The 142504-nt window shown below is 39.3% G+C and overlaps 8 protein-coding genes, 4 long non-coding RNA genes and 6 pseudogenes across 18 annotated transcripts; 3 read left to right on the top strand and 15 right to left on the bottom strand.

The window, feature by feature from the left end:
* The window catches only part of LOC120291570, a 2510-nt pseudogene extending 2086 nt beyond the window's left edge, over window positions 1-424 (bottom strand).
* A 270-nt stretch (window positions 425-694) lies between these two features.
* LOC120291569 lies at window positions 695-4163 on the bottom strand (annotated as a pseudogene).
* Window positions 4164-4334: 171 nt separating this feature from the next.
* Window positions 4335-6338, bottom strand: LOC120291058. Of its 3 annotated transcripts, XR_005548858.1 has the most exons (4): window positions 5812-6338; window positions 5426-5535; window positions 5182-5320; window positions 4335-4463 (listed from the first exon to the last, which is right to left on the bottom strand). It is a non-coding gene; the product is annotated as an uncharacterized LOC120291058 (long non-coding RNA). The 3 variants fall into 3 exon arrangements; XR_005548859.1 differs by lacking the exon at window positions 5426-5535; XR_005548857.1 differs by lacking the exon at window positions 5812-6338 and having other exon boundaries at window positions 5426-5802.
* Window positions 6339-8997: 2659 nt separating this feature from the next.
* On the bottom strand, window positions 8998-26782 carry LOC108954018 (TMV resistance protein N-like). The gene is made up of 5 exons (XM_039309222.1): window positions 26495-26782; window positions 13646-14181; window positions 12445-13525; window positions 9388-9669; window positions 8998-9300 (listed from the first exon to the last, which is right to left on the bottom strand). Exons 1-4 carry the CDS (start codon window positions 26780-26782, stop codon window positions 9592-9594), a joined length of 1983 nt encoding a protein of 660 aa, XP_039165156.1. The 3' UTR covers window positions 8998-9300; window positions 9388-9591.
* A 993-nt stretch (window positions 26783-27775) lies between these two features.
* Window positions 27776-39699, bottom strand: LOC120291568 (annotated as a pseudogene).
* Window positions 39700-48989: 9290 nt separating this feature from the next.
* Window positions 48990-52189, bottom strand: LOC120291567 (annotated as a pseudogene).
* A 923-nt stretch (window positions 52190-53112) lies between these two features.
* Window positions 53113-53594, bottom strand: LOC120292140. Its single transcript, XR_005549808.1, has 2 exons — window positions 53440-53594; window positions 53113-53353 (listed from the first exon to the last, which is right to left on the bottom strand). It is a non-coding gene; the product is annotated as an uncharacterized LOC120292140 (long non-coding RNA).
* Window positions 53595-53665: 71 nt separating this feature from the next.
* LOC120292139 lies at window positions 53666-54721 on the bottom strand. 2 transcript variants are annotated; one of them, XR_005549807.1, is made up of 5 exons: window positions 54600-54721; window positions 54420-54515; window positions 54214-54288; window positions 54053-54124; window positions 53666-53897 (listed from the first exon to the last, which is right to left on the bottom strand). It is a non-coding gene; the product is annotated as an uncharacterized LOC120292139 (long non-coding RNA). The 2 variants fall into 2 exon arrangements; XR_005549806.1 differs by having other exon boundaries at window positions 54059-54124.
* A 5989-nt stretch (window positions 54722-60710) lies between these two features.
* LOC104438873 (disease resistance protein RPV1-like) lies at window positions 60711-67385 on the bottom strand. Its single transcript, XM_039309221.1, has 3 exons — window positions 66457-67385; window positions 65256-66339; window positions 60711-62051 (listed from the first exon to the last, which is right to left on the bottom strand). The coding sequence occupies exons 1-3, from the start codon at window positions 67155-67157 to the stop codon at window positions 60711-60713; spliced, it is 3126 nt and encodes a 1041-aa protein (XP_039165155.1). The 5' UTR covers window positions 67158-67385.
* Window positions 67386-78119: 10734 nt separating this feature from the next.
* Window positions 78120-82127, bottom strand: LOC104438803 (annotated as a pseudogene). The gene is made up of 3 exons (XR_005549777.1): window positions 81109-82127; window positions 80149-80273; window positions 78120-79533 (listed from the first exon to the last, which is right to left on the bottom strand). The product of XR_005549777.1 is annotated as a ubiquitin C-terminal hydrolase 22-like (transcript).
* A 6409-nt stretch (window positions 82128-88536) lies between these two features.
* On the top strand, window positions 88537-91782 carry LOC104436070 (monogalactosyldiacylglycerol synthase 2, chloroplastic). Of its 2 annotated transcripts, XM_010048792.3 has the most exons (8): window positions 88540-89135; window positions 89464-89636; window positions 90089-90250; window positions 90350-90491; window positions 90581-90805; window positions 90908-90970; window positions 91067-91141; window positions 91219-91782. In XM_010048792.3, exons 1-8 carry the CDS (start codon window positions 88830-88832, stop codon window positions 91477-91479), a joined length of 1407 nt encoding a protein of 468 aa, XP_010047094.2. In that variant the 5' UTR covers window positions 88540-88829; the 3' UTR covers window positions 91480-91782. The 2 variants fall into 2 exon arrangements, with proteins under 2 accessions (XP_018725119.2, XP_010047094.2); XM_018869574.2 differs by having other exon boundaries at window positions 88537-89135; window positions 90089-90491.
* A 1584-nt stretch (window positions 91783-93366) lies between these two features.
* Window positions 93367-95430, bottom strand: LOC104436071 (protein SRG1). Its single transcript, XM_010048793.3, is given in 5 exon segments — window positions 93367-93723; window positions 93868-94195; window positions 94458-94515; window positions 94518-94704; window positions 95046-95430. Coding segments are annotated over 5 exon segments (1056 nt in total). The 5' UTR covers window positions 95292-95430; the 3' UTR covers window positions 93367-93486.
* Window positions 95431-96013: 583 nt separating this feature from the next.
* Window positions 96014-98316, bottom strand: LOC104436072 (probable 2-oxoglutarate-dependent dioxygenase ANS). The gene is made up of 4 exons (XM_010048794.3): window positions 97964-98316; window positions 97350-97597; window positions 96581-96908; window positions 96014-96434 (listed from the first exon to the last, which is right to left on the bottom strand). Exons 1-4 carry the CDS (start codon window positions 98189-98191, stop codon window positions 96213-96215), a joined length of 1026 nt encoding a protein of 341 aa, XP_010047096.2. The 5' UTR covers window positions 98192-98316; the 3' UTR covers window positions 96014-96212.
* Window positions 98317-104255: 5939 nt separating this feature from the next.
* Window positions 104256-109959, bottom strand: LOC108958092 (protein SRG1-like). Its single transcript, XM_018869971.2, has 6 exons — window positions 109732-109959; window positions 109125-109366; window positions 106364-106679; window positions 105622-105869; window positions 105098-105425; window positions 104256-104492 (listed from the first exon to the last, which is right to left on the bottom strand). Exons 1-6 carry the CDS (start codon window positions 109957-109959, stop codon window positions 104256-104258), a joined length of 1599 nt encoding a protein of 532 aa, XP_018725516.2.
* A 3829-nt stretch (window positions 109960-113788) lies between these two features.
* On the bottom strand, window positions 113789-116396 carry LOC104438885 (probable 2-oxoglutarate-dependent dioxygenase ANS). Its single transcript, XM_018869970.2, has 4 exons — window positions 116136-116396; window positions 115187-115434; window positions 114672-114999; window positions 113789-114095 (listed from the first exon to the last, which is right to left on the bottom strand). The coding sequence occupies exons 1-4, from the start codon at window positions 116394-116396 to the stop codon at window positions 113859-113861; spliced, it is 1074 nt and encodes a 357-aa protein (XP_018725515.2). The 3' UTR covers window positions 113789-113858.
* Window positions 116397-121059: 4663 nt separating this feature from the next.
* LOC120291566 lies at window positions 121060-122614 on the bottom strand (annotated as a pseudogene).
* A 3125-nt stretch (window positions 122615-125739) lies between these two features.
* On the top strand, window positions 125740-133687 carry LOC104436183 (probable anion transporter 6, chloroplastic). Of its 2 annotated transcripts, none has more exons than XM_039310480.1 (16): window positions 125740-126343; window positions 126442-126587; window positions 127376-127475; window positions 127725-127777; window positions 128444-128518; window positions 129378-129458; window positions 129641-129705; window positions 130516-130583; window positions 131010-131125; window positions 131718-131754; window positions 131930-132025; window positions 132177-132318; window positions 132441-132493; window positions 132837-132923; window positions 133085-133126; window positions 133229-133687. In XM_039310480.1, exons 1-15 carry the CDS (start codon window positions 125936-125938, stop codon window positions 133085-133087), a joined length of 1530 nt encoding a protein of 509 aa, XP_039166414.1. In that variant the 5' UTR covers window positions 125740-125935; the 3' UTR covers window positions 133088-133126; window positions 133229-133687. The 2 variants fall into 2 exon arrangements, with proteins under 2 accessions (XP_039166414.1, XP_010047223.2); XM_010048921.3 differs by having other exon boundaries at window positions 133014-133126; window positions 133229-133664.
* Window positions 133688-135862: 2175 nt separating this feature from the next.
* On the top strand, window positions 135863-137957 carry LOC104436182. The gene is made up of 3 exons (XR_001985261.2): window positions 135863-135989; window positions 136294-136352; window positions 137547-137957. It is a non-coding gene; the product is annotated as an uncharacterized LOC104436182 (long non-coding RNA).
* Window positions 137958-142504: the final 4547 nt, after the last annotated feature.

Here is a 142504-nt window from a genome sequence, read left to right as displayed (position 1 = left end):
ATGTCCATCATACTGATCAAACAACTTCCATATCTTCACAGCCACTAGGTCACAACAGAAAATTTACAGAGCCTCTTGGACAATTTCCAACCTCCATGTGCTTCTAAAAACCAACAAGAAACCATCAAGCATCCACATTTATCCAAAAAATTTCTAGAAGAGCAATTTCCTCCACATCCACAGACCTGTACAGGAACTTCGCGGGACTATAAGGCATCCGCTCCCCTGAAAACACTGCCGAGAACATGGCGTCCATGTCACAGGCCAAACAGAAGCTGCCATTCTTGCTCCCATGGCCTCCATCAAGAGCACCATCTACATTCCTCTTACTCACATTTCCACTAACCCCATTCTTCTTCTGACAAAAGTACCTATTGTGCCTGTCACTCAAGAAGTAGCGCCTAAGCCACCGATTTGGCGACATTCGGCAATAGTATCTTCCGGTGTGAAGTTGTCCAGCCAAAAGCTGTCTGCTGGAGAAGACATGAGGCCTGCACGACAGAGCGCCTAAGCCACCGATTCCAAGAACTCTTTATTTGCTAGTTCAATTGCAGTAGCTCCTGAATTTTTTTTACGCATGATTAGCAAGTACTCTTTTTCTTGGAGGTGTTTAAATGTTGTAAATTATTTTAATTAAGTAGATGTATGACCTACCGACCCTATGAGATATCTGTTATTCTGCTCAGTTATTCAATTAATTGGAGGCATTCGAAATTTCTAAGAGAGTGGGAAGGTTATAGGCACTCGACAATACCCATACACTCAAATGCATCCAAAAGATCACATCAAAAGTTCCTTCAGGAACAGCCTTCAAGAAAGCAACTCCTGCGATGTTGAAATTAAAGTATGTTAATTAAATAACCTCTCACAACTTATTTGTACTCATCAATGAGTAAGAACTATAGAAGAAACGCATGCCATCGTTAATGTAGACATTCACTCGCGGATCCTCGTACCCGACTGCTATTTCAGGGAAGAATTGCTTGGAAACCTGCAACAGGACACAAGAAGTGTATGGATATTCTATGGTCCTCCTGAACCTTAGGATTTGATGAGCAATGAGAGGCCCAAGCTTGAAACTTTGGAAGGTTTTTGAATTTTAATTTCACTTACATCAATCACCATTTGGTCGAGTTCACATATATCAATTTGTTCCATGGACAAGTGACAAAATATTTCCCTCGAAATGCCTCCGTCTCCTCCACCAACAAGCAGCACCTGTAAAAATATCAAGTGAGCACTTTAACAGCATAAAAACTTGAAAGATGAAAGCAGTTGGAAAGAAATAAAGAGAGAGACCACCTTCTTCGGGTTCGGGATTAAGCAGAGGGGAAGATGTGTGAGCATCTCTTGGTAAACAAACTCATCCTTCTCCATCAGTTGGATTTAACCATCCAGAATTGCCACTTTGCCATGCTTCGCTGACTATGAACAAAGCGATTATATATCAAGAGCCACAAGATATCTCTCTACTCGTCGTGAGTAAAAATACCATCCAAGGTGCTGTCAACTCGACTGACTGCTTGTTGAAATAGTTTCTTGGGTAGGGGAAGTATCAGACCGAAGTCGATCTAATGTTTCATGTGATCTACTTTCTGATTTTGGAAATTTAATGATTTGCTAAAACAATATTCCCCAAGAAAATCTTATTTGAGGTGGTGGCATATATGCAGAGTTTGTGTAAGCACATCGATCATCATGATTCATCAGGATCCAATCCATATCCTAAATACTAATGGCGTAGCCATTGCTTTGTCATATGTACTTCTGGTGTAAAATTGGAGAGTGATCATGGAAGGTAAGAAATCACCTGGAAAACAAGAAGCTCCTGATATTTGGACTTCCCATGAAACAACACCCTGTTCGCCTCATAGAAGCGTAGCTCGCCTTCAAAATGAAAAATCACGAATACCATACTTTGACTGCATCGTAAATATTCATCTTTGATTCATGTCATTAGTCTTGATGTGTGATGATATTATTTAAACAGTCCACGTGTGAGTTTTATTAACTAAAGGAACCAGTCCCTGGTGATGGGTTATACTTCTTTTCTCCCTAGGTAGGGCGAGATTACATTTCAATCCAGACGTCGACCATCAAACAATTTGCAGTTACCTCCTACAATGCAGCAGTGTACATGCAAATTGAAATAAGTCGTAAGATTGTATCTCCAAGGTTTTATTGAGTACCGGGTAACTTGACCAATGTCAAGAAGAGAGAGAAAAAATGCTGAAATCGATTTAGAGTGGTGAATCGATGCCCAAGATAGATGCTAAGTTCCATCTCCAATCCCAAATCGGGACCATATGTTTCCACCAGACCTCCAAAGCTAAAAGACTACATAACGGTATATATCATGTGATATCTCGACTGAACTATCGCAACATACCTGGCCATTCAGTTGAAATCACTATACCATTCTATTTTATTGTTCAAGCCCATTGCCCTCATCTAATCAAGCATTTTATCAGCCATTTTAACACTCTGTGTAGATGTCTGTGATTACTTCACAGAAGCATTCGTGGTGAGCACCTATTTATCTTCCAAGAAGGTTGGGCGAGCTAGCCTTTGGCAATAGCTTTTGGTACGGTACACAACGTGTGTCCATTTGACAAGTTTTGGCAAGCCAAGAACCTAGAAGCTCTCGTTTGCTCTACTCCAGAAAATTGTATGAATAATCTTCTGGTTAATTTGATGTGACCTCTAGCGAGAAAATGTTATTAGGAGCAAGTATAATTGAGATAGTTTAGGGCGCGTTTGGTAACGATTCTGTTTCTGGGAACAGATTCTAATCAGAAATGATTCTTTTTTATTCTATTTATGGGAACAATTTCTAAGCATTTTAAGGCCTGCATGGTAACATTTCTGTTCTTCCCGATTTCTGTTATTTTGTTCCCCGGAACAAAAAAAAAAAACAGAAATTCGTTTGGTAACGCCAACTTGTTTTTCTATTCCCGAAATAGAAAAGTAGCCCGAGAATGGATTTGGAATAGAAACAAAGAGCAAAAAAAAAAAAAATAAATAGCTTCTTGTTTCTAGGAACAATTTCTAGAAATAAGCTAATTTTCTTTTTTTCTTTTTCTTTTTTCCTCTCTCTTGCCGTAGCCACCTCCAACCGCTCGGATCCACCGTCGGCTGTGGGCTGTGTGGCGGCGGTCGGCGGTGACGGTCGGCGACCGACGGTTATGCGTGGCGGCGGCGGGCGGCGATGAGTGGTGGTGGTGGGCGGTGGGCAATCTGGCAAGCAAGAATAAAAAAACAAATAAATACAAAAAATAAAACTGTTTCGTACCAAATGCATTTCTATTCCTTTTCTATTTCAAGAGTAGAAATTTTGTGTAATTACCAAATACCTTATTTTACTCAGAAATTATTTCCAAGTAGAAATAGAAAAGAACTATTTATGAAAAGAAACTTCCCCGAGTCAAAAAGCGTTACCATGCGCATCCTAAAAACCGTTTGGTAAGCGTCCAAAATTTTAATTACGGAATAGAATTGCGTTTGGTACCGTGTTCATTGATTCTTGTTCCAAATCAAATTCTTTTAATTTTTAAATATTTTTTTCTTTTTTTTTTTTTTTTCCTTTCTCTTCTCTTGTTCTTCTTCTTCCGGTGGCTAGTCTCCGAATGAGGGCCGGCGACCTCACCGGAGCATCGGCCCTCGGCGAGGCCAGCCCTCATCGGCCGAGCCTTGCCGGCAACTAGGCGGGGCTCGCCCAGCCTTACCGAGCCTCGGCGGGACTGGCGAGGCCCGCCTTGCCACCGACGGGGCTAGGCGAGCCTCACCGTGGCTGGGCTTACCTCCAACGAGCTCGTTGGACCTCGCCTTGGCTTGGTGAGCTCGCCGGCGATGGCGGATGACGACGAACGGCGGCGGATGGTAATCGCGAGATGGCGGTAGATGAAGGAGAAGAAGAAGAGAAATATGATTTTGATTCTTATATTTGTTCCCGGAACAATAATCAACTTTTTTTTTTAATTCATGATTATGTTCCAAATCTAATTCCAAGAACATAAAAATAGAAATTTGTTCCCGGAAATAAAAGATCGAAATCGGGCACCGTTTGAATGGTTACCAAACAGGGCCCTTAGTACCCTATTGAACAGATCGCGGGGTTTGGAGTGAAGAAGGCGAACACACTCACTGGGATCGTAGTTGGTCATTTCCGCAGTCCTCTCGTATTTAGTAGGTTGACTTCCAATTCTGTTCTGCTACAGTGGCATCTGCAACAAAGTATTCTGATCTAATTAAGTAATAATTCAAGAAAAAATGGGCATTCATGGATTTAGATCAGCTCTCAAACATTTCAGGAGTGAAGAAATGCACCTGTTTTCATTACTATGACGGATGGCTCCCATTCATAAAGCACAATGCAATGCAATCAGCTTAAAGAATGTCCTTGTTACATCGACCCAAATATTTTGTTAGGATCTCACATCATTGCCAAAATTACAGTGAAGCTCCTGGTCATTTAAAGCAGCGGGGGCAGGAGATATTGTCATCACCAAAAGAAGAATGAATAGAAGGATGCAAATTCGATACGTAAAGACACTGACTAACGATACGAACATGTGAGATGGATATAGGCATGATGAAAAAAAAAGAAAGAGCACAACATGATTTCTACCGGATTTCCATTGTACAGGATGTTACTTTTGACAGAATCAAGGCCATAACTCCACCATTAGATTGAGCAATCTATGTATTAGCACTTCAATTGACAAACAAAGTGGAATATAGATCCTTGGATATTCATCATCTCAACATCGGTGTCCTGGATTTGAGAAAAGTAATAAGCTTATGATGGTGCCTCCAGTGGCTTATTAATCCATGACAGAATAAGTGGACATAAGCTACTAAAAATGCAATTAAAACCACATAAACCTAAGTAGTTGCCATGATCAATCAATCCTTAAAAGTGTTATTTCACCTTGGTTGAAATAAAGGGTATCAATAGGGGTTAAATACATGTAGTCTACCTCTAGCTAATACTTTAAGCTTTTGGGTTGAACTTTTGCAAACAATAAATGAAGTTATGTTTTATTGTGCATGAATGAATGAAAGAATCATATAATAAACATCCTATGCTCTAGGAAACAAACTTTAATAGAACTTGAAAAAAGGTAATACTCTGTTTGCATAAGAACATATTCATGTCATGTCAAGGAAGAAGAGCCTTACCTTGTGACTGATGATGTATAATGACATGCAATGTCATGTACTTCAAAGGCATTCTTATCTATTTTCTTTCCCCCAGGATCACGAGCCAAATGATGCTCAAGCATCACATTTATGTGGTCAACCAATTCTTCCAAGAGTCCTTGAAATAAGAGGAAAAAATTAAGACATCGACACGAAAAGCTCCATGCCAAACTAAAAATACTAATGTGAAGTAGGTACTCTTAACTGCTATATTTACATTTACCAGCAAACACAGATGATTTCCAGAATCCGACCTCTGTCGTGCAGTTGTCATGCAAATATTTTTCATAAGTCTACATGGGGCATATGTGTTCACCATCATTCTGGTATTCTCTGTGTAGGTGAAAATAAAAGAACATGATTTCTCACATCGGGATTCAGAGACACACATTAACTATTGTACAAATGATAATAAAAGAACATGACTAGTATCTTCCAAGTCAATTTGCACTCCTAATATTGCCAATGAGCTATTCTTATGTCAAGATTACAGTTGTAGTTGGAAATCCTTGCTTCTAATGTAGTACCAATTAAGCTCTCCACAGAATTAAAAATCACATGCACGACTCCTCCCCCTTCTTTTTAAAGGCATAAGCAACAGGGTAGTACCCGAGCTTCGCAAATTTTTGTCCCCGCCATCAGCCAAGCCAAAAATAGTGCACATTTCTGGCTGAAACCACAATTATTGCAGGAGTGACTTTCTAGTTCCGTTGTGTGGCAGCTGTAGCAAAACATTCGGATTTGAGTTGTAGATGAAGAAAAGATGGCAATTAGATATCTAGATCAGCTCTCAAACATTAAAGGACTTAAGCAAATCACCTTTCTAGCCACCCATTGATTACTTGTCATGTTTATCCCAAAAACGCGAAAGCAATACGGTTGATTTAAGGACTTCATACTTCTGGTTTGGATCTCACATTGTTATCCACAATACAGTGGAAATCCTCTATTCTTTTTTGTGAACTGAAATCTTCAGGTAACTTAAAAGAAAAGCCACTTATTGTCATATTCAGTCAGCTCTGCACTCTGAATTTTGCATCGGTGCAAACAACAGTCAACTAGCATAGAGTTTGTAACCTTCAAAAAGCACGACCATCACATTATAAAGGATCCATACAAAGGATGACAGAATGAAAACCAATCATGGAAATATAAACAAATTTAATGGTGTTTTTGTTTCAACATAAGAAATCAAAAGGTACTTCCTGACTCTGTCAGCAAGGCAAAAATTATTTTGCTATAATTGGCCATAAAATGCAATTTTTTATGTTTTCTGAAGGTTTGAAGCACTGATTATTGAACAAAAGACACATTACAAATGCTAAAAACAATAGTATAAATGAAAGTTTAAAGTGAAAGTGCTTCCAAACCACATGTCAGAGCCCGCTAACTCCTGGTGAAAGAAGAAACCAATGGACTTCTATTATTGTAGCTCAAGCTTTTGCATTTTCCCACAGTCAGAAGGAGATAAGGAGCAATTCCATTCAACTAGAAAGCTAGCAAAGAAAAGTAAGGACAAAATGAACAAGCCATATCACCATCACAACAATTTGGACACTGGCATGCCTTTCCATGTGAAATTAGTAGCCTTCAATACCATTTCACTACGTTATTAGCCAATTGGGGTGAGTGAGGACATCCTCGGAGAATCTTATGAGAAGGAATTTTGACTTACTCATGGAGAAAATGCTACTTTGGATCATAGGTACAAACAAATGATTCACAGGAGATTGTTCATCTTTCCACCTCTCATCACCCCTCAAGGTGCTCCAAGATCGGAAAACAGGAAAGAAATGGCTATGAATGTAGAACCTCATCAATCAAGATAATCTTCCCATTCAACCTGAAGTTAGTTCACATTAGTTCCAACAACTCTTCCACACTACCCAAACCGGGTGATAAAATCAACCTAAACCTGTAATAGGCTCATAAGTCCTAATAATCCTGCTATACATGCTCTGCAACTGCTCAGATAACATAAGGAAAATTCACCACCATTGACACGAAACCTAATCAAAAGATGTTATGGTTATCTCGTTACACCATAGCAAGTTGGTAGAAGAGAATAACCAAGAAGATCTCTGCACCTAACAGGATTCGCAAGCTGATCAATATAACATGACAACTAAAAATGCTTTGCTGAACATGCTGAAAAGCTTGAATTAGTTTCATTTCATTTCCTCCATGTGCAGACATTGAACATCCAAAATGAGACCAACAATAGCGACTCAAAACCTCCAATCACCAGAATGCACATGCACCAATCACGCTAAGAATCAACCAATGAATAAACCGATCAATCAGCGACAACAATGGATTAATGTTAAAAGGGGTCCAATCACTTGGACTCTGAAGATATGGCAACCGGAAGCAATGAAGACCTAACGTGAAGATCCTTCACCAGGTTCCTTGCCTCCAACATTCTCTCTCTTCCATAATCATCCCCATCGTAGAACTCCTCCGTTGCTCCATTTCAAGCTGGAGCATAAGGGTCAAAGCAATTGGGGAGTGGTTGAGGTTAAAAGTCAAATTCCATTTCTCAGCTAGTGGAGCACGTGAGCATGAATCTCACTTTTGAATCAGTCGTCCCATCATCATCCATCAGAAGTAAGACAGAAACAGACCACCAGATGATCCTGGACCTCAATCTCTTCCCCTTCTCTCTGTGCTCGATTTCCACCCTCCTCCTCTTTTGTAGCCCGCAAACCATTAGTCAGCTTCTTGTTGTTTCTTCCCTCGTAAGTCATAGCCAATTCTTTCATGGCCTATCAGGTGGTAAAGTCTGGTAAAAAGTCCGGTAATTTCTTGAGAGACTCGCACCCATCCCTCTTAAAGTACTTCAGGAATTTACTAGGGCAGTGAATTTCGACTAAGCTTTTGCAATCCCTAACATTCAACCACTTTAGATACCCCGACTTTGAAAGGTCAAGTACTTGAATGTGCATGCGCCCAGAGATATCCACCACTTCCAAGGATCCCAATTTTTCAAGTCCTTCTATTGAATGGAGTTTATCGTCCAAGTATCGCCGCCTATTGCTTCCTAGGAGTAGGTTCAATTCTCTTAGGGATTTTAAAGCTTCCAGCCCATCCAATTTCTTCGGCCCAGACAGTCCTTGAGCCCTAATTCCGATAAAAAGTCCAAATTGGAAAGCTTTGGCAACCTTTCCAATTTGGGACATCCCCAAACGTCAAGCTTCCGTATGCAGGAGGGAAGCTCTGGGATGCTTTGAAGAGACAAGCAATCACGAAGGGTGAGCTCCTTTAGATGCTTCAGGTGAGAGAGCGATGGCAGCTCATTGCTCCCACAGGTGAGTATCAGGGATGATAAGCTAAAAGGAGGTTTTGGGAGTGATTGAAGCTCATCACAACCAAATAAATCGAGGTGCTCGAGGGAAGAAAACTGATCTAAGTTTTCCGGCAAGCCAGAAATTTTTGTATAACGTAAACCAAGGGTCTTTAGAGAAGACAATCTACCTTTATCAACATGAATTTGTCCTCGCAGGACACCGCATCCGGAGGCAGCCAACTCTTGGAGGCTTTGCAATTTTCCAATAGAGCTCGGTAACCTTTTTATTGGGCTATCACAAATCCTCAGAATTTTCAATTTGTTCAATTCCCCAATGGATTCGGGTAATTCATTAAATGTTGTATTTGACAAGTCCAACTCAACCAACTCTCCCAACTTCATAATTGAAGAAGGGATCGGTAGCAACTCAATGGATTCCGCTAAAAACAAACTTACGAAACTAATTATTGGGTTGGACTCTTGATCGGTTGACGACAATCCACGGCACTAAGCCTTTTCAGCTGCTTCAAAGATCCTATACATGGATGGATTTGTCTTATATGAGTATTGTCTATGACAAGTTCCTCCAAATTTTCTAGTTCGCCCAATTGTTCGGGTAACTTCTTAAGACCTGTACAGTGCCTCAAGTTCAAGGAAACGAGGTGCTTGACATCTCCAATGGAAGGGTCGATTTCCTCCAAATGAACACAACTTTCCAGGACTAGCATCTCTAAATTTTTAAAAGGAGAGAGATTAGGGGTGATCTTTAATCTGGCGCACCACGAAAGATTGAGAACTTTCAACCTCTCCATCTATGAGAAAGAAACATGTTCCAAGATTAGCAGTTAGAAATAGAATGATTTATCATCAAATGTAACAAAAAAGAGTTTCATCTTCACCTTGATAGAACTCCATCCTCTCCAATTTTCACTAATATCACCACATGATAAATCAAGTATGACTAATCTCTCCAAATGAACATTGGTCGCCTCGAAAGAGGCAGGACATCTCTTCCATTTTAGCCATCGTAATTCAGCAAGTGATCCTTGAAATCTCCACCAAAATTCACATCTTTCACATGAAGGACCTTCAAGTTAGGCATTTTATGAAGCTTTTTGCTCCATGAACTCTCTAGAGCCCCTTTCATCCAGACGCAGTGCCTCAATATTTTCATTTTCCTCCTACAAAAAATAAAATAAAATTGAGGATTGTAAATACCATCCAACCTCCTTTTGTTAGTATACTTTGCATGTTATTGTGGTCGATGCATTTTGTCTACACTTATAGGGAAAAAGAAATATATCTGATCTTCTACAATAACATAATCATGTAATATGTTAATCTTCACTCGTACGCCCCAAGTTTTGATGTTTTATATGAAATTCCTTTATGAAATTAGTCTAGTTTTCTTATAGATTTTGAAATTAAAATTTGTAAGATACATAGTATTGACGGCAGACTAAACATGGTGTGCCTTTGACATATGTGAGTACCATTACACATTTCAAAATAAAAAAGTACCTAATTTGACTTATGCATTCACAAAGGATGACAATTCATTCCCTCCCCATTCATGAAATATTTTTGGTTTTGGGATATGGCTGGAAGGAAACAAGAATTTGGTTTATTGAACTTGAGTTTTCATTTTTGGATATTCAAGCTCAAAGCTCAACAACTAATCCTTAGACTAGGAAGAACTTGTCTTTTTCTTCTTCTTTTTTGACGTTCTAGGAAGAACTTGTCTAATCAATCATAAACTAACCAATTTTAATGATTTAGTCTTAGACCTTTGCGTGAAATTTCAGTATAGTCTTTTCAGCTCATTTTTGTAGGAAATCGCTAATGTGACAATGCGCCATATAGGACGACCGAAAATAATTGGACCGCCATGTTGGCGATTTCTAGCAAAAATTGATCTAGGAGACTATTAGAATTTTACGCAAATATTTAATACTAAATTGACAAAATTAGTAAGTTCATGACTGAATTGACATCACAACAAGTTTAGGACTGATTGGATAATTTTCCTCTAAGATGAGCGTATTATTCAATTAGTCATCATTGAATTTTGCCCCAATCAATCATAACATTCAACCTGATTTTAAGAATCTGTTCATGCATTTTGCATTCACCCAATCATATAAAAATATATGAATTAGTAAATAAAGGTTAGCGATTATTATCGTTTTCCTCTTTTTTCATTCTATCATTTATTTTTTGCTCCTCCAGTTATCTTATTTGATAAGTTAACTATCCGATTTTCTTTCACTAATACCTAGCAATAGATTTTTGTCTCCTCTTTGTTCGTGTGTGTGTGTGTGCATGAAGGCACAATTAATCTTTACCAAGAAGGCTCGCTCATTATAGAATAGAGGTGGATATTGTATTACAATTTCTTTCACCTTTCATTATTCCATCATGTACTTCCTACAATCATTCACTTTCTAAATTTCGATCTTTGCTTTTTTAGTTTTTGGTCGAAATTACTTTGTATGAATACCTAGAAAATCATATGTAAGTTGTTATTTAGTTTCTTTTGTCGTCATTTACTATTATTTAATTTTCCACAATGTCGAATTATGTGCTCAAAATACCTATGATTAGAACCATGCATAGCACCAGTATGAACACTAAGACATATAATGAAAACTGAGTAGAATAGGCTATCGAAATCATTTGAGTTTTCATCTTTGATATGAACATGATTGATCCACGATACACGTGCAGAGCTCATAATTAAAACTAAAAATAGGCTAATTATGCCACTTCCTTTATAATTAATGTATCTTGAACAATCTTCCAACATTTTTTTTCATGTAATTTGATAATTTGACTATAAGTAGGTATAGGTGACAATAAAAGAAAAGCCAAAGTCGCAATAGGGAATTTATATATATATATATATATTTACCAGTCCTTTCAGTGAAAAGAAAAATAAAAATAAGAGTGTTCTATTTATTGTTGACTAAGAGGCATCCAAATTATGTAGTGTTTTTTCAAGTTATCAATTAACCCAATCATGTCAATAACATAATTATGCATTTCTAGATTACTGAAAAAATTGATATATTTAAAGGCACTTCTTCAATGTTAATAATATTCACTGAGTAAAAAAAAAGAATATCAACTAAATCTTCAATTTTCTTTGTATTAAGTACATGTACTTCTGCATTTACATTATCATATTGGATTACATCGTGAACATGCACAATAAATGCTAGAAAAAAATTGTCAAAATTTTTCACACATATAAAACCACTGCATGACATCTTATTGCTTGAAATTGAACACAATCTAAGTTGATAGCCAATAGTTGAGGTGCAAAGGATTTAACTGAAATCTTTCGTTTTGTTGCAAAAAAGTAGAAATGGCAGACGAGCAAATTGCACGTATTCACGGTTGGAAATGTTGGTCTGAGGATAAATCAGACGAACGTACTTCAAAAAATATGTTGCTGATGTATTTTGGGAAGATAGAATGGAAGACAACAAAGTAATGATCAACAGTAAGTTATTGGTGTTTGGTTGAATAAAATAAGTTAATCCGCACGAAGTTATAAAGACCCGTGCGGTTTAGAGTGTGATGAACCGGAATTATAAGTGGCATAAAGTAAATTATCAAAGTTGTGTGATGCTCGGTCTTCAACAAGTACTATTTAGTAAGAAGCAGTTTCAAATATGCTAGAAAACGATGTTAAACCGACAAAGGAGCAATATAGACAGAGTTGATACTAAACAATTTTACTGTCATATGCTTCAAGAGATGACCTGTTGATTAGTGACGAGAGCAAACTTTTCATGAACTATAGGCCAAAATTTGATGTAGCTTTTACCAAAAAAATGCTAACTAAATGTTGAGAATGGTCAATGATCTAGAGCAAAAGAACAATAACAATAATGATTTGAGGGACTAGCATTAGAGAACATGGGAGAGCCAAAAGTAGACATCATTGTTACCTTGTGTCGTAGAACTTTTATAACTTCCTCATCCCATGGTCTGCTCCAATGCCAAGGCCTCGTTTCTTTTGGACGGGCGATAGTTTTGCCTAGATCTCTTAGTTGATCATGCATTCTCAACCGATTCTCATCATCAATTTTTATTAATGAAAGTTCAATCATTCTTGCCAATGCAGAATTTGGGTACAATTGGACATCCTCCCACAGGTAGGTGGCAATTCTTTTGTAAGTTCCAATGAAAATACATGCTATGTCTAGAAACAATTGTTTCTCATTATCTTCTAGTGTATTGTAACTTAGCTTCAACTTTTCTTGTACTTCCTTATGAGGCATCTTCCTCAATTTCTCCAACATCTCTTTCCATATGCTTTTGTCTCTTCTTTTGAGAAGTGAACCTATAACCGTGAGGGCTAAGGGAAGCCCTCCTGTGGTGTTAACAATATCATGAGAAAGAGCCTCGAGTTCTGTGGGAGGTTGTTCCGCTTCAAATGCATATCTGCTAAACAAAAGCATAGATTCTTCGTAATCCATTTCTTTGAGTTCATACTGTTTATATTCAAAGTCCAAAAGGGCCATATCTCGACATGTAATAATGATCCTACTTCCCGACTCAAAATTAGAACCTCCAATCAAATTATCAAGGTGGTCTCGACGATCCACATCGTCAAGAAGAATAAGTACCTTCTTTTTGTGACAACTTAATCGGATCTTATTAATCCCTATCTCGGGATCACGCACAGTACTTTTAGGACCTTTTGATATATCTGAGATCAATAGAGATTGGACATGCTCTATACCCTTGCTTTTAGTTGTTTCTCTAATATCCTTGAGAGAGCAGCGGTACTGAAAATTGTCAAAAAGCTTTTTATAAATGATCGTAGCCAGAGTTGTCTTACCAATGCCGCCCATCCCCCAAATCCCAATAATTCGAGTGTCTGGGCAAGCAAGATCCACCAATTCCATAACCTCAGCCACACGATCCTCAATTCCAACCAAGTTCACGGGAAGATGTGGTTGAAAATCATGTTGCTGCTTGCGCATTATTATTTCTACGAGTTCATTTACCAATTCCCCCTCACGCCTGCCAAACGACACAACACATGACCATTTATTAATGGCTCCACCAAACAAGGATTAAGAATGATAAATAGAAAAATTCTTCTTTCGACAAGGATATATTAAAAGAAGGTAAACGATGTACCCATTAGTAGTTTTCTCTGATTCGAATGCTCTAAAATCGACTAATTCTCTGAGAGCTACCGGCGCTTTCTGCTTGACATCCTCCTCCTTAAAACGATGCATACCAAATTTGAAGGCCTCTCCAAAGGCCCCCTGTAGTTCTCGCACCTCATGGGGTTTCACATTGTAAAACACAGGCAATACTATTTGTCCACTGGTTTTCTTGCACTCCATTATCTCAATGAGCTCACGGAGGCACCATTCGCTGGCAGCATAATTTTCTGAGATGACTGGGATTGAAACCTTAGAGTGCTTGATTGCACTGATGAGACTTTCACCAATTTTCTCGCCGAAGGGGAGGTCCTTATCATCTCTGAACACAAAGTTTGGATGGAACAGCAAGCCCACATCGTTGAGTCTATGGTAGAGGTGATCGACAAAGCCATTGCGAGTATCGGGGCCTCTAAAGCTTAAGAATACATAGTGATTGTTTCCATTCACAGAGGTGGATGAAGCAGATGGGTCAGAATACGCTCCTGACGCCGATGGCACATTGATCTTCTCAAAGAGTCCCAAGAGGGAAGAAGACGCGATTCACGTCTTTGTCGCTTCGACGTGATCGGACTGGAAGCATCGGTGAATTTAGCTCGCTTGCGTTGTTGCTTTGAGAAATCATTTCCCATTGCAGCTCTCTTCTCTCTCTCTCTCTCTCTCTCTCTCTCTGAGACTGGACTGTTGTGGATAATTTTGAGGTGCTGGATGAAGGGGGTGAGTACAGTGGTTTGCTTGTCAACCAGGACGATGGCTCTGTTCGGCTGCTATGGTTTCAGCTGGGAAGCGTACTCGAGCTGGTAAAGAGGAAAAGGGAAAGCAGGAGGCGAGGCCGGAAGACAAAGCAGGTTTGTCGTTCCATATATTTCATGTGTTTATAATGGGATCCAGAGACGCGTTCGAATTTTGACTAAAAAAATTGATTGTTAATCGACTAAAAGCTACTCTTGTGGTCCTCTCCTCACTCCTCGCCCTTGACTTCTGCGCAGTACTCCCTGTTGGCCTTAACAACAACCCCAATTATAAAATAAAATAAAATAAAAATGAAAGAAAAGAACATAATAGCTATATTTCCACTATAATTATATCACCATGATCACAAGAAGTAATTATCCAGAAAATATACTTTATCTTCATTAGACTAAGAGATTTCCGCAATGCCGAAAGTAATTATAAACCCCTTAAATTAAAACCGAAAAATATTTACTTCAATTAAAATGGAAAAGTAAAAGGAAAATTGTTCCAAAACAAGTTAAGATAGACATCTCTCGTGGAGAGTGTGGCCCGTCAATTACCCACCGAAAGTGTTCTAGAGAATCACTTTTATATTTATCTAACACAATAGATCCACCGTATCTATTTTAGATCTATGTATGAAATATATTTTATTTTATAAGCTTAATTCATATCTGTAAGAAATTATGCTCTCTCTTTTCTTTTTCTTTTTTCTTTTGCAAGCACATCAACAAATTTGCTTTTAATAAACTTATCGACTTCAGCAAATGATAAAAGATAATAAACATAACTATCGGACACTCATGTTCTTACTTTTCTTTGATTTTTGGCCCAAATGACATTAGCACCATTGGTTTTGAGACGGCAACCACCCTCACATTACTAGAAAGCTTTCACCAATTATTTTTCCAACCGGCCCCACCACTCTTCTTTATGGGTTTCAAAGGCCATCATGACCCTCTTTCTTTTCATTGTTCATGTGAAATGCACCGATTACCCATTCACATATGTGAAATGCACCGCCCTTGACTTCTCCGGCTACCCGCCACTAAACTCCGGTTGTCGATGCCCCACCATTGGACACTAGACGCCAACCATGGGGCCCCTGAACTCCGGCTCCTCGCCGCCCATCACGCGCCGCCTGCCGCAAGACACTGAACGCCGGCCGCTAGAGTCTGGTCGCTCGCCGCTAGATGCCGAACGTCAAACGCCGGACTTTGACTCCCCACCCCCTGTCAATCGTCGCCTGCCCGTCGCCGAATGCCGGATGTCAAATGCTTGTCGCTCGCCGTTGAATGCTGACCTTCCACCACCGGCTGTCAATTGGTGATTGCCAGACTCTGGCTCCCTGCCACCCATTGCTAGCCACCAGATGCTAGACACTAGATGTCAAACAACGGCCGCTTGTCGTCGGATGTTGGACACCCATCGCCGGCTGCCAGCCCGTCGCTAGCCACCCATTGCCGCCGCTAGAAATAGACATTTTATTCTACTAGCAAATGAATTTCTATTCCAAAAATAGAAATTTTGAATCATTATTAAACATGTTTCTTTACTTAGAAACTCGTCTATGAAAAATCAATTGAGAAATCAATTGCTTACCAAAAAATTGATTTTTGTTATAAAAATTTTATCATGTGCGCCTTACAGTACTGACGCAGTCAATACGGAACGTCCGCGTGAAGTTTCGTTCACAGAGCCTTATTTCCTCTCGATTGAACTTCTGTGCAGCAAGGGCATCATTGAATTGACAAATCAACGTCTATTGTAAGTCTAACGGTAGGGAACTATTTGGGAGAACATAGCTCTTGAAGTTGCACGCGAAGCTAAAGCTAAGGTTCCTAAAGTCAAGAATTTTGTCTTTCAATATTGTGGGCTTCAATGAATTTTTTGTTCAAGAAATTTTGGCTATTCATTTCCCTCATGGAGCTATAAGTAGAGTAGTGACAGTCTTCAAGCAGTAGATTAACTACCACTGAACATGAGAAAAAATTTATATCGAAAATGACATGGTGCCTGCATCACTGAGATATAGTAAGTAGTGTAGGCCTTTGTTCAAGATCGAGACACTTGAGGCCTTGACGATTGCCGCATGAAGCGAGACGCCCCCATTTATCCTTCCTTTTCCTTTAATTTATATTCGTTAAATATCCTTTCCTTTCTTACCAAAAGAACCTCCTATTCTTGAGAGAGAGAGAGAGAGAGAGAGAGAGATTGCATATTTCCTTGAAGAAATAAAAAGGTCGTGTTTGGGTGCGAAAGAACTACGGCAAGAAGAAAATTGAAAAGAAAAATAGAGAGAGAGAGATAGAGAGGAAAATAAGAAAGAATGGAAGAATATAAAGATGAGGTGTGAATGAGAAGGACGCGTTTAACTTTACGCGGGGAAGGGGATGGGTGTTGGAAGTTTGTTTGTAAAACAAATTAAGTGTTTTAGTGTATTTAAAGAAAAGATTGGATGTGGGCTAGACCCCACCATACCCTCATGTGCGTGTGCTAATAATTGCTCGATTTTGACCCGATTATTAGTCACACTTAACACTTGGCTCTTTCACGCGCCCGCGATTTAATTAGTACTAACCCTCTCGTTTTGTTTTTCCGTACGGTTATCTTATTAACTTTAATTAGTTCAAAGGTTGTTTTTGTTTATTGAGACTTTTTGGAAATTATGAAAATTCGAAATTTTATTTATTAAAAAAACTTTTTATTTTTATTATTTCAATTTTTATTTGTGTCTTTTCAAGACAATTTTTGGAAATAATATTTATTTTGTTTGCAATCTTTCCCGAAAGGTTACACTTGTTCATTTTTTGAACTTCTTTCGAGTAGACACCTTTGTTTATTTGGGCAACCTCTTTCGAAAAGATATATTCATTCACTTTACAATCTTTCACAAAAAATTGACTATTTTCTTTAAGACAGATTTATATATATGTGCGAGTGTGTCAATTTTCCAGATGTATGAATTGAGATCATTTTTTCGAGTTTTCTTTCCAAAACTGCAGCCATTTTTTAATTGTTTCCTGGAGAGACCCTAGAGAAATATCAAAATTGATATATAGTATTTTCATTTTCAAACTTTGTTGTATCCTAAAGGACATTTGTTGGTGACAATTGTTAACTCTGTGGGACAAATAAATCCTTAAAGAAAGTGATATCATGCCTTAAAATCCGACTTGATTGCTCTATTGATTTGAAGCCATATTTTTCTAACTATGTGTGGTGGGGACGGCCACATTGTAAAGTGGTATCCTATCTCAATTAGATTTGAATGAAGAACGACTAGAACCCCTTCATTCACGGTTACCAAGCAATGCATCGCAACATGTAATTACACCCTATACTACATCAGTTGGTGGCCTTTTCTATCATTGTATTTTGTCAATGGAAAAATCGGTCTTTCTATCTCATGAATGGGGGACCTTTGTCGCTTTCCTCATCCGTCCCTACCGCTCTTCTTTCTGAGTCTGCAAAGCCACGAACCTCTCCTTCTTTTTGGCATCAATGTGAAACAGGCCGATTGCCTCCAGCTGTTCAACAGAAAAAAGGAAGAGAGCTTGAAGCACCCACATCAATCAGTACGTTCCCCGAATTGTCCTCCTGAAGTTTTTGTCCTAGTAGTCTTTTATTCACTCTTGTTCAAGTTCCGTAAAGCACGTGCATAAATTGACAAGAGATACCGCAAGACAGAGTTTCTTTCCTAAAGCGGTTAGCTCTTTGTGGCGTGCTCCATGTACGCACCAAGGGCTAACATGCTTCCTTCCAAGGTCCTTACGCGACGAAAATCGAACGGATTCGGCAAGCATGTTAACCGTTTGATTAAGAGAGGAAGCTGTGCACTTTCAGATGCATCCTATAAGCTACTTGCTCAGGTGGTCCAGTTAGGAACATTCTGGGAAAACTATAATCTTTCGTTAAGAATAAGTTCTTTCAAAATCTCAAGCACTAGAGAAAATTTATCATTCATAAAAAGTTACTAATGATGGGAGCCTTGATGTCACTGGCTCTCATAGAGAAATGCAATCTCATTCTCATAGACAAATGCTATCTACTGGCTATAGATAGAACCCTTGTTAATACGAGCAGAATGAGATTGCTTTCATTGGTAAATTAATAACCACAAATATCCCCAAAGGTTATTTAAGGAAAATCACCATCTGACACATGCTTTATTTAAATGATAATCATCGAAAGTTATGCCTTTCAAGGGGTAAAATTGAAATGATTCTTTTATGTCTGTCTTCCAATGTTTTATGTATGTGATTCACACGTTAAATGTTGTATGCTTGTATTTTAATGTACTCGAAAAGAAGGAAATGAATTTGCCAGTTTGTTTAGACAAAATGCAAAATTAGGTGGGTTTCACGCACTGTAGTCAAAATTAACGCAACTTGAAATTTTAAACTTGGTTCTTATCATATTTTCATCACAATGATGAAGACACATTGCAGAGTTGACAGGAAAAGGACCTGCGCAGCGACATCAAATATACTTTAATCTGCTTTTTATCCCGTTAAAGTTACATGAAAGTGACTTTAATATACTTTTATCCTGCTAAAGTTACATCAAATTGACGTCCATCAATATTTTATCCAGCTAAAGTTACAAGTTTCATCAAATTGACATCTATTAATTTTTTTTTTTTTCCAAAGAGTAGATACTAAAAGTTACGTGTGACGGATTGAAGTTTTTGTTTAATGTTTTATTTTGAGCTAACTTCCAAGCTGTCGTTCGGTGGCCATTAAATAATTACCAAAAGAAATAACTGTATCTTCATCATTTGTGTTTTTTGTTGACTGATTTGATCAGTCACATTTGTACCTTTGAAATCGAGGTGAGCACTCAGCACTAGCAGTGGGAGGATCATTTCCTTTTTGACATCTATCTTCTCTCGCAAACCTCGCCTTAATTTCTTCAATTCAATATCTCTTTTATTTTGCGAAATAGTATCTCAAATTGATTAAGAAAATAAAGTATTGCTTTGATTGATTGATGAAGTAACTATTATGTCTACTTAGACATAACTTAGTAATTTATGTTTGGGAGTAAGTTGAGTTAGATGAACCCCCCATTTAGTCAAAATAAGAGTAAAATATAAGGGTACAAAGATTTTCTTAAAAATAATGGGTGCGTATTGAGTATAAAAAGGGGCAATCTCAAGATTGGTCCCCAAGGTTCAATTTGATCGCTGAATTTTAATTTTGTTTAATTTGGTTATTTATTCTTTGAATCGGATCAATTTAATTTCTCTAATTAACTTGGTCATATTGGCACTTGACGTGATAATCCATCTCTATCGGGAGACTCGTGATAGCTAGCCTGATTGGGCTGTCTAGAGCCACATCAGCAAAATCTAGAAATCAAAGGGGAGAGAATTGGGGGAGGGAGAGAGAAGTGGGCGATGGTGCTCGATTCCTAATTTTAAAGCAATATAGATATTAGAGTAAGTTGATCTTACAATTTATTGTTGTATGTATGTGAAGAAGTCAGTTAATTACTTTTCGTTAAAATAAAGTGATGAAGTTCGAAAGAAGAAAATAAAACCTTAATGGACTTGCTTATCTATAAGTTCATGGCATGTGATGTGGTACGAGTACATAAAGATCTTTCAAGACACTTGATGTCTCGGATACATGCTCATATTGATGGTCATGGAATGCTGGGCTTGGACGGTGATGGAGAAGTCAAAGTTCGGTCCCAGCAAGAACGGAAGAAAGGGTGATTTCCAGTTTCATGGTTTTGCACTTCCGCAAATTTTGGGATGATTGTTTACCAAAAAAAAAATTGCGATGATCATATTTTGATTTTTATAAAACAAGAAATATTATTAAAATTTTGGAGGAAAATTCATATAATAGATGAAATAGGCTTGAGCGATATGCAGCGAGATATTTATAATGTACATAATAACCATTCTATTTCTGTTTCAGAACTATCTTTTTGTTCCAGATTTGTTTTGGGAACAAAAATCCATTTTATAATGCAATTTCATTTTTTTTATTTCTCAAAAAAAAAATAGTCCAAAAATAGATTTGAAATAGAATAATAAGTAAAATTTTTATATAATTTTATTTCTAGAACATAACTAAGAAAAACTCTTCTCATCACTTATCATCTCTTCGGGCGGGCTCAATTCAACGGCTACTTTACCTTGCAAACGCCCACTCGTTGCCACTAGTTCCCGGTGCAGCTGTCCGCCACTGTTGGTTGTTGTCCGTTGTTGCTGTCTGTCGTTTGCCATCCACCGCCCGCCGCCTGGGAGAGAGAAATTTTATGTCGTTAGCAAATAAATTTCTATTCCATGAACATAAATTTTGTGTTATTATCAAACACGTACTTTTACTCATAAACTCATCCAGAATAGAAATAGAAAAATCTATTTATGTTCTAGAAATCAATTTATGGTCAAAATGGTTATCATTTACACCCTTATAATTTACTCACATGGAAAACTTCTCCGTTTTCTCCGAAACCGAACGTTGGACATCAAGCCCACTTGGTTTGAATGCTGAATTGTTTGGTTAATTTGACTTTAGTTGGCTCTTGAGATTCGTTTGGCTGCTTGGATGAAATCCTTTGGAAGATAAAACAATCTTCTCTTCCCCGGGGGGTTTATGCCAGTGATATTTTTGGTCAAGTGTAAGGAATGTCCACAATGTCAATCTCTGCAAATCATCAAGGAGGAGTATGCAAAGGTTCTATTAAAAATATGTCTTGAATTTTAGCACGTAAAAGGAGTCCGATTTAAGTAGGTTTTCTAGTTTGATTAAATTTCTTCATTTGAGTGGTTTTTTTAGTTCGAGTAAGTTTCCTAAAGGGGATTTCATATTTTGGATTCAAATCTTTTCTATATAACTAGTTGGTCTTTTTCGTGAATTACATTTAAGAGAAGGTCTAGGTATTCAGGCCTACTTAATCTTATGATAATATTTGTGAATTCTTTTGTGAGATTGAGAAATTATTTTGCGATAAAACGCCGTGTTGGTTATTGGGTGTAATGGGAATCGGGAAATATTGAAAGTATTTTGTGAACTCTGTTAAATCACTTAATTTATAGTGAGATGTTGTGTTTTCCTCGTGGATGAGTCTCACCGATTGAAAAACGTAAATTCGAAATTCAATTTATTTTCTTAAACCTTTGGGTAAAATTTTTAAAGTAATCATTCTGACCTTTTCATGTGCATATTGGGAATCTAGAAACGTATTCAAATTTTGACTAAAAAGTTTGATTGTAAATTGACTAAAAACAATTCCTCAGTTGTTGCCATCTCTTGGCCCTCACTTTATACCCTCGACGTCTGCTCCCAGCTGGCCTTAACAACCACCCCCATTATAAAAAATAAAATGAAAGAAAAGAACATAATAGCCACTATAGTTATATTACCGTGATCACAGGAAATAATTATTCAAGAAGTATACTTAATCTTCATGAGAGTAAAATATTTTCGTAATATTGAAAGTAATCATATGTGTAGTATCGATACTGACCCGCGACACGTGACACGACACGACACGATACGCTGACACGTTGTTTCTCAAAAAACAAAGAATTCCGATACGTTGGGATACGTTGTATATTAAATATATATTTTTATATATACATAATAAATTATCATTTTATGATTATTTCAATCAAATTAATTTGAATCAAATTCATAAATAAATAAATAATTAAAAAAGCTTAGAATGAATTTACACTAAAACATTAATCCGCCATTTATTAATATCATTTATTGTTTCAATTTGACAAATTCAACCATATTTCAATAATTCATAAAACTTGGAGAGAAAACAAGCAATCCATATTCTGGACTCGCATGTTAGATATGTTGGAAGATGAGAAAAAGAAATTAAGGAGTGAATTGTGTATCACGGAAAGTGGGAGTCAGAAGACAAAGAGAATACTAGATTTTTCTTATTTCTCCATTTATTATTTTTATTATTGTGTTTTATTTTCACACACACACACACACATATATTGACATCTTATTTATTGAATTTTTAAAATTGATTTCGATATCGGAATCATGTGTCGGGAACTTATATGTAAAAATTCAAACTCGAGTGTCGAAGAGTGTCGGAAAAGTTGACCAAGTGTCAGATTCTCTGACACGTGTTGACCGAGTGTCGGAGAGTGTCCGAGAGTGTCAAAGAATGTCGGACACGTGTCGAAGTATCCAACACGATACGAAAACTCTTGAAGAGTGTCGGTGCTTCATAGATTATATGCCCCTTGAACTAAAGCTGAAAAATATTTGGTTCAATTAAAGTGGAAAAGTAAATGGAAAAATTTTCAAAACAAATAAGTTAAGATAGACTTCACTCATGGAAAGTGTCACCTATTAGTCACTCATTGAAAGTTGTCGCGACCAAATTTTTGGGTGAACCACCTAGGGTTTGGCTAATGGATTGTTAAACCTAGACTTAACTCGGGCTCTCCCAACCCATACCAATTCGCGATTTAGGTTCAAGTTTTTAACATGTAATTGATTTTTCAATTAGGAGTCGTCACTAATCTATTTTTGGTGGGTCAATTAGAAACCCAAGTAAAGTAACGGGAGGTTTATTTTACTCCTACGAACCAGAGATTTTGGGTATGGGGACTTGATTATGTTAGATTTCTCTAACGCCCTTTCAGTACTTTCTCTTTTATTTTGAAAAAATGTTTGGCAAACAGCTTGAATTAATTTTAATTCACTTCCCTAACATATGAGGCGATCATACAAGTGCGCAAACCACCAATTTAACACCTAGATAAATCAGTGAATAAATTGCAGGACTTACCTTATAGCAACGGAAGTATCTACAATGTTAAATCAGAATTCACATTAATAGTCCTAGATATGATTTATACGCAATTTCTTTTTTTTTTTTCGTTTTCATTTTTTAATAAAAACCATGATTTATGCAATGCATGCTTCTATCCTAACATGAAGTGATATGGCATGGCAATATGACCTCAGCTATATGACATATAAATATATAAGCATGTAGTCTGTCCTAAAGGAAATTATCTAAAACTATAACTAAGTAGAGAATAAAACTAAACATGCAATCCTACCTTAGTATGCAATGACGTACAAAGAATGCCCTAACTCTAAGTTTTCTTTTTTTCCTTTTTCATGAAATTCAAAAGTAAAGAAATGCAACAATTAAATATGCAATCTAAATTAACCAAATGACCTAACGCTAATGACAAGCAATTTCTAACTTAATGAACCTAACAACAATCACTAATTGACGGGCATTTCATGAATCTAATCCCTACATGACATGCGCATGATTTTTTTTTTTGTTTTTTTTATGAAAATTCGTAATTAAAATTACTAAAAAAATAAAAATCTAACTAAAGTGAGATATTATCTATTCTAAATGCCTTTTAAACATGCATTTTAAAAAAATAACTAACCTATCATGCAATCAATTCTAATCTACATGAAATGCAAATGCAATTTTTTTTTTGTATTGTCGGGATAAATGGAGCAATTAAAAGATAAACATTAAATCATCCATGATCATCAAAAATATTATCCACCATTCAAATTGAAATTCAAACTTGATTATCTCGCTAATAAAATCGATAAATTGATCATAAGTCTTAAAGATTGAACCACAAAGTCACGATCTACGATGGCTCGGCCGTGATGAGTGCTGCTCGGTGGGACTCCTTGATTGAACCACAAAGTCACGATCTTCTCTTCAATTCCACGTGGTCTCTCTTGGGGAACTCAGTCAACTTTTCAGCTTTCACACAACAAGAAGAGATAAATTCCACAGCTTCTCTTCCCCTTCTTATTATTACTTCTCCATAGCCGAGAAAATATTGGGTGGTCCGGGACCGCCACGTCAGCGTGGTCCCGGACCACTCATATGGCGCCACATAGGAGGAGGGGGACAAAAGAGAGAAAGAGGAGAGAGAGCGTCAGAAAAGTGGGCCCCGATTTTCGTCCTTTTCCGGCTTCCCCATACACGTGGCGCCGTGTGAGTGGTCTGGGACCACGCTGACGTGGTGGTCCCGGACCACCCAATATTTTTTCCTCCATAGCCTGCGTTTGTCTTCTTCCCTGGCCCCACCAAGCTCCAATTTTTATTTGCTTTCAAAACCAACAAGGGCAAGATTGAGGGACAGTCGGGGCAGGGAGAGATGCTGCTCGGACTTCAAGCTGGCGAGCGGTGGCCACAAAAATCTTGCGTGATTTTCACGTATGTGGAGAAACGATGGCCTTGCTGGATCTAAAAATATGATGATGGTGATTCAGACGATCTTGAGTTGTGCTGGTTTGCTGCGCGAGGAACGTCGGTGTTGGTGAGGAGGTGGTGAACAAAGATTGATGGACATTCGGTGGCCGCGGATCATAGAGTGAACGTGAGGACCTTCCTTGCTTTGGCTCCCAGAATGCTTTTGCTTTTTCTTTTGTCTCTCTCTCCAAGGAACGAAGGAAAAAGAAGAAACCCCCAAAAGCCAGCAAGGTTTTTCTCTTCCTTTTGTTCAATTTATGACCTAGAACACTAAAAAATCCCAAGGAAAGCTTTTCTTCTTTTGTGCTGAATTTTTTTTTGACCTAAAATTCGAGAAAAAGCCCCCCGAACCCTACGCATTTAACCTATTTGTAAGCCACGAATTAGGATTTTAATCTTCCCAAATTGAAATCCACGAAGATTCTTTTTTCCAAACGCAATATTCGTTTTGCCGAACGCAATATTTGCTTTTCACATCTGTCCTATAATTTTTGCCGAACGCAATATTATCCGGTCAATAATTTTTCTCATTACTAGAAGGCATTGGTCAATAATTTTTCTCATCCGGCCCTACCACTCTTCATTCCGAATTTCAAAGGCCATCATGAGAGACGACCACCACCATCACATTACTAGAAGGCATTGGTCAATAATTTTTCTCATCCGGCCCTACCACTCTTCATTCCGAATTTCAAAGGCCATCATGAGCCTCTTCTTTTTAGTGTCAATGTGAAACATCTTGGTCGCCAGTCCAAAAGAAAAAGGCAAAAAGCTTAAAGCACTGACACAATAGTATGTTCCAGAAAATGTCCGCGTGAAGTTTTGTTTAACGGAGCCTTATTTGCTCTGATTGAACTTCTGTGCAGCTTGGGCATTATTTGATCAACAAATCAACGTCTATTGTAAGTCTAAAAGTAGGGAACTATTTGGGAGAATGTAGTTCCTGAATTCGTACGTTAAGCTAAGGATTCCTTTCTCTCCTCATTCCAGCATATTAGGATATGCACTTCCTTCATCACAATGCTTTAGATGGTGCCATCTTAATGCTGTCATGACGATGTCATTAGAAACATATGTTACATGGACCATCTTTGTCTAGCATACATCATCTTAACATACAAATAGAACACAACACTAAACTTCAAGGTAGTCTCGAAAAGCTTTAACTAGGACTCAAACGAATGGGAGATCCAAAAACTGAATGAGATCTTTGATGAAAAAGTCGTAAAAGAAATCCTTGGGAACTCTTGCAATCCGTCCCACATGGCCAAAGCCCATGGAACTGAAACCCTTCCACCCACTTGGCTTGCTAAACCTCTCCATTCCCTATGACAGATTTTATGTCTTGATCTTGAAAACACTTGTAATCCGCCCTTTGAACAGTAATGAAAATCATTTCTTTCCCAAAAATTTTAAAAAACTATCTCCAATTTGATGACGAATTTCTAATCTCTATGTGAGCATAGCTAACACAAAACTCCATGTTGTCAATATAGAGATTGGACTATCTATACTATAAGTAACGGACTAAGATCGGCGGAAATTTGAGCATGTTTATGGGTAAGTTTATCGACTGTGACCCAACTTTTATCCTTGCAACTAAAATGTTCTTGGGGACTCGACATCTGAACAACGAATTGTAAACTCGACCCAACCAAAACATAGAAGAAACTGGTCCAGAACAGCATGGTAAAGCAATTGAATTTGAGGTCACTAGGGTTTGAACTGACGTAACCTTCAAGGTAATATATTACGAACTTAATCACTCCATCCTGTCATGATTTATTAAATATTAATTCCGAGGCTGTGCATGCTCATGCAAAGTAATGTGTATCTTATTCCTAACCATTTTCTCATCGCTCTGCATGCTCCTCGGCACTGGCGTCCCCTTCAGACTGTCGTAAAAATCACGAGTTAGCTTTTCTCTCTCCTCCGCACCACAATTCTCTTTCGCGAGGTGTGTGAACTCACGGCGATAATCCTCTTCGAGTCTCGCTCTCACCTTCGTGTCAATGGAAACGGTGAGATGATGGGCTTCCTCTAATGTGGCACAAACCTGCTCAACTGCCATCTTGATCAACTCTGTTTCCCGCCTATCAAAGAACAATGAAGTGGAGTGCATGAAGTCGAACATTGTTGTAATAGGGATTGATATCACGAAAAACTTAAAATTGATACATATGTGACAAATTTATCCCCAACTAGTTTTTTTAACCACTAAAAGCTTTAAACTAGTGCATTTTTTTACGAATTTATCCTACATTTAGTCACAAACATATGTGTGCTACGTAATGGATAGATAGATTGGTGTTCGCATTGCACGTATGTTAAAATAATTCCAGGCACTTCTATATGGTCTCTTGAAGGATCAATTCCAAAACCATAATCCTTAATAATTGTTGAGGTGTGGTCCATACTTCTCATCAACAGGATATCACGCTTTTATAATTTGAGCCTATATTTTATTAATAGTTTAAGCTTAAATCAGTGGAGTAGATGATACAGCTAATGCTTAATGATTAGATATAGCTATTTGATCTCACTACTACAAAGTCACATCGATTTTCAACATCTGCCAAAGTGTAGCTTACTGAGCTTCAAATCTCTGTTACTCGCAACGTAATTGCTAGGAGCCGTCATGGCTGCAGTACTCAATGTGTCCAAGTCTCTTTGCGCATGTATGACTGAGGAACCTGGGCAAATGGGCTCAGTAACTTAGAGCAGAATGGGCAACGACCTCTAATTAAGCAAAATGATAGCTCAATGTCTATCGGCAATTGACGATTGTAGACGATTGATGTAGAACTATGTGATGCTTATTTGTAATTCAATATGGCCACGCTGGGTATTACAGTTGATGATTGAGAAATGATGGACAATAGGAAAAAGAAAAAGTCGAAGAAAAAAGTTAGCACAAATGATAAGGATCTTGTTTCTCCATCTTTAATCAGCTATAAGCTGAGCAAAATCCTTTTATCAGAATTTGGTGCGATCCCCCTTCTTCCCCAAAGATGGCATCGAGAAAGCAACAGCATGGATCTGGCACAATAGGAGGCAAAGACGTTTGCATTAGCAAGACATCAAAGTTTCAATTCACATAATGGGTAACATCTTTCATCCTTTTTACCTAAGAGTTGAAGAACTTAGGAGGCCCTTTAGCCACCCCATTGTTCTGGGTATCCAGAGGATTGACAGGTTTCTGGAAGCTGACTGTCGGCCCGTAATCCAATAGTCCCGCTAATGGAAAAAAAAAAAAAGTCAAAAATTCATTCTCCTTGTCATAAACTTGAAAAAAAAAAAAAAGATTGCATAGACACTCGGTAATAGTTTGATTTGATACCTTGAGTAGGAAGGAATTATACACCAAGCATATCTCACTGAGCCCTTGAAGATTTGATGACATTCTGCGATTGTATCTTCCAGTACGAAGTTGTCCAGCCAAAAGCTGTCTGCTGGAGTGGACATGACGCCTCCAGGAAGGAGCGCCTGAGCCACCAATTCCAAGAACTCTTTATTCGCTAGTTCAATTGCAGTAGCTCCTGAATTTTTTTACGAATGATTAGCAAGTACTCCTTCTCTTGGAGGTGTTCGAATGTTGCGAATTATTTGAAATAAGTAGATGTATGACCTACCAACCTATGAGATTTCTGTTACGCTGCTAAGTTATTCAATTAATTGGAGGCATACTAGATTTCAAAGAGGGTGGGGGAGGTTATAACTTATAGGCACTCAACAATACCCATGCACGCAAATGCATACAAAATGATCACATCATAAGTTCCTTCAGGAACAGCCTTCAAGAAAGCAACTCCTGCGATGTCGAAATTAAAGTATGTTAAATTAAATAATCTCGCACAACTTATTTATATTTATCAAAGAGTAAGGACTATAGAAGAAAACATATACCATCGTTAATGTAGACATTCACTCGCGGATCCTCGAACCCAACTGCTATTTCAGGGAAGAATTGCTTGTAAACCTGCAACAGGGCACAAGAAGCATATGGATAAACTATGGTCCTCCCGAACCTTAGAATTCATGAACAATGAGAGGCTCAAGCCTGAAATTTTGGAAGGTTTTCGTAGTTTAACTTCGCCTACGTCAATCAATGTTTGGTCGAGTTCGCATATATCAATTTGTTCCACGGATGAGTGACGAGATATTTCCCTCAGAATACCTCCATCTCCCCACCAACAAGCAGCACCTATAAAAATGTCGAGTGAGCACTTTAACAGCATCAGAACTTCAAAGATGAAAGATGTCACACCCCGATCTACAAGAAGAAGGGGCATGACACGGCCGTCCTTTTACCAAAGGACGCAGCCTCAACGTAACCAAAATTTCAACCCGATATCAACATATATACATCCACATATATATATTTGACAAAAAGGGACAATTGGTTACAATATCAGAGTATATCTATAATCCACAAACATCAAAACATAAACCTTCTACAAAGACTAACTTATAAACTTATGAACTATGCATAAGCCATACCCAAAATTTCCACCACAAAAGTCCTCCCCAAACGAACGCTCACGCCTATTCGAGTAGAACCTGAAAAACAAGTAGATGAGAGGAGTGAGCTACCACGGCTCAGTGAGTAACACATTTCTTCTAAGCGAATCGAGAAATCACTATGCACATTTTAAAACACAAACATAACTCACTTTATCATAATACCAATTCATAATTCAATTATCGAAAGCACCAATGGTCAAGTCCATTAGTCAATCTCGTAAAACATGCATCAATGGTTTATTCCATTGATTAATCTCATCAACTCATATCAATGGTCCACTCCATCGACCAAACTCAAATCACACGTCAATGGTCCACTCCATTGACCAATTCATGCTCAAATGTCTAACCATGGTCACGCGTAACGCCTGTGACAAGACGACCAAGATTCCCCCCTTGGCAAGGTCTCCACATATTATTAGCCGGTGGCTCGGCCCACAAGGATATCCTAGAATAGTATGCGTATACCCACACACCCTTTAGGGTCCACAGAGACATTGAGCACCAATCACAATATTCAGTAATCCAACGTCAGAAAAGAAATCATATCACAACTCAAAATTTGATATATATATAAATATCAAAGCATCCTTCGAAGCATTTCAAGATTCTTTCACAAAGAATTTCACAAATCCTTTTTCACACAACCATTCAAATTAACGTCAAAATACCACTCCCTTCGAACCAAAATGTCGCAATATCTCGATCATGTTTTATGCAACGAAATATGCTTTTTGTCAACTCATAGAGTATTTAATCAACCATGTTTCTCAAAAAATGAGTTTAAAATACAAAGAAGAAATAGTGTCACTCACCTGGGGAAAGCCAAAAATCAACTACGACGCTCACACGAACCGACGCATTCGGATTCCTAACAATTAACGGAAAAAATATCAAAAAGCCGAGTAAAAATGATATTCTTATAACGACTCGCCTATATTAGGCCTATTAGTCGATAAACGACACCTACGCGTCCCAAAAGTTCACAATTTAGCATAAACCCATCATTTTCAGCTAGGCGCGACCCATGCGCCAACTTCGTCACGCCATAACTTCCTCCACAAAATTACGTTTCAAGCCGTCTTATAGTCTTTAGAAAGCTCTCTTAACGTACAACAACAGCCCCAACTCAGCCGCCCCAAAACAGTACCTAAAATAACAAAAAAAGAGACTCGAAGCCACTGTTCGCTACAGTACCAGATTGCGCCTCCAACTTAAAAATTCCGTTCCGAACAAACCGCAAGCTCAAATCACGATCCGAAAGATGCTATAGCTTCACAACATCCCAAAGTACCATTTCTAAAAAATTTACAGCTTAACGACTCAAAATTGGGCTTCTCCACACAAATACCCAAGAAATCCGAATTTCAAGCCCTAATTGCGGCAATTGCTTCAAGCAAGTGATTAAAGGCTTCAATTTCTTACCGACCTTGCAAAACACACTTGAGTCGGCTTGATGAGGCGTCCGGGTCACGAGCGCGCAAAATTTTTCCCTTTTTTTTCCTTTCTCTTCTTTCTCTCTTCTCCCCGTTTCTTCCGTTCCCTGTTTCTGCTCGTGCTCCTCTTTCTCTCCCTCTTTCTCTCTTTTTAAAGCTCAGCCGAAGGTTCCACGGTTCTCTTCAGCCTCCCTTTTTTGACTTTTCAAACTCTTTCTTTTCCTTTTATTTTATTAAAGAGCCCATATATTACATTCTCCCCTCCTAAAAAAAATTTCGTCCTCGAAATTTACAGGCACCTCAATCATGAAACAAGCGAGGGTATTTGCGCCTTGCCTCTTCCTCGAGTTCCCAAGTGGCCTCTCTCTCCGTGTGATTTTGCCATTGGATCTTCACATAAGGAATAGTGCGTCGTTGCAACACTTGATCCTTTTTATCGATAATACGAATGGGCTGCTCTTCGTACGTTAAGTTTTCTCTCAACTTCAATGGTGTAAAATCCAATACGTGATCAGGATTTGGCACATATTTCCGTAATAAGGATACATGAAACACATTATGGACTCCGGATAATGCTGGAGGTAAAGCTAGAGGTAAAGCTAGCTTATAAGCAACTTCACCAATCTTTTCTAATATCAAAAATGGTCCCACGTACCTTGGGCTTAATTTACCATGCGTGCCAAATCTCATGACGCCTTTCATAGGAGAAACCTTTAAGAATACATGGTCTCCTACATTAAATTCTACTTTGCGCCTCTTAAGGTCCGCATAACTTTTCTGACGGCTTTGTGCTGTTTTCAAACGCTCACGAATGAGTCTGATTTTCTCTTCTGATTGTTGTATGAATTCAGGGCCGGTTAATCTTTTCTCACCAACATCATCCCAGCAAACAGGAGTTCTACATTTACGCCCATATAAAGCTTCAAAAGGAGCCATTTTAATACTAGAATGATAGATGTTATTATATGAAAACTCTGCCAAGTGTAAATGTTCATCCCACAAACCACCAAAGTCAATAACGCAAGATCGTAGCATATCCTCTAATGTCTGAATAGTTCTTTCTGACTGGCCATCCGTTTGTGGATGAAAAGCTGTGCTAAAGTTGGTTGAGTACCTAACGCCCTTGCAAACTCTTCCAAAGTTGGACACAAACCTGGGATCTCTATCGGAAACAATACTCACTGGAACTCCATGAAGTCTCACTATCTCATTGACGTATCGCTTCGCCATGTCTTCAAGTGAAAGACCAAATCGATAAGACAAAAAGTATGCAGATTTAGTCAATCGATCAACAATCACCCATATGGCATTCTTACCACTAGGCGTCCTCGATAAGCCGACGATGAAATCCATGGTAATATGCTCCCACTTCCATTTAGGTACTTCAAGTGGGTGTAGCTGGCCACCTGGTTTCTGATACTCAATTTTCACTTGCTGGCAAACTAGGCATTGGTCGACAAACTTCACAATATCTTTCTTCATATTGATCCACCAAAAATTTCCTCTCAAATCCCTGTACATCTTGGTGCTCCCCGGATGAATCGAGAATCTAGTGCTATGAGCTTCTTGTAATATCTCCTTTTTCAATTCTGAATCATTGGGAACACATAATCGACCACGAAATCTCAATGACCCATCTACATGGATACTAAAGTCATCTTGTTTCCCAGCTTCTACACCTTCTTTAATCTTCTCCAATTGAGGATCTTTATTTTGTTTAGCCTTGATTCTGTCAACCAATGTCGGTTGTACTCGAAGATTAGCTAATTGAACACCAAGCCGATGGACCAAAACCTCCAGGTCCAGCTTTCTCATATCTTCAAGAATAGGCTTTTGAGAAGTGAGCAATGCTGCCATATTTCCAGAGGATTTGCGACTCAAGGCATCGGCTACCACATTAGCTTTACCTGGATGGTAATTGATGGATAAATCATAATCCTTCAAAAGTTCTAGCCATCTCCTCTGCCTCATGTTAAGTTCTTTTTGAGTAAAAATATATTTCAAACTCTTGTGATCGGTAAAGACTTCACATTTTTCACCATACAAGTAGTGCCGCCATATTTTTAATGCAAACACAACTGCCGCCAACTCTAGATCGTGAGTAGGATAGTTCTTCTCATGAGCCTTCAACTGTCTAGAGGCATATGCCACAACTTTACCATCTTGAATAAGAACACAACCTAAACCTTCCTTAGATGCATCGCAATAAACTGTAAAGCCACCAATTCCTGAAGGCAAAGTTAATATAGGAGCTGACACCAATCGCCTCTTCAACTCTTGGAAACTACATTCACATTGATCTGACCACACAAATTTAACTCCCTTCTGAGTTAGGCGAGTAAGTGGACTGGCAATTTTTGAAAACCCTTCTATAAATCTCCTGTAATAACCTGCCAGCCCAAGAAAACTTCTTACCTCTGTGACATTGGTAGGGCGGTTCCATTGAACAACTGCTTCAACTTTCTTTGGATCAACTGAGATACCATCCTTTGATATTACATGACCCAGGAATTCTATATGATCAAGCTAGAAGGCACACTTACTAAATTTAGCATACAACTTCTTTTCACGCAAAGTTTGTAAAACAACTCTCAAGTGTTGTTCATGTTCTCCCAAACTCCTCGAATACACCAAAATATCATCGATGAATACCACAATAAATCTATCAAGAAATTGCCTGAATACCCTGTTCATCAAATCCATGAAAGCCGCAGGTGCATTCGTTAACCCAAAAGGCATGACAAGGAATTCATAATGCCCATACCTTATTCTGAAAGCGGTCTTTGGCACATCATCAACTTTTATCTTCAACTGATGATACCCAGAACGAAGATCGATCTTAGAAAATACTTGAGCCCCTTGAAGTTGATCAAATAAATCATCTATCCGAGGTAAAGGATATTTATTTTTAATCGTCACCTTGTTAAGTTCTCGATAATCTATGCAAAGTCGCATACTACCGTCTTTCTTCTTCACAAATAGAACAGGAGCTCCCCAAGGCGATACACTAGGCCTAATAAAACCCTTATTCAAAAGCTCTTGCAGTTGAGTCTTCAATTCACTCAATTCAGAAGGTGCCATCCGATATGGGGTCTTAGAGATGGGTGTTGTACCAGGCATTAAATCGATGCAAAACTCTATCTCTCTATTAGGAGGCAAGCCAGGTAAATCTTCAGGAAATACATCAAGAAATTCTCTGACAACATGAACATTTTCTAGCTTTACCGGCTCCTTACTTGTATCTTTTACACAAGCCAAATAACCGTAACAACCATTTCTCAAAAGCTTTCTTGCTTGCATAGCTGAAATTAACCTTGGAAAAGTGCCTTCATAACTTCCCGAAAAAGAGAATTCTGGTTGATTTGGAGGTCGAAAAATAACTTTCTTTGAACAACAATCGACAGTGGCATGATATTTTGATAACCAATCCATCCCTAGAATAACATCGAAATCTCGTATATCTAACTCCACCAAATCCACAAGCAATGGTACATCATCAATTCGCAACAAACAATTCTTGAACACACGATTAGCAATCAAGAAATCACCAGTGGGAGTATCGATACACAATTCATAATTTAGAAGCTCGGGCAACATATCAATTTTCCTTGCAAAGTCAATGGAAGTAAAGGAATGCGTGGCACCGGGATCAAACAATGCATAAGCAAGTTGTGAGGCAATAGAAATATTACCTGCAACAACTGTATTAGAAGCCGCTGCATCCTCTCCTGTCATCGTAAAAACTTTCCCAGTCATCCTTTGCCTTTGTTGGCCTTCTTGTGGCTTATCAACTGGAGGTGCGGTCTTCCTCATAGAACAATTATAGGCTCGATGTCCAGGTTGTCCACATACAAAACATACTCTACTATCTCCAGGGGCATTCTTCTGTGTTGGACAATCACGTGCCATATGTCCCATTTTTCCACAAGTGAAACATGTTCCTCTCTTGCGGTAACAAGGACCGGTATGTCGTTTCCCACATGTAGTACAAGGGCCTGGATTATTCTGAATTCTGGGCTTTCTTGGCTGATTAAAAGCTTTCCTCTTTCCGCTGCCACCGACGCCGTTATCTTGATAGTCAGTGAATCTCAACTTCTTATGCTGAGGTACGCCTTGCACATCTCGCTCCAAAATCTTTTGTTCCACTCTGATCGCTCGTTCCAGCACGTCTTTATAAGATGTCAATGCTAGAGGTGTGAGTGCCGAACCAATTTCATACCGGAGCCCCCTCTGAAAGTGATCAGCTTTATCTTGCTCATTAGACACATATTGCTCAGCAAATCTACTCATCTGATTAAAGCGGGCTGCATACTCCAAAACCATGGAGTCGCCTTGAGATATGTGTATAAAATCACTCTTCATTTTTGTCTGAAATGACATTGGGAAGAATTGGGCATTGAAAGCCTGCTTAAAGTCCTCCCAAGCTATAGCACCACCGCTATCTCCGAGAGCTGGCCTCATTCCCTCCCACCAATGCTCTACCTCGCCTTCTAAGTATCGAGAAGCAAAAATAACCTTCTTATCTTCGGGAACACCTTCAGCTTCAAAGATCCCTTCAATCTTTCTAGTCCACTACTCAGCTGCAAGAGGATCAGCTTTCCCATCATAAGTGGGTGGTTTCGCCTTTCTGAATTGCACAAAGGTGTATGAGCCAGTTGCTCCATCTCCACTTAATTCCTTTGCTTGACGATACCAATGAATCATAGCTTGCTCAAAGTCACTTGGGGGAAACGACCGTTGGTTAACTTCCTTGACTTCATGCAAGTTAGGACTTTCATCACGCCGATCCTCCCGTCTCCTCCTTAGAGACGCACCTCCAGAAGCTTGAGGTGTGTCTCTAGCATCAGGGGCTACAACTTGCTTGCCTTTACTATTTCTACGAAGCGAAGCAAGTGTCTCCGAGTCACGCATGATCACCTAAATCCAAGAACGGAGCTACAACTTAATATCTAAAAGGCTAAAGCATTAAAAAAAATCTATCACACAATCTCACATCGTCCCACATCTACCTAAACAAATCAAAACCTAAGCTCTGATACCAACAAATGTCACACCCTGATCTACAAGAAGAAGGGGCATGACACGGCCGTCCTTTTACCAAAGGACGCAGCCTCAACGTAACCAAAATTTCAACCCGATATCAACATATATACATCCACATATATATATATTTGACAAAAAGGGACAATTGGTTACAATATCGAGTATATCTATAATCCACAAACATCAAAACATAAACCTTCTACAAAGACTAACTTATAAACTTATGAACTATGCATAAGCCATACCCAAAATTTCCACCACAAAAGTCCTCCACAAACGAACGCTCACGCCTATTCGTGACTCGCTGAAGAACCTGAAAAACAAGTAGATGAGAGGAGTGAGCTACCACGGCTCAGTGAGTAACACATTTCTTCTAAGCGGATCGAGAAATCACTATGCACATTTTAAAACACAAACATAACTCACTTTATCATAATACCAATTCATAATTCAATTATCGAAAGCACCAATGGTCAAGTCCATTAGTCAATCTCGTAAAACATGCATCAATGGTCTATTCCATTGATTAATCTCATCAACTCATATCGATGGTCCACTCCATCGACCAAACTCAAATCACACGTCAATGGTCCACTCCATTGACCAATTCATGCTCAAATGTCTAACCATGGTCACGCGTAACGCCCGTGACAAGACGACCAAGATTCCCCCCTTGGCAAAGTCTCCACATATTATTAGCCGGTGGCTCGGCCCACAGGGATATCCTAGAATAGTATGCGCATACCCACACACCCTTTAGGGTCCACAGAGACATTGAGCACCAATTGTTGGAGAAATCCTCGTGAAGAGTTTTGAAGTTGACAAAACGTTTCCGTCAGTCTAGTCTGAAGGTCCGCTGACTACGTTAGTTAAAGTCTCGAAGACTTCCCGGACAGCCGACTCAAGACTCAAAGTCTATCCTCATTGACAGCCTCGATCCGTTGAAGAAAGGTTATCCCGAACTGGATGTTTTGTTCAGAATTTAACTCATCATCTGGAGAAGATCTCGTGGCTGGAGAAGACGTGTCGTAATCCTTTGATTGATCAAGTTTGATTCAATGACTGAAGATTCGATGATTGTCTAAATATTATTGGAATGTTCTGCTTATGGAAACCGAGATTCTGATTGTATGGGCGAACATGATTGATGGGCTATCAACACGTTCCTTTAATAGCTCGAACGATCTTCCTAATTGATTCCGTCCAACGGGTAGATTGGAGGAATTCCTTTGGAAAGTGCCAACGGGTATGATGGCATAAAGGAGTATATAAGGAAGACGTTCTTAGTTGTTTGAGTAGTGCGTGATAGAAAAATTCCAAAGTCTGAAGCTCCTATTTGTTTAGATAAATCCTTTGAGCGAATACTTGTATACAAAAGAGAGTCTATATTTGTGAGAGACCTTGAGGAGGTGTGGCAAGACATCTACACTGTGGAATCAAGGCAAAGTCTGTGCTGTAACTACTCTTTTGATCATAGTGAAATCCAGCCGGTGGGCTGTCACAAGCGGAAGAATGGACGTAGGCTTGGAAAAACTGAACCACTATAAATCCTGTGTTCCAATTTCTCTCTTTCTACCTTGATCGTATTTCAATTTGTTAAGAATTGCTTCCGTATATCGATAAATTGTTTGTGCGCCTATTCACCCCCCCTCTAGGTGTTTATACTAGCAATATCACCAATCACAATATTCAAGAATCCAACGTCAGAAAAGAAATCATATCACAACTCAAAATTTGATATATATAAATATCAAAGCATCCTTCGAAGCATTTCAAGATTCTTTCACAAAGAATTTCACAAATCCTTTTTCACACAACCATTCAAATTAACGTCAAAATACAACTCCCTTCGAACCAAAAATGTCAGTAATATCTCGATCCTGTTTTATGCAACGAAATATGCTTTTTGTCAACTCATAGAGTATTTAATCAACCATGTTTTTCAAAACATGAGTTTAAAATACAAAGAAGAAATAGTGTCACTCACCTGGGGAAAGCCAAAAATCAACTACGACGCTCACACGAACCGATGCATTCGGATTCCTAACAATTAACGGAAAAAATATCAAAAAGCCGAGTAAAAATGATATTCTTATAACAACTCGCCTATACTAGGCCTATTAGTCGATAAACGACACCTACGCGTCCCAAAGTTCACAATTTAGCATAAACCCATCATTTTCAGCTAGGCGCGACCCATGCGCCAACTTCGTCACGCCATAACTTCCTCCACAAAATTACGTTTCAAGCCGTCTTATAGTCTTTAGAAAGCTCTCTTAACGTACAACAACAACCCCAACTCAGCCGCCCCAAAACAGTGCCTAAAATAACAAAAAAAGAGACTCAAGCCACTGTTCGCTACAGTACCAGATTGCGCTTCAACTTAAAAATTCCGTTCCGAACAAACCGCAAGCTCAAATCACGATCCGAAAGATGCTATAGCTTCCCAAAGTACCATTTCTAAAAATTTACAGCTTAACGACTCAAAAATTGGGCTTCTCCACACAAATACCCAAGAAATCCGAATTTCAAGCCCTAATTGCGGCAATTGCTTCAAGCAAGTGATTAAAGGCTTCAATTTCTTACCAGCCTTGCAAAACACACTTGAGTCGGCTTGATGAGGCGTCCGGGTCATGAGCGCGCCAAAATTTTTCCCTTTTTTTCCTTTCTCTTCTTTCTCTCTTCTCCCCTGTTTCTTCCGTTCCCTGTTTCTGCTCGTGCTCCTCTTTCTCTCCCTCTTTCTCTCTTTTTTAAAGCTCAGCCGAAGGTTCCACGGTTCTCTTCAGCCACCCTTTTTGACTTTTCAAACTCTTTCTTTTCCTTTTATTTTATTAAAGAGCCCATATATTACAAAAGAAGCTGAAAGAAATAGAGAGAGAGAGACCACCTTCTTCGGGTTCGGGATTGAGCAGAGGGGAAGATGTGTGAGCATCTCTTGGTAAACAAACTCATCCTTCTCCGTCAGTTGGACTTGACCATCCAGAATTGCCACTTCGCCATGCTTTGCTGACTATGAACAAGCAATTATATATCAAAAGCCACAAGATATCTCTCCACTTGTCGCGAGCGAGAATACCATCCAAGACGCTGTCAATCTCGACTAACTGGTTGTTGAAATAGTTTCTTAAGCAGGGGAAGTATCAAACCGAAGCCAATCTGATGTTTCATGTGATCTACTTACTGATTTTGGAAATTTAATGATTGGTTAAAACAATCTTCCCCAAGAAAATCTTATTTGAGGTGGTGGTACATATGCAGAGTTTTTGTAAGCTCATCGACCTTCATGATTCATTAGGATCCAATCCGTATCTTAAATACTATTAGCGTAGCCATTGCTATGTCACATGTACTTCTGGTGTAAAATTGGAGAGTGATCATGGAAGGTAAGAAGTCACCTGGAAAACAAGAAGCTCCTGATATTCGGACTTTCCATGGAACAATACCTTGTCCACCTCAAAGAAGCATAGCTCGCCTTCAAAATGAAAAATCACGACTATCATGTTTCGACTGTGTCGAAAATATCTGTATTTGATTCATAATATTAGTCTTGATGTGTGGTGATATTGTTTAAGCAGTCCATGCATGAGTTTTATTAAGTAAACAAACCAGTCTCTGGTGATGTGTTAGACTTCTTCTCTCTTCTGGTTAGGTGAGATTACATATCAATCTAGACATCAATCAAACAATTTACAGTTACCTCCTACGATGCAGCAAAGCACTTGCAAATTGAAATAGGTCATAATTGTATCTCCAAGATTTTGCCGTTATCTAGACAAAGTACTAGGTAACTTGACCAAGGTCGAAAAGAGAGAAAAAAAATGCCGAAATCGATTTGGAGTGGTGAATCACATGCCCAACATAGATGCTAAGTTCCATCGCCAATCCCAAATTGGGACCATATGTTTCCACCACGTAACAGTATATATCGTGTGATATCTTGACTCAATTATTGCAACATACCAGGCCATCTAGGAGAAATCACAGGATACCATTCTATTTTATTGTTTAAGCCCATTGCCCTGATCTGATCAACCATTTTATCAGCCATTTTAACACTCTCAGTGTAAATGTGTGTGATTCCTTCACAGTAGCATTCGTGGCGAGTACCTATTTATCTTCCAAGGGGGTTGGGCGAGCTAGCCTTTGGCAGTAGCTTTTCGTTTGGTACGCATTGTGCGTCCATTTGACAAGTTTTGGCAAGCTAGGAACCTAGAAGCTCTCGTTTGCTCTACTCTGGAATATGGTATGAGTAGCAAGTATAATTGAGATAGTTTAGTACCCTATTGATAGACTGCAGGGTCTGGAGTGAAGAAGGCGAACACACTCGCCACTCGGACGGTCCATTATTAGGGGTTGGTGATACATATGATCCTCTTTTACGTATTTTGGAATGTTGAACAAATTATCAGAGTGTGCAATGTAGGATAGGATCTACTTGTATCACGGAGAGCGGTCTTTGGTCAATTTGATCATGCTGATTTGTCGCAACAAATAGAATCTTGCTGAGTTGGCGAAAATGGTGGGTAGTCCAAATTATGCAAATTCACTACAATTAGAACTCTCCCTTTAAAATGCACAGGAGTTATAATTTCCACAGACGATCGTCTAGCCATATTGAAACATGTTCATGTGACAGTTATCTGAACTCACTTTGATTTCATGTGTTCATTTTGGAAATTGATTTCCCTGAACGTTCAATAATCATATGAACTCAAGTTACAGCCTTCAACTCTCAAATGAGCCATGTCACGCCCTGAATCTCGAGCGCGCGCACATCCCTCTGCGGTCAATACAAATGCGATGTTCCCAGGACGCGTCGCCGACCCATTCATTTTGAAAGCACATGCGGAAGCGAAACAAATACCTCTGACAACAAATAGCATAGGATAGGAAAGCATGGCACATTTCACAAAAGCCAACTTTTATAAATAATAGGTTTAGATACAAAAAGAGTCTGGTCAAAAGTCTATAAGAATGTTGGCTCTCAAAAAGGAATTGTCCTACAACATACTAGTTGAACACAAACGCTGATCCTTCAGACTCCACCTCCACTGACTGCGGGACTTCGGTCCTCCACGACCACCTTCTAAGGACTTGAAAATGATTATACAATAACCAGTGAGACAATGTCTCAGCAAGTCCCCTCCCTAAACCCTTATTAGGAAGGAAATAGGCCTCATGGCGATCTAGTCACACAACCACACAATGAGAACAGAGGACTTACCTCGCCTCAGTTCCTTCCTGCACGTCAGCATAGTTCATATCACAAATGCATCTAATTAATGCACATAACAATTGAAACGCCTCAACAACTCAATAAATCACAGGGGTCCCGATTATAAGTTCAAACTGTTATGACACGTCCCATACTATGCCACACAGTTTTGTCTCATAATCAGGTATATCAAACTCAGACAATCATACGTTCCAATTGTTAATTAAGCCACTCAAGGCACAGCCGACTCCCATGTTCGGCTGTCTACTGGCATAGCCGGGCATCGTCTCTTCCCCATTGAACACTGTTGCGTCTCATAGACGGCTTTCTCGAGGGAGCATAGGTTCAAAATCTACTGCGACCCGATACCCTAATGCATGGGTAACCCGAAAAGGGATTTAGTAACGTCCAGCGTAAACGCCAGAACGGGTTCTCATTAACCAACACACGACCACTCAATTTTGGCCCAAGACACCGTGCATTGCACACAAATGCCTCAATTAAAGTAGTGATCCTGGTCTATTTTCTTCGTATTAAAAACATCCCGGAAAATAGTCGTGTGTGGGTATACGATCAAATCAAACCAGAAAAATTAATACCTTTCCTTTTCAAACCCCACTATTTGGTATATGTCAAAACCCGACACTCAGGATTTTCAGAATAAAAGCCATATTTTCACAATCATCACTCAATTTGCACAATCCATCCATCAAATGCATAATTTGAGCACACCATAGCGATCGGCAAGACGAAATTCGATCACCAAAAATTATCCGGTCTACTTTCCGAAAAATAATAAATAATTAAATATATTACGAAATTAAATAAATAAATAATATATTACATTAATATAGTTTAATAAAATAATATTTATAAATTCGAAATAATTAATTAATTTAATATAATTAATTAAGGGCCTAATCAAGATTACACTAATTTAATCACCTAATTAGACTTAATTAATTATCCATTAAACTAATCACACCCCTTAATCTAATTAACAATTAACTAAACTAATCTAACCACCCAACCATAGTTAGCTTAATCTAAATACCCATTAAGCATAATTAACCTCCTAAGCAATGTTTAGTAAGTAAACTCACCGAATTTGCGAGCTGGTGAGTCCACGGCGACGACAACGCCAAGGCGGCGACAAACCTCCAAGCGGCGACACCAACCAAGGCCCGGAAGTGACCTAAAACAGGCCTGGAAGCTTCAAAGCCCTTGTTGGCTTTTCGGTTCTACTTTGAACCGAGCAAGCTGGAACCAACGGCTAAAACAACAAGGAAAGAGGACCGGTGGCTGTAGTGGGCTTGGACAACGGCGTACGACGGTGGTGGCGAGCTCCGGCGATCGCCACGACGATCCAAGGCAGTCCCGAGGTTGGAATAGCAACCACAAAACTCGGATTCCCACTGAAACACCTACAAACTGGATTGCCGGAGGAGAAACGGAGATGGGCGGCTGATCGGAGCTCCGGCGAGGGGTTGGTCGGCAACCGGCGGCACATGGGGGTCAAGGGGGAGTTGCTGGTGGCTGGGATGGGTGGAGGAAGGGTCGGAATGGAAGAAAACATGTTGTAAAGGCGAAATCGGGCGGACTCCAAGCGGTCCGGTGAGCGGCGGCTTCTCGCTGGCGGACGGGTCGGCTGGCAAATCATTCTAGCGAGCGGCGAGGTGCTACTATACAGATTGGATGTGCTGAAGACGATGGTGGGTGAAATGTAGGCTGATTCACATGGGAAGACAACTTTTAACTGGGGTTTTTGGAGAAAGATCAGCTGGAGCAAAACAAGGCCAAGCGGTTAGACTACCGCTGGCTTCTGGCCGACCGGTGGCTCAACCGGCGGCTTCGACCGGCAAACGGCCAAGTCCTCCCATACAGTCTAGACCTTGTGAGCACAATGGTGGGTGGCACAGGAGCTAATTCGTCCGAGAAGCTAACAATCAACTAAGATCTTTAGAGGAAGGTCTACTAGAGCAAAACTGGAGAAGAAGGAAAACAAGGAGAGAGAGGTCGAACGAGAGAGGAACAAAGGAGGTGAGAGAGAGAGTGACGTGAGGGTAGAAAGTCAAGCCCCAAATCCCCATGCAAGTCACCTCATCTTCTCTCTCTTCCTTTGCTCTTATCCACACACTTTTAGGGGCAAAATAGTCATTTCCACATTGCACAAATTACCAATCTATCCTTGGGCCGAAATTGATGGGCAGGCCTAAGAAATGGGCTTGGGAATTAGTTGGGCTCAAATGGGCTTAAGGTTAAGTAATGGGCTTGGAAGATGAATAGTGGATTAAGCCCAATGGGCTCACTTGTTTGCTTTGGGCCCATCATGGGCTGTCCCACCCTAGGCCTAAGGCCCACGCTTGCCTAGCCCGGCCCATGTCTTCATGGGCTCGTTTCTTCGGTCTAAAAATCCATTTTCTACATACTCGGCTTAACTTTGATTTTTTGTCGAAAATCTCGGTTTGTAGAAAAAATCTTTTGAGGATGATTTGACATTCCTAAAATGACTTGTGACATGACAGAACTTTCAATTTATGAAATCAGGCGGTTAATTTCAATCTGACGTGACTTTAGCGCGTCCTAATCTACAATGTAGCTTTTAAGAATTTTTGGTGCATTTGACCTATGGTTGATTATTTTCAAGCCACAATGTACATCTTCGACATATTGACGACTCTCGGTTGTTGTGGAAATCTCGAGATTTCAAATACGGACACAGGGTACAGAAAGACAGAATAATCAGTCTAGTGTCGTTCAACGAGAATTTTACAATTAGGTGGAATCATCCACACACTGGTAACATATCTCAATTGAATCGACATATCTCTTATCTCTGATTGATTTTGACATTGCCGTATTGACCCTTGCAGATTAGCACGGTCGAACAGTCGATTCCTAGTCGAATTCTTAAATCTATTGCGTTAAAATTCCTTAACAGCTTCTCCTAATAGATTAGTTAACTCGTGAGTGGCAAACTCAGAGAAAAAGGCTATAGGCGCGTCGATGAAAAGCTCGACTCATTCAATTGAAAACAAAAGTGGAAAATCGGGATGTCACAAGCCAAATCAACAAAAATAGGATTCCTTTCTTTTTTTATTTTTGTCCCCTTCGGCCGAATTGCCTAAATATCTCCCATTTTAATTTTAACTGGTTATACAATGGCTGCATCTTCATTGAAATAAGCTATTTATCACTAGGTCGGATGCAACTGAAGACTGGAATTGTGGGAATCTTCAATTCAGTTTCTCAAACCATTGAATGGATTAGATAAATCCTAAAATTCACATGGTGAGGCTTTTTCCTCTCGGCATAAGCTTTTCAGCTTGAGCTCTGCTTGAATGACCATGAGTAGTGTTAAGTATGGCATGACCAATTTACAAAATTGTTTTAAGTTACCCAAGTAAGCCATGTATGAGTAGTTGAGCAAGCATGTCACTTTGTAAACCAAATCTTGGAACCACTTTTATTTTTCTCTAGCATTAGTCAACGGTTATATTTACTTCTGCAGTTTGCATCCCAAACGGCGTGGACACTACAGAAAATGAATCAACAGCTTGTGTGTATCAGTAAATTCTTAGAAGAATTAATCGGAAAATTCAATTTCCTTATCTTTCTGTATACATGGAAGAAACCCATAACCGATGCTCTGTTTCCTCTGTTACCCCTGTTTCAAGCAAATCAAACTTCGAATATGAGACTAGGAAAGTTGTTGTATTGGCACATGCCTGTCATTTCTATCTTGGCGAGGAAGACATACTCTGGTTGATGAACCATAATGCCTGATTTACTAAGATCAAAACGGAGATCCCTCTAAAACATCGAGTCAGTTTTCATGTAAATTTTCTGGAATGCATAACTAAAAGAAAGTAACAATGGAAAAATATGTAATAGGACACAACAGGAAATTGATATGCCACTAGCCTATACACAGCCATTTTATCACAAAAGCTAGGAACTGTAGGTGGGACGTAGATCTTCGTTAGTCCAAGTGAAAGAAACAGCACAACAGATATCCTAAGGCAAATTAGCCTTGAAAGCAATCTTTGGGAAATCTTTGGGAAATGTCGTAGAAGAAACTAAATGACAACTGACATATGATGTCAGAGAGAGGAGAGAAAAAGCTACTGTTAGACAATAGATGTCAGATTAGATAGGATTGGAGGAACGGGTAAAAACAGAATTAACTTATCGAATAAGATAACTGCGGGAGAAAAAAAGAAGAGATATCAAACTCTGCAATAACTCCAATCAATCGTTGACAAATGTAATCTTAGACCCTTGCAACACACGGGCATCTTGCTATGGAAATACTCAGATGGTATGGCCAGTAAGTAATTCTTGGAATCAATTAAACCCAGAGGTTGCCTTGGGATTTATGAAATTTTACTTCCATGCTCTAGTTGAGAACATGGGTCTGCCGCAGCTCTGTGAGTTCATGCAACTTTCCTGTCACGAAGGCTGGTTATTCACGCATCTTTATTGCTAAGGAAACTATCGATCATCTGAGTTCAGCAATCAGTTTCCTTTTATGTCTCACCTACTTGAGCCCTCTTTCATCTATTTATTCTTTTTAAAGGGAGACTCTACCGGCAATTGCACAGATTGTCCAGCATTCAGCACCACACTATTCAACTGCCACATATGGCTTTGCTTTGCCAAATTCTCCTTGTGCTGACTAACGAACTCCTCTTTATGTTGAGCATTATTGTGACCAACAGGCGTTGGCACTAGTAGTATGCCGAAGGGGGTGGTGGCGCAACTGATCCATCACAATTTCATCCAATCGCCATTCTTTGACCCTAATTATATGGACATTGATGTGTCAAGTTCGCTCTCAAAAATTATGTTGCACAGTTTGCCACAATTGAGCAAAAGATGAAGAGCTGCAAGATAAATGCGTCGTGCTCCGACAACATTCAAGCAAACCTACAATCAAAAACCCCTGCGGGCGTGTTCTTCGTGGAGTTTTACATAGAAAACACATCTCACCCAGTGCTTGCAGTCATGGACACTGGAAGTACCCTTCTCGGGCTCCGTTGCATTCCTTGCAAAAATTGTGCTCAAGCCTCTGTCCCAATATACGATCCTAGCACATCCTCAACATATACAAATATATCATGCCTGTCAGAATATTGTGAGGCTTTACATCGTACAAAATGTGACGAGCGCAAAAATTGCAAATACGAGGTAGAATATGAAGTTGCCCACCCAACAGAAGGGATACTTGCCAGAGAGTCGCTCATATTTGACGTTTCTCACGAAGAGCTACTCACCATACCAAATGTCGTCTAGGAGTGCAGTCATGAGAGTGGGGAGAAACCCGATTCGGTTATGGGAGTTTTTAAACTGAATGATAATAAGTTGTCTCTAGCTACACAACAAGGAGCTAAATTCTCCTATTGTGTTGGAAAAGTTAAAGATCCTTCTTATGGATACAACCAGTTAATTTTAGGGGAAGGGGCCATCCTTGAAGGTGACTCCACACCCCTAGATGTATACAAAAGATTTTACTTTGTCACTTTGCAAGGGATAAGTCTAGGATTTATGCTTAATATTCCTAGAGCTGCATTCAAGCGAACAGCTTCAGGAAAGGTGGCGTCATGATTGACTCGGGAGGCGAGAGTGGTGTTTTAATCCAACAAGCGTATGAGGAGCTTGCCAATGCAGTAAGAGAGAAGACGGAACTGAAAAGTTGGTTCAAGCCCTACGAAGTTCTCAATTCACTGTGCTTTGAAGGTGATGTTAACAAGGACATTGAGGGACTTCCTGTCTTTACTTTTCATTTTAGCGGCTGTGCAAAGCTGGGATTAGAGGCAGACAGCTTGTTCTCTCAAACATCACCGATGTATTTTCTGCATGACGATGTTGGAAAAGCCCAATGACTACTGTGATTGGAATGAATGCTCAGCAGTTCCATAATGTGGGATATGACATTTCAGGGAAAAAAATTGTACTTGAGGAGGATGGACTGCGAACTCCCAGATGAATGATGAATTCTAGAAGCATGATCTTTAACCATTAGCCCACTAGTTTAGTTCAAAGTATCTTTTTCTTCTTTTACTTATAGTTTAGTTTAAGCTATCACCTTTTCCCACCATGCACACTCCTTCGCAGTTGTTACATTGGTTGTAACTATATCTGACATTCTTTTTTCCATTTCTGTTTAAATCAGTGTATTTTTCGAGAAAATATTAGGTGTCCAAGTGATGCCATGCCAATTTTACAAAAATCCACCCAACAACATGACACGTGTCACATTTGGGCCCACCTATCAGAAACCCCTACATCCTCTTTCTTCAATTATACAACACACTCTCTCCTTTCTCTTCGAGAAAAAAAAACAAAGCCCACACTTTTTCTTCAAAATACTCTCTAGCTCCCAAGATCCCGTCGATCGCATCTTGAGCTCAAACCCGCCACAAAGCTTAGATCCAAAATCTAAAGCTAAAGTTTGCCGGCTGAGCTCGACGACGTGAGGTGGCAATGGATGGCGACTCCCTCCCTCCACAGCTTCCAGATCTGAACGAGGGCTCAACCCTCGCTAGATCCGAAGGGAGCAAACCTTGCCTTGATAGCGAGAGTCGACCTCTTGCCTCGGCAAGGGCGACCCTACAACCAGCCAGAGGCCAAAGGAAAAGATAGGAAAATAAAAGAACCAGTGAAGAAGAAGAGAAAACAGTGAAAGAAGAAATGGTAACAAATGAGAGAAAAATCTAACAAGTGGACCTTTTATGGATACATGTCACACGGTAAACGGACTATTGTAAAAATGACATGACACCAATGTGTACCCAATATTTTCTCCTATATCTCAATGTGTGTTCAGTTTCTCTTCATTCTGTGAGGTTTCACTTGGCTCGATTCATACAAAACTAGCTTCTTCAGGGGTATTCGGTAGTTTGGTCTTAACTTTGGTGATTCAGTACTTATATTCAGGATCAACTGGGCAAATGCTCTAACAGCTAGAGAGATTGTTCTAACTGCCTAAAGCCAGAGAGCGGAAAGTCTGCCCTGTAGATCCAACGACATCTCAAAGAATTTAAAAAACAGCAAGCAAGTTTCTGTTCTTCGATCTGACATGCAGCTCATAAAGTTAAATACATCATATTGCTTTTCATTCAGTCTGTAGCATTTGAATTGAAAGGTCACAACTATTTCTTTTCGCCAGAGTCAGGTTGGCGTTTATGGACTTTGATATTCAGACCCAATCATGATGGCAATAGAACACTATCAAGAATGTAAAGGTGTAGTTAGTCATACTATGATATCTCTTTGCTCAAAACAAGTACGACATACAAAATCTCCGGCATAACATTCCTCACATTTCCTTTTCAAGAAATTGATATGAAGTGCCTCCCCAAGAAAGCTCCGAAGCTAAAAAAATCCCAATACAAGTACAATATGGAATGCAAGGAATGAGCATACCGGAAAGAACCCACAGCTCCAAGCATCAACCTTCGCGAGGATCCATGTCAAAAAAAAAAGAATCAACCCACCATCAATACTTCGACAAGCAGGAAAAATTAGGGGGAAAAAGTTGAAATAGTTAACTCATAAATAACTCCGAGGGCTCCACTAAGCGATTCCCTCGTCCGCTGAGGCACCCCAAATAAAATTAGGCTCAGCACAGCTCCAAAGTAGAATTACAGATTATTTTCCGATGGATGTTTGCCCCGGTGGAAGAGAGTTGTTTGGCATTCCGCAATTAGCTGCAGCAACTCATTAAAGTTTAGTTCACAGACAAAGCAGCAACTGCAGCACTATTCTTCGCTTTATTCTGCATATTGACCTCGAGTCCCGGCGATTTAGCGCAAGACACGCATAATACAGCACCAGCAACTGGTATTTCAATTTCTGAAGGCTATCATGAAGCACCCATTTTATCACTTGCTCTATAATAAAGCATTTTCTGGACATAGAACATCATGTACCCTTGTGCAGCTCTCACAATGTTCTCATTCACTTGGGTAATCCAAGCATAGTCATACTTGTACCACGGATTGCTCAGACGCAGATAAGTCACATAATGTCCCGCGTCTAATTTACCAGCGTGAGTAACAACAGCGAACAGCTCAACAGAACTCATTTGATGCATCAAATTCTGAACTTTACAGGAGAACTCACTTTGATGCATCAGGTTCATCCCCATCAAAAGGGAAAATCTTGTTCCCAAATCTTCTCCTCAAAATGGAAGAAGAGAGGTAAGGGGCCATGTCCAGTGAAAATGGAAAATGCAGATATCGGTCGATCTTCCTCGACATCTTCCGTATGGAAGAATGTTCAAATCTTTTGATGTGAAAGCAAGAAACCAATGGGAGCTTCCTTATGGACATCTGCTTGAGAGACTCCTGACTCACCTGACACTGTTGGCAGAATAACTTCTGGTCTGAACCCAGCCTCTCTGGTCTTGTGAATCGGTCCAAGCAGCCCATCAAAGTCGGTATCCCAGAGTTCTGGCTTGAATTCATGCACTCTGCTTCGCCATTGCAGGAGTGATGTGACTTAGCTGATGTCGCCTTCGCAGAACCACGTTGGTTTTGTTCCAGATCCAAAGAAATATCCAAGCAAGGGTCATATGTTGTAGATGTGAAACCACAAGCCATACACATGACATTGGAGCGTAAGATACCAGAGAATACTCTGTGAGCAATACATCAATCTCCACTCCCTGTAATAATTCATTAGCGTAGTTCTAAAGATATCTGAGAATCCACAATTCATAAAAGTAAAGGTTCCTCAACAGCATCACAAGTCACAACAGAACATATTTTATGGTACAAACACACCACTGTCGGACACAACACAAAAGAGCACACTTGCACAGGAAAGCAGTTGTCTGCAGAGACTATAGATGCATTAAATTACCATGTGATGGAACAAATAATAAGTTCCACCGTGGAATAACTTGAAAGAGAAGTTGAAACTAGAGGCTAACACATGCCAAATATAAAGACCCATGGATATTAGTTGACAGAGTTCAATCTCCTGACTGATATGCCACCAAGAAAGAATGACACCAGAACAAAATGAAACTTCCCAAGGGACCCAGAGGTATTAGGGCTGGGAAATGCCAGAAAGGTAATAACCCACAAGCATGATCCTACATCAGTTCAAAAGTTCATTTACATGATTATACAAAAAAAAAAAAACCCCGCTTGAATCACTGACCCAAGAGAAAATGTTAATAACACTTGATATCTGTCCTCAGCACCAGCAGATTCCAGATACTGCCTGTACAAAATGGAGACTGGATGAAACAGGTTTAATGCGATGCCTGTAAAATTTACCTTGGCTCTGCGGCCGGTGTCGATCCTTATCCACTTTCTCATGGATCCCATCAAGCATGGAAATGAAAAACTCATGAGCGTCCTGCTGCTCATAACTTGCCAAGTTAGCTGCATGTTGCCACCAACTGTGGGATAACCAAATCAATAAAAAAAGTATAAAGCACATTTCCCTCTAAGTCAATTAGATAGAACAGTTAAGAAAGTCTCAGTCCAACATTGATGGTCAACAAGGAACTTGACAAAAGCATGCATCATTAGAATAAGGAAAAGATGCCTATCCATTATGTACACTGCCATTTTCAGAAAAGCTAGTAGACAAAAGTACTTACCAAAGAAGATAATTTCCAAAGGCCTTGTTAAAGAATGTCCCAAGGGCACTCGTTAATTTTAGCAAAATCAGAAATAATGCTTTCCAAGGCACATAAAATAATGAGAGAAATACACATTTTAACTAAGGCAACGTAAATTTGAAATTTTGAGAGCACATCTGATAAGGGGCAAAGCCACAGTCCCGACAAGGCACAGTGCCTCAGCAATCTTTTATCGTTTGGATTGAAATGCAATTGATCTCAGCTGTTCAACACATCTCAACCAAGATGGTTGTGATTTTTTACTCTTCAAACCATAACAAGTGCAAAGGGGCACTCTCTAACATTTTCCAATTTCCACTTGCCAAAAATTAAAAAAGATGGAGCAGCTAAGCTATGATACAAAGGAGGTCAAAGCGCAATTGCAAATTAGGTAATGTCCATCATACTAACTGTAAGGACCTGGGCCCCACTGTGTGATATTGTCGGCTTTGGGTCACCCGCCCTGGCGCGGACGAACCGTGCCACGGTCTTTTCCCTCACGGTTTTAAAATGGGACAGGAGAAATGCCCTTAGCCTCGCCCGCGTACTGCCGAGACGATCTTAGTCTGTCTCTCCGTACTGACTCGGATCTGGGTCGTCACATTCTCCCCCTCTTAAGGCCCAGTGCCCTCGCTGTGGCTCCACACGCGGTCGAGAGTCGACTTTGATATCATTTGTAAGGACCCGGGCCTCACTGTGTGATATTGTCAGTTTTGGGTCACCCGCCCTAGCGCGGACGAACTGCCATCCCAGCCACGGTCTTTTCCCTCACGGTTTTAAAACGCACCACACATATTAAGGAACTCAAGCCTTATAAAGGCTCCCAGGACTCCTCCCTAAGCGATGTGGACCAGGAGAAATGCCCTTAGCCTCGCCCGCGTACTGCCGAGGCGATCTTAGTCCGTCCCTCCGTACTGCCCAGGTCTGGGTCGTCACACTAACAATATAGCAGAACATGCACTAATCAAACGACTTCCATATCTTCACGGCCACTAGGTCACATCAGCAAATTTACAGAGCCTCTTGGACAATTTCCAACCTCCATGTGCTTCTAAAAACCAACAAAAAACCATCAAGCATCCACATTTATCCAAAAAAATTCATAGAAGAGCAATTTCCTCCACATCCACAGACCTGTACAGGAACTTCGCCGGACTATAAGGCATCCGCTCCCCTGAAAACACCACCGAGAACATGGCGTCCATGTCACAGGCCAAACAGAAGCTGCCATTCTTGCTCCCATGGCCTCCATCAAGAGCACCATCTACATTTCTTTTACTCACATTTCCACTAACCCCATTCTTCTTCTGACAAAAGTACCTATTGTGCCTGTCGCTCAAGAAGTAGTTCCTCAGAGGAGGAGTGTGCAACAATGCCTGCAACACCGAATTCATAAAGCTGAGTGTTCCCCGAGTTATTGAGCCCCCGCAAGCCCCGCGGCGTATCCGAAGTCGAGACGGACTTGAGGGGGCTCGAACAGCGCCCCATTAGGGTGCGCTCGCGTGGGTCCGGCGACCACGGCCGGTAATCAACCCTCCGCCGCTTGCGCAGGTTCTCCGGGGCCACCACCGCCCGGGAGCCGCCGGAGGAGCTGTTGGAGGCCGGCGGAGTGGAGGCTGCGGCCCGGGCCAGGACCACGGCGGCGTCGAAGTCACTGTCGTAGACCTGATCGTGGCACACGCAGCAGAAAAATTACGTGCAATTTTCCATGGCTCCATTTATAGATGCAAGAAATTTTGTTCACAAATCCTATAATTTCTGCAGTTGTAATCACCTTCGTCCTACTGAAGTTTTCATGGCTTTAGGTCTCGCCTGACTTTAGACCTTTTCCTTCTTCAAATTGTGGGGTTATGATTGGTTACGAAAACCTTTGCGAAATTTTTATAGAACTCAAAATAATTTTAAGTCTTTTTTAAAACTCAGGAAAACAAAGCCATAACTAGAAGTCTGAGTAAAATACACCGACCGGTTGGGTACATATTTCAAGAACATTTCCTTGACTTCTACAGGAGTGGCTAATTAAATGCATAAAAACTGTTTCGTAGATTAATTAAAAAGCTAGTAAAATCGGTTTTGCTTGGCCAGGGTTTACTGTCTAAGCTTAATTGTTCTAGTGTAAGCATCAATTTGGATTCTGACAAAGAAATACTTCCCTTCTGAAAGGAACTTTAGGCCTTCTGGACACTGGCTAAATCTTCGTACTCCCAATGGAAGTTAAGACTTCGGCGATTATGGAGTCAATTCAAGTTGCATCACTGATGTTGGAGTGATTCAAAGATTTGTATATGGACTAGCTATGCACGAACCAGTGGAGCAAACTAGGCAGCTAATGCTCAGAGATTATATATAGCTATTTGATCTCACTGCTACGAGGCCACATCAATTTTCGGCATGTGCCGAAGTATAGCTTATTGAGTTTGAAACCCTTGTTACTCACTATACAACTGCTTAAAGGAGCCGTCCTGGCTGCAATATGCGATGTGTCGAGTCTCTTTGCGTATGTATGAGAGGAACTTGGGCAAATGGACTCGAGCCGGATGGGGATTGACCTCCAATTAAGCAAAATGATAGCTCACCATCTGTCGGCCATTGACAATTATAGGCGATTGACGGGCAACTACTGTGATGCTTATTTGTAATTTGATATGGCCACATTTGGTATTACAGTCAATGATCGAGAACCGATGGACAATAGGAAAAAAAAAATGAAGACGGACGAGCACAAATGATACGGACGTTGTTTATCCATCTTTTATAGGCTGTATGCTGAGAAACATCTGTTTATCAGAATTTGGCACTGCCAACCTTCTTCGCAAAAAATGGCAGACAGAAAGCGGCAGCATGGATCTGGCACAACAAGAGGCAAAGATGTTTGCATTAACAAGACATCAATTTCAGTTCACATATTGTGTAACATCTTTTATCCTTTTTACCTGAGAGTCGTAGAACTTAGGAGGCCCTTTAGTCACCCCATTGTTCTTGGTATCTAGAGGATTGACAAGTTTCTCGAAGTCAAATGTCGGCCCGTCACTGGAGCAGAGCACAAATCCAATCGTTCCGCTAATGGAACAAACAGTCGAAAATTCATTATGTTCGTCATAAACTTGAAAAAGGGAGATTGCATAAACACTTGGTAAGAGTTCAATTCGATACCTTGAGTTGGAAGGAATCGAACACCAAGTATATCTCACTAAACCCTTGAAGATTTGGCGACATTCGGCAATAGTATCTTCCAGTGTGAAGTTGTCCAGCCAAAAGCTGTCTGCTGGAGCAAACATGACACCTCCAGGACAGAGCGCCCAAGCCACCGATTCTAAGAAATCTTTATTCGCTAGTTCAATTGCAGTAGCTCCCGAATTTTTTTACACCTGATTAGCAAGTACTCCTTTTCCTGGAGGTGTTTGAATGTTGTGAATTATTTGAAATAAGTAGACGTTTGACCTACCAACCCTATGAGATTTCTGTTATACTGCAAAGTTATTCAATTAATTGGAGGCATTCCAAATTTCAAAGAGGGTGTGGGAGGTTATAGGCACTCGACAATACCCATACACTCAAATGCATCCAAAACGATCGCGTCATAAGTTCCTTCGGGAATAGCCTTCAAGAAAGCAACTCCTGCAATGTCGAAATTAAAGTATGTTAAATAATCTCCCGCAACTTATTTATACTCATCAATGAGTAAGAACTGTAGAAGAAACATATACCATCTCATTAATGTAGACATTCACTCGCAGATCCTCGCACCCAACTGCTATTTCAGGGAAGAATTGCTTATAAACCTGCAACGGGACACAAGAAGTATATGGATAAGCTATGGTCCTCCTGAACCTTACGATTTGATGAGCAATGAGAGGCTCAAGCTTGAAACTTTAGAAAGTTTTTGTAGTTTATTTTCGCTTATATCAATCACCATTTGGTCGAGTTCACATTTATCGATTTGTTCCATGGACGAGTGATGCTATATTTCCCTCAGAATGCCTCCATCTTCCCCACCAACAAGCAGCACCTGTAAAAATATCAAGTGAGCACTTTAACAGCATAAAAACATAAAAGATGAAAGCAGTTGGAAAGAAATGAAGAGAGAGACCACCTTCTTCGGGTTTGGGATTGAGTAGAGGGGAAGATGCGTGAGCATGTCTTGGTAAACAAACTCATCCTTCTCCGTCAGTTGGATTTAACCGTCCAGAATTGCCACTTTGCCATGCTTCGCTGACTATGAACAAGCGATTATATATCAAGAGCCACAAGATATCTCTCTACTCATCGCGAGTAAAAATACCATCCAGGACGCTGTCAACTCGACTAACTGCTTATTGTAATAGTTTATTGGGTAGAGGGAGTATTAGACCGAAGGTAATCTGAAGTTTCATGTGATCAACTTACTGATTTTGGAAAATTAATGATTTGCTAAAACAATCTTCCCCAAGAAAATCTTATTTGAGGTGGTGGTATAAATGCAGAGTTTGTGTAAGCTCATCGATCTTCATGATTCATCAGGATCCAATCCGTATCCTAAATACTAATAGCATAGCCATTGCTTTGTCATATGTACTTCTGATGTAAAATTAGAGAGGGATCATCGAAGGTATCAAATCAGCTGGAAAACAAGAAACTCCTGATATTCGGACTTCCCATGAAACAACACCTTGTTCACCTCATAGAAGTGTAGCTCGCCTTCAAAACAAAAAAAGAACGAATATCATACTTCGACCGCATCGTAAATATTCGTCTTTGATGCATATTATTATTATTATTGATGTGTGGTGATATTATTTAAGCAGTCCATGCATGTGTATTATTACCTAAACGAACCAATCTCTGGTGATGTTTTCTCCTCTAGTTAGGTGAGACTACATTTCAATCTAGACGTCAAGTATCAAACAATTTGCAGTTACCCCCTCCAATGCGGCAATGTACGTGCAAATTAAAATAAGTCGTAAGATTGTATCTCCAAGGTTTTGCCATTATCTAGACAAAGTACCAGGTAACTCGACCAATGTGGAGAAGAGAGATCAAAAAATGCCAAAATCAATTTGGAGTCATGAATTGCATGCCCAAAGTAGATGCTAAGTTCTATCACCAATCCCAAATCGGGACCATATGTTTCCACCAGACCTCCAAAGATAAAAGATTACGTAATAGTGTAAATCATGTGATATCTAGACTCGACTATCACAACATACCTGGCCATTCAATCGAAATCACAGGATACCATTCTATTTTAGTGTTCAAGCCCATTGCCCTGATCTGATCAACCAATTTATCAGCCATTTAACACTCGGTGTAGATGTGTGTAATTACTTCACAGAAGCATTCGTGGTGAGTGCCTATTTATCTTCCAAGAGGGACGGGCGAGCTAGCCTTTGGCACTAGCTCTTTGTTTGGTACACCATGTGTGTCCATTTGACAAGTTTTGGCAAGCCAGGAGCCTAGAAGCTCTCGTTTGCTCTACTCTGAAAAATGGTATGAATAATCTTCTGGTTAATTTGATGTGACCACTAGCAAGAAAATGTTATTAGTAAGTATATTTGAGATTATGTAGTACCCACTGAACAGACTGCAGGGTTTGGAGTGAAGAAGGCGAACACACTCGCTGGGATCGTAGTTGATCATTTCCACAGTCCTCTTGTATTTAGTAGGTTGAACTTCCAATTCTGTTCTGCTACAGTGGCATCTGTAACAAAGTATTCTGATCTGATAAAGTGATAGTTCAAGAAAAAATGGACATTCATGGATTCAGATCAGCTCTCAAACATTTCAGGAGTGAAGTAAAGCACCTGTTTTCATTACCATGAGGGACGGCTCCCGTTCATAAAGCACAACACGATGCAATCGGCTTGAAAAATGTCCTCGTTGCATCCATATCCCAAATATTTTGTTTGGATCCCACATCATTGCCAAAATTACAGTGAAGCTCCTGGTCATTTAAAGCATCAGGGACATGACAAATTTGTCAGCACCAAATGAAGAACAAACAGAAGGATGCAAATTTGATACGTAAAGACACTGACAGATGGTAAGAACACGTGAGATAGATATAGGCATGATGAAAAATAAGAAAGAGCGCAACATGATTCCTACCAGATCTCCACCGTACATGATGTGATGCTACTTTTGACAATTTCAAGGCCATAACTCCACCAGATTGAGCAATCTATGTATTAGCACTTCAATTGACAAACAAAGTGGAATATAGATCCTTAAATATTCATCATCTCAACATCCGTGTCTTGGATTTGAGAAAAGTAATATTCTTATAATGGTGCCTCCAGTGGCTTATTAATCCATGACAGAATAAGTGGACATAAGCTACCGAAAATGCAATCAAAACCACATTAACATGAGTAGTTGCTATGATCAATCAATCATTAGAAGTGTTATTGCACATTGGTTGAATAAAGGGTATCAATAGGGGTTATATACATGCAGTCTACCTCTAACTAATACTTTAAGCTTTTGGTTTGAACTTTTGCTGACAATAAATGAAGTTCTGTTTTATTATTAAAGAATCACATAATAAACATCCTCTACTCTAGGAAACCAACTTTAATAGAACTTGGAAAAAGGTGATACTCTGTTTGCATAAGAGCATATTCATGTCATGTCAAGGATGAAGAGTCTTACTCCGTGACTGATGACGAATAATGACATGCAATGTCATGTACTTCAAAGGCATTCTTGAACACCCCAAACGACCTTTTATGTATTACTGTAAAAATAGAGTACACTTATTCAACAAAAGTGGATTTGAACAGTGACACATAGTAATCTACAACAATCAAATTGGACAAAACTAATGTCGCTTATTTTATGGTGGCAACATCTAAAACGTCCAAACTAAGCTCCAAAGATTGATCTTCTTCCTTACCATTCCACAATCAAGCTTCCCAAAGAGCACAGATGGAGTTTTTGCAGGTGAATCGGGGAGAGACTCCACGACGGAACAATGCAGCACCAACGATCAAGGGCATGGCTCAATCGTCAACCAACCTTCTTGCCCAACATGAGAAAAGTAAAAAGTTGAGAAGCTAAGGAACAGACAATAAGTTGCCCAAAGCAGTCTCCATCCCCTGCATCAAACACAACCCATCCCCGCTGGAGACACAATCCTCAAATTTATGGTTGAACCAGCCAACAACCAGATATTTCTCAAGCATCGTTCAATGTCACTCTTCAACACCTTTTTGTGAACTGAAATCTTTGGGTAACTTAAAAGAAAAGCCACTTACAATCAGATTTAGTCAGCTCTGTACTCTGAATTTCGCATGACGTGCGGACAACAGTTGACTAGCATAGAGTTAACCTTCAAAAAAAGCAAGACCATCACATTATAGAGGAGTTTGGGACATTTGAGTGCCATAACTTGGCACAGGGAGGACACTTAAGTGCTATAACTTCAAAATGGTACACTTGAGTACCGCTGAATAAATGGAACACTTAAGTGCCACTCCGAAAATCCGCCAAATGCCGACGTGGCAATTTTTTCGCGAGTTGGTCCAAAATCTTTGCTTTGCATGCCGACGTGATGAGAAAATGCAAAACGACGCCCGTTCATGTCTGAAGTGTAACTAATAATATAAAAAATAATTAAATTAGATTTAAACTTGATTTTATTTAAAATATTCTAAAAATTAAAAAAAAGAATAAAAAAAGGGGAGGTCGAAGGGGGTGGCCGAGGGTTGAGCCCTCGCCGCGGCCACCTCCCCGCCGTTGCCAGGGAAGGGCCGACGACGGAGGGGGGGAGGGCGGCCAGTGGTCGCCCCCGGCCGAACGGCGGCGAGAGTCGCAAGCCCTCGCTGGAACGTGGCGAGGGCCGCGACCCTGCCCTGCATCCGGGCGAGGCTCACGGGTCCTCACCACCGGTTGGCCGGCCCGGCCGACCCCCGGCCGAGCCCCGCAATCTCGGCCGACCCTCCCCACTCCGTCGTCGCCCTTCCTTGAAGCAATGGGAGGCGGCGAGGGCTCGCGAGCCTCGTCGGATGGGAGGGCCGCGACCCTCGCCTAGATCTAGCCGCAGCCGCGACCCCGCCCCAGATTTGGGGGAGGGCTTGTGGGGTGAGGGTCACGGATCTCGCCGCCCCCGCCGCCGGGAAGGGTCGCAATGGAGTGGGGAGGGTCCGCCCGAGGTCGAGGCCGGCCGATCGGCGGCGAGGGCCCGCGAGCCCTCGCCAAAATCTGGGGCGAGGGTCGCGGCCCTCGTCGCGATCCGGCAAGGGCTCGCGGCCCTTGCCGCTCCGGCCGGCCCGGGGCCAATGACCTCGGCTGACCTCCCCCTCTCCGTCGCCGGCCCTTCCGCGATGGCGGGAGGCGGCGGCAGCGAGGGCTCGCTCTCACCGCCCTTCGACCTCCCCATTTTTTTTTTTAATTTTTAGAATATTTTAAATAAAATTAAGTTTAATTTAATTTAATTAATTTTTATATTATTATTTACACATTAGACACGAAACGGCGCGTTTTTACATTTTCTTGTCATGTCACAGGCAAAACAACGCTATTTTGGACCAAACTCGTCGGAAAATTGCCACATCAGCCATTTAGCCAGATTTTCGCCAGAGTGGCACTTAAGTGTTCCATTTAACTTTGAAACTGGCACTCAAGTGTATCATTTTGAAGTTATTGCACTTAAGTGTCCTCCCGTACCAAGTTATGGCACTTGAGCTGTTCTTCTGCCCATTATAGAGGATCCATACAAAGGATGACAGAATGAAAACCAATCATGGAAATAGAAACAAATTTAATGGTGTCTCTGTTTCAACATTAGAAATCAAAAGGTACTTCTTGACCTTGCCAGCAAGACAAGAATTATTTTGCTATAATTGGCCACAAAAGTTTTATGCTTTCTAAAGGTTTGAAGCACTGAGTATTAAAAAAAAGACACAATGCAAATGCTAAAAACAATAGTATAGATGAAAGTTACAAGCAAAAGTTCCTCCAAATACACCATAATGTCAGAGCCCATTAACTCCTTGTGAAAGAAGAAACCAATGGACTTATATTATTGCAACTCAAGCTTTTGCATTTTCCCCCCAGTCAGAAGGAGATAAGGAGCAATTCCATCCAACTAGAAAGCTAGCAAAGAAAAAGTAAGGACAAAATGAACAAGCCATATCATCGTCACAACAATTCGGACACTAGCATCCTTTGCCATGTGAAATTAGTAGCCTTTAACACCACTTCACTACGTTACTAGCTAACTGGGATGAGTGAGGACATCCTCGGAGAATCTTATGAGAAGGAATTTCCACATACTCATGGAGAAAATGCTACTTTGGATCATAGGTACAAACAAATAGTTCACAGAAGATCGTTCATCTTTCCACTTCTCATCACCCCTCAAGGTGCTTCAAGATTCGAGAACTAGAAAGAAATGGCTATGAAAGTAGAACCTCATCAATCAAGGTAATCTTCCCATTCAACCTGAAGTTAGTTCATATTAGTTCCAACAACTCTGCAGTCAATTTCCACGCTACCTAGACGGGGTGATAAAATCAACCTAAACCTGTAATAGGCTCATAAGTCCTAATAATCTTGCTATACATGCTCTACGACTATCCATATAACATAAGGAAAATTCACCACCATTGACACGAAACCTAATCAAAACTGCTATAGTTATCTCATTACACCATAGCAAACCGGTAGAAGAGAATAACCGAGCAGATCTTTACACCTAACAAGAATCGCAAGCTGATAAATATAACAGGACAACTAAACATGCTTCGCGATGCAGAAAAGCTTGAATTAGTCTCATTTCATTTCCTCTGTGTGTAGTGTGCAGACATTGAACATCCAAAATCAGACCAACACTAGTGACTCAAAACCTCGAATCACCAAAATGCGCATGCACCAATCATGCCAAGAATCAACCAATGAATAAACCGATCAATCGGCAACAAGAATCGATTAATGTTAAAGGGGGTCCAGTCACCTGGACTCTGAAGATATGGCAACCGGAAGCAATGAAGACTCAACATGAAGATCCTTAACCATTGTCGTCCACCGAAAGAAGATAGAAACAGACCACCAGATGATGCTAGACCCCTCAATCTCTTCCCCTTCTCTCTGTGCTCGATTTCCACCCTCCTCCTCTTCTTACCCCAATGCCCAGAATCGCACCACATCCTCAGCAACCTCGTTGGCTTCCTCATGAAGATCCGACCATAGCCCGCAAACCTCAGTCAGCTTCTTGCTGTTTCTTCCCTTAAAAATAATGGCCGTTGTGGGGTAAAAAGTCAGGAAATTTCTCGAGTGACTCGCACCCATGCCTATCAAAGTGCTCCAGGAATTTACTAGGGCAGCGAATTTCAACTAAGCTTTTGCAATCCCTAACATTCAACCGCTTCAGATGCTTCGACTTTGAAAGGTCCAATACTTGAATGTGCTTGCGCCCAGAGATATTTAGCACTTCCAGGGATCCCAATTGTTCAAGGTCGCTTATCGCATGGAGATTATCTACCTTTGCATCCTCTACATCAACGCCGTAGCCGATGGAGAGCTCTGGGCGTATGGATAAGTTCAACTCTCTTAGAGATTTAAAAGCTTCCAGTCCATCCAATTTCTTCAATCCATTGCAAAGTTCGAGCTGTAATTTCGACAAAAATTCCAAATCGGAAAGATTTGGGAACCTTTCCAATTTGGGACATACCCAAACGCTAAGCGTCCGTATGCAGGAGGGAAGCTCTGGGATGCTTTGAAGAGACATGCATTTGAAAATAGCGAGCTCCTGTAGATGCTTGAGGTGAGAGAGCGATGGCAGCTCATTGCTCCGACAGGTGAGCCACAGGGATGATAAGCTAAAAGGAGGTTTTGGGAGTGACTCAAGCTCTCCACAGAAACGTAAATCGAGGTGCTCGAGAGAATGAAGCTGATCTAAGTTTTCCGGCACGCCAGAAATTTTGTGTGTGCAGTTTAAATCAAGGATCTTTAGAGAAGACAATCCACCTTTATCCACATGAATCTGTCCTTCAAGGTTATAGCAGTGGGAGGCATGCAACTCTTCGAGGCTTTGCAATTTTCCAATAGAGCTCGGTAACCTTTCTATCTTGCTACCATGAAGGTTCAGAATTTTCAATTTGTTTAATTCCCCAGTAGATTCGGGCAATCCCGTAATCGATGCACGTATCAAGTTCAGCACAACCAATTCTCCCAACTTCCCAATTGAAGGAGGGATCGGTGGCAACTTGTCGTAATCCCCTAATGATACGGGAACTTCAGTAAGTTGTGAACACCCACAGGCACTAAACCTCTTCAGCTGCTTCAGATATCCTATACATGGAGGGATTTCTTTTATCATAGTGTAGTCTACGAGAAGTTCCTCCAAATTTTCTAGTTTGTCCAGTTGATCAGGTAATTTCTTAAGTCTCTCACAATAACTCAAGTTCAAGTAAACGAGGCGCTTGACATCTCTAATGGAAGGGTCAATTTCCTCCAAAAAAATACAGTCTTCAAGGATTAGCATCTCTAATTTTTTAAACACGGAGAGATTAGGGGTGCTCTTTAATCCTGTGCATCGCGAAAGATTGAGAACTTTCAAATTCTCCATCTACAAGAAAGAAGCATGTTCCAATTAGCAGTTAGAAACATAATGATTTATCATCAAATGTAACAAAAGAAAAGGCCTTTTTCATCTTTACCTTAATTGAACTCCATCCGCTCCAATTTTCACTAATACTGTTTTCAAAATAATAAGAACGATCACCTAATAAATCGAGTATGACTAATTTCTCCAAACGAAAGTCAGTCACCTCAAAAGAGTCACGACATCCCTCCAACTTTAACCATCTTAATTCAGTGAGTGATCCTTCGAAATCTCCATCAAAATCCACATCCTTCCCATTCACATGAAGGAACTTCAAGTTAGGCATTTTTTTGAAGCTTTTTCGCCCCATGAACTCTCTGGAGCCCCTTTGGTCTAGACATAGTGCCTCAATATTTTCATTTTCCTCCTACAAAAAAATAAACTAAAATTGAGGATTGTAAATACCATCCAACCTCCTTTTGTTAGTATACTCTACATGATATTGTGGTTGATGCATTTTGTCTACACTTATAGAGAAATAGAAACATATATGATCTTTTACAATTACATGATCATATAATACTCGATCTTCACTCGTATGCCCCCATTTTTTATGTTTTATGTGAAACTCCTATATAAAATTAGTCTATTTTTCTTATAGATTTTGAAATTAAATTTTGTAACATGTATAGTATACGACCGATGTCCCTTTGACATATAAAGAACTGTCATACATTTCAAAAACAAAAAGTACTTAATCAGACTTTTGCATTCATAAAGGATGACAACTCATTCCCTTCCCGTTCATAAATTATTGGTTTTGGCATAATGCTGGATGGAAACAAGAATTTGGTCTATTGAACTTGACTTCTCGTTTTTGGATATTCAAGCTCAAAGCTCAACAACTAATCCTAAGACAATGGAGAAATTGTCTAATCAACCCAAAACTTATCAATTGTGTTGATTTAGTTTTAGACCTTTATGTGAAATTTCAACGTACTCCTTCCGATCAATTTTCGTAAGAAATCGTTGAAGTGACAATGTGCCATATAAGATAGCTGAAAATGATTGGGCCTCAACGTCAACAATTTGCAACAAAAATTAATCAAAATGACTACATTAGAATTTCGCACCAAGATTTAGGGCTAAATTGATAAGTTTATCACTGAATTAACATCCATATATTAGATTTGGGATTGATTGGATAGTTTTCCTCTAAGATGAGCGCACTACTCAATTAGTCATCATTGAATTTGCCCCATTCAGTAATAAAATTCGACTTGATCTTAAGAATTTGTTGGTGCATTTTTGCATTCACCCATTCATATAAAAATATATTAATTAGTAAATAAAGGATAGGGGTTATTATCATTTTCCTCTTATTGCATTCCATCATTTATTTCTAGTTCCTCCAGTTATCTTATTTAATAAATTAATTATCTGTTTTTTCTATGCTAATATCTAACGATAGACTTTCGTCTCCTCTTTGTTTGTGTGGGTGCGTTAAGGCTCGACTAATCCCTACCAGGAAAGGCTTGCTCATTATAGAATAGAGGTGGATTTGTATTACACCAAAGGTAGATACATTGAGGAGAATACTATTTCTTTCACCTTTCACTATTCCGTCACTTATTTCCTACAATCATTTATTTTCTTGAATTTGATCTTGCTTTTCAGTTTTTGGTTGAAATTACTTTGTAAGAATATGTACAAAATCATATGTCAATTATTACTTAGTTTCTTTTGTTGTAATTTACCGTTCCTTAGTTTTGCACAATGTTGAATTATGTGACCAAAATACCTATGACTAGATCTATGCATAGCACCAGTATGAACACTAGGATATCATTATGAATATTGGGTAAAATAGCCTTATGCTTTTACATCACGTATCAAAATCTTTTGAGTTCTCATCTTTCATATCAACGAACATGATTGTTCCATGATACACGCGTAGAGCTCATAACAAAACTAAAAAATCCTCGACTATGCCACTTCCTTTATAAATTAATGTATCTTGGACAATCTTCCATCATTAATTTATTTAATTTGTTAATTTGACTAAAAGTGACACTAAAAGAAAAGCTAAATCCACAACTGAAAATTTGAATTTTTTTTTTTAAATTTTACTAGTGCTTTAACTGACAAGATAAGTAATGATTTTATAATAATTATCGAGTAAGAATCATCAAATTATGCAGTGTTGTTTCAGGTAATCAACTAACCTAATTATGCATTTCTAGAATATTCTAAAAATTGATATATTTCAAGGTGTTTCTTCAATTACGTTAATGACATTCACTGAGTCATACAATTTAGACTAAATTTGTTATTTTATTTTTCTTAATTAAATGCACTAATGCATTGACATTATCATATTGGATTTAAATTGTGAACATGCATAGCAAATCGTAGAAAACAAATTGTAAAAATTCTTCGTACAAATAAAACCACTGCATAAGATCTTATTACTTCAAATTGAACAAAATCTAAAGTTGATAGCATAGTTATGAGGTGCAAATAATTGATTTAAAATCTTTCTTTTTGCTGCCATAAAGTGGAACCTGCGCTCAAGCAAATTGCACATATTTACGTTTGAAAATTAAAGATGGGATAATGCATTAGATTCTTGAGAAGGATACTATCACACATATCATACAAAAGTACATTTCAAGACTGAAAAATGTGGAAAATATGTGATCCATGAATTAAGCAGAACCATGTAAATAGAAAAAAAAAAAAAGTAAATTTGACAGTTTAACATGTGGTTATATACTCTTAATTAACATTTATCTACTCAATATTTATCTTCACATCAACATACTTCAAAAATGTATTCATAATATATTTTGGGACGATAAAACGAAAAAAAAAAAGGGTAATGATTGACAGCAAAGTTTCTGTTAAATTTGCAATGACTTATATACATTTTAGAGCCGGATATATGTGGCATAAAGTAAATTTTCGAACCTATGTGCTTCAACAAGTAATATGGTAAGAAGCGGTAACACATCTGCTAAAAAAATATGTGAATATTTTCTAAGCCTCATAGTCACAAGTGCAAAGTTTTTATGAACAAAAGGCCAAAATTGGATGTAGCTTTTACCAAGAAAATGCTAACATGTTGAGAATGGTCAATGATCCAGAGCAAAAGAACAGTAACGATAATAATTTAAGGAACTACCATCGGAGAACATGTGAGAGGCCAAAAGTAGACATCATTGTTACCTTGCGTTGTAGAACTCCCATTGCTTCCTCATCCCATAGTCTGTTCCGTTCCCAAGGCTTCTTCTCTACTGGACAGGTGAGAGCCCTACCTAAATCTCTTAGTTGATTATGCATTCCCAACCACTTCTTATTATCAATTTTTATTAATGAACAGTTAATCAATATTTGTAATCCGGTTCTTGGGAAGAATTTGAGATCCGCCCAAAAGTAGGTGGCAATTCTTTTGTCAGTTCCAATGAAAAAACATGCAATATCTAGAAACATCTGTTTCTCTTCATGCTTTAATGTATCATAACTTATCCTCAACTTTTCTTGTACATCCTCAATAGGTACATTCCTCAATTTCTCCAGCCTCTCTCTCCACACCATTTGATCTTTTTCTCCATTGAGAAGTGAACCTATAACCTTGAGGGCTAAGGGAAGCCCTCCTGTGGTGGCAACAATATCACGAGAAAGATCCGTGAGTCCTGTGGGATGTTGTTCCCCTTCAAATGCACACCTATTAAATAGAATCAAAGAGTCCTCGGGATTCATTTCTTTGAGTTCATAACTTTTATATTCAGACTTCAAGAGGGCCTTATCTCGACATGTAATAATGATTCGACTTCCTAACCCGAAATTACAACCTCCAATCAATTTATCAAGGTGGTCTTGATGACCCACATCGTCAAGAAGAATAAGTACTTTCTTATTTTCACAACATAATTGAATCATTGCAATCCCTATATCAAACTTATGCACGCTACGGAGAGGGTTTGTTGTTATCTCTGAGATGAGTAGAGATTGGACATGCTCAACACCCTTGCGATTAATTTCTTCTCTAATATCCTGGAGAGAGCTGCGGTACTGAAACTTGTCAAAAAGCTTTTTATAGATGATCGTAGCCAGAGCTGTCTTACCGATGCCGCCCATCCCCCAAATCCCAATAAGTCGAGTGTCTGGGCAAGCAAGATCCACCAATTTCATAACCTCAGCCACATGATCCTCGATTGCAACCAAGTTTACGGGAAGATGTGGTTGAAAATCATGTTGCTGCTCACGCAATATTATTTCTACGAGTTCATTTACCAATTCCCCTTCATGCCTGTCAAACAACACAACACTTGAGAACTTATTATTAGCCCTACAAAACATGGATTAAGGATGATAAATAGAAAAGTTCTTCGGACAAGAATCTGTTAAAAGAAGGTAGACGAGGTACCCATCAGCAAATTTCTCTGTTTCGAATACTCTAAGATCAACTGCCTTTCTGAGAGCTAGCGGCCCCTGTTGCTTGACCTCCTCCTCAAATTTATCCTTACAGGATTTGAAGGCCTTTCCAAAGCCCCCCTCTAGGTGTCGCACATCCTTGGGTGTCACCTTGTAAAGCACGGGCAAGACCATTTGTCCTCTGCTTTCCTTGCACTTCATTATATGGATGAGCTCGCGGAGGCACCATTCGCTATTAGTATAATTTTCCGAGATGACTGGGATTGAAACCTTAGAGCGCTCGATTGCACTAATGAGATTTTCACCAATATTCTCGCCGAAGGGGAGGTCTTCATCATCTCTGAAGACAGGGTTTGTATGGCACCTCAGGCCCACAGCTTTGAGTCTTTGGTAGAGGTGATCGACGAAGCCTTTGCGAGTATCAGGCCCTCTAAAGCTCAAGAATACATAGTAATTGTTTCCATTTACAGAGGTGGACGAAGCGGATAGGTCAGAATTTGCTCCGGACGTCGATGGCACATCGATCTTCTCCAAAGAGTCCGAAGAGGGAAGAAGAAGAGGCAATTCGCTCTCGCGCTGCTCCGACTGTAATTTAACCAGTTTTTCGTGTCTTTGTTTCTTCGAAATGGTGGGACTCGAAGCATCGGTATCTCTAAGACGCTTGAGCTGTTGCTTTGAGAAACGATTTCCCATTGCAGCTCTCTCTCTCTCTCTCTCTCTCTCTCTCTCTCTCTCTCTCTCTCTCTCTCTCTATGTGAGACTCGACTGTTGTGGATAGTTTTTGAGGTGATGGAAGAAGGGGGTGAGTACAGTGGTTTGCTTGTCAACCAGGAAGATGCCTCCGTTCGGCTGCAGGGGTTTCAGCTGGGAAGCGTACTCGAGCTGGTGAAAGAGTAAAAAGAGAAAGCAGGAGGCGAGGCAGGAAGCCGAAGAAGGTTTGTCGTTTCATATACTTCATGTGTTCATATTGAGATCCAGAGGCGCGTTCGAATTTTGACTAAAAAATTTAATTGTCAATTGACTAAAAGCAATTCTTGTGGTCCTCACTCCTCGCTCCTCGCCCTTGACGTTTGCTCCCTGCTGGCCTTAGCAACCACCCCCATTATGAGAGAAAAGAAAAAAGAAAATGAAAGAAAAGAACATATTAGCTATTGCCACTATAATTATATTACCGTGATCACAAGAATTAATTATTCAAGAAATATACTTTATCTTCATTAGAATAAGAGATTTTGGCAATATTGAAGTAATTATACGCCCCTTGAATTAAAGCCTAAAATATTTAGTTTGATTAAATTGGAAAAATAAAAGGAAAATCATTCAAAATAAGTTAAGATAGACATCCCTCATGGAAAGCGTCGCCTGTTAATTGCCCATTAAAAGTAAGTATCCTAGAGAATCACTTTTTATGTATCTATTTTAGATTTATGTATGAAATATATTTCATTTTGTAAGCTTAATTCATATCTCTAAGAAATTATGCTCTCTCTCTCTCTCTCTCTCTCTCTCTCTCTCTCTCTCTCTCTCTCTCTCTCTCTCTCTCTCTCTGCAAGCACATCAACAAAATTTACTTTTAATTAACTTATGAAGTTCAACAAATATGCTCTCTCTCTCTCTCTCTCTCTCTCTCTCTCTCTCTCTCTCTCTCTCTCTCTCTCTCTCTCTCTCTCTCTCTCTCTCTCTCTCTCTCTCACATCAACAAAATTTACTTTTAATTAACTTATGAAGTTCAACAAATGACAAAGGATAATAAACATAACTATTAGACACTCATGTTCTTACTTATTTTTCTTTGATTTTTGGCCCAACTGACATTAGCACTATCAGTTTTGAGACAATAGCTACCCTCACATTACTAGAAAGTATTCACCAATTATATTTCTCAACCAGCCCCACCACTCTTCTTTCAGAGTCTCAAAGGTCATCACGACCCTCTTCCTTTTCATTGTCCATGTGAACTCTCTCTCTCTCTCTCTCTCTCTCTCTCTCTCTCTCTCTCTCTCTCTCTCTCTTTGTGCAAGCACATCAACAAAATTTACTTTTAATTAACTTATGAAGTTCGGCAAATGACAAAGGAAAATAAACATAACTATCAGAAACTCATGTTCTTACTTACGTTTCTTTGATTTTTGGCCCAAATGACATTAGCACTATTGGTTTTGAGACGACAACTACCCTCACATTACTAGAAAGTATTCACCAATTATATTTCTCAACCAGCCCCACCACTTGTCTTTCTAAGTCTCGAAGGTCATCACGACCCTCTTCCTTTTCATTGTCCATGTGAAACACACTGGTTACCGGTCCAAAAGAAAAAGCAAAGAACTTTAAAAAACCGACGCAATTAGTACATTCCGAGGAACGTCTATGCGAAGTTTCGTCCGCGGAGCCTTATTTCCTCTCGATTGAAATTCCATGCAACAGGGGCATCATTGGATCGAAAAATCAATGTATGTCGTAAGTCTAATGGTAGGGAACTATTTGGGAGAATATAGCTCTTGAAGTTGCACATGAAGCTAAAGCTAAGGCTCCCAAAGTTAAGGATTTTGTCTTTCAAAATTGTGGGCTTCAATGAATTTTTTGTTTAGGAAGTTTTGGCCCTGTTTGGTAACCATCCAAACAGGGTCAAATTATGATTTTTTGTTCCCATAATCAATTTAGGCCTAGAATCGCGTTTGGTAAAATTTTTGTTCCCGGGAATAGATTGAAAGTAGAATCAAGAATTAAAAAAAAAAAAAAAATGTGATTCTTGTTCCAAAATCAGAATTGAGAATCAAAACTCTTCTTCTTCTCTTTTCTTCTTCTACATCGACCACCATCTCACGATCGCCACCTTCCGTCGTCTGGCCGCTAGAAACCGATTCGACGAGCTCACGGAGGCTCGCCGGAGCTAGGGCGAGGTCCGACAAACTCGCGGTGGCCGGCAGCCTCGCCTAGCCCCAACGAGGCCCGCCGCCACCGGTGAGGCTCACCACACTGGCAAGTTCACCTCACCGCCGACGAGGGTCTGGCCTCCGAGGGCCGCAACGCCTCCGGTGAGGTCATCGGCCCTCGTTTGGCTCTGGCCACCGCCTCGACGACCACTTTGAAGAAGAAGAAGAATAAGAAAGAAAGAAAAAAAAAAAAAAAAAAAAAAAAAATTATAAAATTATTTAAAAATTAAAAAAAAATTGATTTGGAATAGAATCAATGAACACGGTACCAAGTGCAATTTTATTCCAAAATCAGAAATTTTGTACAGCTACTAAACGCGTTCTTTTACTCAAACTAGTTCTAACGGGAATAAAAAAATAATCATTTCTTATCAAAATTTGTTCCTAAACAAAATCGCTACCAAACGCGCCCTTTGTCTACACTTTCCCTGATGGAGGTGTAAGTGGAGTAGTGACAGCCTCCAAGCAGTAGATTAACTACCACCTCTACCATGAGAAAAAATTATTATTAGAAATAATATGACGCCTCAATCGCTGAGATATGACAAGTAGTACAAGCTTCTATTTAGGATCGAGACACTACAAAGGCCTCGACGATTGCCACATGAAGCGCAACGCCCCCTTTTCTCCTTCCCTTTCCTTTGAATTATTTTTCTTAAATATCCTTTTCTTTCCTACCAAAAGAACCTCCTATTCCTTGAGAGAGAGAGAGAGAGAGAGAGAGAGAGAGAGAGAGAGTAATTGTATATTTTCTTGAAGAAATAAAAAGGTTGTGTTTGGGTGCAAAAGAACTTCGGCAAGAAGAAAATTGCAAGAGAGAGAGAGAGAGAATAAAATAGAAAAAAGGGAAGGATACAAAGTTGAGGAGTGAATGGGAAGGACGTCCTTAACTTTACATTGGGAAGGAGATGTGTGGTGGGGCCGGCCTCTAATTACAAGTCAAAAGTGATATCCTATCTCTATTAGATTTGAATGAAGAAGGACTAGAATCCCTTCATTCACGGTTACCAAGCAATACATCGCGACATGTAATTACATCCTATATTGCACCGATCGATGGCCTTTTCTATCATTGTATTTCGCAGATGGAAAATTCGGACTTTCTATCTTATGAATCAAGGACCTTTGTCGCTTTTCTCATACATCCTCTTCTTTCCGAGTTTGAAAGGCCACGGATCTTTTCTTTTTGGCGTCACTGTGAAACACGCAGGTTGCCTTCAGCCGTTCAAAAGAACAAAAAAAGAAGGAAAAGAGGCTTAAATAGCCCCCATTAATCAGTAACTCCCCTAGTTAGTACGTTCCATCTATTCGCTCTTATTCAAGTTCTGTGCAACACACGCAGATATTGACAAGGGATGCTGTGATTCTTGTCTTCGACGAAAACTACTATCAGAAATCAGCGTCTACTTATTGAGGCTATTGTGTAGGAAATAGTATGGGTTAATAGCGGGGATCTATTTGGGAGACGTCTGATAGATAGATGCTTTCGCAAGAATATGAAGATGAGGAGCTATTGCAGTCATCCGTGAAAGCCCAAGTTCTTTCAAAGTTTGCAAGCTCCAAACTGAGGAGAAAAAGAAAGAGTTGGTTCATCCATGTGGGAAAGAAATATAAGAGTTCGCTCTAAGTGTTTTTGCGTGTCATGTGAGAAAAACAATTGTAATAGTAAGTGTAAGTTCTCATTAATCATAAATTATTTGTGTGACAATTGTGTGACAAATTATTCTTTTTATTTTTGTGTAGTATTCATAATGTATTTTCAGTTAAGTATGTCCCAATCCGAGTTGCTCATTATAATTTTCTTATATTGCCACTACCATACTTCCGTACCGACAACAGTGAATGACAAATGATATCTAGTTTCTAGAACGAATTCTTCCAAAGTTACCTCCAAATGATTTTTCAACCATTAATGACCTCTATTTTTTTAATTAAAAGTTTGAAGACATGCCATAATTTTTTGCAATGCTCATAGCTCAAAGATAGGCAAGTGGGAACAAGACAAGTATGGGTAGGCAGGATCACATGCATCATACCAAATGCCATGGACGTCATAGGCAGGATCACATGCATCATACCAAATGCCACGAACGTCATACTCATGAATGTTTTTCGTATTTTAAACCAATTATTGTATCAGGAAAATCGTCCACTTAGTCCTAAATTTATAATGTGAATGTCAATTTAGTTTTAAAATTTATAATTTAGCCAATTTAATTCAAAACCTTTATGCAATATTTTAATATAGTTTTTATGACCAATTTTTTATGGAAACCACTGGACAATCCAAGATAATTAAGTCGCCGCATCAATAATTCTCAATAGAAATTGGCCACAAAGGTTACATTGATATTTCCCATAAACGTTTATATGATTAAGTTGATAAAATTGTTATATCCTACCGAGATTGTTTTCGAAAGTGACGCGTGATGCAATAGTAGCAATATGGCACTACTGTTGAAATTATTGGAAGCTTTCGTGAGATTTGCTCCTTGGAGTCATTGCGAAAATGTGGAATGCATTCGTACGGATGGGCCGACGCGCATTGTCCATGGAAGCTCAGTCTGTGGCTGGCATGGATGGAGTACAAACACGCGTTGGAAAAGCAATGTAAGCAAAGAATTAATGGGGATAATGACAAGGGGGACCCACTTTGCTTTGTCTACACCATTGTTTGATCATCATATGCGTTTTGTGGACCAGCTCGAGATCTTTCTTCCGGTTGGGGTCAAGGAATGTGAACCTTTAAGAAACCTAAGAAACCTATCTACATGGTGATTGTTTGGGGGTTTGTGTGCACTACCTTGGTCCAGTGCCTCAACTTGAACTTCACATACATTTTGGGCCTCAATTGCTTTTTATGATGCTTGAATGAACATAACATAAAATCAGAACATGATTTTTCCAGACAGAATGAATTTGATCACACTTGCTCACATTTGACATGTAAATCTGTTTAAGGAATCCAAGATGGCCGAGGAATCTTGTGAAGAAATATAGCAGTTGATCAAAAAAATACTAATGATTTACCATGAAAAGAATTGATAAGGGACTAAAATAGCTTAACTTAAGGAATTTGCTGAAGAGAACATATGGGTTGGTTGAAGCAATTGTTCTTCCAGTTGAGCATCCTCGTGGATAATATGAAATGGAAAGAATTTGCATAAGGGAATAATCATAATCAAATATATTTTAAGTAGAGGAAGCGAATCATTCTTCAAAAGAAATGCTTCGAGAAAATTATAACTCAGATTTGGTCATGATAGCACTTATCTATGACTCTACTAACACTTTGCTAGCACCATCAAAATCCCAAATTTCATCAATCAAGCACTAATGTCTATGTTATATGCAATTTTGAATAACCAAAAAAAAAAAAAAAAAAAAAACGAAGAAAGAAACCACACACCCACACACAACTTCGAGTAGCAAAATTTTCCTTTCAGAAATGCGTAAAATTTACTCAATTTCTCTCTTTTTAGCAATACATAAAATTTTCCTATATTTCAAATCCCAAATGAATTCAAGTGTTTCCTAAATGCTTGTACACAGCAGGTTAAGGCTATGTTTGGGATTTGCACTGGGAATGGACTTTGGACACCCAAAACCCCTTTGGCCAATATTTGGGTATTTGGGAAAAATTTTACAAACTCCATTAGTGCAAAGTTGGCCTTCTGAAGGCTAAAAGCCCAAGATTGATCTTGGGGTGCTTTGGGCTTTTGGCTTTCTCGGCATGCAAATTCGAGTAGGCTAGTAAAAAAATTTCTTCCAAAATTATCCGATTTTGCCCTTTTGATATATGACTATGCATCCATTGAGGGGCAGGGGGCAAGGTTGCATAGGGTTGCAGGAGGGTTAGCAACTAGCTAGAGAGAGGTCAGTGCAGACTATCGCCGAGGGGTCACATCGTGTGACCCCCGTGCTATCTAGGCCACGCAACCCCCCGCGAGGATCACCCTCGAGGTTGCACAACCCTCGCTGGGGTCACCCAACCATAGGCGACCCTTGGCGAGGGTCGTGTGACTTAGGAGAGACCCTTGCCGAGGTTGCATGGCCTTGGCGAGGGCCACTTGCATTAGGGGTTGCGCAAGCTCGTGTGACCCTCATCAAGGGTTGCCCGACCATAGGCAGCCCTCAACGAGACTCGCGACCTCAAGCAAGGGTCTTGCCTAGGTCACGGGGGTCACTCAACCCCAAGTAGCCCTTGCCAGTGGTCTTCGTGGGCTGCCTGAGGCCCAACAACCCTAGACGACAACTACTGGCGATAGATTTGGATCGCCGACGGCTACTACCCTTCACCAACAATCTTTTTTAAAAAAAATAATAAAGATTTTTTGTAAATATAATTTGTCCAAAAAATATTTTGCTCAAAAGCATTTCATAATGGACTTTTTATATTACAATTTATCAAATGCAATTTGTATTTTGAAAGATCCCTTTACTTTAAAGTTTTTTATTTTTTTTTAAAAAAAATCAAAAGTCCCATCTAATGCAACCTAAATTTAGTCAATTATACCAAACTTTCCAATCGAACAGGAGATAAAGATGGAGAGGACAATCACCATCATACTATAGAAAAGCATTCATCAATTATTTTTCTTCCGTCCCAATTGCTCTTCCTTTCCGGGTCTTCACGGCCATCAGGGACCTCTACGTTTTAGGGTCAACGTGAAAAAGCCCTGGGTGCCGGTCCAAAGGAAAAGGAGGAAGCTTACCCAATCGGTACGTTCTTAGAAACTGCGATAAGTTTTTGTCCTCTAATTGAACCATGTGGCGGGGCATCATTGGATCTGTGGGCTACCGTGTAGCGAATAGTATGCCTAATGGTAGGGAACTATTTGGTAAGACATACAGTAAATGCTTTCACAAGAAAATAAAAGATGAGGAGCTCTTGAAGTCGTACGTGAAGCTGAGGTTCACGAAGTTTAGGATTTTGCCTTTCAAAATTTGTGGACTTCATTATTCGTGGCTAAACGTGTGAATCTTTCGTTCAGGAATTTTGGCTACACATTTCAAAAAATTTGTTCCAAAAGCTAACGTTCCTAAAGCAGTAGATTGGTGCCTATAAATAGGGCATTAGAAAGCTCCAGCATGCAAAGCTTCGTTAATAGAAAGAAAAAGAGAGTTGGCTCGTCCATCAGTGAGGGGAAGAATTGTTCTTGCTTCTCTGCCTTAACTTTTGGCCCGACCGTTCCAAGTAATATTGGTCTTTGCGATGCTTTGATGAAAAACAGTTTTAAATATGGGACTTCATGTTCCACTCATTTATAAATTTTCTTGTGCCAATTTGTAATTTTTGAAAGGAGGCTAGCAACACGAGATACCATAATTCTTGTCTTCGACGAAAACAATTATCATAAATCAACGTCTACTAGTTGAGGCTGATGTGAAGGAAATAGCAAAGGGTAATAATGGGAGGGAGCTATGTGGGAGGTGTATGATAGATAGATGCTTTCACAAGAACATGAGGATGAGGAGCTATTGAAGTCATGCATGAAAGTTCGGGCTCTTTCAAAGTTTGCGAGCTCCAAATTGAGGAGAAAAAGGAAGAGTTGACTCATCAGCACGGGAAAGAAACAAAAAGAGTCCACTTCGCTCCAAGTGTTTTTGCATGTCATGTGAGAAAAACAATCATAATAGTATTTGTAAGCTTCTACCAATCATAAAGAATATGTTTGATAGTTGGGTGACATATATTTTATTTGTCTATTAATATTTATATTGCTCTTTCAAATCAATATGTCTCAAGTTGCTCATTATAATTTTTCGTGTTACCATTGCTATACTTCCGTGCCTAGCGACAATGGATGATAAATGATATCTACTTTCGAAACGAATTTCACTCCAAGCTCACCTTAAGACAATTTTCCTATGAATCCAAACGGCTTCTGTTTTTTAACTAAAAATTTGAAGACAGAGATAATTTTTGCAATGCACATAGCTCAAAGATGCACACTCACATTGGTTACCTAAATCAGAATAGTACCAAACCCACGTGGTGCGGGGCATGAATTCTACTTACAGAGCTTACATCTAGACAATGTCTTCTGGTAACTTAACTATTACTTGTGTCCATACCTGATTTGCCCTTTCATTCCCAGCACCTGATTTCCTTCGAACTCAAGTGATTCTCCTTTCCATGTCTTCGTCACTTTGAGCTTAATTAACTATAGTCTGTTCTGCAAATTCACTATTAGAACTGATAAATATAAATGGAGAAGTTCATCATTGGTAAGGTTTTCTATTCTAACTACTTTTGAGGTATTATAGATTGATCATCTTGACTTCTAGCTTCTTAATAAATTATTATGATCTTTTTGAATCATATGTTGATTAAATTCCTCCAAGTCAAGTATTATGTTGATTAAACATGTAGGAAAGCCAAGGTTATCGAGAATAGTAGGCATCATCAAAGGATCCCTTCCTCCTTCCCTCCCTCCCTCCCTCCCTCCCTCTCTCTCCCCCAAATTTCACATAGCTTACTATTTGGCCTCCCTCCCAAATTTCACACAGCTTACTATTTGGCTATGCTATCACAATAGAAATAATAGAACATCTTAGATTTGTACACAATCACTTGGATAGATGGATAGTTTTTTTTTTTTTTTTTAATAGGTAGTAAGCTCTTTCTTTTTCACCGATTTTGAAAAAAAGATGCATTGATCGCTGCAATTACAAAGCTTCATTCTCTATGAGTTTAAGTCATTCCTAGAAACTCTCAATTCCTCCAATGACAACGTTCAAATCCTAAAGAGGTTAGCTCATTGTGGCATGCTCTGCTAATCTCTGCCCTCCCTAGCATTTCTCAATAGAAATGCAACCCTGAGTATTCATTCCTTTGTGAAACCCAAGTAGTCTCTTTAATTATAATTGTTTCTAGCTACACAACAAGGAGCTAAATTCTCCTATTGTGTTGGAAAAGTTAAAGATCCTTCTTATGGATACAACCGGCTAATTTTAGGGGAAGGGGCCATTCTTGAAGGTGACTCGATGCTCCTAGATGTATACAAAGGATTTTACCTAGTCACTTTGGAAGGGATAAGTCTAGGATTTATGCTTAATATTCCTAGAGCTGCATTCAAGCGAATAGCTTCAAGAAAGGTTGCATCATGATTGACTCGGGAAGCGAGAGTGGTGTTTTAATCTAGCAAGTGTATGAGGAGCTTGCCAATGCAGTAAGAGAGAAGACGAAACTGAAAAGTTGGTTCAAACCCTACAAAGATCTCAATGCACTGTGCTTTGAAGGTGATGTTAATAAGCACATTGAGGGACTTCCCGTCGTTATTTTTCAGCAATGGTGCAGAGCTGGGGTTAGAAGCAGAGAGCTTGTTCTCTCAAACATCACCGATGTATTTCTACATGACGATGTCGAAAAAGCCCAGTGACTATTGTGATTGGAATGAATGCTCAGCAGTTCTATAATGTGGGATATGACATTTCAAGGAAAAAATTGAACTTTCGGAGGATGGACAGCGAACTCCTGGATGAATGATGAACTCCAGAAGTATGATCTTTAACCATTAGCCCACTAGTTTAGCTCAAAGTATCCTTTTCTTCTTCGACTTATGGTTTAGTTTAAGCTATCACCTTAAGCGATCACCTTTCCCACCATGCACACTTCTTCGTAGTTGTTACATTGGTTGTAACTATATCTCACGTTCTTTTTTCCAATTCTGGTGTCGTGTCATTTCTACACAAATCCACCAAACGGACAACATGTGTCACATTTGGGTCCACCTATCAAAAAAACCCCTGCACACTCTCTCCTCTCTCTACGAGAAAAAGAAGAAAGCCCAACATTTTTCTTCAAAATGCTCTCACTCCCAAGATCCCATCGATTGCATCCCGAGCTCAAACCCGCTGCCGAGCTTAGATCCAAAATCTGAAGCTCAAGTTCACTGGTTGAGCTCGACAGTGGTGAGGTGGCAGTGGAAGGCGACTCGCTCCATCCACAACTTCCAGATCCGGCAAGGGCTCAACCCTCGCTAGATCCGGCAAGAACAATCCTTGCCTTGGCAGTGAGAGCCGACCTCTCACCGATTTTAGCAAGAGCAACCCTTGCCTTGGCAGCGAGAGCCGACCTCTCACCGATTTCGACGAGGGCGACCCTACGACCAGCCATAGGCCAAAGGAAAATGTAGGAAAATAAAATAACCAGTGAAGAAGAAGAGAAAACAGTGAAAGAAGAAATGGTAACAAAGGAGAGAAAAATCTAACAAGTACACCTTTTATGGATACATGTCACACAGTAAATGGACTACTGTGAAAATGACACGACGCCGCTGTGTACCCAATATTTTCTCCTATATCTCAATGTGTGTTCAGTTCATTCTGTGAGGTTTCACTTGGCTCGATTCATACAAAAACTAGCTTCTTCAGTGGCATTGGGTGGTTTGGTCTTAACTTTGGTTATTCAGCACTTATATTCCGGATCATCTGGGCAAATGCTCTAACAGCTAGAGAGATTGTTCTAACTGCCTAAAGCCAGAGAGCGGAAAGTCTGCCCTGTAGATCCAACGACATGTCGAAGAATTGAAAAAACAGCTAGCAAGATTTTGTTCTTCGATCCGGCATGCTGCTCATAAAGTTAAATACATCACATTGCTTTTCATTCAGTTTGTAGCATTTGAATTGAAAGGTCACAACTATTTCTTTTCGCCAGAGTCACGTTGGCGTTTATGGACTTTGATATTCAGACCAAATCATGATGGCAAGTGAACACTATCAAGAATGTAAAGGTGTAGTTAGTCATACTATGATTTCTCTTTGCTCAAAACAAGTACGACATACAAAATCTCCGGCATAACATTCCTCACATTTCCGTTTCAAGAAATTGATATGAAGCGCCTCCCCAAGAAAGCTCCGAAGCTTAAAAAAATCCCAATAAAAGTACAATATGGAATGCAAGGAATGAGCATACCGGAAAGAACCCACAGCTCCAAGCATCAACCTTCGCGAGGATCCATGTCACAAAAAAAAAAAAGAATCGACCCACCATCAATACTTGGACAAGCAGGAAAAATTAGGGGGGAAAAGTTGAAATAATTAACTCATAAATAACTCTGAGGGCTCCACTAAGCGATTCCCTCGTCCGCTGAGGCACCCCAAATAAAATTAGGCTCAGCACAGCTCCAAAGTAGAATTACAGATTATTTTCTGACGGATGTTTGCCCCGATGGAAGAGAGTTGTTTGGCATTCCGCAATTAGCTGCAGCAACTCATTAAAATTCAGTTCACAGACAAAGCAGCAACTGCAGCACTGTTCTTCGCTTTATTCTGCATATTGACCTCGAGTCCCGGCGATTTAGCGCAAGACACGCATAATACAGCACCAGCAACTGGTATTTTAATTTCCGAAGGCTATCATGAAGCACCCATTTTATCACTTGCTCTATAATATAGCATTTTCTGGACATAGAACATCATGTACCCTTGTGCAGCTCTCACAATGTTCTCATTCACTTGGGTAATCCAAGCATCGTCGCACTTGTACCACTGATTGCTCAGACGCAGATAAGTCACATAATGGCCTGCGTCTAATTTACCAGCGTGAGTGACAACAGCAAACAGCTCAAATTCTGAGGAGAACTCGTTTGATGCATCAGGTTCGTCCCCATCAAAAGGGAAAATCCTGTTCCCAAATCTTCTCCTCAAAATGGAAGAAGAGAGGTAAGGGGCCATGTCCAGTGAAAATGGAAAATGCAGATATCGGTCAATCTTCCTCGACATCTTCCGTATGGAAGAATGTTCAAATCTTTTGATGTGAAAGCAAGAAACCAATGGGAGCTTCCTTATGGACATCTGCTTGAGAGACTCCTGACTCACCTGACACTGTTGGCAGAATAACTTCTGGTCTGAACCGAGCCTCTCCGGTCTTGTGAATCGGTCCAAGCAGCCCATCAAGGTCGGTATCCCAGAGTTCTGGCTTGAATTCATGCACTCTGCCTCGCCATTGCAGGAGTGATGTGACTTAGCTGATGTCGCCTTCACAGAACCACGTTGGCTTTGTTCCAGATCCAAAGAAATGTCCAAGCAAGGGTCATATGTTGTAGATGTGAAACCACAAGCCATACACATGACATCAGAGCGTAAGATACCAGAGAATACTCTGTGAGCAATACAGCAATCTCCACTCCCTGTAATAATTCATTAGCACACTTCTAAAGATATCTGAGAATCCACAATTCATAAAAAAAAAGTTCCTCAACAGCATCACAAGTCACCACAGAACATATTTTATAGTACAAATACAAAACTGTCAGACATGACACAAAAGAGCGCACTTGCCCAGGAAAGCAGTTGTCTGCAGATATTATAGATGCATTAAATTACCATGTGATAGAACAATAATAAGTTTCGCCAATGGAATGACTTGAAAGAAAAGTTGAAACTAGAGGCTAACGCATGCCAAATATAAAGACCCATGGATATTAGTTGACAGAGTTGAATCTCCTGACTGATATGCCTCCAAGAAAGAATGACACCAGAACAAAATGAAACTTCCCAAGGGACTCAGAGGTATTAGGCCTGTGAAATGCCAGAAAGGTAATAACCCACAAGCATGATCCTACATCAGTTCAAAAGTTCATTTACATGATTATACAAAAAAACAAGCCCACTTGATCCACTGACCCAAGAGAAAATGTTAATAACACTTGATATCTGTCCTCAGCACCAGCAGATTCCAGATAATGCCTGTAAAAAATGGAGACTGGATGAAACAGGTTTAATGCAATGCCTGTAAAATTTACCTTGGCTCTGCGGCCGGCGTCGATCCTTATCCACTTTCTCATGGATCCCATCAAGCATTGAAATGAAAAACTCATGAGCGTCCTGCTGCTCATAACTTGCCAAGTTAGCTGCATGTTGCCACCAACTGTGGATAACCAAATCAATATAAAAAGTATAAAGCACATTTCCCTCTAAGTCAATTAGATAGAACAGTTAAGAAAGTCTCAGTCCAACATTGATGGTCAACAAGGAACTTGACAAAAGCATGCATCATTAGAATAAGGAAAAGATGCCTATCCATTATGTCCACAGCCATTTTCAGAAAAGCTAGTAGACAAAAGTACTTCATGAAAGAAGATAATTTCCAAAGGCCTTGTTACCGTATGTCCCAAGGGCACTCGTTAATTTTAGCAAAAACAGAAATAATGCTTTCCAAGGCGCTTAAAATAATGAGAGAAATACACATTTTAACCAAGGCAATACATCCAATGGTAAATTTGAAATTTTGAGAGCACATCTGATAAGGGGCAAAGCCATAGTCCCAACAGGGCACGGTGCCTCAGCAATCTTTTATCGTTGGATTGAAAGGCAATTGATCTCAGCTGTTCAACACATCTCAACCAAGATGGTTGTGATTTTTTACTGTTCAAACCATAACAAGTGCAAAGGGCACTCTGACATTATCCAATTTCCATTTGCCAAAAATAAAAAAAGATGGAGCAGCTAAGCTGTGATACAAAGGAGGTCAAAGCGCAATTGCAAATTAGGTAATGTCCATCATACTAACAATATAGCAGAACATGCACTGATCAAACAACTTCCATATCTTCACAGCCACTAGGTCACAACAGCAAAATTTACAGAGCCTCTTGGACAATTTCCAACCTCCATGTGCTTCTAAAAACCAACAAGAAACCATCAAGCATCCACATTTATCCAAAAAATTTCATAGAAGAGCAATTTCCTCCACATCCACAGACCTGTACAGGAACTTCGCCGGACTATAAGGCATCCGCTCCCCTGAAAACACCGCCGAGAACATGGCGTCCATGTCACAGGCCAAACAGAAGCTGCCATTCTTGCTCCCATGGCCTCCATCAAGAGCATCATCTACATTCCTTTTACTCACATTTCCACCAACCCCATTGTTCTTCTGACAAAAGTACCTATTGTGCCTGTCACTCAAGAAGTAGTTCCTCAAAGGAGGAGTGTGCAACAATGCCTGCAACACCGAATTCATAAAGCAGGTGTTCCCCAAGTTATTGAGCCCCCGCAAGCCCCGCGGCAAATCCGAGGTCGGGACGGACTCGAGGGGGCTCGAAAAGCTCCCCATTAGGGCGCGCTCGCGCGGGTCCGGCGACCACGGCCGGTAATCAACCCTCCGCCGCTTGCGCAGGTTCTCCGGGGCCACCACCGCCCGGGAGCCGCCGGAGGAGCTGGCGGAGGCCGGCAGAGTGGAGGCCGCGGTCTGGGCCAGGACCACGGCGGCGTCGAAGTCGCGATCGTAGACCTGATCGCGGCACACGCAGCAGAACAGCTCGGCGCGGTCGACGTCGACGGCGATCTCGTGGCCGGGGGCATGGCCTCGGCGTGCGCGGCCGCGTGGGAGGGCCCGGGGGCGCGTGGCAGGACACGGCGGCGCAGGCCATGCAGGCGAAGAGGCGGGGGCGGGCGGCGTCGCCGCAGGCGCCGCAGCGGGGGACCTCGGAGGGCTCGCGGCGGATGGCGGCGCGGCCGCCGGGGGGCTTGACGCGGAGGCAGGCCTGGAGGGCGCAGAAGGGCTTGGATCCGTTACGGGCGCGGAAGTCGGCGAGGTGGGGGCACGGCGGGGAGGGGATCTGGCCGTTGATCGGGCGATGGGCGGCGGCGGCGGCGGCGGCGGGGGCGGCGGTGGTTGATCGGAGAGGACATGGTAAGGGGGGAGGTGGCGGAGAGGGAGGGAGGGGGGTGGCGGAAACCCTAGATTTGAAGGGGATCATAAGGATCATCGATCAGGCGGGGGTCAGGGGGATCAACGGCTGGGATCGCGAGAGACCATCGAGAATTTGATGTGCTCTCCCCAGTGGAATCGAGAGTGTCTGTCCGAAGGGTAGAGTTGTTTTTTTATTTAGTACTTCTCTACTGTGGTTTGGGGCTCTGGGGTTGCTGCTGTCTTTTTGCCAATTTTTTCATTTTTTTTTCTTTTTGGGTTCTCTTTTTTCTTTTTTTTCCAAAAGGGAAAATGGGTTTTGTTGGCTCGGATGAAAAAGGAAAAGAGTTTTGTAATTTGTTTATTTCTGTCATCCTGTGGAAAAGGAGATTTGTAAAGAGTGCCGTTAATGATTGTGGCAGGCTCCTGAAGGGAAAGAGTTAATTATTGGGCTAGTTTACAATATTATAAATTTCAATACGGAAATTCATGTATATTATTTGAAAGTTTTGCTTTTTTAATAGTCCAACAAAAGAGCCTGATTTAGTATTCATCTATTTATATGATACATTACTATCGGCATCAAGATTTTAAGGCATGTTTTCTTTTAATACTAATTTGTTATTTTTGAGTTCCATTTGTATCTTTCACTCCAAAAATAAATGAAGTTTCAAAAGAGATTATATATGTTTCTATGATATCATGTTTTGATATTTCTGACAGATTTCAAGTTTTTAGAAATAAAAATTCTAAACATGAGTTTCAAGGAACTTATAAAAAGCTAAAATATTAAGAATAGGAGTCATTCCAAATAAATATTATTATGAACTTAAAAGTTACTATTACAAATAGAGATTTTTTCTATACAACATGTCTAAGAAGTTTACATAAAGGTTTTTATTTCGAAAATAGAAATTTTATATCATTATGAAATACATATTTTTATTGAAAAGTTCATTCAAAAAATAGAAGGACCGGCAAGGAAATATTTATCATTCGTACCTTAAATTGTGTTTGCGACATCCGATGTAGTGCGGAAGCGTGGCCCCACCACCTGACCTCTCATTGGTTGTACCACGTGTGATTGGGTCATTTCTCTTTCAAAGACCTTGATTCGTTGACCACCCTGATTGCATGGAACGCAGCGCACTTCGGGAAAGCCGATGATGCTCCAGATTCTTTTACCCAGCCACAAGAAAATGTACCGCTTCGATTGTATTTCCTATGTACGAAAATATGTCCCTCATGGATTTATGCACACTTATATTAGCATATAAGAACATTAAAAGTGTCAACAATTACACACAACCTCATTTTAATGTCAACATTTTTTTTCAAATCACTTAAATATCATTTTTTTTAGAAAAACAAACACTTAGGACGTATTTGTTTATGTTTCTATTCAAAAAGTGTTCTAGAGAACAGAAATAGATCCGGGGAATAATTTTTTACCAGAAAGACGTGTTGGGTAAAACATTCCGGGAATAAAAAATGAATAAAACACGTTTGATAAATTTATATTCTTTTTTTCTTTTAATCTTTTAATTTAATTTTTCTTTTTTCCTTTTTTTTTTCTTTTGGACGACAACCTCGCCCAACCACGGCGAGCTCGCTGGCCCCCGGTGGGTCGCCGATCCTCGGCGGCGTCGCCGGCCCTCGACAGCCGGTCGCCGGCCATGGCGGGCCGGCGACCAACCAAAAGAAAAGAAGAGAGAAAAAAATGTTATTCAAAAGTGTTTGGAACAAAAAAATAATTTTTTTTTGTTTCTCATTTCCATTCAATTTTGTTCCGAGAACAAAAAAAAAACGCATAGTTTAAACAAAAACGCAAACAAATGCGTTTTTTTTGTTCTTTTCGAGAACAAACGCGTTCCAGGGAACAAAAAAAAAAAGCAGAAAATTTGTTCATGAACAGAAAAAAAAAAAAAAAAAAAAACATAAACATGCACACCCTTAAATGTTAATTCTGATATGTGTTGACGTGACAATTTTTTATTAATTTGTCCTAACTTACGTGGCTAACCGGCATACCCAATTAGCATTAAAAATCTCAAATGATGTCATTTACATATTTGCCCCAAATATGAACCCCAATCTGGTGATTGTAGCTTGAGCTCGTTTGCCGTTTTTCCTCCCAAATTGACAAATTGGGGTTAAATTAGGGCATAGAAGCAAACCCTAATCTTACCCATTGGATGATTATCTGCAAAAGAGTTAGCAAGAGCCTCAAAAAAGTAGATTCGAGGTCATTAGAAAACAAAACGAGTGATTGACATTATATAAAGCTTCTCATGGTTGTCAACAAATGGTATATTCTCCATCGGTTATGTCAAGGTCTTCAAGATCTCCTCAAGCTGCCACAAGTATGTGGATTCGACCCGATTTGTCACGCCAGTCATGTCTTCATCTTCATTGCAAAGCCTTGTCTTCAATTCTCTACCCATGGTCTGGTATTAACTTTGAGGCCTCCTCTTCCTCTGTTTTTCTATCCTCAAAATTTTACTTTTGAATAGTCCTAATAAATAAGCCCTCATTGATTCAGATTCATCTTTTTACATGATAAATCAGTTTTGCCATAAAGAGTTTAGAGCATTTTTTTATATTTAATAGTTGATTATAACTTCTACTTATATGTTTCTCTCCAAAATTAAACGAAGTTTGAAAGAAATTATGTACATTTCTACGAATTTATGCTCTAATTTGTTGAATGATTTCAAATCTTTCCGGCTAAAATATCAAATAAATTTTTTTGAAGAATTTCTAAAGGGTAAAAAGATAAACAGAAGTTATTCCGAACAAAGATTTTTACGAAATTAAAAGATATCAGAATATTTTTTTTTTATTCAGTATGTATGAAAAGCTATTTCTACTATAAAATACACACTTTTTCTGTAACCGAATATATAAAGTTATTCCTAGCAATGAGAAATGCATTTATTGTCCGTCCTCCTATAATTAAAATATATCTTACCTAGGAACTAGTGACCATATGTATCCATATACATAAAAATAAACATCAAAGATGGCTCTAATTTTTTTTATAACTTTGTACTCTTGGACAAATACAGTTCGGTTTATAAGGACCAAATATCAAGATTTTGATGAGAAAATTTTATGCAATTTTGATGATCTATTGCGCTCGTTATAAAGTTATATGTATATATAAACATATATTCGAAGGCCATATTTAAGAAAAGGCGCAACAGAAAATATGTATGGTTAATTCTACTTTTACCTCACACTGAGGGAGTAAAAAGGTTAAAAAAAAAATAATCTCGCCGTTAAGTTGTTGTCTTTGGGCCGTCCGATGTAGGCGAAGAAGCGGGGCCCCACCGACGTGGTTTCTTCTTCTTTCGAAGACCTCGTTGCGTTGACCGCCGAGATTGGATGGAACGTACGTCGGGATAGATATAATGCACGGAAGCCTCACCGATGACGCGCATGATTCCACTACCCAACGACAAGAAAACCTAAATCGCATTTTCCATGTGCGAATTCACGGTCCTCTTTAGATTTTACGCGCGCACACACTTTCTAGTCAAATTAGTCTCCTAAAATGATATTGCTTTTCAATTGAAACTAGATGTCAACAAAAAGGGGGTGTTTCACAATTGGCGTCGTCACAAAGTCTATTTTGCACAATAGTTGAGGAAAATCCTTCCCCCAAGCCATGGATGGCAACGGTTGAGGGTGCGAGCCATGGATGGCTTTGAAAGGTCATCCACAGCCTTATTGGGAGAATCGATGAAGAAGAAGAGAATTCAAAGGAGGGAGCATGAACAAGGGAGAGAGAGAGAGAGAGGTGGTCGAGGGTGTTAGAAGTGGAGATTGCTTCGACAACACAAACGGTGGTCGGAGTCAAAAGGTCGACAGTTGGCAATGGGCATGGTGGTTAGGTGGGGACTGGTGATGAAGGCACGGGAAGTGATTTAAGCTAGGGTTTTGTGAGTGTTCAGAAGGTTGAAAATTTGTAAAGGTAGAGTAATTGATTTTGTTCAAGTATGATATGTGATATGCAAACGATATAGAGGGAAAATACGCATATAGTTTTGGCATTTTCTTTTATATCATAATGTTTGGTAACTACCTAATAGTTATAATTGCAAACTCGTGCAATTATGTGGCTTCCACACAGAGACAGGCTGACTTTGCGCTGTTAGCCAGCTCAACTTGCCCAATCAGCTCCTCTTTAGTCTGTAAAGCTGGCTCTAAAGGGCCCCCCAAAAAGAATAATAACACGGACCCCCACAAAAAGAATAACAACACGGGGCCCCCATTTGAACATAAGAGCAAAATTTAGGGCCAGAAAACAATTTCCTCTGGTGCCCTAATTTTCCTAGTATTTATGCACTTGACCCACAAAATAATTTTTGGTCTCCTGCCCAGGCCCTCTGCCAATCTCTCTCTCTCTCTCTCTCTGCCGGAAAACTAATATTTCCGTCCATATCAAGGTCATTTTCTCTTTTGTGGAAAATAACCCACCAAAGTTCTTTATCCAAAGGTGGAATATTCGCGAGCATCTTTCTCAATAATTCAAAATCATATATAAAGATTTATCGATTTTATTATTTCAACATGATCAAACCAATCACACTTTAATAAGCATGATTTAATTTAGACAAAAAGCTCGTCACAACATTAATCCATGAAAGGTTCAATACATGTTCAGCCAATTGTTCTTAAGTTATAAAAGTTTGTATATTTTTTCACAGTTAGATGAATTTGAAATTGCTATGACTAGATTGAAGAAAAATGGTTATATTCTTTTCTTATGTTTTTTATTTTAATCCTTTTTGTCCCTACTGGCTTTGCTTGAATCCATAGATCAAAGTGATGCGGGTACTCCACGTAGCAGCATATAACAGTTTCGGAAATGATTTAAAAAAAACATACGAGATGACTATGGGTCAACAGCTATTTATCTGCTGCCTTGGCGGGTTGGAACTTGGGGGAATGGATAATCTTTTTACTGCGTGTTAAATAAGCAAGAGATGTAATAGTGGCGTGACGAGTTAATAGACTTTCCAAGGCATCATTTAAGGAATCATCTTTCCATTTGAGGTTCATGCTTTCACGCAACGTTTCCCACTTTCATAGACACGATTCCAAATCCCTTTTTACCCCCTTTTTCGCGCAATTATTGTGGAAGATGGGGTTACCCATCGAATTAAATTAAAGGGTAGTAAAAAAAATATACTGTTGCATAAGTGGAAATTTATGATTGTGCCACGGTGCGTTTGCAATCAAAAGAGGTCAAAAAGGTGGGCTGAGACGCATACCCCACTGAGCAATTAGGAGAAATTGGGTAATTGTCGTTTTGTTGCAAATTGATGTAGACACTATATATATATAATATATATATATAAATAAAATTTGATGTAGACATTACAGAAAAATTCATTAGATTCATGTGTACAAGGAAAACGAAGTAATAAGGACAACAGGTAATCGAAAAAAAATAAAAATAAGGACAACAGGTATGCAATAAATAATTGCGTGAGAGAGCAGAAAAACAAAATGAAATAGGGTTGCAAAGAGTCACGGGCAAAATTAATTTTCCTGTTCTTATTGGAAATTAATTATATGGGAGTTTAATAATGCATTATGCAAAAATGTTTAAGGCAAGTAAAAACATGGTTATAAAATTATCTTCCATTAAAAGTCACTTGTTACCTAAAATTATACGAGAGTTCTAAGCTCCTTAATTAATATAAGCAAAGAGGTTATATGTCACCTTTACCTCGAGGGAACTAGGTCTAATCTTTTTAACCTCATAAATTTCAACGTTAATATTATTCTACTTCTTTTCCCTAGAGAAAATAAAGGCTAAAAAAAAGAAGATGAAAAGACTAAGTAAAAAAGAGAACAAGATGGCACTTTTAAATAATCATGGAGGCCAATCGAATCTTTAGGACTAATCGTTGATTCTACATGAAAAGAAAGAACAAAATGGACTTGCTAAATAAAATGAATTACAATAAGATAGAAATTTTTCAATCACATGAATAGATTGGATATTCTATTTGATTAAACTTCACTTATACATGCCTCAATCTAAGTACATCAGATAATGTTTTATTGTATGAAGAAAAAGAATAATGCCCTATCGATGGATTTAAAAGTCGTCTCGGATGAAAAATATACTGAATATCGACTTGACTTTTTGGCACGTTTGAACCGGTCTTGACCAATCGAAATGACCTCGAAGAAGACAAAAACCAAATAGAGGAAAAGAAAGAGGAGGATGTCACGCTCACAAGTCACAAGGCGCACACCCAACACCAACACGAGGAAGGACAAAAGAGGGTGGCGGCACCAGCAAAAATCGGCCACACTCCAACGAACAAACCGTATTAACAGTTACGACAGCACGAGAGGCAAATACCCAAAAGTCGAAGGACTCAACAGCAAAAAAAAAAAAACAGTAACCCACTCAACCACTCAAGGACAACCTTCTTCCCAGTTTGCATACAAAACCTAACTCTCAAAAATCAATTTTTTACCGATCGGAAAGATCCGAATCTTCCCCTCCGGACATTCCGAAACCAATGCCCATCCGACGCCTAAAAACCCCACTCCACCGTAAAAAAAGAAAAAATAAAAAACGTAAACTTTCGGGCAATCCGAAGTCCCAAGACCGAATCTTTATTACGTCCCACCTCGTTTCCCAACCTCAATTCTCCGTCAAACCTCCTCGGGAGCCAGTGCCGGTTGGTGGGTACCTTCGAATTGCTCGAATTTGCTCGGGGATCGGCTAAAGTTTCGAGCTTTGGGGTCGGTTGTTCGGTTGCCATGGTGATGTCCGTGGCGTCGTCTCCGAGGAAGGGGACGGCCAAGGAGAAGGCGTTCCAGCGGAAGGCGCGGGATTTCTTCAAGGGCGGCGACAAGGGCGTCGGCAACTCCCGGCGCAAGAGGTCGTCGCCCGAGTTCGAGGGCGACGACTTCGAGGAGGACGAGGATTGCATGGAGCTCGTGCAGATTGGCGCCGAGAGGACGAAGAACGTGTTGATTCTGATGAGCGACACCGGCGGCGGCCACCGGGCGTCGGCGGAGGCGATTCGCGACGCCTTCAAGTTGGAGTTCGGGGATGAGTACAGGGTATGTTTTGTGAGTTTGATTTGACTCTGTTTTCTTTGTTTTACATCTTCCTGGGTTGATCGTTTTGGTTTTGTTGGCGTTGGATCTTGAAATATGCATCTGGAGTGTTGAAATAGGTTCAATCTTGAAATTTTGATGCCTTGCTGGGTTAATTAATCTTGAAATATGCTTAGTTTTTCGGTTGATCACTTTGGTTTTGTCGCCTAAGTGAATTTTGATCCGTTTTCATATTTGTGTTCTCATCAAAAGTTGTTTGAGTCTTTCAAAAGGTGTTAGCTTTCTCGGATCAATTTTCGTGACGGGTTCTTTCTTTTTTTAACGATTTCAGATATTTGTGAAGGATGTATGGAAAGAATATACAGGCTGGCCTTTGAACAACATGGAGAAATCATACAAGTTCTTGGTGAAGCATGTACAGCTGTGGAATGTTGCGTTTCACAGCACGTCTCCGCGATGGATTCACTCCATGTATCTCGCTGCAATTGCAGCTTACTACGCCAAGTATGTTAAATTTTTGGGTTTTTTTTTTTTTTTTTAGATCTTCCTTGTTTTTACCATCTGTTCTGCTACTATCTTGCAAAAACAGAGGGTAGATAGATCTATCAGTGTTAGGGAGGTTCACAAAAATCTGCAAGTAGATTTTTATATGCTGAGATACTCTAGTTAGGTCAGCAATGCATAGTTTCTTTTACTGACCTTCATCAATCACAAAGCTGTCCTGATTCTTTCTCAACTTTCACGATGAGCAATTATTTCTATATTAACCAATCACTAAATGCTTGTGAACTTTTTCAGAGAAAAATTTGAAAAAACAAGGCTGTTTATGTCACCTGAAATGACTCGTTTTTTATGCTGGAAACCCGGCCGTAATAGATATGTAATAGGTCTAGAACATTTCCACATTAATAATGTTGCTTTGCTGTTTTGTGATGCATTCAAATTTTTGATTGAAGGGAGGTGGAGGCTGGTCTAATGGAGTACAAGCCAGACATCATTATTAGCGTTCATCCTCTGATGCAGCATATTCCTCTCTGGGTTCTCAAGTGGCAAAACCTTCAAAAGAAAGTCATTTTTGTGACTGTAATCACGGATCTAAACACATGCCATCCTACATGGTTTGTCCATATAATTGCCTTGAAAGATGCATTGCTCATCTATTGGCTTCTGCTTAATCATCTGTTTTGTAATTTTTTATTTTTAAAAACATATTTCAGGTTTCATCCTGGAGTAAATAGATGCTACTGTCCTTCACAAGAGGTAGCCAAACGGGCTTTGCTAGATGACCTTACGGAGTCCCAAATACGCGTTTTTGGCCTCCCTATTCGGCCATCCTTTGCACGTGCAGTTCTTTCAAAGGTTGACTCTTATTGATGATGAAGCGCATGCTTTCTTTTGTAACCCAATTGATTTTTTTTTTCACTCAGTTCTTTTTTTTGACCCTGTAGGATGATCTTAGAAAGGAATTTGGAATGGATCCAAATTTGCCTGCAGTCCTATTAATGGGAGGGGGTGAAGGTATGGGCCCGGTTAAGAAAACTGCAAAGGCATTAGGAGAGTCATTGTTCGATCAAGAACTTGGGAAGCCAATAGGGCAATTGATCATAGTATGTGGCCGTAACAAAGCACTCGCATCGACATTAGAATCTGAAGAGTGGACAATCCCTGTTAAGGTAATTGCTTGTGCTTCTTGATCCAATGCTTTTGAGTTAATAAGAGAATTGCTGTTGAATGAACATTGTGGAGCAAAAAACTGATATAACATTAATATTTAGGTAAGAGGATTTGAGACCCAGATGGAGAAATGGATGGGAGCTTGCGACTGCATAATAACAAAAGTAGGTCGATGTGTCCTCCTTCTCTGTCTGTGTTCAATTTATAACATGAACTTTTTAAGTAAATTGCTGGCTCTATAACTATAATTCCTTTTTCAGGCAGGACCTGGTACAATCTCAGAAGCATTGATCAGAGGCCTTCCAATCATCCTCAATGACTACATTCCCGGACAGGTTCGAGACTGATTGTGTATTCACTTTAGTAGATAGAAATTGCAAAAATTGATGCTTATTTGTCATTTCAACTGCAGGAAAAGGGCAATGTTCCCTATGTAGTGGATAACGGAGCTGGCGTCTTCACCCGGAGTCCCAAAGAAACGGCCAGAATCGTGGCTGAATGGTTCACCACCAAAACGGAAGAACTCAAGAAAATGTCGGAAAATGCGCTGAAACTGGCACAGCCTGAGGCCGTCTTTGACATTGTCAAGGACATACATGAGCTCTCAAGCCAACGTGGGCCGCTAGCCAGCATTCCTTATGTACTAACATCGTCATTTTCCAGCCTAATATAAGTACAGCATCCATGTTTTTCCAAGCAATTTATGTTTCTAGAATCCCCTTGTACAGATGTAATAGATGTGTAGTTTCCATTCTTTTTGCCTGGGAGGCCATTCATGACATAAAGTGAGTAGAACAGAGAATCTACTCTAAAAGCTCTAGATCAGCTTGCAAGTTATTGGTGGTTTACTGAGGTCTTTCAGAAAGAGTCATTGATTAGGATAGGATTGTCAAAAGATGATGTCGAAACTCTTGTTGTGATCCTTTTTGCTTTGCTTATAGTGAAATCTCTCTACTATCTGGATTGCTGAAGTTCCTTTCCCCTCTTGTGCTACAATTTCAATACTACATTTTTGCAGAGTGAACATGCCTTAAAGTTTCTTCCTGTAATGAAGTCTGTTATGAGATACCTTTGAAGATAAAGGGGAGTTTCATTGGCTTCTAAGGTAACAATTTCATCAGGTTTTGCTCACATTGCTTCAAAGAAACATGGCAACAGATACGTAACTCGACCGGTGTTTTGAAGTTGGCATTTAGGCTCTATGCTCAGTTCTGTTTTTGTGTTCGATATGTTTATAATTCAGTGATTTTTAGTTGAAGAAAAATCTCGCTCCTCTTTATTAAGCATGCTAGATGCAAGACAGGTCTATTTGCTTATTCAAATCTAAGCCAGGATGGAGAAGAACAATCCAACAGAGTCCATTCCGCCGTCCTATGATGCAGTCTTTCTTTCCACAACGGAAGTTGAGGAGGAAATATCCGAGGAGTGAGTTGACAGTTAGTTGTCCTGAGCCCGTCATGGGAATGGTAGTTTGTAGACCAATTACATCCTAAACCTGGAAGACAACGCGACACGTTGGGAAGAAGAAATTCATGATCATAAGGAATCAAAAAAGGTGTTAAATCACGTGGAGCAATGACAATTGCCTTCCCTACCACATTAATTTTTTCTTTTCTGCATTATTAATTCGTAAGTTTTTGGGCAAAAGTAGGCCAATGCACTAATCATGTCATATGCGTAGTCAAATTTAATATTGATCTAGCAGACATGCAAAACTTATGCGAACACTGAAAAGCTGTAAATTGTAAAAGGTGTCTATCATTCCAGTTCCAACTTTGTGTATGACAGCTTGGTTTCACCTGATTAATTAAAAGATTGCACCTTTTGTTTTGTTTAATCTTTAGTTGATTGTGCATGATTACAAACTTCATGGTCAAGCAAACCATAGTGGACTCAAATGAGTGCTGGGGACTTGGGAATTGGGCCCCTCAAATTTCTTCGAAATTTCATTAAGTCCCTAGTCTTTGAAAGAAGTTTCAATCAAGTTCACACTTTAGAAAATACGTAAGTGGTCCCACTTATCTTGGAGTTATATGGTTCCCCAGGAGATCATTTCGGATGACCTTTATACATGATGCTTCTGTACTGCAAGTACTATTTCTCTGTCCATCACGGTGCTTATTGGATAAGTTTATCCGAATGTTTGATAATTTGACCTCTTGATCACGAAATTACAACCTATCATGCTGCTGCCGAACAAGGAAATAGACCACGTACGGATCCTAACGAGGGGAAATCACCCATTGAAGAGGCATCGAACTAATTCCAACTCACTTGTGTCAGGTGAAAGAGCCGATATGACCCTCCCATCCAATGGTCAGATCGAATCCAATCGAAGTACACCAGGATTCACAAGTTATCGGCTTCTAATTGTGTTTCATCAGGGAAAAATGGTTGGTTTAGTGTACCGATTAAGAACAATGCCAAATGACATAGCTCTTCTAAATTCAACTCCAATCTGTGCTTGAAAAATTGCTGATATGCTTGTCAAAAAAAGAAAAAGAAAAGAAAAGAAAAGAAAAAAACAACAACAACAACGAACAAGAACTTTTATTCATTGTGGTTCAGTTTTAGAGAATGATTAAAAAAAATTAAGGACTGAAAGTCATTATCTCTGGATGAGGTAAACGCAGAACAAACTCTGGTTTATGCTTACAATGGGTGGGATAAGAACCTAAAGCTAGATTTTGACAGCATCAATAGGCCTCTTTCCTAACTGGTAATACTCGAAGTAAGTCTCGGGATAATTCCTTATTTTCTTGTACAATCTTGGCATTTCCTCATTGATCAGCTCATCAGCAGGTCCAATCTCGCTCTCTTCCTCCGGAGTGCAGAACACCGCTAGGGAAATTCTGTCTCTCACTGCATTTGTCACTGCTCTGTGCGTCGGGCTCTTGAAAATTCCATTGCTCATTATCTGCATTACAACACAAACTAAATTCAACCCTGCAATCTCAAACTGTTGGGGCCTTTCTTCACAAGAAGTTGAATTTGTGTAAAATGTACAGATATCCCTTGGAAGCATTCTTTGAATTTCAAAAAATGCTAGTACTGGACTGACCTCGACTTGATCTCCTACGTTAATGAGTAGTGCGTTTGGAATGGTGGGGACTCTGAACCACTGGCCATCACGCTGGAACTGGAGGCCTTCAACTTCTCTGTCCGGCAAAACCACTGTGATTGCTGATCCATCGGCATGTGGCTTGAGGCCAAGGACAATATCAGGCCTCGGACATCTAGGATAATAATTGAACCTTGCAAACATCACCCCTCGTTCTCCAAACTGGTTCAGGAAGCAATTCTCCTCCAGATTCAGCGATAATGCCATGGCCTTGAACACATTGTTGATGACTGGCCGTAACATTACCGAGTACTCATGTATTACTTCCCTACAATGCTCTAACAAGGTCAATGTAGCATGTATTGCGGCATCAACTAAAGATAACAACATAAACATAAGTAATTTGTCTTCTTGTCTCTATCTCCTTTTATTTCTACTTATCATTGCTCAAACTAGTCCATTCCTAGCATATCAGATGAGAACTCTGCTCCTGCGCACATAAAATCCTTCTAACCAAGCAAAACTAACTCTCCCACCTGTACCATCTGATCTGCATAATTCAATTTGAAGCAGCTATATTGTCTAATTACCTGAAAGTTTCAGGTTTTTCAGGCCAAACTTCAAGCTTGCGCTTATCTTCGGGGATATGATGATGTAGACGCGGTCATTCCAGTCGATTACTTGTTGCTCCGAAAAGACCATGTCATTTCCATAGCCTTCAATGCCATCAGGCGCTCTGGCGCATTTCTCCTTCTCCTCTTTTGGAAGTGCAAAAAATTGTTTAGTTAGTTCATGCAATTGATCTAGAAATGAGCAGCTGATCCCATGATTTATTGCCTGAGACAGAAAAATCGAAGGAAGTCAAAATATGGATTGCTTCATTAAAAACAGTAATATCAACAGAGATTTTGGTAACTCCAGATTCTGCTGTGAAAAACTAATGAGTTTGCAAATGAAATGCAAATTTGAGCTGCTTTTACGCGATAGATGTGATCTTAAGCAAATCAAAGAATCTCCACATAAAGCAGGCGTTTTCCTATTCTAGATAGCTTTGCTTCTAACATTTGTTTACCTAGATATGGAATAACATCTATCGAACTGGAATTAAGTGGGCATAAAGTGGCAATTTTGTAAGCTAAGAGATAAAAAGAAACTGTTGTTTGATGCTAAGATCAGACATGAAAGCATCCCCAGCAAGTGAGAGCTGAACGGAGTTTAATCAATTCCTCTCCAGCTGATGATGATGATGAAGCTGTGAGAAGGCCAAGATCGATAGCTGGAACATCCGTCAGAGGAAGAGATTCATCAAAGCTTGCAGTTTTGTCATCTTTATAGGCATATCTCTCTGGAACTGTTCCGCCATCCAAGATAAGTTCCTGAACAGATTGTGAAGAAGGAAGTGGGGGAGGAGGAGGCTGAGCCATGTTACCGACAGAGGATGCAAGACTAAAGATTTGCTTGAGATAGCTTGTTGGGATTCAGATACAGTTGTGGACTGGATTCAAGGGCAGAACAAGGAAACAGATGAGGTTTGTTTCCTTTCTTTGTGCATATCCAAGTCAACTTCTCTTAATTATTAAAAAAATAAAAGAACGGTCCTAGTTTTCTTTGTCTCAGACAAGAGTTGGGTAGTCGTGGAATGACATACTTTTAGTTGGACCGATAAAATCATAGTGCGATGTGTCATATTGGTGAAATTTTTCCCCATTTGGATCAATTTTGGACCAGCTATATTCGAACAGTTGTCTGAAATTTATATTGTCAACAAATATTTTGTTAAAACCTAGGAGAAGCAGCTGATGTTTTAATTCATCTTTCTTTATCTCTCCTATGAACTTGATTGCTTCATTCCAAAAGATGCCGATCTTGAAATAGGAGCTAAAGGTCCAAAGGACAGAGGGACACATGCATGGATGCGAGTGCCAGAGCAATGGGTTAAATTACTCTGACCAAACAAAGCGGATAGAAACAAAAAGCTGGAAGTGTCCTTCTCCTCCTCATAAATGGGATCTAGAAGTTTCTTGAAATATCCAATTTTCACTGCTCATATAGTCTTGGTATGGCAAAACGCTAATTAAGGTTCAATCCAGTTCATAAGATGAAATGGTATCTACATTTTGACAGAGGTTTGAAAAAATTTCTTTGTTATTGATTTTGCTGTGCTCATCGACCCGGAGCGCTCACCTGTGTGTGCTTAAATAGTTACAAAGGGGGCATTAACCGTACATGATGTACCTGATCCGTAGTTTCAGTGCATGACCAGCGCAAATGGAGAAACCAAAATCATTCCCTCTCGACCGGGGATAAAATGGTTACAAAGGTGGCAGTGGTACAACAACCTGAAGCTAGATTTTCAATGCCTCGATAGGTCTCTTCCCTAACTGGTAATACTCAGAGTAGAAGATTTTCTTGTACAATCTCAGTGTGTCCTCGTTGATCAGCCCCTCAGCAGGTCCGATCTCATTCTCTTCCTCTGGACAGCAAAATACAGCAACCGAGATTCTATCACTTGTAGCGTTTGTCACCACCCTGTGCATAGGGCTCTTGAGAATCCCATTGCTCATTATCTGCACCACACATACCGCATTATCTTGCAATTTTGATCTTCCTTTAAGCCAACTTTAACAATTTAATCTCGTAACTATTATGTAAATTAAATTTACTTCTATACACCCCTTTACAAGTTCGAAGAATGTACTACTTTTAAACTGACCTCCATTATATCTCCAATGTTAATGAGAACTGCCTCAGGAATGGTGGAGACACTGATCCACTGATCACCTCTGAGGAACTGCAGGCCTAGCACTTCTTCATCGGGCAGGACAATGGTCATCGTCGATCCATCAGCATGCGGTTTGAGACCATAGACCAGATCAGGTCTGGGACATCTAGGATAATAATTGAATCTTGCGTACATCTTTCCCTGCTCTCCAACCTGGTCTAGGAAGCAGTTTTCCTCTAAATTCAATGACAAAGAAATGGCCTTGAGCACGACACCTACGATCGCTCGTAACTTTACTGAGTACTCCTGTACTCTTTCCCTGCGCAGTGCTTCAACAAGGTCAGCGGACTATTATTTACTATTTTGGTTTGACAAATGCAATCAGTTATAGGTGGCGGTAACATCAACTTAGCTTTCTCGTGATTACTTATTTGATCAGTGTCCTACTAACGATCACACGGTGCTCATAAAATAGGCACACCAACATTCTAAATTGCAAAATATGAAACTGAAGTTTTCTTATGCTTATATTCTTAATCAATGAGCAAAAGGCAACATAATTGTGAACTCCTTAATTTCTAGATCTGACTGATCATTGCTGCCAGCTGGTAAGTTGGTAACACAATAATTTCAGTGACAAAATCAAGAAATTCCTTCCAGCACACAGTAGAACTCAGATAACCTAAAGAAACTCACTTCCCTGCTGTGTCAGTATCCTCTGGTTATCGGGTAAACAGAACCAATCGTCTAGTCTAATTACCTGAAGCTTTCGGGCTTTCGAGGCCAGACATCCAGTTTTCTCTGATCTTTGGGGGATATGATGAGGAGCAACCGCTCATTCCAATCTGATACCTGTTGCTCTGATAGGACCATGTCATTTCCATACCCTTCCATGTCATCCGCAGGGCTAGCATATTTCTGCTTCTCCTCCATTGGAAGGGCAAAGAATTGCCCCATGAGCTCACGCACTTTACTTAGAAAAGAGCCGCTCATTCCATGATTTATTGCCTGTAACCCAAAATGAGAACTGGAAATTGCAAAAGGTGAACCTACTCTGGCTTCACTTTGCACAAGTAGGACCAAACTTGCATAAGCATTAGTTCCCAGTACAACTACAAAAATGCTCGTCCGCTATAATTGATTAGCTTAGAAGCTTTTACTAGGTTTGATGTCACAGATATTTTAGTTTATTATTAAGGGAAGAACCCTATAGATTACAAGTGATCATGATCAGTAACATCTTTCGAATATAGGCACTTTTTCCCCCATCTCATTCAATTCTATGTGGTAGCATAACTTTAGGAGAAATTGCAAGATCAAATAGTGGTAGATTTAATTTTGAAAGATAGGTTAAAGTTTATCAATAGGCAAGACCTGGAAACATCCCCACAAAGCGAGAGCCGAACGGAGTTTAAACAATTCTCCTGCAGCTGATGGTGAAGACGCAAGAAGGCCAAGGTCAATGACAGGAACCTCCATAACATGAATAGCTTCACCAGAAGTTGCAACCTTGCCATCTGTATAAGCATATCCTTCTTTTACTGCTTCTCCATCCGACACCGATTCCTGAACAGTCTTTGCTGGTGGAGGAGGCTGAGCCATGTCAGCAACAGAAGATGTAGAGCTGAAAGACCAATTTATGAGCCTGTCAAGGTTCCGTTACCGTCTGGACCGGATTCGAGGACGTGTGATGGAAGTGAGAGTTTGGTTTTCTGCGCGTGTTGAAGTTCAAGGTCTCTGGGGTGATCTCTACATCACATAGTTCTTAGTTCTTAGTTTTTTTTAACAGAATTCTATCTTATCAGATCTGTATCCGATACCTTGCGAGTCAAAAGAAGCATCTCAACGTAAGCAACGATGGCATTGTCTATGTTTACGGCCTTTCAATCCCATTAAATTTAGCGCCTCGTCTCAAATGATGCTGACTCGTGAACGCATGATGCCTAAACAATCCAAGGAGAAACAGGCATGCAGGTCAGTGCCCAAGAAAGAGATGCAGACAAACTGTAAGCTACAAATCTCTAATTTTGATTTTCTTTATTATTTATTTTTTTTGGGCAGTTTTAAACTTACTTCACTAGATCAGCAACATGTTTATATGTGGTGTTTCGACTAGGCTAAATCCAAGAATTTCTTGGAATACCCGATCAACCTCTGGTGATGAAGCTAGCTTTGCTCAGCAAACCACCAACCAAGTATGGCCTTACTCTAATTCTGGAGATGAGTTCCAAGATGGACCCTAATATTTGGAGGGAGTTTCGAACTTTCTTGTATTGTTTCCGTTGTGCTACTGCCTCGGGACTGCCAAATTGCATCCTAAATGAGCTTTCGTATACTGGAAAATTACACCACAAGTTCTAAACCTTACGTAGGGAATGCAATTACGTTGTAAATATTTTAATTGGTTCAATTAAATCCTAAACCTTTACCAATAAATAAATTCGAGAGTAAAATTTTTCAATTGGTTTGACTAAGTTTTCAACCTTTCTTGCAAAAGGCAATTTAAGTCCTAATATTATGTTACTTTGTTGAGTTTTGACTTTTAAACTGTTGATAAGGGCATTTTGGACCATACACTTTTGTTTAAGGTTTTTTTTTTTTTTTTTTGGAGGGAGACTATTAAGTAGATGTATTGAACGACACATCTTTGACCCTAGTGTCACAGGCCGACAGTTTCCTTGCTGCGGAATGACCCGTGTGGCGCCTGATGAGCGGAATTCGCTAGGCCAACCTTCCTTCTATAGTTGTTCCATCGAATGATACGGTGAATGCTTCTTCGTACGAGATCTTACTACGCCTAGTTTCGCTTGGGCGTTTAGTCCATTGAGTGAGATAGTAGAGCTCAACAACTGATTTCAGCCTACTATGGCCTTATCAAGAGAGCAGCATCAACTCCCAATTAGTTTGTGCACAGGAGGCCAACCTCACCTTCAGAGCTCCTAAGTGATATAATCCTTCTATCCTAGAACTCCTAGTACCAACTCTCCTGACGCCACTCTCACGGACTAGTTGTATTCGTCCCTTTTGCCTCCTCACTCTTCACTTGATAACCCCAAACACTGCTCACAAGTGTCACAAGTACAGGAGGATTTATGGACCGTGACACTAGCCTCCACATTATCTCATTTCTTTGTTCTTCTTATCTTCTTACTAGATTTTTAGATCTTATGGCTCTTTTTGAGTTTTTGAATTGTACTAGTATACTCGTTATTGAAGATGGTAAAATCCCTCTCTCTTCCTATGATTTTTTCCATTTTGGGTTTCTACATATATCGTGTCTTGTGTGGTTTCGATTTTGCGTTTATTCTTTGCTATTTGTGTTTCAACTGGTGTATCTTTTGGGCGTTGTTTCGCAATACACTTTTTAAGTGACATGAAGCCAATTTCATAAAGTTCATTGAAAGAACTTGATTGCACATTTTGAAAAAGGTTTAAGACTTGATTGAACTAATTGAATTGTTTAGGAACAAACTGCGTTATGCACAAACGATTTAGACTTCTCTATATCATGTCTTCATGTACCAAAATGTTAGAAAGGAGCTCAATTTGTGAAACAAGGCTTCTGTGGCCCTGTCAATCGACTGAAGCTATGGATTATCGACCCATTTTGCTCACTCCTAAGTCCTATTGGCGAAACCTTAAGACCATGAACTGTAGAAATGTTTGACGGGACTGTGAATTTGGCATTTCTTTCTTTGGTCGGCCAATGGGAATTTGGCATTTCGAAAAAGTACATCTTGGCGATGAGCACAATAAACGAATGCCCAAAAAAGGAAACAAGACCTAACCACGACAAATTGCTTACACAATGCATATGATCCATCTGTTTATTTATATCTCAGAATCTAAAGTAAAATATCAAGAAGGCTTTTGCATTTGGAAACTAAATTAAAAAGCTTTTGACGGCTGGGGCATGTCATGTTTTATAAGTTTAGTCTTTAGGCCATAGAAAGCTGCCAATTCATACGAATTAGAATCTCTAAAGTATTCAGACAGCATCATCTGCATACTAGAGAAGTACATTCTACACTCCGCAAGTTGACGATTAATTAGAGTATCATATATTTGTTTACTTGGAAAAAACCTATTCATCCTATTATAAACAAATTGGGAAAATTACCAAAAGAGTCTTGAACCTATTGTAATTGTGCCAATTTGGTCATAATTGTTTTTTTGGCCAATTGAGTCCTAAATCTTTTGTATTTGTGTCAATTATGTCCTAAATATATTACAAATCCAATCAATGAACACATAAATGGGCCTCTCTAGCATTCGAATAGCCCTACGCTCATGGATATCTTCTACCTTGTATTGTGGATTAACATGTGTCCATTCCTTCCACCAATAAGGCAGTCGATTCTAGATTTTTTAAATTTCCATATCTATCTAAAAATAGAAAGAAAAAGACTAGAAATGGTATGTTATGCCAATGACACCAAAGGAAAAAATGGTGGACTCTAGAGGTACTATTAATTGAGGCGAGAAATCAAACTATATCAATTGTTTTATAGATCGTTCCACCAAGAAAGGTGGTCCAGCCATCCCATCTAGGAAGCAAGTAACTGGAAATCCATTTTTTGGATCCGAATGGAGCAGCTCGAAGGGCCTGACACACTTATTGAGGTAAGTTGCGGGCACGGCATTCTTCTTGCCTCTTTTACAAGCATATGAATTCGGTCTTTCACATGCTTATGCAGGCATCGGATTGAGGTAAGATAATATAGAGAGAGCTAAAACCCATCCGTTCTAAAAAACAAGTAAGGGCTTTTGTTCCAGAGTATTCTCCCAATGAAGCAATCCTTCAATGGAATGAGATTGGCAGGACCGGAATTGATCAACAATATTACTAAAGCTCATGGGATTATTCCTATTCGAGGAGGAGATGAACATACTTGTGAAGGAAATCATCATTACGTGCAAATAAAAGAATATGGAGTAACTGACGAACAAAATACGACAATATCTAAATTGGCTCTCGTCTAATTTAGATTAAAAAAAAAACCCAGAAGCTCTGGCATGAAGTCCATATATCTTTATCAAGTAACTAATTTGTAAACACCAAAGTATAAACTAGACAAATCCCACTTCCTCATGAGTTTATCTCGAATCTTATCAAATTTGTATCCGATATTCCTTGTCAGTCAAAAGATGCATAGGAACAAAAGCGACGATGACAATGTCTATGTGCATGTACCTCCCGATCCTGCTAAACTTAATGCCTTGTGTCAAAAGATGCTGACTCGTGAATGCCAGATCCTTATAAGGTCCAAGGAGAACCAGGCATGTAGGTCTGTGTCCAAGAAAGGGATAAACACAAAACTGTAAGCCACCGATCTTTAATCTTCTTTATCTTTTCTGTCCTTTTTGAGTTTTCCCTTTCATCGCTAGATTAGCTACATGTTATATGCGGTGTCTCAAATAGGCTAGATCCAGGAATTTCTTGGTGTAATATATTGTAGGTCTACCGTCAACTGTTTTAAAAGTTTAAATTGTTAGATAAATGCGCAGTTTATTATTTAAATACTCTAACAATCCCCTTCACGTTTAGTTTGGTCTTTATTAAATTGGGGAGGCCCCATAAGATTTGAAGTTAGGACCTTCAGTTATGATATCATGTAATATTTTGTAAGACCACTGTGAACTGTTTTAAAAGTTTAAGCTGTTACATGAAGGCATTGTTTATTATTTAAATATTATAATATGTGGAATACCCTCCATAGACTGGGTCTGCTTTCACAGTTATTCAAAGGCATGTTACCTAGGGGTGAGCATAGTCTAGGTTGGGCCGGTCTACCCTCTAATCTTAGGACCAACCTGCACAGTGATAGTTGAGACGGGGGATTGGATCGACCCAATGGGTTCGGTTCGGTTCCAGAGTCAATTCGAGACCAATCGATAATTTATTTATTTCATTTTTTGTACTCTCTGAAAAGGCAACTAAGGACTGGACCGATTCAATGAGTTTGGTTTGGTTCTAGGGTTAACTTGGGACCAACTAATAATTTTTTTATTTTGTGTACTCCCTAAAAGGCAATCGATGACCGGACCAATCCAATGTGTTCAATGACGAGCAAGGTCATTTAAAAGAGGCGAGTGATGAGCATCAAGTGTCAAGCAAGGAGCAACAAGCCAGATGATCATTGAGCAGTGAGTGACATGAGTGACTCAAAGCAAGTGAGGTGACTGTCGAGTGGCGAGTGAAGAGGTTGTTTCTTTCGATTTTAGCAAATTAAAGACTAAGAGGATAAATAAGATAGAAGAAAACAAGTACTAGAAGAGGATGCCGTGAGGAGTTATTTATGCCATTTTAAACGCCGTGAGAACTCCTCACAAAAATATTTTTCTCTCTTTTGTAAATTATGGATGTTGACGCTGTAAAAGACATTAAAAGATCTAAGTTATTAAAAAATAGTGTAAAATTACTTGAACTCTTCACTAAAGAGTTATTTAATGTTGTTGACGCCATTTATTTTAAATTTTCTCTATATAAAAAAAATTATAAATAATATATTATATATAATTAGGATTGGTTCGGGTGGACTAATCCTAAACTCTCAGAATTGAGGACTAATCCGCACAGTGCTGATCTAGGAATCTCAGGACCAAAGACCAACCCAGTCTCCTTGAAAACTGGACTAAGACAGATAGGATTGGGCCAATCCAAGGTTGGTCCAGGGTTGACCCTAGACCGATGTTTACCCCTAATGTTACTCAGGTCAAGAATAAAGGGTTTCACAACAACTTATATTATTACTTTAGTCTTTCGGCCTTAGAAAGCTGCCAATTCATTCAAAATAGCAACTCATAAGTATTCAGACAGCGTCATCTGCATACTACGAAAGTGTATTCTGCACGTGGCAAGTCAAAAGGTTAAATACGTGTCCTATACTTGTTTACTAAAAAAACAAAAAAAACTTTTCATCCTATTATAAACCGATCTTAAATGTTCAGGGTACCTTAATGAGAGAACAGTGTTAATATAACCCAACCGAGTTTGTATTTCATCCACTTACTTGATCGATTTTCACATTGTGATGTCACAAGATGGACACGCGTTTCGCCAAACTTTAAAAAACCAATTTCCTTCCATGAGTATATATAGATCAATGCTTGTCAATCGCCTAACAAAGCTGGTAAAAGCTGTTCAGAGTAAAAAATCACGTTGAATTACTAAATCAATTAAGGGCAGCATAGAAAAATCACAGCAGTTAAGTGGTTATGCATGCTGATATCTGTTTGAAACCCTTACTTTCCCTAAGTAACCTATTCTAAATCCCAATGATCAAGCTCAACTTCAGCTAAAATAACAAATGCAAATTTTAGTCAAAAGTTCACAGTCACGAATGGTCTCAGGAGAATCATGTAAGCACGATACTACAAGGAGCCTACTTTTGGTGCTGCATGGAAAAAGCCTTTCTACTTAGGAGAAAAGAAACAGATCAACAAGCTGAGGGAAGATAATAAGATTTTCCTTGCGATAGTTATATTAACCCAAATCTTATTACATACGTAAAATGGAACATCACAAGTGGCACAATATCTAGTGAGAATGAGAGGGAGAACATAAGGTTCTTATCGAAGGAGTCTTGGAAACACACATAGTAAGCTCTTTCGAGTGCAGAAGACAGAACATCCTCTGTTGTACAACACAGAACATGACTGAACATCATAGTCTGACTGTGTCAAGTGCTGTTTTCTCACTCTGGAAGCACTCAAAGTTGATGGCTGCATAATTCTTGAGCTTCCTGTACATTTGTGGCCTTTCCTCACTTATCAACCCTTCATCTGGCTCGATCTCAGTTTCAGTATCAGGCAAATAAAACACTGCCACCGATAGCCTTTCACTCTGTGAATTCGCTGTCACTCTATGCAAAGGACTCTTGAAGATCCCATTACTCATTATCTGAGATTCACCATTAAAGCATAGATTATACTTAACTCACCATTTCCATAAAGTTACAGATAAAGAGATGCAAACATGTCAAGTGTACTAGCTCATCTGTTGAAAGATGAATTTTCCATGAGCAATGAGAGAATAAAAGTTCTTATTATCAGATTATAGTACAGATTGTACTGATTAATGATGGGTGGCTGAAAGTCTACCCTATTGTGAATGGCAACTTTGCCAATGGCAGAGTAGAGAGCTTAAATCTAATGAAAAAGTGGTCTTCTAATGGAAAATTAACAAATAGGCCTACCATGTGTCCTCTAGCTCTTTGAAAGCTTCAATTCTAGAAACTATTAATATGTGCACAGGTGTTGTGTATCAGTGTATAATAAGCCAATTAGATGTTCTTTAATCTCATTACTGGTTTGCTCATTTCAGTTTCTTTGGTGCACTTCAGTTTAGCAATAATAAACTTTCTCAATCACTAGAATGACGAGATGTTGCTGATTTTCTGATAGGTCAAGTTGATCACTAGAATGACAAGTTGTTGCCTTCTTGGATTACCCTGTGCCTGTGCTTTCAGAACTATATCAGCTCAAATATCATTTCTTATAATTCACCTGCATCTGATCACCTATGTTGACAACAAATGCATCAGGAACTATTGGAACTTTGAACCATCGATCGTCTTTGAGAACTTGAAGGCCTTCCACTTCTTCGTCTTGCAAAAGAACCGTAATTCCTGAACCATCTGAGTGAGCCTTTGCACCAAGCACTAAATCAGGTCTCGAGCATGGAGGGTAATGGTTAAATCTTGTCGCCATGAATGCTCGGTCTCCATACTTCTTCGAGAAGCAATTCTCTTCCAAATCTAAGGACCTGGCCATGGCCTTCTGGAGAAGATCTATTACTGATTTCACTTCTTTGAAAAATACATCATGAACTTCTCTGCAAGATAAAAAAGGAAAGCTAATCAGTCAAACTATGCATCAAGAACTCCATAGTTTTCTGCAAATAAAAACTTATAATTCATGTACTTTCTACAAAATAGTTCACTCTCTGTCCACGCAGGTACATGCATTGGCATGAGATGAGAAATCCAAAGAACAGATGAAGATATAACAACTGATATCGAGGAAAGCACCTGAATTCTTCTGGAGTCTCTGGCCAAAGCTTGAGTTTCCTCGAATCTAGTGGAAGTAAGTTGAGGAATAAACGTTTAGACCAGTCAAGAACTTGCTCATCGGAAAGTATAGGGTCAGTCCCATGTCCTTCGAGATCAGCAGGATCTCGAGCATACTTTTGCTTCTCCTCTGCTGGAAGTGCAAAGAACTTCTTTGCCATCAGACGAACCTTTTCCAAGAACGAGGTCGGAATGCCATGTCCTATTGCCTAAGAGAACAGAATTACAACCATTTTTTTTTCCATATTCTTCCCAACTTTGATAAACAAGAAAAATTGACTTACTGCAAGAACAACTAAAGTGATTAGGAAAAGTTTCACAGGTTGTCCTAAATTTTGTGTATACAATGCAATCATTCCAATTATGTCATAAATTTTCTTCAAGAAGTGCAAGCACTATATAAAATTGCCTATATTTCACTCAAAAAGTGCTTATGGGGCATCCTTAACTTACAATTTTCAACATAATTTTATGACTTAATTGCATTTCTTGATAAAGTTGATGATTTAATTGAACTTATGAAAAGGTTTAGGACTTGATTGCCCTATATAATAAGGGTATAGGACTTGATTAAACCAATTCAAAGATTTAGGACTCAATTGCATTCCATACATAAGATTTAAAACTTATGCTGCAGCGTACCCAAAATATATTGGTCATGAAACGATTTTTCTTGTGTTAAGCTGGTGAAGAGCACTCGTACCTGGAAGCAACCCCATTCACTGAGAGCAGACCTTAGCTTTTCTAGTTCATCTTTTTGTTCTTTCCCAGAACACGTCGAGGACACCGAGAGAAGTCGACTCAGATCAACGATTGGTATTTGAGCTAGTGGAAATGATTCGACCGGACCAACACTGCCTCCCTTGACGAAGTATCTAGGAGGCGGATCGTCAGCATCAACAGACAACTTTGGGATATTTTGGGAGAAGGATGACAAACTTGAGGATTCTTGGACTCTGTCCATGGTATACATGGAATGAGCATGCAGCTGAGGAGGCGAGGTGGGACAGTTCGCGTCTCTGGTACTTATAATTGGGAAATTAACAGAAGTGGACACAAGATGGATAGATTCTCTTCAGAACTCTGGTTATGCCATTGGGAGAAAGTCAACCGTGAAAAAGAGCTAAGAGACTAATTTGGACACTTCTGCGTAGATTGTAATATGTTAATTAATATATTTATGATTCAAAGGCTTTATAATATATGCTATCTCTCTATCTCTCTCTCTAGATTGATTCTCTTCAGAAATCTGGTTATGCCTTTGGGTAAAAAGACAATTGTGAAAAGGAGAACTTCTGCTTATCTCGTCATATGCCAATCAATATATGATGCAAAGGCATTATAATATATGCTCTGGATTCTCTTTGCATACACTAGATAATTAAAATTTAGAATTTGCCTTCGCTTCTCCTTGATTAAATTTAGAATCTATAACTCATGAAACTAGTATCAAGATGTCAATCAACAGAACGAATCTCATCTACGTAATGCACGGTATGATAGTGAGATGTCAACAATGAGGTACAATTTGATTCTTGAAACTTCTGTACGTTGGATACGTGCTGTCACATAGTATACTTTCTCATCAATGACAACATAGCACAGAGATCAGTTCCTAGTAAAGCACATAATGCAACACTTTGGACGGGTTTTCAAGCTAATTACTCTTTCAGGGAGACTTTGACATTAGGTCCTGACTCCGGAGGACTTCGCAGAGGACTTAAAATGATCAGTCCACAAGCATAGAGTGAACTCAATGCATAGAGGAGCCATAACCACATTAATAGAGTACTTCAATATAAAGGCACAAAGAGAACAGTTTAGGCGTACCAAAGAGATGAGTTAGACTGATAAAGGTGTTTCACAATCTGGTCACACAAATTTCTAAACCTTATTTTTTTGGTCTCTTATAAAATTTTGTAATGATTAAATTTTCTCATTTGGGAATTTATTGTATACCTAGCTACAAAAAGTTATTTTAAATGATTGAAAATTGTCACTTAAGACTTTATCATATTCCTAGCTTTAAAAAAATAAATTAATTTTCAACATTTGTTTTGAGATACGAGCGATCAGGAGATATAATATCTTTTTTTCTATTCTTTTGTGAACATTTTGTGATGATTTAAAATTGTCACTCAAGAACTTCTCTTTAGTCTTTAATTCATTGGCTATATGTATGGTCCGCCCAACATGGGAATGGGCACATGCGAGATAATGACGTCTAGTCCTCTCTCCTCCAATTACTAATCTCATAAGGAATAGGGTTCCAATTAAATAATAATAACATGGATCAGCTTTCTTTTTAAAAAATAAGTTTCTTCTAGCATGGTATTCTAGCAAAATGGGACTGGCTGTATTCATATATGGTCCGCCGTACATGCAAGAAAATGATTTTTTCTAGTCCTCTCTCCTCATTATTGATCTCATTCGGAATAGGGTTCATATTAAAAAATATAACCATGTCTCAGATTCTTTGAAAAAAGAAGCTTTTTCAGGCACAATATTCGACCTTGCTTGGGGGACTCCATCGATATCTGCCAATCTTTCTAGTGATAATGTCTAATTAACAATAACATAGCCAGCCTGTCAATTGCTTTTCTTATCTGCTCTTTATAATGAGAGACATTGGACTATACGAGGTAGCGACTGCCTAGGTTTTCCTTGTTCCATAAAAGAAACGGCAGGCAAATGCATTAATGTATTGCTCAGGGATAGAGACAAAACGAGATTAATGTGTAATACCTATTAAGCCCTGACCTTTCGTGCGTGCATGTTGTGGATTTCATGTACTTAATTTCCACTAAAGTTAAATCATCAGGTTAAACCTAGAAAAGAACTTGTGGAAAGAACTGGCATAGTATTGTGTGACATAAAGAGACTTTTAGCTCATTGATAAGAATGATGAGAGTCTTAGCTACTTGTTAAAGATAACTTTCGAAACCATACAGACGCCCACAACGATAATATGCCTCATTCCTGAAATCTGTAAGGATTGCGTTGACCCCTTCACGGTCAAAATAATCCCTCTTTGAATCCTTATTTTTACAGATGATTGTCAATTTGCCACGAGAGATCACCTATATTTTGGTTTGACAATGCAATCAGTTATAGCCTTACAGGTGGTAGTAGCATCAACTTAGCTTTCTCTTAATTACTTTTTTCATCAGTGTCCTACCTGTGACCATAAAATAGGCACACAAACATTCTAAAGTGTAAAATATGACATTGAAGTTTCTTCTGCTTCAATTCTTATTCAATAAGCAAAGGGAACGTAATTGTGAACTCCTTAATTTCTAGATCTAAAACCATAGTCAGAACACAATAATTTCAGTGACAAACTCAGGAAATTCCTTCCAGCACAGAGTAGAACTCAGTCTGATAACCCAAAGAAACTGACTCCCCTGCTGTGCTAGTATCGTCTGGTTACTGGGTAAGTCGAACCAATCATCTAGTCTAATTACCTGAAGCTTTCGAGTTTTTGAGGCCAGACATCCAGTTTTCTCTGATCTTTGGGGCATATGAGCAACCGCTCATTCCAATCTAACACCTGTTGCTCTGATAGGACCATGTCATTTCCATACCCTTCCATGTCATCTGCAGGGCTAGCATATTTCTGCTTCTCTTCCATTCGAAGGGCAAAGAATTGCCCCATGAGCTCACGCACTTTACTTAGAAAAGAGCCGCTCATTCCATGATTTATTGCCTGTAACCCAAAATAAGATCTGGAAATTGCAAAAAATGAACCTACTCTGGCTTCACTTTGCACAAGTAGGACCAAACTAGCATGAGCATTAGTTCCCAGTACAACTGCAAAAATGCTCCTCCGCTATCATTGATTACCTTAGAAGCTTTTACTTGGTTTGATGTCACGGATATTTTAATTATTGAGGGAAAGAACCCTATAGATTACAATTGATCATGATCAGCATCTTCTTTTGAATTATAGGCACTTTTTCCCCTAGCTCATTCAATTCTATGTGGTAGCATAACTTTAGGAGAAATTGCAAGATCAAATAGTGGGTAGATTCAATTTTGAAAGATAGGTCACAGTTTATCAATAGGCAAGACCAGGAAACATCCCCACGAAGTGAGAGCCGAACGGAGTTTAAACAATTCCCCTGCAGCTGATGGTGAAGACGCAAGAAGGCCAAGGTCAATGACAGGAATCTCCATAACATGAATAGCTTCACCAGAAGTTGCAACCTTGCCATCTGTATAAGCATATCCTTCTTGTACTGCTTCTCCATCCGACACCGATTCCTGAGCAGTCTTTGCTGGAGGAGGAGGCTGAGCCATGTCAGCAACAGAAATGTAGTACTGTAAGACCAATTTATGAGCCTGTCAAGGTTCCGTTACCGTCTGGACCGGATTCGAGGACGTGTGATGGAAGTGAGAGTTTGGTTTTCTGCGCGTGTTGAAGTTCAAGGTCTCTGGGGTGATCTCTACATCACATAGTTCTTAGTTCTTAGTTTTTTTAACAGAATTCTATCTTATCAGATCTGTATCCGATACCTTGCGAGTCAAAAGAAGCATCTCAACGTAAGCAACGATGGCATTGTCTATGTTTACGGACCTTTCAATCCCATTAAATTTAGCGCCTCGTCTCAAATGATGCTGACTCGTGAACGGATGATGCCTAAATAATCCAAGGAGAAACAGGCATGCAGGTCAGTGCCCAAGAAAGGGATGCAGACAAACTGTAAGCTACAAATCTCTAATTTTGATTTTTTATTTATTTATTATTATTTTATGGTTGTTTTAAACTTACTTCACTAGATCAACAACATGTTTATATGTGGTGTTTCGACTAGGCTAAATCCAAGAATTTCTTGGAATACCCAATCAACCACTGGTGACCAAGCTAGCTTTGCTCAGCAAACCACCAACCAAGTAGGGCCTTACGCTAATTCTGGAGATGAGTTCTAAGATGGACCCTAATATTTGGAGGGAGTTTTGAATTTTCTTGTAATATTTCCATTGTGCTAGTGCAGGAAAATTCCACCACAAGTTCTAAACCTTGTGTAGGGAATGCATTTGAGTCATAAACATTTTAATTAGTTCAATTAAATCCTAAACCTTTACCAATAAATGAATTTGAGAGTTAAACATTTTAATTGATTCAATTAAGTCTTCGACCTTTATCGAAAAAGGCAACTAATTTTTAAAATTTTGTTGCAAAACGCAATTTAAGGAGACAACATAAGCACTTTTTAAGTGACACTTCATCAATTTCAGATGAATTCATCGAGATAAGTTCATTGAACGTTTTGAAGAAGGCTTAGGACTTGATTGAACCAGTTAAAAAGTTTGGGAATCAAATGGCCTCATGCACATACTATTTAGACTTCTTTATATCATGTCTTCGTGTACCAACTCATAAGGTTAGAAAGGAATTGAATCAGTGACACAAGGCTTCTTTCGCCCTGTCAATCTTCTGATCCTTTGGATCAGCGGCCCATTTTGCTCGGTCCTATTGGTGGAACCTTAAGACAATGAACTGTGGAAATGTGAATTTGGCAATTCTTTATTTTTTTCGGCCAATGTGAATTTGGCATTTCGAAAAAGTACATCTTAGTGATGAGCAACAAGAAACGAATGCCCAAAAAAATGAAACAAGGCCTACTATAAACTGATAAGAATTATCGTATTCAAAGGGCTGATGATGGTTTTTACAGAGGACTAACCACAGCAAATTGCTTACACAATGCACATGATCTATCTTTTTATTAATATCTCTAATCTAAAGCTAAAATATCAAGAAGGCCTTTGCATTTGGAAACTAAATTAAATAACTTCTGATGGCCGGAGCATGTCATGTTTCCTTAGTTTAGTCTTTAGCCCATAGAAAGCTGCCAGTTCATTCAAATTAGAATCTCCAAAGTATCAGACAGCATCATCTGTCTTAAGGTTCATTCAAATATACTAGGGAAGTACATTCCATACGTCACAAATTGAAGATTAATCAACATGTCATATATTTGTTTATCTGGAAAAAACTATTCATCCTATCATAAACAAATTGCAAAAATTACCCAAAAAAGGTATTAAATCTATTGCAATTATGCTAATTCAGCCTTAAACTAATTATGAAATCCAATCAATGAACACATAAATATGCCTCTCTAGCATTCGAATAGCCTATGCTCATGCATATCTTCTACCTTCTACTGTGGATTAACATATATCCACTCCTTCCTCCAATGGGGCAGTCGATTATAGGTTTTTTTATCTATCTAAAAATAGAAATTACAAGACTAGAAACGATCTGTCATGTTAATGACACCAAAGGAAAGGAGGTGGACTCTAGAGGTACTATCAATTGAGGGGAGGAATCAAAATTCATCAATTGTTTTATATATCGTTACACCGAGAAAGGTGGTCCAACCATTCCATCGAGGAAGCAAGTAATTGGGCATGACATTCTTCTTGCCTCTTTTACAAGCATATGGATTTGGTCTTTGATATGCTTATCTACGCATCGGATTGAGATAAGATAACATAGAAAGAGCTAGAGCCTACCTATTCTAAAGAACGAGTAAGGGCTTTTGTTCCACTATATTCTCACAATGAAGCAATCCTTCAATGCAAGGGGGTTGGCAGGGATGGAGTTGACCAACAATATTGCTAAAGCTTAGGAGTCCTTTAGGAGAAAGTGAATGTACTCGTGAAGGAAATGATCTTTACATGGACATAAAAGAATATGGAGTAATTAATGAACAAATATGACAAAATCTAAGCTACCTCTAGTCTGATTTAGTTTAAAAAAACTCCTGAAGCTCTGGCATGAAGTCCATGTATTTTTATCAAGTAACCAATTTGTAAACATCAAAGTATAAACTAGACACATCCCACTTCCTCATGAGTTAATCTCGAATCTTATCAAATTTGTATCCGATCTTCCTTGTCAGTCAAAAGGAGCATAGAAACAAAAGCGACGATGACGGTGTCTATGTCCATGTACCTCCCGATCCTACTAAACTGAGTGCTTTGTGTCAAAGGATGCTGATTCGTGAATGCCATATCCCCAAAAAGGTCCAAGGAGAAGCAGGCATTTAGGTCTGTGTCCAAGAAAGAGATGAAGACAAAACCGTAAGCCACCAATCTCTAATTTTCATTATCTTTTTTCCCTTTCATCACTAGATTAGCTACATGTTACATGCGGTGTCCTGATTAGGCTGGATCCAGGAATTTCTTGGAATACCCTTCATGTACTGATTGGGTCTGCTTTTTTGGTTTATGGAAAGGTATGCTGCCCATGTCAAGGAAAAAGGGGTCAAAACGACTTATATTATTACTTTAGTAATTAGGCCATAGAAAGCTGCCAATTCATTCAAATTAGCAACTCAGAATTATTCAGACAGCATCATATGCATATTAGAAAAGTATATTCTGCACGTGGCAAGTTGAAGGTTATATACGTGCGATATGCTTGTTTACTTCAAAAATGAAAAAAAGAAGAAGAAAACTATTCATCCTATTATAAACAAATCTTAAATGTTCAGGGTACCTTAATGAGAGAACAATCTTACGATAACCCAATTGAGTTTGTATTTCATTCAATTACTTGATCAAAATTCACATTGTGACGTCACAAGGCAGACACGTGTTTCGCCAAAACTTAAAATATCAACTACCTTCCATGAATATATATCAAAGCTGGTAGAAGCTGTTCAAAGTAAAACACCAAGTTGAATTATCAAAACAACTAAGGGCAGCATAAAAATTCGAAGCAGTTAACTGGCTATGCATGCTGATTTGGGGTTTGAAAGCTTTACTTTCCTAAGTAACCGAATCTAAAGCACAATGATCAAGCTCAACTTCAGCTAACAAACGTAAAATTTTAGCCAAAAGTTCACAGTTACAGAAGGTCTAAGGAGAATCATGTTAGTATGATCCTCCAAGGACCCTCCTTTTAGTGCTGCATGGATAGTCTTTCTACTTAGGAGAAAAGAAACAGATCAGCAAGCTGAGGGAAGATATTAAGATTTTCCTTGCAATAATTATAGAAAACCCAAATGTGATTACAGATGTAAAATGGAACATTGCAAGTGGCGCAATATCTAGTGAGAGAGAGAGAATATAAGGTTCTTAATGAAGGAGTCTTGGAAACGCACATGATAAACTTTTTCAAGCATAGAAGACAGGACATCCTTACATCCTTTGTTTTACAAGACAAAGAACATGGGCTCTGGACATCATAGTTTGACTGTGTCAAGTGCTATTTTCCCACTCTGGAAGCACTCAAAGTTGATGGCTGCATAATTCTTGAGCTTCCTGTACATTTGTGGCCTTTCTTCACTTATTAACCCTTCATCTGGCTCGATGTCAATTTCAGTATCCGGCAAATAAAACACAGCCACCGATATCCTTCCATGCTGTGCATTCGCTGTTACCCTATGCAGTGGACTCTTGAAGATCCCATTACTCATTATCTGAGATGCATCATTAAAGCCTAGATTATAATCAATTCACCATCCGTATAGAAGTTACTGAAAACAGATGCAGACATTACAGTGTACTAGCTTTGCTATCAAAAGATGAATTTTCAATTGGCGAGGGATAGAGTAAAATTTTTATTACCACATTATTGTAAAGATTGCACTGATTAATGATGGGTGCTCAAAGTCTACCCTAATGTGAATGGCAATTTCTCCAATGGCAGAGTAGAGAACTCAAACCTAATGACAAAGTGGTCCTCCAGTATAAAAGTAACAAATATTTGTCCTCTTGCCCTTTGAAAGCTCCGATTCGAAAAACTATTTTTTTGGCCGAAGGTGGCTACCTCTCAGTACATGATTAGCCAAGTAGACGTTCTTTATTCTCATTATTGATATTCACTGATTTGCTCAGATCGGTTTTATTGGTGATGCTTCACTGTAGCAAAAGATAAACTGCAGTTAATGATTGGTGAAGTTGATCACTAGAATGACAAGACGTTGCCTTGTTGGATTACCTCGTACCTGTGTTTCCAGATCTATATCAGCTCAGATTTTATTTCTTAAATTTACCTGCATCTGATCACCCACGTTGACAACAAATGCACCCAGAACCATCGGGACTCTGAACCATTGGTCCTCTTTGAGAACTTGAAGGCCTTCCACTTCTTCGTCTTGCAAAAGTACCGTGATCCCTGAACCATCTGAGTGAGCCTTTGCACCAAGTACTAAATCAGGTCTCGAGCAGGGAGGGTAATGGTTGAATCTCGCTGCCATGATTGCTTGGTCTCCATACTTTTTGGAGAAGCAATTCTCGTCCAAATCTAGGGACCTGGCCATGGCCTTCTGGAGAAGATGTATTACTGATTTCACTTCTGTGAAATATACATCAAGAACTTCTCTGATAAGAAAGGCAAGGTAGTCAGTCAAAAAATGCATCAAGAACTCCATAGTTTTCTGCATATAATATTCATACTCGTACTTTCTACCAAATAGTTCCGCTCTCTGCACGCAGGTACATGTTTTGGCATGAGATGAGAAATCTGAATAACAAATAACGATATAACAACAGATTCCAATGAAAGCACCTGAATTCTTCTGGAGTTACAGGCCAAAGTTCGAGCTTCCTCGAATCTAGTGGAAGTAGGTTGAGGAATAAACGTTTAGACCAGTCGAGAACTTGCTCTTGGGAAAGTATAGGATCACTCCCATATCCTTGGAGATCGGCAGGATCTCGAGCATACTTTTGCTTCTCTTCCACTGGAAGTGCAAAGAACTCCTTTGCGATTTGACGGACCTTTTCCAAGAGCGAGGTCGGAATGCCATGTCCTATTACCTAAGAGAACAGAATTCTGACTTAATATATATATATATATTCTTACCTTCTCTAAGAATAAGAAAATGACTTTATTAGCATAATAGTTTTGGGCTACTTTAGGAGCAATAGCATGTTGTGACCCCCAAATTCTTAAAGGAATGGATTCCACAAAATTTATAATTATTTATTATTCATTTTTTAATGGTCCAAGACAAACTGTTATTTTTACAGTAAATTAAAGACTATAAACATATAATTTTTCATAAAAAAATTGTGTTCCTACAAGAACAACTAAAGTATTTGAGAAAAATGCACAGGAAATCCTAAATCTTATATATGGAATGCAATCAAGTCGTAATCATTATATCGTTCATTAAGTTCTAAATTTTTGTTAATTTTTTTTTTTATGGAGCATATCTAAAATTGCCTACATATCACTTAGAAAGTGCATATAGGGATTCCTTAAACAGCACTTTTCAATGTATTTTAGGACATGATTGCATCTTAGGATAAAAGGTAATCACTTAATTAAAGCGATTATATGGTTTAGGATTCGGTCGCACTTTTTTATGAGGGTATGAGACTTGATTGAACCAATTGAAGGATTTATAACTCAACGCATTCCGTAAATAAAGATCAGGACTTGTGATGCATTTTTCTCAAAATTTTTGGACATGAAAGTATTTTTCTTCTTGTGTTAAGGTGAAAGGCCCTCAAACCTGGAAGCAACCCCATTCACTAAGAGCAGACTTCAGTTTCTCTAGTTCATCCTCTTGTTCTTTCCCAGAACACGTCGAGAAGACAGAGGGAAGTAGGCTTAGATCAACGATTGGTATTTGAGCTATCGGAAAAGATTCGACCGGACCAACGCTGCCTCCTTTGACGAAATATGCAGGAGGTGGTTCCTCGGCAGCAGTGGACAACTTCTGGAAATTTTGGGACAAGGATGGCAAACTTGAGAGCTTTTCGACCCTATCCATGGTGCAAATGGAAAGAGCATGCAGGCTAGGAGGCGAGGTGATACAGAACACATGGTTGGTACTTATAATTGGGAATGGATTCGAGATGGATTGATTCTCTTCGAGACCTCGGAGAGTATAATTGGACACTTCTGCTGCTTGTCTTTCTTTATTTCAAACAAATATGTCAATCAACACGTGATGCAAAAGCATTGTTATATGATCTCCTCGGAGAGTATAATTGGACGCTTCTGCTTGTCTTTCTTTATTTCAAACAAATATGTCAATCAATACATGATGCAAAAGCATTGTTATATGCTCTCTCTATAATTGGACTTCTCTTGTCTTTCTTTATTTCAAACAAATATGTCAATCAATACATGATGCTTGTTATATGCTCTCTCTCTCTCTCTCTCTCTCTCTCTCTCTCTCTCTTCTCTCTCATTGTTATATACCAAATAAAAAAAAATGTTTGGTTTTGATCCATTTGTCTTATCATATTAACTAGTGAGACTAGCTAGACAACTTAGGCTTTGTTAGTTTCACAAAAAATAGAATGTTTTGAAAATTATTTTTCTAAAGGAAAAACCATCAAAAACTCCAAATTTTGCCCAAAGTGACAAATTTACACTAAACTTTTTTTTATAACATAAAAAACTCTGAACTTAGCCAACCGTAATACATTTACCCCAAACTTTTTTTTGTGACACAAAAAATCTTGAACTTTTATCTGTGTGATACATTTATCATAAACTATAGGGCATTTTGGTCTTTTAATTTTTAATTTTTCTTTTTTTTTCTTCTTCTTCTCTCTTCCCTTCATCGGCCATGGTAGAGCTGACAGAGGGAAGTTAGCGTTTGGCGAGAGTTGCCCTCGCTTGGGCTAGCTAGGGTCGCCGTCGTTGGCGTCGAGCGAGGGTAGCCCTTGGCTAGGTTGGGCGATGGTCTCCCTCGCCAGATCTGCTAAGGGCACCCCTCACTTGAGTTTGATGAGGCACCCCTCGCTAGGCCCTCGTTAATGTCGGGTGAGAGTCATCCTCTCTTGATGTAGGCGAGGGCTACCCTCGCCCGACACTAGTGAGGGCGACCCCCACACTAGCGAGGGTAGCCCTCACACACCGGCTCCGCCATCACCGACAGAGGGAAGAGAGAAGAAGAAGAAGAAAAAAAGAAAAAGGAAAAAAAAATAAAAAGACGAGAATGCCCTTGGTTGGGATAAATGTGTCATAGTTTACAAAGTTTGGGGTTTTTCATGTTAAAAAAAAAAAAAGTTTGGGGTACTTTTGTCACTTTGGGCAAAGTTTGGGATTTTTAGTAGCCTTTTCCCTTTTTCTAAAAATGATATTTTATAAAAATGAATAAATGAAATAGATTTTCGTTGCAAACAAAAATATTTAGACATAAATTATTATCAATAATGAAAATATTTTTATTGACTAATTATTTCGAGTGATACAAATGAGCACTTTTTAGAAAAATATTTTTCAAATCATTCATTTTTCATGAAACAACGAGAACCTTGAATTTAAAGTTTGCCTTGGCTTCTCCTTAATTTAATTTACAAGTGATTATTTTCAAATGTTTATTTCCTTTCTCAAATTTTTCTACATATATTGAAAATTATTTTAGTGAAAAATGAAATCACTAATCATAGGGAAGTTACTATTAAAAGAAGGGATTACTCCCACAAACAAAGTGTATTTTATGCTCTTATTGAATAAAACTAAAAATAGAAATATACTTTTGAGCCAATTTCACCAGTTTAGTTTGATCGATTTGGCTTCTCCCTAGAAATTAGGAACCGGGATTGATTGCCGTGGTAACCACCCAAAGTTGGTCGGTTCAATTTGGTGCTCAAATTAGACCAGGATCGATGCACACCCTATCCACAACCACATTAACATGGTATTAAATTATGGCAGCAAAAAGAGAAAAGTTTAGGCATACCAAAAAATATTAATTACACTTATAAATGAGTTTTTCCAGTGGAAAATGAGTTTCACAATCAGGTCAAGCAAATTTCTATACCATTTTTTTTTTCTTTTGTAAACTTTTGGAAATGATTGAAAATTCTCATTTAAGATTTTTTCAAATTCCTAGCTATATAAAAAGTTATTTTTAAATGGTTAAATATTGTCACTTAAGAATTTATCATATGCCTGGCTATTAAAATGTAATTTTAAGCATTTATTTTGAGATATGCACAACCAAGAGATATATTAACTTTCATTTATTAGTTTATGAACTTTTTGTGATGATTAAGAAATTGCCACTGGAGAACTTCTTCTCTTAACCTTGAATTCAACGGCTTTATATATGGTCCGTCCAACATGGGATTAGGTACATATGCAGAATAATGACATCTATTCGTCTCTCTTCCAATTATCGATCTCATTAGTAATAGGGTTCCAATTAAAAAAAAAAAAAATACATGGATCAGCTTTCCTTTAAATGATAAGTTCCTTCCAGCATAGTACTCCAGCAAAATGGGAATGGCTGTATGCATATATGGTCCACCATACATGCAAGATAACGATTTTTCCAGTCCTCTGTCCTCCATTATGGATCTCATTAAGAATAGGGTTCTTATTAAAAAAATATAACCGCGTGTCAGATTCTTTTCAACAATTAAGTTTTTTAGGCACAATATTCAACCATGGTTGGAGGACCAATTGGCATTGATATCTGTCCGTCTTACAAGGGATAATGTCTAATTAACAATTACATAGCCAGCCGATAAATTGTCGCTTCTCTTATCTGCTCTTTCTAATAAAAGACATTGGACAATACAAGGTAGTGACAACCTAGGTTTTCCTTGTTCCATAAAAGAAACGGTAGGTGAATGCATTAATGTATTGCTTAGGTTGAGACAAAACGACATGAATGTGGAGTACCCATTGAGCCTTGATGTTTCGTGCGTGCTTGTTGTGGATTTCATGTACTCAGTTTCCAACAAAGTTAAATCATCAGATTAAACCTAAAAAAGAACTTGTGAAAAGACCAGGTCCAGTATCGTGTGACATAAAAAGATTTCAGCTCAGTTGTGCATTCAATGCTAATCATCGATAAAAATGATGAGTCTTAGCTACTTGTTAAAGGTACGTATTGAAAGAATACAGACGCCCATAACTATAATCTGCCTCATTCTCGAAATCTGTAAGGATTGTGTTGACCCTTTCCCGGTCAAAACAATCCCTCTTTGAACCCTTGTCTTTCCAGATGGTTGTCATCTTACCACGAGAGATCAGCAATGTTCTGGCCAGAAATCCCGCGTTCACGTGCTGTTAAGCCAGTTTTTTAGCCTGGCCAGAACCTTTGTGGAGGATCCAAGCAGCCTTTATACTGTTTATGTTCTGCTTGTCGCGAGGAACTTGGAATGGTGAAAGAATTCTTTCTGCCACTGGAAATCAGTAATTTTTTTGAAAAGGCTATGTCTATATATCGATGAAATAAGTACTAAAAATAACTAATGCGCACACATCATTATTTTAACGTTGGTTGTGAAACTACTTATCTCTTGTTGATCACTGAATACTGCAAAATCATGAATGGTGAAAATGTTCTACTAAAGAGTGAACCCTAAATATTTCAGGCCAATGCTCATGCATTATGCCTATTACGTTGCTGTTGCACCATGAAATCCTGATTTAGATACCATTAGTGGTAACTTGAACCCGATTCCACCTGTAGTCTCTGTTATAAGTATTCAAGTGAGAACCTGTGGGAATAGATATCTCAATCCCATGTGCAGTTGGGTTGTATGCAGCAAATTTTTAACAAGCATTACTTTTCCTTTTTTGAGAATAGATATCTCAATTAAAGATTTGCTTGTTCTAGTATATCAGCAATACAGTTTCAGTGTGGCTTTTGCACGATATTTGGGGTTAGACACTGCCTTCTCGTCCTTGCATGTGATTTTGGTTGTCTGAGAAAATCATCCGACAATTAAAAAGGCCTTGGCCTTTGGGAAGTTGTACCAACTGTCTGGTAGCTGGAAATATAAAATCTTCTATCTGCTTAGGCCATTAGGAAGCCACCAAGGTGATTTGAGTCAGCATATATGTGAACAGTTGGGAGCGAATCATTTTGTCCGTATCATCGCTTCATTATCCACCACTAGATGGCATGCAATTTGAAAGATCCTTAGAAGATGAAAAGATAACTTTCAGATTATGCTCAAAAGCAAAGTCTTCTGCTTCTCTTTCGGCAAGGAATGCGTAAGTCTTCTGCATCTCACAGCAGTCAACTGGCTATGCATGCCAGTTATGGAAGCTCTTATAATATCGACCAAAAAAAGAAAAAAAAAAACTGGTTATGCATGCTGATATCTGGTAATTTGCAGCATCAGATCGTTAAATTTCTCTTAGGAGAATCATGATAGTATGATACTTCAAGTGGCCGCCTTTGGTGCTGTATGGAAAAAGACTTTCTACTTCAGAGATAAGAAGCAGATGGACAAACTTGGGGAAGATCTAAGATTTTCCTTGCTTTAAAACAGTAATTCCAAACCTGATACATAGAATGGAAATAGTGTCTACTGAGAGAGAGAGAGAGAGAGAGAGAGAGAGGGAGGGGGAGGATAACGTTCTTATTGTAGGAGTTATGGAAACACACATGATAAACTTTTTCAAGTATGGAAGACAGGACATCCTTTGATGGACAAGACACAGAAAATGACTGAACATCATAGTCTCATTTTGTCAAACGTTGTTCTCCCACTTTGGAAGCACTCAAAATTGATGGCTGCATTATTCTTGAGCTTCCTGTACATTTGTGGCCTTTCTTCGCTTATCAACCCTTCATCTGGCTCGATCTCAGTTTCAATATCTGGCAAATAAAACACTGCCAATGATATCCTTTCATTCCATCCATTCGCCATTACCCAATGCAGTAAACTCTTGAAGATCCCATTACTCATTATCTCAGATGCATCATTAGGCCTAGATTATAGTCAACTCACCATTCATATAAGATACAGCCAACAAATGCAAACATGTCAAGTGTACTGGCTCTGCCGTTGAAAGATGAAGTTTCCATTACCGATTAAATTCTTATCATCAGGTTATTGTAAAGATTTTAGTGATTAATGATGGATGGCTCAAAGTCTAATGCCAATGGGAATTTCGCCAATGGCAGAGTGGAGAACTTAAATCTAATGACAAAGTGGTCTTCCAATATAAAAGTGACAAACAGGCCTAAAATTTGTCCTTTCGCTCTTTGAAATATCACATATAAAATTTTAAATAAGTGCAGGGCCTGCTTATTAATACAGAATTAGCCAAGTTGACATTCTTTATTCTCATCACAGCAGTTCACTGATTTGCCCTTTTCAGTTTCACAGGTGATGCTTGATTGTAGCAAAGAGTCAAATTTTTATTAATTAAATTGCCTTGTCCTAAACTATTGTTGCTAATTGTTCAAGATGATCACAAGAATTGCAAGTTGTTGCCTTGTTAAATCACCTCCTACCTCAGATATAAATTAGCTCAAACTTTATTTTTGTAATTTACCTGCATCTGATCGCTTACATTGACAACAAATGCATCAGGAACTATGGGAACTCTGAACCATCAATCATCTTTGAGAACTTGCAGGCCTTCCACTTCTTTGTCTTGCAAAAGAACTGTGATTCCTGAACCATCTGAGTGAGCCTTTGCACCAAGTACAAAATCAGGTCTCAAGCATGGAGGGTAATAAAAAAATCTCGCTGCCGTGAATGCTCGGTCTCCTACTTTTTTGAGAAGCAATTCTCTTCCAAATCTAAGGACCTTGCAATGGCCTTCCAGAGAAGATCTATTACTAATTTCACTTCTTTTAAATATTCAGCAAGAACCTCTCTGCAAGATAAAAACGGCAAGCTAATCGGTCAAACTAGGCATCAAGAACACCGTAGGCTGCAAATAATATGTAAAACCTCACACTCATGTACTTTCTTCCAAATAGTTACTTCTCTGTCCAAAGAACAGACGAAAACAGAACAACAGATACTGAGGAAAGCACCTGAATTCTACTGGTGCTTCTGGCAAAAGCTTGAGCTTCCTCGCATCTAGTGGAAGTAGGTTAAGGACTAAACGTTTGGACCAGTCAAGAACTTGCTCATTGGAAAGCATAGGGTCGGTCCCATATCCCTCAAGATCAGCCGGATCTTGAGCATACATTTGCTTCTCTTCCACGGAAGTGCGAAGAACTCCTTTGGGATCATGCGGGGACCTTATCCAAGAAGCAGGTTGGAATGCCATTTCCTATTGCCTAAGAGAACAAAATTTCGACTTTTTCTAATATTCTTACCTTCCTCGAGAAACAGGAAAATTGTATAACCACAAGAACAACTAAAATATTTTGGGAAAATGGCACAGGTAATCCTAAGTCTTGAGTATAGAATGCGATCAAGTCAAAAACATTCAATTAAGTCCTAAACCTTTTTCAGAAAGTGTAATAAAGACATTTTGATCAATGGTTCCTATAATTGCCTAAGTTGATGACTTAACTAAATCAATTGAAAGATGTATGACTCGATTGCACTTCTTCGTAAAGGTATATAACCTGAATGAACTGATTGAAAAATTGGAGACTCAATTGCATTCCACATCGGACTTGTGGTGCATTTTTCTTAAAATATTTTGATCATGAAAGTATTTTCATCTCGTGTTAAGGTGGTGAAAGGCCCTCCTACCTGGAAGCAATCCCATTCACTAAGAGCAGACTTCAGTTTTTCTAGTTCATCCTCTTGTTCTTTCCCAGAACACGTTGAGGACACCAAGCAAAGTAGACTCGGATCAATGATTGGTTTTTGAGCTATCGGAAAAGATTTGGCCGGACCAACACTGCCTCCTTTGACAAAATATGCAGTAAGCGGTTCGTCGGCAGCAGTGGACCACTTTTGGACATTTTGGGACAACGATGACAAACTTGAGAGTTTTTCGACTCTAACCGTGTTGCAAATGGAATGAGCATGCAGGTTGGGAGGCGAGGTGATACAGAACACATGGTTGGTACTTATAATTCGGAAATGGATTGGTTCTCTTCGAGACCTGGTTAATCCTTTGGAAGAAACACAAATGTGAAGAGATCTAGGAGAGTAAATTGGACACTTCTGCCTTTTCTTGTTCTATTTCAAACAAATATGTCAATCAATATATGATGCAAAAGCATTGTCATATGCTCTCCCTTCCCCTTCTCTCTTTCTCCCCCTCCTTGTTGTTATACAACATACACGTTTAAATTTCTTTCCTTAATTGAATTTTATCAGTAAATATAGAATATATTCAATTTTGATGTATCTGCCTGGTCACTTTAGCTGGTGAGATTGGCTAGACAACTTAAATTTAGAGTTTGCCTTCACTTCTCCTTGATTAAATTTAGAATCTTGAACTCATCAAACTTGTACCGACATGTCAATCGAAAGAAACAAACTCATTCACAAGATGCATGGTTTGCTGGTGAGATGTCATCAACCATAAGGTGCTATAGTCGATTTTTGAAACTTTTGTATATTCGGTGACAAAAATTTATGACGTCATCAAGGAGAGAGTCACTTTACCGGACGGGTTTTCAAGCTAGTTACTCTTTCATGGAGACGGTGGCATTAGTTCCTGACTTCTGTATACTTCACAGAAGACTTGAAATAATCAGCCTAGAAGCAATATAGACTGGATATAATGCATGTGGGAGCAAGAACCATGTTAATGGTGCGTTTGTTTTATGGAAAATGAATAAATAAGAATTTTTTTTTAAATGATCGTTTGTATCATTTGAGATAATTAGTCAATAAAAAATATTTTTATTATTGAAAAAGAATTTATGTTAAAGGTGGACTTACAAACAAGTCACTCACCTTATAGTGAAGATGTCAGTATTTTCACTTTTAAGGTGGACTTGCAATAATCCAATGAATTTACAACCATGTGGCTTTTTAACATTGTTTTTGAAAACTTTTAACTATCAATGCATCATGGAACTTATTGTAACAAATTTGGATTTTAAAGGAAGTCAATCACCACAAAAATTCGCTACATATATTACAAGAGATTTGCTAGGATTAGAAATATTCTGAATACCGTTCCAGTGTGGCTCCTGCATGATGTTAATGGTTAGCCACCGCCTTCTTATCCTTGCAAGTGATCTTGCTTGCCTGCTAGATCATCAGACATTAGAAAAGGCCTTCGCCTTTGGGAAGTTGTAGAAGCAATCGTTTGATAGCTGGTGACATGCAATGTTCTATCTGCTTAGGCCATTGGAAAGCTGCTAGTTTATTTGAATCAGCATCTGTTTGAAGAGGTCGGAGTGAATCGTTTTGTCTATATCAATCGCTTCGCCGTTTGCCCGTAGAGGGCATGTAGCATGTAAGATCTTTAAGAGATCAAGAAGACGGTTTCGAAAGAGCAGCCTCATTAGGAAGTGTTCTGGATCTCTCTTGGCAAGGAATGCGTCAAGTATTTCAATGAAGATACTCCAATGATGGGAAACGATCCTACAAGATCTATCAAGCCAAATGGTGTCTATTCCATTACTACCCCCATAAGGAAAAATATTGGTAGGCTCGAAACCTGAAAACGATAAACGCATTAAGCAGAGAGATTAATCTCCGCGAGTTACTCGAAAGAGGTGCTTCTGGAATTGATTGTCGAATGCATGGCGGCGATGTCCTATAAGATTTTGCCGGAAAACTCTGATTTGCGAAGAAGATGTACCTTCTACAGAACGAAAGAACATCTGTCCCGTTGCTCTTCAATCAAAACGAATCCTTACGGTTGAATTTAGAGAAAAACCAGAAAGCCCAAAAACGAAGGAAGACAAAAATGGGCAAAGAGAAAAAGAAAAAAATAAAACAGAGAGAGAGACAGGGGCCACGCGAGATATAGAAACTTTTTGACTTTTCACATGTTCGTAGTTATTTTTTGATATAGAATATTAACTTATCATTACAATAACTTATCCACTTTATTAGTAAGATTTTCATGTAAAGAAATAATAATGGTTTATTTTAGAGCTCTTGTAAACAAAAGGGAAAATGATATAATGGTTACGCAACATCATCCCTAAATTTTTAATTTGTTCAATGTAATCATTAAACTTTTAGAATATGGTCAACTTAAAAATATTTAATATTATTCATAAACTTGAAATAATAGAATAACAACGTATTTTAGAGATTAAGTTGAATCGTATTGGGTTAATACTTATAAACTACATTGAATAAATTAAAATTTAATGGATCACATAAGATATTAGATTAAAATCTGAGGATCATTTGTGTGTATAATGTTGAAGAAAATTTGAAAGAAAAAAGAAGGAATAATCGAATATTCTGAACCTCCCAAGTTTAATTTAGAGCCACAATCTTGATCTTCCGTGGCCACCTCAAACTCCCCGCAAAGTCCCAGGCAAAATGCCACGCCCCCTGCTCCTCTCTCCTCCTCCTCTTCCATCATCTTCCCTGACCATTTCCAAGCACAGACGTAAACGGAAGCAGAAAAGCCCGATCCTTTCCGTTATTTTCTCCTTCTGGACTTCAGTTCGGACTTGCCCATTTTCTCGAAGTGAAGTAAAACCATCCATCCATGGCGAGGTGCTCGCTCAGAGCCGATAACCTCTGCTTCGGCCCGCGCTGCCCCAGCGCCACCCGAAGCTCGTTCTTGCCCAGTTCGTTCGGAGCCCGGTGGTCGAGCCGCTTAGCTTCGAAGAGCGGTGCCAAATTCAGGGTCTTTTCCAGCATCAAGGAGAGGCAGGGCGTGAAAGAGAGCGAGAGGCCCAAGGGGGTCAACCCCGGAGGCGCAGGAGGACTTCGGGTGGATGGGTTGGAGAAGGCTGAGGTAGTTTCCGGCTTCGAGGGCGCGTTGGGAGAGGAGAGGGAGGGAGGAGGGGAAGTGGGTTTTGATTGGAGGTGGCCTCCGTGGAAGAATTTGCCGCAAAGATATAAGCTCATTGGCACTACTTCTCTGGCTTTCGTCATTTGTAACATGGATAAGGTCGGTGTTTGATCATCGGTTCTTACTTGGTGGTGATATTGAAGTTTCCTTTTTGTGAAGCAAGATTGACTCTTTTTTGGTTGTATGCTGTGTGGCAGGTGAATTTGAGTATTGCTATAATTCCAATGTCGCACCAGTTCGGATGGAATTCTTCGGTTGCCGGGTTGGTGCAGTCGTCGTTCTTCTGGGGGTACGCATTGAGCCAGTTGCCAGGAGGTTGGCTTGCGAAGATATTCGGTGGACGGTTAGTTCTTGAGGCCTTGCTTGAATCGCATTGATTTTGATCAAGTTGTGTTAATTTAATCAGCAAATCATTGGGCGCGTTTTCATCTGGGAAACAGAGGAAAAGAACAGATAACTTACAAATGAATGCTAACTTCCTAAAGACTTATGCTATTTGAAATTAATCCAGTCTGGGGGTAGCATTGCAATTCAATTGTCATTAAAGTTGGCTGAGGCACTTGATTGCGCTTTTGCTGCTCCCATCAAGAAATAGACCTGACTAAATCTTCTTTTGGAGGAGAAGGATGGATCGCAATGGTGCCATACGTGTCAACTAAAGTTAGTTCTGCTAGCTCTGCATGCTAATACCTAGATCAATTTTACCTTCTGCCTAGTGCATTTTGAGTGGACAACTGTTCAATTTTATTTCACAAGCTCTACCATAGATTGACAACTAATGAAACTAAGTGCAAACTTGAGCTTATGTCTAACTGAGACAAACTTTCAAATTCTTTTCCTTATAACTGCGGCCTTCCCACCTTTTGTTTTTGAGGCTCTCTTCAGCCGACTTGCCTACTGGTTTCAACTTTGTTCTCATATTTTGAAACATGTTTCCTCAAACCCTATCAGCAATAATAACTAACTTCATTGTTTTTTCTATGCACGTGACAGTGAAGCTTTGATAGAGGCTATATTGTAGATCCACAATGAGTGGGATGAGGGAATTCTATTCTTGTTGGTACCAACCTATGCAATGATGCACCATCCTTACTTGCTAATTGTGTTTAACTTTTTTCTTTAATTGTGCAGTGAAGTTCTTAAGTTTGGGGTATTGGTTTGGTCATTGTCAACAGCACTTGTTCCTGTTCTTGCAGGGTTCATGCCTGGATTAGTCTTATCTAGAATTTTGGTATGTAAGTCATAATGATCTTACTTTCTGTTTTAGCTTCTGAGGTATTGGCTTTAGCAAGTCTAGTTTCTGTAAGAGAACTTGCATTTTAATTGTTGTGCTTAATATAATCCTTTGAAAAGTAGTTCTGCTCTTGTAGGTGGCATCTTCATTTGATTTCATATGCCATGACTAATTTCAGTTTATATTGTTTGTTGGTTGTTCTGTTTTCAGTTTCAACGATGACCATCTTCCACTTTTCATCTGTAGGTTGGAATTGGCGAAGGTGTTTCCCCATCTGCGGCAACTGATCTTATTGCTAGGCATGTATTACCCTGTTTTTTTAGTTACATGAAGTCCATTGATCCTTAAGACGTGAAAATGGACAGAAATAAATGAAAATAAATATCTTCTCACCTCTCACTCAACACTGCTCAATAGAGACACCTGCATGTAAACCAGGACCCACTTGTCCCTTAATCAGATGGAACAGACTAATCTGATGGGATTATAGTGAAAAAGAAAAAAGGAGACTAAAATTGAAGAGACATGCTTTTAAGAGATTAGATCCATGGACCTTATTCAGTCAGACCTATCTAGAAATATTGGCAAATTCACTTAGTGGGGAGTGATCATGCATTTTTTGCATTTCAGATCTTTTTACTGAAGCTTTTCCAGCTGGCTGATCTGTTCAGATTCATTGCTCTGTTTGTAAAATTGATTCGTGGCTCTTAATCATTGGCTTTATGTGGCCCCCCCAAAAAAAAAAAAAAAAAATAGTGGCCGTATGTCCAGTCTTTCTTTGAGTGATTCAAATATATTCATCAGGTAGAAGGCAGGGTTGGCTGATTAGGTGTTTTGATGCAGCAGTAGTTGAGTGTCCTTGTATTTTGATCTAGTTGAAATATCATTTGATAAGGGAGTTACATTTCCCTTGATGAATGCTCTTCTTCTTCTCTAACGTCTATATATTCTAAATACCTGTGCAGGTCAATACCATTGGAAGAGCGCTCTCGAGCAGTAGCATTTGTTTTCGGTGGTCTAAGTGTAGGCAGTGTTACAGGGTATGTAATTGGAGGATGATGCTTGGCTGTGTTTCTTATCTTTGCGATGATGTGATTGCTAAGCGAAGTCAGTTCCTACATCAAACTCATAACCTTAAGGAAGTAGGACTGCCAAAATAATTTTTTTTTCCAGCTCTTTTAAGTCATTAAGACCGAGGATTAATGGTTCATCAGTCGATGCGACGTCACAGTGGTGTTTCATTATCCAACAAACTGAAGGAATAATTGATCCAACTAACTAATCACCCGTAACCTCATGGCAGCCTGTCATTGTTTTCCCAAATTTGCTTCGACTTCTGTCAATGCCCAAAATTTTTGACCTTCATATATCTATGGCTGTCTAATCATCTCTTGGACCTAAGAGATTGAGAAAAACAAGAGACATTCTTGCAATGCTTATACAGATGATTGACCTGAAAGCCCTAATTTATTGAAAGATTAGGGCTGGGCATCCTACTTTGTTTTTTTCCTTCAATTATTTCAAGTTCAAGCTTGTTCATTTACTCTCTTAAGTTATGTTTAATGATTTTTGTTGTTCTTGTAGACTACCTCTTTGAGCAATAGGATTGCTTGAACCAATAAATTGTCATTTGTGGAGCTAAAGTCTGTCAATAGCACTTGCATCTTCAAGTAGTACAATAAATTGAGTTGTAAACGAAGTTCTAAAATAAAGCTGCCAATTCATATTCATACCATATTTGTGTTCGAGATCAATGTTGCAGTCTGCATGTAAGTGTGACAAGCAGTCTAGGTTATATCATTTTGCATGGATTATGACAATCTGATCATTGTGGTAAGTTTTGTTTATGCTATATGAGAAACTTTAATTATTGAAACTTATGCTTGAACAATTTTGCAGGCTTCTTTTGGCTCCTCCATTGATCCAAAACTTTGGTTGGGAATCTGTTTTCTACATTTTTGGTCTTTTGGGTATAGGCTGGTAAGTAACTCTTGGAGCTTACTTGAACTCTTTTGCTTTCTGCTTTGAGAAATTTGCTTTGCCCTTTCTTCCCCAATATTAGCAGGTTTGAATGCTGAAAGAACACTTTTATGTTATGTCCTTTCTTCTCGAAGATCTGACAGAGTTGTGCCTTTTTAATTTTGGTTATATGGATTTTGAAGGTTTGCAGGTTTTCAGCTAATAAAAGAAGAGAGCGAAGGTTCAACTGCTTCCAGATCAATATCACGTGAGTTCAGTTTGTTTTCATGTTGCTAGACTACCATATGAAGCAAACTTTTTGTAGGTTCTAAAAGTACCGAAAAGGTTAAAATGTGCTTTGTACATTGTTGGTAACTACTTTAATTTGTCTGGTCATCTAAATACACAATGATGGAATGAAAGGCTTGGCACAATGTATCCTAATCCCTTTGCTTCACCTCTTTTCTCCCCTTTATCTTATGATCACACCTTGCCTATGCTTATTCCTTTTCTTCCTTCTGTTTATAAATGATCAGCAACTCAAAAAATTATTTAGATAGCAGCTGACAAAACAAGACTGCAAATTGTGTAAGATGAACACGAGTCACATCAATGTGATTTGCAATGCCTCTTCACTTAGGCAAATCGGGCAAGGCACTTTCCAAGACCTTATGCTTTTAGCCTTTTTTTCATCCAGCAGCTGGATTTACAATGCCACAATCTCATAGGCACCTTATGATACAGCCTATTCTTCTTCCTAGTGTGACAACAGGTTTTTGTTAGTCATAAACTTTTTGAAGAATTTCCTCATTTTGCTTGACTTCACAGTTATGAATATTTTGCTACTATTAGCTCATTGAGGATGATGAGTTAAGACTCTTCATTTTTTGGACCGTCTTGCTGGGAGAAATTTTCATTCTTCAATTTAAAACAGGGAATACAAAATCCATGTGTCATGGTTGCTATTCTTCTGACCATTATAATTAAATGATTCGTAGTTTTGACTCAGTGTATTGGCTGCTGAATTTGGAGCTTTATATCTGATTTAGCATGTGAGCATTTTTCTTCTATTTGATAGGGTCAGAGGATATCTCTACAAATAATTCAATTACATCTTCTCTAGGTGATTTGGCTGGGAATTTGAAGGTAATATTTTCTAGAAACTCAGCTGCATGACACTTGTTTCACTTTACTGTGAAAGATCCATCTGCTTTTGTGTGGTCTGTAGATATTAAACAAATGAGCAGCTTGAAGAGCTGCTCTAAAGGCCACATCAAATAGAAAAAGTTGCATCTAGCAAATGCAGAGGAAAACCAAACCAATAAAACCATCCTAAATGCATATGGCATCATCTGCTCACGATAACATTGATAATGTGAAAAATGTCCTCATTTTTATTTTGATATTCTAATAATGAGCACCAAAGTCAATTTTACTCTCTCATGTCATATTACTTTCATTAGATTTTACTCTCTCATGTCATACTACTTCCGTTATCTAATGATCAACCGTATTGTCTTTTCTATCTTTTTATCTGACGGAGCTCTCTTCTTATGATTGTTCTTTTAATAGGATGTGCCCTGGAAGGCATTTTTTGAGAATCAAGCGGTTCAGGCAATGATATATGTTCATTTTTGTGGAAGTTGGGGACACTATACCTGCCTCTCTTGGCTTCCTACGTATTTTAGGTATAGCATTGTCAATCTTGTATTACTGATGTTTATGCAGGCTTCAAGTTAGGGTAGCATGTACTGACATTGCTCCACTCAGCCTGAATCTGCGAATGACCTACAAATGATTTGAAGAGTCTGTAGAAGTATGCAATGTGTTTACTGGGTATTATTATGTAGAATTGGAGACTATCTTCTTAATAGCTGTCATGTAACTTAGTGATTAGCCTTGGAAGTCAAAATTGTTGGATGCAAATCAAAAGGGAAGATTGCCTTTCCACTTGCAAAGCTTCAAGGTTAACGTGATCTTCTTAATAGCAACCTTGTAACTTAGTGATTAGCCTTAGAAGCCTAAATTGTTAGATGCAAATCAAAAGGCGAAAATGCCTTTCCAATTGTGAAGCTTCAAGGTTAACATGATCTAACTTGGAATAAATTTAGTTGCTTCCTGAAAATTTCTCAGGGTCTGAGAAAGACATCCATGTAGACATCCATCTCTTGCATTGAGTTTTGTTATTTGTTTATCACCTCCGAAATGATGAGTATATGCATTCTTACTATATTGTATTCTGGCTACATGGATCAAACTAAATATATATTTACTTTGCAGTGAGGAGCTGGATCTAAATTTGACAGAAGCTGCATGGGTAAGTCAGAATAGTCATGTCTCAATACCATTGACTAAGTCTTTCAAGGGAAATTATCAACTGACTATTTCGTTTTGATGATTTCATGTACATCCTTAACAATTTTTCTTCAGTTGATGTTACTTCCTATTGTGAAATTGCATTATCACCCACTCATATAGTCCAAAAAATTTAGGTCTCAATTCTTCCTCCACTGGCTTCCGTTTTCGTGATTGGCGTTGCATCACAATTTGCGGACAATTTAATTGCCAATGGAGTGGAAATAACTAAGGTATTTGTTATTCTACTGTGCCAAGCCTTATATCATGTTTTCATGAAATGAAATAATTGGAAATGGTACTACTTAACAAAATGCACACCAGTTTTCTTGGACGGACATGCTACAGATATAATCTTTGATGTTGATTACTTTGGGTGGTCAGGTGCGAAAGATTTGCCAAACAATTGCCTTTTTATCTCCAGCAGTTTGTATGACCCTTTCATCAATAGATCTAGGATTGGCACCCTGGGAAGTTGTAGGAATTCTCACCGGAGGATTAGCACTCTCAAGCTTTGCCTTGTCAGGTACCAAATTCTGCACAGTACATTGGCTATAGTGAATCATTATTTGCCATCAATATGAAAGGGAATCATTATTTCATTCTCTCTGTTGTTTTCAGAATTATGATAAGTTGATTGTTTGTCAGGTCTTTACTGTACACATCAAGATATGTCGCCGGAATACGCAAGTATACTATTGGTAAGCTCCTATGTAATGCTTTTCATAAGAACTTTGTGTCCAGAGCTCCTATTAAGCGTGGGCATCAAATATTATTAGAGAACAAGCTGTATTTCAGTTAGTACAGGTTCCATGTGAAATACATTTTGGGAGCTAACAAAACTCAGTTAACTTATTATTGGATGCATAACTTTTCTTTTTCCGCTTCTAAGCGCCTGAACCTGCCATCTCATTTAAATCCATTGCTCTTAATCAAATGACTTGGTATTCAACAGATATACTCCTACTATATCAAAATGGGTTTAAAAAGGTCCACTTATACTGTACTGTATTGCCTGACGAATGGTCTGCAAACATTTTTCAGGGTATAACAAATACTGTTGGGGCCGTACCGGGCATCGTAGGGGTCGCCCTCACTGGTTACCTCCTTGATTCAACTCACTCATGGAGCGTAAGTTCACTATCATTCACCGCAAATATTGCGGTTTGACATCTCTTTTTTCTTAGTGTATCCTTTCTAATTAGGGATTGCATTACGCAGTTGTCATTATTTGCTCCATCAATCTTCTTTTACCTGACCGGCACTGTTGTCTGGTTGGCTTTCGCAAGCAGTAAGCCGCAGAACTTTTCCAAGAGAGATTGACATTGTATTCAGTAAGTTATCCTGCCGACGCTTCTAGATTGAAAGAAGGCCTGTCTGCTGATTTTCCTCTTCTACAGATTCATTCATGACTCGTGCATTGTGTTTTCCTACAGAGAAAAGGTGTTCATTACTTCATTGCAATTAGCCTCGGTTGGTTAACAAGATAATGAGCAAGATCACAGTTTTCCTATCCCCCATTCGTTTTGTTGTTGGAGATGGTAGGAAATATGAAATTAGTCTAGCGATACATGATACAGCATTGCCTTCCTCGGCAGCGTCCTGACGACGTTAATTCCAGCAGCCGTGCGATCCTTCAATGGGAGTGTCGACATACGTAGCGGTGCTGCGTATTTCGACTTTAGACCTTGTGTATATTCGAAATGATGTGGCCTGTATGTGTTATGAGTAATGCTACTGAAAATTAAAGCATTCTCCCCCACATCAATGTCTAGGGAAAGTCGCAGACATTCGGGAGACAGGAATCTACAATTTGTGTTTACTTCAATTCTGTGTGTCAATATCTGTGTAACACTTTCGACAAAAAAAAAATCTGTGTAACACTAATTTTTTTTTATTGTCAAGCATGTGGGACGATACTTAAACATGTACCTTGATCGCATACGACCTACACTGTCGGATCCTCACATAAACCCGAGTGCTAGAGGGGTCGAGCGCATACTTGGTGGTACCGGGCGGTGGGTTCGACCCGACTAGGTGGTGTCGGAGGGGTCCGACCACATTTTTACTTGTGCTAGTGGACATCAAAAGTGAATGGTTTCACACCACCCATCGTTGCAGTGTGGATGGTGGGGCTGCTGGACTCCAACGCAGGAGGTCCTAGTTTTGAAGCCCCTGCGAAGCAGGGAGGCTGAAGCGTTGCGTGGTGTCTTGCCCGGGGTGCGTGGGTGGTGGTTTCGCCTCCTCAGGGTTTACTCCCCGCCGCCGCCGTGCGGTGGGTTTCTGGGTCACAAAAAAAAAAAAAAAAAAAAAGTGAATGGTTTCACGATAAACTATAGTTTCAAAATATTGGAACCATATGCCGTGCCAATAGAGAATTGTCGGTTCCTAAATCAACTGGTTTCGGTCTGATTTGATTCAGCCCTCACCCAATTCTTACCGTACCGGTAGGGAATTGTCGGTTCCTGAATCAACTGGTTTCGGTCTGATTTGATTCGGCCCGCACCAAATTCTTACAAAATATAGTAATTCCACCATTTCACTATAAAAACATTTGTTGATCAAATGGCTATATAATTGTGATAAAATATGATTTTCAACTAACGCAGTCCTTTTGCTTTCTTGCCTGTTATGGTGTTCTTTGAACAGAATTCAATTGCAATAAAATTAATAATACTAGCCTATTATCTTTTTTTCTAGCACTGATGATTTCTCGATTTTTGTTTATGATTGGAAGTGTTCTCAATTTCTCTAATAGAGTACATTGGAGATGTGTATAATTTGCTTTAGGAAATGCCTAATATTAATTTATCTTTCTCTATAAAGAGCTCGCTTGTCGAGTTTGCTCAGCTTCAATCGATTAATCTTACCAGAGGTAGGATTATTATCCATTCATCTAATATTTTCTCAAAATGCACAAAAGCAACTGAGTGCACGAGGACTAATTTTGGCAAAATTATCAAAAAAAAAAAAAAAACAATCTTAAATTTATTTTAATTATAGCAATTAATCCGTCGGAGCCTTGGAGGCAACGTCTTTTTTCTTTTTTTTTTTGAGTCGGTGTTGAAGGCATCGTTGACATGGTATGAATATGGATGGTTAGTATTAACGTAAACAATTTTAATAATATTTTAATTTTTTTTATTTTCCTCTCCTTGCCAACTATTGACAAGGTTGGATCTCAATGTTGCTAGGTAGAAAAACCCTTTCCAAGAATTAAGAAAATATTTTTTAAATTTTAATTTTTTAGTGGTGCAAATAATAATCATTCTGGTCATAAATTAATTTCTGGAAAATAAATATATTTATCTATTTCTATTAATGAAGGGTTTCTAAATAAAAATGCGTGTTTGATAACAATACAAAATTTCTATCATCGAAATAGAAATTCCATAAAATTTCTCTCTCTTGAGTTACGGCAGATGATGGCGGTGGATCGCGACTTGTGACGCATGGGTCATTGGCTAGTAATGAGAACAAATAATAATAAGAGTTTTTATTTCTCATTTTTGTTTCAAAAAAACAAAAAAAAAATTACTTTTGATTAAAAACCAATTTCTAGAGTAAAAATCTATTTCGGAATTAAAAAATAAAATAATTTTATTAAATGGATTTCTGTTTTAGAAATAAGTTTGGAATAAAAATAATTTTGAAATAAAAATAAGATTATTATCTTATGTATCATAAAACATTCAAATCTTGAAAACTTTACCAAAAAAAAAAAAATTCAAATCTTGAAAAATGAGGGAAATGTTTTCGAGGGAGAGAGAGGTTCTGAATATTTCATCGACTTCAATCTTTAGCTTTTTAAAGATAGACCGGGTCCCCTCACGTCATGGTGGGGCCGGCCGAAACATTGGCCACGTGTCGGCCGGGTCCCACGTTTCTCCTCTCTCTCTCTTCATTCAAACTTCTGCCTCGTCTCTCCTCTCACTTTTCATCGATCGCTGCGTCGTCTTCTCCATCCATCAAGCAGCGAAGCCCTCTCTCTCTCTCTAAAATCTCTCCCTCTCTCTAGCTTCCAAGAGCCCTCGCCTGTCGCCGTCGCCGTCGCCGTCGCCGTCGCCTGTCGTCGCCGTCGCCTCCAGGGGCCCGGTCGGCGGCTACGCTCCTCCTCCAAGAGCCCCCGCCGGTCGCGGCTGCTGGTTCCCGAGCTAAGATCCGCCTCCGCCTCCCTCCGCCATCGCCTCTGCCGGAGTATGTTCTTTTTTTGCTATTTCTTCGAGCCTCTGCCGGAGAATTATTACTGGCTGGGTTCAAAAGGAACGAGTTCGGGTTTCCTGTCTAACCGTGGCCAAGTTTTGATTTTTCTTTTCTTTTTTTCTTTTTTTACGCTCGCTGACTTTCGTGAACATGGGATTTCTTCTCTCTCTCTCTTTTCTTTTGTTTTGTTTTGTTTTGTTTTTTGTTTGTTTGTTTGTTTGTTTTTTTTTTTTTTTTTTCTGGGTTTTTAGATTTTGAGTTGTCTATGGTTGTTAATGTCGTTTGTTTTGCAATGCAGAGTAAGATGGACTCGTAATCAGTCGCTGGAATATCGTGGAGGTTGAGCAATTCCATTAGGTGCTCACGCTTTCCTGTGTTGTGTTTTCTTTTGCCATGATGATTCCCGAACTGGGTTTTGCTTCATTGTGATGTTCTTTTATTTTCTCGAATGATATCGTTGGGAATCCCATGTTGTGTCGTTTGGTGCATCTTGTGGAGTATTGGGTGTTCAGGATGTCGAACCTCTCGGCACCGACTTATTACTTAGAGTGCGTTGCGAAGCTTTAGTTTAATCTTGTGGAATTGGAAAATTTCTATAGTGGAGTAAAGAGCATTCTATCGTCTGTGATTATGGTTACGGCAGAGAATTAGTTTCTCTCAGATTAAATGGGTGGACTGCAAGATGATGTTATTTCTGGATATGAAATTTTCTGTTGAGTTTAGTCAGGGTGATAAGGCAGGGGAAGATTTGATGATTGTAGGGGGAGGTTTTCTGATCTGTCCAAATCATGGGCTACTTGAATGTCTGTGGTGGTGGCATGTATTTATGGTTCCAGAGTTATTGGGTTCTCAGTTTGGAAACTTTCATCTGAAGCTGCTAGCTAAAACTGTAATTCATACAAGGCATGGTTCAAAGAAATGGATTCAATGCGTCCCATGATGTTCACTTGGTGAAAAACTAAGACTCCTGGAAAGGAAGAATGTCCTTGCGATAACAATTGACATCTACTTTGATCGAGGTGGGGTTGTAGGATCTGATTTGTTGGTTCACAAGCCTACAGACAAATGCAGTCTGTGTCCAATCTGTTGTCTTTAACTCCCGATTTGGTGATTAGTCGAAATGGAGATTGCATCTTTTGTCGCACTAATCTTCCTGGTGATAGTAGTTAAGAAAATGACAAAGCGAAGCTATGTGCAGTGCTCAAGTGGGGAGCTAAACTCTCCCAAAACTATTTTTTTGCTCTTTTTGGCTTTTTGTTTGCTGCACCGTTGCTTGGTTGACAGCCTTATTCCTTGTACTTCGGCTTCACCTATAATATTCATGCATTACATAATGTATAGGGTTAGAAAAGGATCCACATTGTATTTTACATATGCTAACATTTATAAATGACCTCTTTAACCTGATACAACTGACAGTAAAGGAGCTGCCTTTTGTTTGTTCTTTTTGGCTGGGCTTGAATATTCGGTGGGCAATCCTTTTTTAATTGAAAATCTGCTTACTTGTACTTTTATTTTCATTTTGACAATTTGATTCCAAGAAAAAAACAGTGTTATTGTGCAGGTGTGATCTGTTCTAACGAGAGTACCTGGAGTCGATTGACCTTTCAAAGTAAAATGTGTTTGCCGCCAAGCGACGTGCCTTGCTTTGTCACGAAGGTTCCGCCCAGAATACTTGAAGATGACACCGAGAAACATTAGGAATTTGTACGAGCAATTGAGAGATGAACTGGAGAACATTGAGGAGATATTGGAGGGATTGAGGCGCGATGTGCGCCGGTTAAAAGTCCTACTTCTAATTCTTTGTGTATTGTTGGTTATTTTATTAGTGACTCGTTAGGGAAGAGATAGATGTCTCAAACTTGTAATTTTGCCGGCTGTAATCAAACGTCATGCTGTGTAAGAACAGACCAAGTCAAATGTTGAATGGAGCTTCTTAACTAAGTACACACCCTTTTGGAATTTGGAGTAGTACTGAATTGTTCTCTTCAATTATGGTATAAGAGTACCAAAATTGAGGATTTACGTTCTACCGCACCAAGATGTGCAAATTGGACCTGTAATCCCACGCTATAACAACGCAAGGACTGTTCAAATGAAATCAATCGCCTAGACAGCATTTCTATTCCAACAACTTACCCGAACGTTCGAGGTCCAATATTATTCGACTATATCAGCAATCAAAAGGATAACGAATACCTTATTGCCTGTGAACTATCTTCAATCGGACTCAATCAGTCCGAACTCGAGATCCTCAACCGATCCTCAACCAAGCGAACACGTGGCCTATAGCAAAGCAATGACTGTGCTACTATCCTCTGCCTCCTGACGATATATGGTGCGACCCTACATTGTTAATGCCTTATGAATCATTCCTCTGCCTCTTGACAATGTATGGTGCGACCCTACATTGTTAATGCCTTCTGAATCATTCAATTCATTAATCTTGGGATACTAAAAAGAGTTTGATGACCCTTGTACAAAGGAATAAATAATATATTCAGAAAACATGTCATCCATTTGCTTTAAGCAAAGCAATGACTGTGCTGTTATCTTCTGCCTCCGACAATGTATGGTGCGACCCTACATTGTTAATGCCTTTGAATCATTCAATTCATTAATCTTGGGATGCTGAAAAGAGTTTGATGGCCCTTGTACAAAGGAATAAATAATTTATTCAGAAAAACATGTCATCCATTTCTTGAGAAAGCAAGTATCTTTCATTGATTTAGCCATTGGATAGCCTTGAAATGGCTATGGGCAACTTCATCCTAATGCCTCCCCCTTCTTATGCAGCATACCTATATATTACCAAAAGCAGCAGACAGAACACACCAAGACACGATATGGCTATGGCAATTTCACCACCGGTGGACAAGCCGCCATGCAGGCAAAGAAGGTACACACCACACAAGCCCATGCTACCAGAGAGAGAGATTGTACTATGATCCTTGCAAAACAAAGTAAGATGTCATTAATAGCTTATTACTGTGACAATGGAGTCGAGCTTCACAGCAGATTCAAGTTGCTCATCCGACCAAAGAACAGATGCGAGAGGAGCAGGGTTCACCAAGCCGGTCGCTTCCAGCAAGTATATGATCGAGCCTATCCTACGAGAACAGCAACAAAGGCAATTGTCTGTCGGCTTCTGCCAGAACCATTGTAATTGCACAAAACAATACCGGCAGTCCTGAACAAATCTCAATCGTAAAGAAATTTAAGCAGAACTTAATCCTGAATATGATAAATAAATCAAGATAAATACAGAAAAGAGTGTCATCAGAGGCTGGGTTTATGTGCATCAGATAATTCCTAATTGGGGCTGGCAGTCCTCGTTAGACCTTTCTTTCCTCTGAACAAGTTGCTCGAGGGCTTGAACCAGACCGTGCTTCATGGCGCAGCAGTTTGGGAGCGGGAGAGAGGGAGTTTGGTTCCTGGAGGTGATGAGGCAGAGGCCACAGATCTGAGTTTGGGATGCAACCGTTGGGCAACAGTCTGGGAACGAGAGAGAGGGAGTGGCTCCTGGAGGCAGAGGCAACGTATATGCATTTGTGTGATTTTGCTTGCAAACTAATTCGATTCGATGATTCCTTCAGTGATATCAGCCGAGGAAAATTTGCTACAGAGACTTTGCTTTGGCCAAATGCTCCAAGAGCCATCTGTGAGCAGAACCCTGCACGGAGTCCAGATATAGGCTCTAAAGATACAGAAGTTTCTGGCCTAGTGCCTGCAAATTACAAATGCCCAACAGAATCTTATCATGTGCAAAAACGTCTGTGCAAACCGCATCAGTTTCAGCTGATACAACCCGCATCGACTCATAACGGTTGTTGAACCGTTTCCATGGTGCGATTTTAGGGATTGTACCAGTCGATTGATGCATAGATGGCTGTATCCCATTCTAAGGAGTCCCGATTCTGTAATTGTGAACTCTGTCCAGACAAGGGTGGTTACCTATGTTGTAGTTAACTGTGTCATTCAGGCATTTTGAAATACTTCCTGGTTCTGCCTGCCAAAGTTGTGGTCCTGGCATTGCATGCAAATATGCAGCCCTAGGGACTGGTGACTTTGATGGCTAGAATGTCAAACCTGATGGATTGAGCAGGAGCAGGGAGATATTCGTTTCGAGCTTTTCCATACTTAGTCTGAATGGGAGCTTGAAGCAAGCAGCACAAGGCACTGATCCTGGCCTGAACAAGTCATTTGGCTTATATATGCAGTTCCTCATCCAGCCTCAACCTGATGAGCCTGTTTGGCGCGTCGACAGTTTAAGTTCCTCTCGTGTTTACATCATTGAAGGCCTAAACAATTTGTGGTCTCGGTTTAGAAAGAGGATGAAAAATTTGAGCTTTCCTTTGATTCCCATTATGTCGCAACATACCAATTTGATTCAGAGTGTGAAATTGCAGACTGGTGCACTTAGAAGGCAAGAATGAGTTACTGAATTTATATTTTAGAATATCAAAGTTTACTTTTGTATCACTTGGTGATCCACATCTTCACTTGCCGCAGCCAAGAATTTGGCGGCAAGAGAGGTCGATGGAATTATTGGGGAAAGGAGGAGAATAGAAGAATGAATTGCTTAGGCATATTGAACGACACGATAAGAGCATCTGCAAAATGATCACAGTAAGGAATGGAACCTTAATTTAATTCTCGGTCCACATGAACAATCTGCCATTAGTTTTCGCAGAAACGGCACAAAGACTTCCATCACAAATGCTTACAACCAAGGCAAAAGGAACCGGATCAATAGCCGTAGCCTTTACAGGTAGCGCTAACCACCTGGAACGCCACATGCCTCTCTAACAGCCCGAACGGCCCGCATCTCTTGATGATTCTGTTTATGGAGCGGCAGCAAGGGGCCGAGGCTGACTTAGCTTTAGAAAGGATGTCCAGGATTACACCAAGGACTGATTCCGGGGCCAGGGTGGCGCTAAGGAATGGCTCCTCGGGTTCGAGCACGCCCCCTTGGAGATGTGCCTTGGGCAGGAGAGGCAAGAGGGCGCGAGAGAGCGCGGTGCCACAATTTCTCAAGGTCTTCGTTGCCCGGAAGCATTTTTGGACTCCTGATAACCTCTGGGTGGCCAGGGCGCTTGATGGCAGCAAGTCAAGCCGGTGGCTGAACCCCGTCCAGGCCAACGACACGAGGCACAACCCGACGGCAAGCGCGTTCGCAGAGGTCCATCCTGATGCTGCCGCCGCCATGGCTTAAAGGCTAAAAACCAGAGAGAAAGGTGGACAGAGAGATTGTTACAGAGGTGGTGGGGTTTTGATGCTGGTCCATTGATGGCATTGCCTGAGCTGCTACTGTGGTAATCAATAGTCATTTGGAAACGCTTTATGCCTCTTAAATCCTACCTTCGGTTAGAAGAACAGATTAATACATAAATGAGGAGTTTAGTTGCTAATTAACTGCTGTTGAACATGCTTTTTCAGATCAGAAACATGTTACCTGACAATTACATGTCCAGAGCGAAGTCATGATCGGATAATTATCTCGATTTGTTCTATCAAAAGATTCATTTTATATATTTTTCAAAATCAAAATAATACTTTTTCAAGTAAAGATAAAAAATGAAATTATCTGGAAAGGAAAATGATACAAATAGTTCTTAAACTTTGGTGCAATTTGTAATGTAGTTTATGAACTTTTAATTTATTCAATATGGATTGTGAACTTTAATCTAATATGTATTGTGGTTTCTAAACTTTTAAATAGTTCAATGTGATCCCTAAATTTTAATATAATGTGTAATGTAGTCACTCAACTTTTAAATTGTTCAATGTGGTATTGGAATAAATTGAAAATTGAAAGTTTATGCATCATGAGCTAAATTTTAGGGATCTTATTACATATTAAACAAAAGTTCAAAGACGATATGTGTTATTATCATTATATGGAATGAAGCTAAATGCTATTGGGGAAAGTTCCAAAACACCCTTATAGTGCTGTTCATGTCTTAAAGTCTCCTTCGATTTTAACTTTATTACAAATTACCCATGAACTTGGTCAAATTGATTTAATAACCCTCGAAAGAGCGCCCATTTCTCATATTTCTCCAAAACCCAAATTGACTTAATGGCTTTGACCCAATAACATCGTTATTGAAGCAATAGCATACAATGAATGTATTGTGCCTTTTCTAAAACACGTTTCTCCTATCCTCGTGACGTGCACATAAAATTGTTAAAAAGCCTGAGTTTTGCCTCAACTGCATCAATAAAAAAAAGAAAAAAAAGAAAGAAAGGGTTAAGGTTTCTCGAGCATATTATCGAAAAATCAGAGATCTCCAATAATATTCATTCGTCTGACTTTTATTCAAACTCACCTGGACGGCCATTTGCATTTTTTTAAAGATAAAACACTCAACCAAAAACATGAAAATAAAAAATATTTGGCTTTCTACCCTTGTAAACTTCATAAGGAGTTTTCATTGGAATGAGCCTTAGAAAGACTATTGATTATGTAACAAGCAATAGAATAAGAGAAGGCTTTTACTTTATTT

Source organism: Eucalyptus grandis, chromosome 3 (assembly GCF_016545825.1).
Source record: "Eucalyptus grandis isolate ANBG69807.140 chromosome 3, ASM1654582v1, whole genome shotgun sequence".
Lineage (NCBI taxonomy): Eukaryota > Viridiplantae > Streptophyta > Magnoliopsida > Myrtales > Myrtaceae > Eucalyptus > Eucalyptus grandis.
This window is presented reverse-complemented; position numbering and strand designations above follow the sequence as displayed.

Excerpts from the sequence above, each read along its gene's own strand:
- LOC108954018 (XM_039309222.1), bottom strand. The coding sequence starts at position 26,782 with ATGTTCGACTTCATGCACTCCACTTCATTGTTCTTTGATAGGCGGGAA. Across the intron at positions 14,182-26,494 it reads TGCAGAGCGATGAGAAAATG|ATCAATGTGCCATCGGCGTC; the intron begins GTTAGGAATAAG and ends CTCTTTGAGAAG. Across the intron at positions 9,670-12,444 it reads TAAAAGTTCTACGACACAAG|GAGGAAAATGAAAATATTGA; the intron begins GTAACAATGATG and ends TATTTTTTGTAG.
- LOC104438873 (XM_039309221.1), bottom strand. The coding sequence starts at position 67,157 with ATGGGAAATCGTTTCTCAAAGCAACAGCTCAAGCGTCTTAGAGATACC. Across the intron at positions 66,340-66,456 it reads ACAGAGAAATTTGCTGATGG|GCATGAAGGGGAATTGGTAA; the intron begins GTACCTCGTCTA and ends GTTGTTTGACAG. Across the intron at positions 62,052-65,255 it reads TGGGAGTTCTACAACGCAAG|ATGGAGAATTTGAAAGTTCT; the intron begins GTAACAATGATG and ends TCTTTCTTGTAG.
- LOC104436070 (XM_018869574.2), top strand. The coding sequence starts at position 88,830 with ATGGTGATGTCCGTGGCGTCGTCTCCGAGGAAGGGGACGGCCAAGGAG. Across the intron at positions 90,806-90,907 it reads AGTGGACAATCCCTGTTAAG|GTAAGAGGATTTGAGACCCA; the intron begins GTAATTGCTTGT and ends ATTAATATTTAG. Across the intron at positions 90,971-91,066 it reads GCGACTGCATAATAACAAAA|GCAGGACCTGGTACAATCTC; the intron begins GTAGGTCGATGT and ends TTCCTTTTTCAG.
- LOC104436072 (XM_010048794.3), bottom strand. The coding sequence starts at position 98,191 with ATGGCTCAGCCTCCTCCACCAGCAAAGACTGTTCAGGAATCGGTGTCG. Across the intron at positions 97,598-97,963 it reads CTTTGTGGGGATGTTTCCAG|GCAATAAATCATGGAATGAG; the intron begins GTCTTGCCTATT and ends TTTGGGTTACAG. Across the intron at positions 96,435-96,580 it reads ACATTGGAGATATAATGGAG|ATAATGAGCAATGGGATTCT; the intron begins GTCAGTTTAAAA and ends TGTGTGGTGCAG.
- LOC108958092 (XM_018869971.2), bottom strand. The coding sequence starts at position 109,959 with ATGGCTCAGCCTCCTCCTCCAGCAAAGACTGCTCAGGAATCGGTGTCG. Across the intron at positions 106,680-109,124 it reads CAAAAACTCGAAAGCTTCAG|AGACGCGAACTGTCCCACCT; the intron begins GTAATTAGACTA and ends TATAAGTACCAG. Across the intron at positions 104,493-105,097 it reads ACATAGGTGATCAGATGCAG|ATAATGAGTAATGGGATCTT; the intron begins GTGAATTATAAG and ends GGTGAATCTCAG.
- LOC104438885 (XM_018869970.2), bottom strand. The coding sequence starts at position 116,396 with ATGGATAGGGTCGAAAAGCTCTCAAGTTTGCCATCCTTGTCCCAAAAT. Across the intron at positions 115,435-116,135 it reads GTGAATGGGGTTGCTTCCAG|GTAATAGGACATGGCATTCC; the intron begins GTTTGAGGGCCT and ends CTGTTCTCTTAG. Across the intron at positions 114,096-114,671 it reads ACGTGGGTGATCAGATGCAG|ATAATGAGTAATGGGATCTT; the intron begins GTAAATTTAAGA and ends GATGCATCTCAG.
- LOC104436183 (XM_010048921.3), top strand. The coding sequence starts at position 125,936 with ATGGCGAGGTGCTCGCTCAGAGCCGATAACCTCTGCTTCGGCCCGCGC. Across the intron at positions 128,519-129,377 it reads AGTGTAGGCAGTGTTACAGG|GCTTCTTTTGGCTCCTCCAT; the intron begins GTATGTAATTGG and ends ACAATTTTGCAG. Across the intron at positions 131,755-131,929 it reads ATTTGACAGAAGCTGCATGG|GTCTCAATTCTTCCTCCACT; the intron begins GTAAGTCAGAAT and ends CAAAAAATTTAG.